At 39.3% G+C, this 144,179-nt stretch overlaps 1 protein-coding gene and 2 pseudogenes across 1 annotated transcript; all 3 read right to left on the reverse strand.

Moving 5' to 3' along the window:
- Positions 1-30,205: 30,205 nt before the first annotated feature.
- Positions 30,206-35,396, reverse strand: LOC150076744 (uncharacterized; annotated as a pseudogene).
- Positions 35,397-40,347: 4,951 nt separating this feature from the next.
- LOC150076745 (uncharacterized) lies at positions 40,348-78,571 on the reverse strand (annotated as a pseudogene).
- A 280-nt stretch (positions 78,572-78,851) lies between these two features.
- LOC150076746 (heparan sulfate glucosamine 3-O-sulfotransferase 3B1-like) lies at positions 78,852-99,720 on the reverse strand. Its single transcript, XM_090386637.1, is given in 4 exon segments — positions 78,852-79,686; positions 98,907-98,995; positions 98,997-99,175; positions 99,669-99,720. Coding segments are annotated over 4 exon segments (939 nt in total). The 3' UTR covers positions 78,852-79,067.
- Positions 99,721-144,179: the final 44,459 nt, after the last annotated feature.

Genomic DNA, 144,179 nt, shown 5'->3' on the forward strand with positions numbered 1-144,179 from the left:
CCGTAATGGACAGCAAAAATACAAAATGGCGAAAGATTTTTTAAAATTTTATTAAATTTAACTATTATTGTATTACATCTCAACTGATTGTACTCTTATTCTTTCCGTCCAAGACTTTTCCACCACTGAAGTCAGACGACCCGGCCTATAGTTACCCATTTCTGTTATTTTTGCAAAGTAATTTAAATTGATTAATTTGACAATTAACACGTAATTTTTTTCTAGCAATATAATAGTGTGCCTGTTTTTATTACTTTCAACATTTGTAAAGCAATTTCGTAAATTCTTTGATTAATCATCGGTTGTTTCTTAAATTTGCTTTATTAAGGATTTTAATTTTAAAGTAAACGTTTTAAAATTTGTTTGTCACTTAGTTTAATATTAATAATTTTTCTATTTACCTTTTTGGATAAAAAGAAAAAAATAATATTAAGAAGAAAATGAATCAGATCGGACCCTTGGTTATGGTTGTAGGAAAGTTTTGAATAATGTAGCTGATGTTGCTAACGAATTGAATAGATGCCTCACATTGATATTTACAGAAGAAAAGTCCTTCGTAGTAAAGAGAGACAATATATTTTCTTTAATTTTTTTTATCTTTCTTTATATTTTTATTATAACGTTTGAATTTTTATTATTATTTTGATTTTTTTAAATAAAAGGGTAAAAGAAAATATGATAAAAAAATATATATATAAAAAAAGTATAGGATTGGAAAAAATAGAAAACGTTAACGGATAGAAAAATAAACAGAATAGTATAAAAAATAGGAAAATATAAAAAGGGAAAGGAAGTAATGAAAAAATGGGTAAAAAAGGCAATAATTAAAAAGCAAGGGAAAAAAATTGCAGTATTTCATTGAAATTATAAAATTTTCGATAAATCTTCAAAACGATTTTTGGAAGATTTTTGAAAATGTAAATGTTTTTAATGATTTTGTTTAAAAAGTTTTTTAATGATTTTGTTTAAAAAGTTTTTTAATGATTTTTGAAATTTTAAATGTTTTTAATGATTTTGTTTGAATGGTCTTTTAATGATTTTGTTTAAATGGTTTTTTAATGATTTTTGAAATTTTAAATGTTTTAATGATTTTGTTTAAATGGTTTTTTAATTATTTTTGAAATTTTAAATGTTTTTAATGATTTTGTTTAAATGTTTTTTTAATTATTTTTGAAATTTTAAATGTTTTAATGGTTTTTGAAATTTTAAATGTTTTAATGGTTTTTGAAATTTCGAATGTTTTTAATGATTTTGTTTAAATGTTTTTTAATGATTTTTGAAATTTTAAATGTTTTAATGGTTTTGTTTAAATGGTCTTTTAATGATTTTGTTTAAATGGTTTTTTAATGATTTTGTTTAAATGGTTTTTTAATGATTTTTGAAATTTTAAATGTTTTAATGATTTTGTTTAAATGGTTTTTTAATTATTTTTGAAATTTTAAATGTTTTTGATGATTTTTGAAATTTTAAATGTTTTTAATGATTTTGTTTAAATGTTTTTAATGATTTTGTTTAAATGTTTTTTTAATGATTTTTGAAATTTTTTCTTTACTCCATTGTTTTTTTTTTTAATATTAAACTATTATCACATTAAAAGTCTTGTGACTATTCTGTAATTTTAAAATTTTAGTAATTGTGATTTATTAATTCAATACTCTTTAATTATTTTTTAAAATATTTAAAAAAAATATTAATTGCTGAATATTAACCACAAATCTACATATTTTGTCACACAATCATATAAAATGGCATTCTTTGAAAACCGTCTTTTCCAACATTATTTTCTCTTCTTCCTACATTGTGCATAAGCCTTCATCTAGCATCATTAAACTAATAAGGTTCTGGTCAAAATCAATACTGTTGGGGGGGGGGGGAAGAAAGGGGTAGAGCATGTTTTCTTGATTGCATTCTTTTACATCGAACTCAAACCCATCATGTACTGAGATTTCTGTAAAGCTAATGGAAGTATAATGTCGCTTACATCATTAAAGAGGCTATTTATTCATTCGGATGCATTTTTAATTTGTAATTTGTGTTTGTTTGTCTAGGATTTAGAAACATTTAAAAACGTCTTGTCATTATCTTGCCTTTAAAGAAAAAAGAAAAAGAAAAAAAAAAAGCATCGAATAGGAGCATACTTATGATTAAAACGAAAGGAGACACTTAGGAATTTTTGTAATCTTTAATTATTTTTTTAAATTGCAATATAATCAGAAGCCACTCTGAGGTAATTTAAAAATTAAATATTTCTTTTTTTTTTTATTTAGGAATAAATATTTAATTTTTAAATATTTATTTAATAAAACGACAGAAAAAGAACAAAAACGTCATTTATTATTGAAAGTTAAGTCTGGAACCGGAACTGTGTAATTTCTCCAAACGCTGCGCGAGGACTACGTCATCAGCTGAAAGTAACACGAAAGCATGCTGCACGTGAACTGCTGCTCATACATAAAACTACTAGCGCCACCACTAAAATATTACATCGCTTAGTGTCCTAGCAGTGGCTCTGACATAAAAGGAGAAAAACAAAAGAATGATAAAAAAAAAAATCAAGAAAAAAAGCTAATTTTTCAGATTTCTTTCTTCTCCATTTTAAAAATTTTCTTGACAACTTTCGCTTTGTTTCTAGAGTTGAACCTTCAAGTGAGCTGATTTATTAAGGGTTAGAACTACATTTTTATTCTTTGTGGCGTCGTTCAGGCAATAAAATATGACCGATAATTGCTTTATTATGAAACAATTCGTACTAAATTAAATTATGTATTTTTTTAGAGTAATTTTTAATAAATTTTAAAAACAATACACTTTATTTACTAAATTAATTTTGCTTCAGTTGTTAAATGTCAACTATTTAACAACTATTATTATGAACAAAATATTTTGTTTATAATAATAGATGTGTCGTTTAAAATATTTGAGAAGGCCAGTAAGGCCACGAGGCATCGGCATAACGTGGTTTTTTTTTATTGTATTATTGTATAGTTTGCAATTTGGCTACTCCGAGGGATTAAAAACTCACATTTCTTAGAGAAAAAAAGTGCGAGGGAGCAGACGTTATCAGCTGTTATCTTTGACCAGCACTGACATCTTACTATATTATTTGTAAAGCGTGTAAATCTGTGGTCAGTTTTGCCAATTAAGCGCAATAATATTTCTAAATTTTCATGATTTAAAATATATTTAACTCCTTTCTGACACCGATTAACTCGGCCACGTTGTAAAGAAGACCTTTCTCGGAAGGCGCACACCAAGGGTTTATAAATTGAAATTGAGGAAGGAGGGTTGCAGGACAGATATGTGGAATGCGGGTAGTTGAATGTTGGAATATGTCCATTCTGATGTTGTAGAAGTGGGTAGTTTGAATGAGTTCAAGAAAGAACTGGACGAATTATTGCAGGGAATGAAAAAGTGGCACGTTGATGTTTTTTTTTTTTTTTTTTATCTGATGCTTTATAACCATGCTTCCTTGCACTATTTGCCACTACTAATACTAGGCCCTCGTGGGTAGAATCACAGTTGGTAGAATCGCCGTCCTCGGCGCATCTGGTGGAAAAGACCTGCGAGTCCTGTCAGTGCAAATGCAAATGTTATAACTTGAAACTTTTGCACGCCCAACAGAAATTCAGGCTCATTATCAATAAGTTTCTTTACTTCCGGTTTATCAACCCATTCACAGTACTAGCATCTGGAGGTGATAATAACCTTTACAAGCTAGGGGGTTACCATAAAAAATTTGATCACGTTTCAAAGTCGAAGTTTCTTGCCAAACATTAATTAATAATATGCTCTAATTGTCCCTTTACTTTATTATTGTCGCAATAATAATGATAGAAAGGAGTAATTTGATAATATCCATTCGGAATGCAAACACTCCTTTTAGGAAACTTAAAAATTAAAATCATAGAATTTCATTTATCGGGATAAATTGTAACGAAATCCAAAGGATTTTATACTAAATATTATTCTAAAATATTGAATATTGTTTCGTATTCATTATTTCTCTCCGTTAATTATTTCTAGATTGAATAAGATCGAATTTTACAACGCGTTATTTTGTTTTTAATATCTCTTACTAATCTTACAATATTTCTGCTTCAGTTGATGTATAACCAGGCACGCAGTTATTGATTAACGATTGACTGAAGGTACGAAGCTCCCTCTAACGGTCATCAGTGGTTTCTTAGCTTGTGGAGAGTTAACGTGGAAATAGAAGACTTCTTTTGGGCTGCCGGAGGAAGAGAACAGCGCACAATGCGTGACGAATGTAACAAGGTAGAAAGCACTTAACGTCTTAGAAAGAAGTCCTTAGAAGACATTTGGGAATTGTGAATAGGGAACCGGGTTTAAGAACATCCATGTTTACTTCGATTTTACAATAAAAGCAGCGTGGTACAAGTGAAAGATGAGATATATCAATATATAGTCAAAGTAACGTCCCGAAAAGGCTTATAGGGGAAAGAGGGGTCGATGTTAAATGGTTTTATAATAGAGATGCAACCCCCCCCCCCTCAGTATCCTACATGATATCAAATTTCGTTCATCATTCTGAGGTTTTTTTTTTTTTTTTCTTTTGTACTTTAAGAAAAAAGGAAAAAATGCTTATTGGAGATTGATTACTTAATTATTTCAAAGAAAAAAAAATATTTTACAATAATCATGCAGACAATAACATAAAAATAAACTGTATTTATTTATAATATTTAATCATTATTGGTTAAAATCTTCCTATAATGCTTAAGATCATTTGCCTTTTTGTTTTGAGTGTGTAAATTTCTGTTTCTATGGTTACTGGTGGTCGCTATGGTTACTTTTAAAGTCTATCAAAAATATTGTATTTTTTTATGTTTATAGGGATGGGTTAATTTTGTATCAATTTCTGTTTCTATGGTTACTGCTGGTCGCTATGGTTACTTTTAAAGTCTATAAAAAATATTGTATTTTTTTATGTTTATTAGGATGGGTTAATTTTGTGTCAATTTCTGTTTCTATGGTTACCACTGGTCGCTATGGTTACTCTTAAAATCTACCAAAAATATCTTATTTTTTATGTTAATAGGAATGAGTTAATTTCGTGTAAATTTCTGTTTCTATGGTTACTGCTGGTCGTTATGGTTACTTTTAAAGTCTACCAAAAATATGGTATTTTTTTCGTTTTGTTTTTAGGGATGGGTTAAACTTGTGTCAATTTCTGTTTCTATAGCTACTGCTGGTCGCTATGGTTACTTTTTGAAGTCTACTTAAAATATCGCGTTTTTTTTATGTTTATGGGGATGGGTTAATTTGTCACTAGATGGCGGCACTGACTACTGTATAATATGTATAGGCACTCATTTTTTAAAGTAGAGGTAGGGCTATATAGATTAAAACTTTTTCTTTTGAATTGGGGGGTGGGTGGGAGTTTAAAATAGTCAGACAGTGATTGAAACTTCTTAACTCGTAAATGTGTCCTTAACAAATAAAAAGCGTCTTTGTTTAGAAAATAAACATTTCCCATTGTGGACCATGTTCACGCTTTCCACTTGATCATAATGCAGTCGGGAAGACGTAGAGCGCGAGCGACTTGCGGGAAGAAGCGTAAGAACACTAACGTTTTCCCAGTAGGCTGTAGATAAGTCCCCAGATAAGTCTCTCTACATTAGAGAGCATCCATCATTCCAGTCTGACAGGCAACCGCCTTCTCTTGATCTCCTCTGGCTGTCGCAAAAGAAGAGATCCCAGATAGTGCTCGCGCCCTGAAAGAGCCCATTATTACGGACATAATGAGATCCATTACGCTGCTTAACGTCCACCATGTCGACGTCATCAAAGTCACTAACCTGGCCGGGAATCGATGTCTTAACAAAAGCTGAAAGGAGGTGGAATCTCTTTGGAATGTCTTAGCCCAACGTCATCTCAAATGGTGTGCCGCTGTACAAAGGTATGCCGTCGGTGGACTGCCATAAGAAATAACCCAAGATTGTATCGAGAGTCTAAGATGAATAGTAACAGAGTTATCCAATACGTGTATGATGGACATGCCTTGTAAAACAAATGATTGGTCTGTATCTGGAAGTTAGAAATTTAATTCTAAATTTCTAACTTATAAAATGTCTGTACAATGAAAGTGCTTGTAAAATTAAAACAGGTTCAACAGGTGTGGTTGAGGGCAGGTTGGGGGAGGGGGAGTAGAAAAATAGGATGTATATTGTTAAGCCAAATACGTTGTTGTAACAAAACCCTGATGAAGGACAAAAACCATGTGAAATTCATTCCCGACGAGGACCCGACGTAAATATTAATTCGTAACGGTATACTGAAACTTTGAACCGTCCGCGCCTCATCATCAAATGCAGACGACTGGAACAACACACAGAAGGAATCATCTTTAAAAGGTACTCCTCAGATTTATCACCATCCAGCGTTCATGATTTTTTTTTTTTTTTGCCTTTGTTAAAACATTTACAAGTTTTTAAATATTCAGAGGACTCAAGTCAAAAGAGCTATCGAAAAAGTTGCTTAAGTAACCAAATAATTTTTTAAGTATATATAGATTAGTGAAGCATTGAGATGCATGCCTAAATGCTAAAGGTCTCTTTAAAAATTATTCAAAAATAAATATTTAAAAGCCCTAAAAGCGTTTTCAATTAAACAATCTTTTTAGACATGTGGCAGAAAGCAGTTTCATTGTGACAGTAATGATATCTGAAGAGCGATATATATTCATTAAGGCATCCAAATCATTTTTTAAATACCAAGAAATAATTCACTAAGTGGTTCTATTCCTTTGGTAAAGCACTGTATTCTTTTTGAAACATGTAGGTTGTTCGCTAATGCGGTCTGACCTGTAACATCATTCCCTAAGTGGAAAAACTGTAACACGCAAAGAAAATAACATTTTTTTTTTCCCTCTTCGTTCAAGCCACGACAGGCGCAGATCGGCCATTTTGGTTAGTGACAATGATAGATCATCTGGCCGAGAGTAAGTTGACTTTGCACGTGAGTGTTTTAAATATTCACAGGATTCAGTATTATCTTACGGTATCTGTTTCCTCAAGTAGGTAGGTTATGTGGACAAAAATCATTAGGCTTAACTGACACGTCTGCTTTTTTTTTTTTTTTTATACAACGCGCATGCGTCACGCGATGTTTAAAGACGTTTTGGGACATTATTTTGTTTATAGGCATGCAAACGACAGCACAATAGAATAGTGAAAAGCACCACGACTTCGTAACCATAGTAATACGTGAACCAAACGAGCTTTTAGCCTAGAAACAAACCGGAAGTAATCACTTTTAGCGTTAAATTTTTATATTAAAATCGTTTGGAGCTGTTTACATGTTTATAATTGTGCCTTTTTTTATACATATTGTCTGCGCTCGCACTAATTATTTACAAAATTCTTTTGAGGTAGTGCAAAATGGAAACATCTCGCAGATGCATGTTACAATGTCCAGAACACAAGGGGGTAGATTATTAAGGCCCTCACAAAGCATCATTATGCTGTCTTGGGTATCATTAATATGGTCTCTGTTCGCTTCCTGCCCTCTACATTGGGCACGCCCTTTATCTGTTAATCGTCCGTGTTAATTAGCCGTCAGCCAGGACGGGGTTAATTACAGTGCCACTGTACACACGCACGCACACACACACACTTTAGCCTTTCTCTCTCTCTCATATAAACCGAAATTAATATATTGCTGGTAGCAGACGAAGTTTGTTTTTCGAAATCTTTCAAAAGTGGAAATCTTGCGCAGTCACGTGACTAATGAATTTTATATTCTAATTAGGTAGTATGGGGATGCTTGTAAACCAGATCACGTTAAAGAGTCCCTCATTATTTATTTATTTTTATTTTTTTCGGCCTGTTTTCACTCTGCGTTGGTTTTATTAATGTAATTAGGCTTAGCTGAAATTCTGCGCGTGGCAGTTGAAATAAATGCCAAACGAAATTAATTTGGTGATTAAAATTAATGTAATTTCTTCTCTTTATTTCTTCCCCATGTGTTTTCTTCGATAACTTTTTCGAGGAAGATAAAAAAAAAGAAACCAAAAAATCAACTGCAGTCGTCAAACGAAATAGAATCTTGAGATAGAAATCTTAAAATTGCGTTCATTGAGGACCTCTAGCGACTTGACGAAACATTGGACATTCAAGAAGCTGGAAATTTTATCTCCAAATACTTAAGCCATCCGGTATTTCCAATTTCCTCCATTAACTTTTGGACAAGCGACCAAAGACTTTTCACATGCAATTTCCAACTCCCATTTCCAGTGGATGAGGTACGTTAAGCAAAGAAAGAAGGAAAGAATAAGAAAGAGGAAGTCTTTTATAGCCTTGGAACAAAATTATGGAAAAGGCAAAATTGCAGACGAAAAAAAAAAAAGGAGAGTGAAGTTCGTCTGCTCGGAAAGCGAACAGAATTTCGTAGTCAATTTTAGGAAGAAATGTCACAGACCAATGGGCTTGCACGCAGACGAAGCATGTGATCAGATAGTTACTGTTACGTTCACTCTCTCCTGCCAGCATGAAATCAAATTCTGGCAACGAATAGGGCCGTGACAAGACAGAAAGCAGAACTGCGCCCTAAACCGAGAGAGAGAGAGAGAGATACACAAAAGGTACATAAAAATCGATACAGTTCCAATATGTGTTCTGAAGAAGAGATCTTCATGATTAAATTTATTTGAGCAGAATTCGGGGATGAAGACATACATCTTCTGTTTGAATAATGGCATCCTGGGATTTCTTCTACGAGCTATTAATAGCATCTCTCAATCCTCTTAGTTAAGCCATCTCACACACTGTCTGCTTCTTTAATATTTTCCAGGCCCCAAACACAATGACGAATGGGGCCATATGTTTCCTTCAAGATCGAGGTTCCAACTGATTGGACACTCTTATTCGATTTACAATTAATATTAGCTATGGTGAAAGATGGTGATATTTATCTTTCGGGGGTGGTGGGGGGTAATAGTTAAGATTCTACGAGGGAGTTGAATGGGTGTAATAAATTTCACGCGCCATGGTTTTTTTTTTTACGATAAAAAAAATGTGGGCTTTTTTGCAACAGCAAAAGATTTTTTTTAAATACCATCTGCATGGATTGTGTGCTTTGTATGGTTAGTTTTGTTTTATGGGATGAAAAACGAATTTTTTTGGGAATTAAACCATACAACCCTTACCTTAGTCCGGACCGATAAACATGGCCACAACCAAAAAAGACATTGATTGCTACAAACCAAAAATTCTGGGCTGTCGACCACAACTCACACAAAGTTAACTAAATGATCTGTTGGGATTCGGGTCTACCAAAAAATTCTGCAGATGTTACTGGGATCTAGACTCCAAACTAAGATCTTGCTTTCTCCATAAGTATCATTTCCTTGGGAAACCTTGATATTGAATTCCCTATTGAAAGAGTCATAAAACGTTATTGTTCAAGAAAGGCAGAACGCCATTTTGTGCGTGGTAGTGGGTAAATTAATGTTTTATGCACTGGGTGGCCATTTTATTAGGTACATCTATTTACTAGCGAGTAAGTTTCTCTTTGATTCCCAAGGTGCGACTACTAGTACATCTAAATTCCTCTTTGGTTGCCCCTGTTCTAATAGGTTGTTATTTGACTGATTGTAGCCTTTCTGTTAGCCTGTTCAGGTCTTGTCAGTCTGAATTAGTCTCTGTCATCAACGAGGTATTCCCGATCACAGAATCACCATTAACTAGATGTTATGGTTTGTCTACCAGCCACATTATCTGGTAGCATCGAATGTCCTTTTCCATGTCCCAAACATGCTCAATTGCGGTGAGATCGGGTGAATTGGGCAGCCTTTGGAGGACGTGGAATTCACTGTGAAACCAGTTGGCAACCTACAGGTCCTTGTGGGTATGGCTCATAGTCTTGTTTGATAGAGGCTAGAGTTGACTAGATACATTGTCATAAAGGGTGACGATAGAAAGGTTGTGTTCCCATCGAATCGTTGATTAATGGTGATCAGAGGATCCAGGGGATGCCACAAAAGCAGTCCTCAGACCATAATAACACCACCTCCTCTAGCATGTGGAACACCAAAAGTGAATCCAGGTGGCATGGCCTCAAGTTGCATTCTCTAAATGAGGATACACCCATCAGCATGATAGAGTTAAAATGAGATTGGTAAGACCACGCGACAGATTTCCAAAGTGGGTGGAACGTTACCTCTCTCTCTCTCTCTGTCTGCCTTTGATGTGACGTCCAAGGGGCCGTTTCTTGTGTCTCGCATTGAGCATGTCTACCCGTGATGGCCATCTACTGCCTTGGCCTTTATGGGGTAATGTCCGGCGCATAGTGCATGAGGATATTGGTCATGTTACTCCTACATTGAACTGGGTGGTTAGCAAGTGACGGTAGACTCCTGATGTCACCCAAGAGGGGCACTTAACCATGCTGGCTGTTGTCGGGATAACTGAAAGTGCACGTTTCCCCGCCCTCGTGGGTTTTCCATCCCGGAAACTTGGATTTTGTCCAGAAAACAAAAAATCGTCCACAGAAGACACGAATTTATATACAATATACACAGAGCAATATGGCCTTGGTCGCTGATGCTCCTAAAACTCTACTACAATAATACAATAGTACATCCCTTCCCCACAATTACTCCATGTTCATAGTTTGAAAGATCTTGATGGTGACCGATTCTTCTTCGTATACATTAAAAAAAAACTGTCCCACGTGTGCGAACTGTAATCTTATATCAGCCGTTCCCTACTTTGAGCCTTCACCGGCGTCACAGACCAGCCCATTCGTACACAAGGAGATATTGCTAATGCAAAGCCAATTCTCCTTATACTTGTATTCTGTCGTTTTCTTAAATCGACAACTGAACTAAAGAATCCTCAAATACGACATTTGTTTCTATTTTCATCCAGCAAAGGCTGGCGAAATTTCTCGATGTGACACGAATTGATAGAACGCAACAAAAGAAAGAAAGAAGCAATTTGTTTTGCCATATGAACTCATCAAAGATAGTTCCTGGCGTTGAATTGAAATTGTCACGAAATAGCAAACAACAGAAGGTCGCGTGCTGCACGAAGACAACTCTGGCAATAGGCCCTCCCTCTGTCCTTGTCAACTTCTGGTGGATCCATTGTGACAAGACTCGGAGAAGTGGGTGACACACAAACGAAATGGCGAGAATATGCAAAAACATCTCCAGAAATTGCGAGGAGTTGAATTCTTTGGCTCATTGGGACTTGGTTGAATTCCAGTTTGAACTCAAAGTGGAAATTATTGTCTGTTCGTTTGTAACACGCCCGTCCTATTTTTAATGGAGGTCAGTGTAGACCGACGAACTTCCAGAAGATTATGAGCGCGAGAAGACTGCCAAAAATCAGACCACCTACGTCGGCAGCGAGAGGAGAAGCACGAGGCTAATCCGTTCGGCACATTATCTCTCATCCATCATGGAGTTGACAGACGCAGGCTCTCTGTTGGCTCTTAGTCTTCGCAGGCGATAAGAAGAGGAAATGCAGGAGCCGGCAATCTGATTTAATCCTTATCATCAACAGTGGTGTGTGGAAAGCAGGTAGAGTGGCTTAGAGAGAAGGATGGTTTACCCTCTTAGATCTTCTCTCATTAAGAAGATGAGGAGAACTGAAAAAATCATCGCTCTTTGAAAAGAAACTTTTGAGACGTCGAAGGAATGGCTGAGGGCGGTGAAATATTATCTCGTCGTCTGCTGCAGATAATGCATCGCCGAGCCAACGCTAATTCGAATTGTTTCCTCAACCCCTTCGGGCTCCGCATTGAATCTGTTTCGGGTGGAAATAATGATACGGAGGTTTCTTCCAAAACCTCTCTTCTATCGATCATAACCACTGGGCGCCTGCAGGCACACGGTTGACAGGTGGAAAGACAGAAAAAGAGAGAGGCTAACGGCTAACAGTATAATGGATGCACTTAGTGGTTGCTGCGTTTATTTAGCGTTCTTGCTGGGTGCGTTTCCTCCAACAACGAATCCCGGATGTTGCCAGTTTTTCTTCCACGTTTTAAAACAAAATTCTTGCTGCCAACCATACCATCTCGCTGTCTATCGACCAATATTCGATCGGTCTCTGAGGATTGCATAAATCGAAAGGGCCCCGTCTCTGTCTATTTCTCCTTTCTCTCTTTCTCGGTCTATTGCTTAGTCTCTCATTCTTTCCTCCCAACCTCTGTCTGTCTTTCGGTTCTTTGCTCCACCGAGTGGAAAATTCTCGGGTTCGAATTTTTATGGACTTTTTTTTACAACGTTGAGTTAGTCGGTCTCAGGCGATATTTGCGTGGTTTTTTCTCCCGGAAATTTGGGTTCCCTACAGTAAGCAGCACACAGACCGAAGAATAGACGTATTTAGAGATAGAAGGGTTCAGTGCTGGAATGGGTGCAGAGAAAGGCAACCAGATTGGTGAAGGCAAAAAAAGGAGGGTGCTCTTACGTAGAGCAAATTCTAGTTGAGAGCACCCTCTCAAGACTAGGCACCTATGGGGAGATCTGATTGAGGTATTTAAGGCTTTGAATGGATTGAGTAAGCTGAATGTTGATGGTATTCTTCCACTCGCTGAGACTGGACACGAGGGGTCTTAAATTGAAGTTGAGGAAGGATGGTTGCAGGACAGGTGTGTGGAAGTTTGCCTTCAGCCAGCGGGTGGTTGATTGTTGGAATCTGGAAGTGGAGATGGGTTGAATAAATTCAAGGCAGAACTCTAATGAAATCCTTGGAGGGTACGGTGGGTGAACTTTCTTTTGTATAAATGCTGTATAAGCTTGCTTTCTTGGGTCATTTACCATTGCTACTACAATATACTGACGCCTCATAGCCTTAATTGCTTCGATGGTTAACGTGCATCCTGTTCCGTCTGTCTCTCATTCTCTTCATTTCTTCGTATTTCGTTCTTCTCTCTTTCTTTGTCTATTTCTTCGATTGTTTTTAGTTCTTTCCATTTCCGTATTTTTTTTCTTTCTTTTTTCTCTCTCTCTCTCTCTCTCTCTCTTTGTCTATTTCTGTCTCTTTAAATTTTTCTCTTTGTTCTACCTCATTCTACCTCTTTTTTCTTTTGAATCAATTATATCGACTCTATAATTTTATTTCTGAGTCTTTCTTCTCTCTGCCCCTGTCCACTTACTTCGATATCTGTTTTCTTTCTCTCTCTCTCTCTGTCTTCCAACCTCATTCTTCTTTCTGACTGTCTATCTTTCTCTCTCTCTCTCTGTCTCTTTCTTCTCCATTTCTTTCTCCTTCCTCCCTCTGTCTGTCTTTCTCTCCTTTTTTTTTCTCTTCTCTCTTTCTCTTTATCTCTCTTTCCTTTCTCTCGCTGTCCTTCTACCTCATTCTCTCTCTCTCTCTCTCTTTTCCATCTCTCTCTCTTTCTTTCTACCCATTCTGTCTCTCTCCCCCTCTTTCTCCCCCTCTTCTATGTTTCTCCCTCTTTCTCTCTTTTCCATCTCTCTCTCTGTCTTTCTACCTAATTCTGTCTCTTCTCCATTTCTCTCTTTCTTTTCTTTCTCTCTTCTCCATTTCGCTCTCTCTCTCTGTATTTCTATCTCATTCTGTCTCTCTCCCTCTTTCTCTCATTTCCATTTCTCTCTCTCTTCTCTGTTTTCCATTTCGCTCTCTCTTTCTCTTTCTCTTTCTCCTCTTTCTCTCTGTTTTCGTTACGTCATTCTTCTTTCGGTATATCTGTCTGTCTGTCTCTTTGTCTCTCTCTCTCTATTTCTACATTTCTGCTTCTTTCTTTCCTCTAATATATTTGTATTTCTTACCTCTTCTTTCTTTCTTTCTTCTTTCCATCCTTATTTTTTGTACTTCCTTGTTTCTACCTCTTTTTATCCATTTCTACCTCTTTCTTTTTTTTTATTTCTTTCTCTCTTCTACCTTTCTCTCTCATCTCTCTTTCTTTCTTCCTTCTATCTCTTTCTATTTCTACTTCTTTCTTTCTTTTCTCTGTCTATCTTTCTCTATTTGTGCCCCTTTCTTACCAAAACCGTTTAAAACAGGAAATACTTAAAAACCACAAAATAAATACAGAAAATGAGATCTGTAGAGTTATGGGTAAGGCAGGGTATTGCACCCGAATCCAATCTAATGTATTTATTTCCAGCTTTAAAAGTGTTCCCTATTTTTATTGGCTTTAGCGATATAACCACGTTTTCCCCCCCACAGTAAATATTCCTTCTTTCTTTTCCCTTTCTTCTCTCTTTTTCTATTTTTCTTCATTAAAATATAAACGTGGAAATGCGTTCCATTCTAAAAAGGAAGTCCCAACAATCCCACGTCTCGTTTTTCATCCACCAAACCAGACAAACCGATCACACCCAATTTACAGACATAACACACTGACGCCTCGTGGCCTTAGGTTACTTGGCGTCAATTTAAAAACAACAACGGCGTACACAACGTACACTTCTTTTATTTCGGCGTACAAATTATAGACGCATATGTGTACTATTCTCTCCTTCATACATTCTGTTCTTCATTCATTCCAAATCACCACATCGAATCTCTGATTTCTACTTAGATGGAGGGACAGAATGGATTTTCCAATTCTGCAGCAAAGAGATATTTCTTCCTCTTCCAACTCACTCTTCTTTTCTCAAACCCCTCCGCCCTCTGTTTTTTTGTCTTTCTTTCCTTTTCTTCATCTCACACTCTCTTACTGCTCCCCCAGCTGCAAATTCCACTCCATAACCCAGTAAAACTCAAAGTTGAACACAAGATCGGCGAGAAAGCCAAAGAAATCGGGGCCAGAAATCCAATTTTCATAACTCCTCCCTCTTCTGTGCGACACGTGGTGTTGAATATTAAATATAAGAGGGGGGGGGGGAAGTAAGTTGCCCCTCCCGGACTGAAGAGAGAGTGAACGAACACCGGAGGGAATTTCTACTCGAAGACATCACAATCCTATTTTCAGCTTATGGAAGGCAAGACAAGGGGAAGAGAGGGGTCCCCCCAAATGCGAACAATATTAATGGCCCGTCTGCTGAAAGTGAAGTCGGTTGCCATCTTCTTTCCATCCATGTAGAAATCTGGATGTTAGCAAATCCTTCCAGGGTGGAAGCTAAAAATCTACGCGTGTTTTACATTTTTGGCCCTCGCAGAGCGCTCTGATAACGAGGACATCTGATTGATGGAAAGGAAAAGAATTTTCTAGATGCGTTTTATTTTTATCCGAATTTGAATACGAAGATTAACTTTCTTTCCTCCTCCTATAAATATTCCATCCACAGCTTTAAAATTAAAATATTCAACAAAATACACACACTGGCCAAAAATATACGAATCTTTATTCAGTATCGAATAACAGCGTGGATTCTATGAGGTTTTTTATTGGGTTTTGGTCTAATTGCAACCAATCTTCTGGCAAAACTAGTGTGCAGCTGCCAAAAAGTTGAAGGAAGAGGATTGCTGAATAGCTCTCTTCAGTATATCTCACACATTCTCAATAGGACTGAGATCAGATGAACATGAGGACCAGAAAAGATGGTGGATGTCATGTTCTGACCATTGCTGCACGATGCGCTGTTGCACTTAAAGTGGCCATCACTTTCAGGATAAAAGTGCAACCTATGGCAGTAGATCTGATACAAACAGGTACTCCCTGGATGGCATTCGACCTACTATGATACTACCTCCAGATGCTTAGACTGTCTTAACAAGGCAAGCAAGGTCCAACCCTTGCCACACTCTCTGCTTACCATCAGTGGAAACCAAAGGTATCCTGATTCTCTGACCACATGACTTTCTTCCATTGTTCTACTGTCCAATCACCACGTTCTCGACACCACTGGAAGATTGTTGGCACCATCTGCCAATACTCAATTTCTTCAATTCAGGTTGAAATTGGGCAATTCTGGGGTTGGTTGAAGTCGGATATCCTAATTTGGCTTCAGTTAAACGTGCACCCAAAATAAGACCTTTTTCAAAGTCTGATCGTATTTTTTTGGCCAGTGTGTATACATAACAACTGAAATGGAACAACAAACACTTGCAGAGGATTCAATGATGGGTGGATGAAATATGGTTTCTGTTCATCTTCTAGAAGGGAAAAGAAACTTTGCCTTCTGTCTATCGCAGCGTGGAGAGGATCATCATACGATTGGCTGCTACTATCCATACCTGACTCAGCAAAAGTGGGTGAGCAGGCCTCCGAATGTTTGCTATCTGCCCTCACCTTTAACCCCCTTATCAAATCGTGGTGCTTTTTCGATTCCCCTACACCCTTAGTTGCTTCGCAAGCCGACGACTTTTTTCTGTTCTTTTTTTATCCCCCACCTCCCTCGTCGGTCCCTTACCTTTAACCCCACCTTATTAAAATACACTGCAGGCGAGGGTCGTGCACACCCTGACAGACGTTTGTGATAGATGAGCGCGTAATCGGTCCACATCTGCGCTTCAATCCCATTTTTTCTGTTTACTTTTTTTCCCGTTCGTGTCTCTGTAAGCTTTAATTACTTAGTGAAATGGCAACGCATATGCACGCTCAGTTGAAAACCCCCTCCAGGATATAATGGGAAACACAAATTACATGGTGTTGAGCCACGGTTTAGTGTCCCCAGCAAAAGAAAGACGTCTCTTTGTGAGGGACCATATGGGCCCGACTCTGGATCTATCTCGGCAGGTTCATTACCTCACCTAGATGGCGTGACAGTAGGGCTTCATCAATATCTTCATTACGCAACTATTGTTCAACTTCCGCGTAGGAATATCGACCTATTTCACACTAGATGGCGCTACTTGAAGATTGCGTATAAACCACCAAAGGAAATCTTGGTTTGAATTGAACTGAAACTAATGCCATCTAGGAGGATTGTTTAAATGATTTCGCGATGGATAAAGTCTCGATGAGATGTATCGCGAGCCATCTTTAATCTTGCACAGCAGTGCCAATCCCTAAATTTACATCCAGGTTGGCTTAATTTAAATTTCGACAATCGATGTCTTCCATTGTCCAATCATCACGTTCTCGATGATTGGTTCTCAATGAGAACTCTTTAATTAAAAGCTATTAATTAAATACTTCGGCTAAAAAATCCTAGTGGCATAGTAGAATACCCTGCATCGGAATCCATTCTCCCTTCTTTCGAAGGGCCCTCTACCAATCAACTTGTCTGTGGAACAAGTTGATTGGTAGAGGGAATTGGAATCGAAGTATTCGTGGAAATATCTGCAGAAAGGGCCCAGAAGTCGAATGGAATCGAAATATTGTACATTACAGGCATCCATCACTAAGTAAACTTGGACAGGAGGTCCAGGAAATGGAAGATCATTTATATATGTGTAAGATAAAATAGAATGGGTTGAAGACAGGCCCTCCAGGTATTTGAAATTACTCAAGAACTTAAAAAATAACCTTTCGCTATCACAAAGTAGTAAGCGATCAAAGATCTGCCCAATTGAAAATTCTAAACGCAAACCAGAATCTCTTTTGCTAAATCCATTCAACATCCTTTGAAAATGTACCAAGTTATTGAGTTTTGCCGAATTTATTCATAGATGGATGACTTAAGCAAGAGGGGACAGAAGAATATAAAATAAAGTTTTACAGGCTAACGTAATATAAGAATCACCGCCTGGAGATAGGGTGCTGGAAGTTTTAGGTTTCTTTAAAAACCTCACTTTGAGCGCAATATTGTAAAGATTGGAGAAATGGATCGGATGGAGACTCGCAAATTATATTTTGGAATGGAAAGTGCAGAGGCAATTATTAACCAGTTTTCTTCAATGCCCCTCAGGATGTGATTACTGTAGACGTCTGCATAATCTTCAAGCTTTTACCTCCCACTGACGGGGTCTTTGAGAAATCTCCTCGCTGTTGATAAGATTTAGAGACGCCACGGTCGACTTTTAGATTAATGAGGGGTTCGACGGAGAAAATTGAAAATGGTGAGCAGCAGACACGGTCCTTGAGTGTGCGCAGAAGTGAAGAGATGGGTGCTGATGGCAGGTGTTAGCGAGAAACAGGAGAAGTCGATTTTTTTTTATCTAGCAAGTTCACCAACGAACTAAATAGCATCGGTGAGGGATTTGAGCTGCTTAATTTGTGTCAGAAGATGAGAACAGAATGATCAGGCCCTGATGAGTTACAAATCTACATCAACATCGGTACAGTGGACTTGGATAAAGTGAACTCACCGTTTTAAAACGAATATTCGCTAAAGAATCTACAAAGATATGTTAAGACCACTTCGCAAACGAATTCTTTTTGGGAATGAATCGATTATTTTTATTCTTAAAGAAGTATCTTTTAAGAACTCAATTAAGATAAACCTTTAAAAGAAATCGTGTTATTCCGATGTATAAAATTTTATTTGTTGCATTCTTCTAATCATTTATGGTATTAGAATGCCATGAGTGGTCGGTCTTCCGAGGGGGATCAGTGTAACAAGTGTAGTCCCTCAAGGATCACACCGTTGGGCCCCTCTTATTATAGAAAAGTTGAAGAATTCTGCTCACAGCTTCCTTATAGTCTAATGCCGTGAAGTCCCTTCTCTATTGTGGCTTTTAGAATCATACCATCTCATCAAGGAGATGCTCTATGTTCCTCCAGGGTGGCATCCTCTCTGGATTGTTATTCGCAACAATTATAGCCCCACTGACATGGAATAATCATAACCAGCAAATCATCTCCTACGCCGATGTCCTTAAGATTCTTACCCAAACTGGGCCCAGTCCTTGGGCTGACGATCAACCCCGAGAAGACCAATCCACAGTAATCCCTCTGAGTTATGGTAACACCCAAATCCTTGTTGTAACTAAGCATTCTGACTTAAGTGTAATGGCCCAGTTCCAGTGTACTCAGCTGGATGAACTCGCCTCAAGAACCTCGGGTCTGCATTGGACAACAAAACAAAATCTGCTGCTTATTAAAAATCCTGGAATCATTAAGAAATACATCAGAACGATTGTCCATTGTTGTACGCGTGGCTAATGACCAAAAAGCCTCTCATTGCTGAATATTGGCCACTGAAGGTGGGCCAACTGGAAGTCACTCATCTTATTGATTCCTGGAAGCTCGCCATCAAGGTGAAAATGGTTGCAGGACTTATTTCTGAACCATCCATATGGGATTCATGCTGCTGGAGAATTCTTCTCCCAACCTCGCTCCAAGACTAGTCAGTCCTGGTCACTCCTGGTCAGTACAAGTCCAAGACTTAGAGCAGTCTTTGAGCAAGACTTGATGCTGACCTTCGTGGATTACAAACTGGAGGTATGGAGAGTGGTCTCTCCATAATGGAACATTAAGTGACCATCTTCATTTCAGGTTGCAATAAATATTTTCTCTCTCTCTCTCTCTCTCTCTCTCTAATATGTCAAAATTAGAGAGAGAGAGAGAGAGAGAGAGGAATATTCTAAGACGCTCAAATAGATTGAGCACATCTGTTTTATCTTTAGATCACGTATTTCCAAACACGAGAAATTTCTTTAATAAATTCGACCACAGATTCCGAAGGGATGGTGGAGGATGGGTGTAGGAGAAAATTCTGTTTTCTGTCCCAATTGATAATCGAATCAAACCTCCCAGAGAAAGACAAGTCTCTCACGACAGTTGAGGTAATATCCTACCCTCCACACGTACTGTTCCTATAATCGCATCTGCATCTTATCGGCTGCAGGGGGGAAGGGGGGAGAGAATTAAAGAGGAAAAGGAACCAAACTAAGAAAAAAAAATGGCGTTCGTTGTGAGCCAATTAAGGGCTTACGCTCTTTTATCGGAGTGATGAACAAAGGCTTGTTAGGAGAGAAAGAGAGCGAGAGAGAGAGAGAGAGAGAGAGAGAGAGAGAGAGAGAGAGAGAGAGAGAGAGAGAGAGAGAGAGAGATCGATATTGGACGCATTTTCTATCTCACACCCCGAGCACGGTAAGAAACGAGTAGCGCTGATGTTGGTAATCACCCTTCATTGCAGACAGAAAGAGAGAGAGACCCTTAGGAGATTGAGGACCCTAACCTGCTCGAGGAATCTTATGGGTTATCTCAATCTTGTAAGTTTATTGAGAATCGAAGTCAACAATGAAAGATAAAATCATGACCATACACAGATGATAGATGGTGACATGAATCCCGTTATTGATTGGTGTTCGCCTCTCAGATGGATGCATATCTGCCGTGCATGGTAAATCTCCCGATATTATTAAGGATCTTACGTCTGCTTGTAAGAAATGATTTAAGAATCCTTCGAAGGCAAGTGTAGGGTGTCCCAAAATTGGCATCCTGCATCTATACATCCTTTATCAATTAGTAGGATGCTGAAAATTGAGTTTGGAGACTTTTAAAGATGGTCCTTTTTGGTTTTCTCCAAAAATTACTAGACGAAATACCCAATAATTCGTATAAAACGAAATTAGAATGCATCCCAGAATTTTGTTTTGCGCATACTTTTGACACGCTCTGTATATTGCCTTTCTTATTCCAGTGTATTTATAGGTTTGTAGGTTTATAAATGGAAAATTCCATCCGTAACGTATGAAAATGCATTTAAGTATAAGTAGAGGTGACACATGTATCGCTGCAGAATGTATCGAGGATTAATAAAAAAAAATCTGAGTATTTCTCACGTTCCAGTTGAACAGACATTCTTTTACAGTGGTGTCGTATACAGCGACAGTGGTTGTTGTTATTAATGCAGTATCATAAAAAAAAAACCCAGATAACTGCAATTACTGAAAGAAAGTAGTTCCAATCGCGTTTTTTTTTTGGACCATCCTGTATTTTTTGCCGGGTTGTGTATTAAAACTATAGAAATGCTTGTACAATACGAACAGGGGGAGCCTTTGTTTTTTTTATCTTCAAGAAAGACATTTTATTTGTCTTTCATTCGAAGTGTTGTTTTTGGATCACGTGGCCAGTATTTGGCTGGATGCCAAGAAAATTTCCAAGTGTGGAAGGGGCTTTGGAGCCAACTCAATTTCGTTCACCGCGCATTTGTGTGGGTGTCAGAGGGGGAGGGGGGGGTTGCAACGAATGGGGTGTCGGAGCAGAATCTAACGCCAATGGTTCTCTCGCTCTCTCTCTCTCTCTCTCTCTCTCTCTCTCTCTCTCTCTGCAGTCGAGTAGTCTCTTGCTACTAAGGAATAGAAAAAGAGCCCTCCGAAACCCTGAGGGAATATTCAGTCCAGTTTTGGCTACACAAAAGAATATTACCTGTTATATGTAGCGTCTATCCCAACCCCCTATACACCCCCTCCTCCACCACCCACCCATCTAGTGGCTGTAAAGGAAATTGATGCACGAAAAAGAATGGAAAGATGAGGATGTATTGAATTTGTGTTATTCTATTATATTAGAATTTTTCTCTTGTTTCTTTATTTTTCTCTTGCAAGAAAGACATTACCATGATTCTATGGAAAGATAGGATTAGTGGAAGAGAGCTTTTCATTTAACAATTTCTGTAGATGGAAATACATCGATTGGACAGATGAATCCTGGATGAGTCAGCATCATTTTCCCCAATTTAATGAAGTCGAATTCTTTTTCAATCGAGGGGTTAATGTCCTTACCTTTTAACCTAAACCCATCAGAGCCCGAAGACGAGGATGGAACAGCAAATAAGATCCTTCCTCACCCCCATCACGACTGACGCGAGCATCCAAGGATTTTACAGATCCAAGAAGCTATCTTCACGATTTTTTCTTTCTTTATCAAACCCATTAGGGCTGTAATAATAGATAACTTGAACAAGTAATCCCTTAACGTATGTGGTTGTACATTGGCGCGAGGCAAAGGGATCATGGGGAGCCAGGAAACTGTCAACTACAAGTGATGGATGCGCTGTAGTGGTAAGAGATTTATCGTTTTACTTATCTTCGGAATTATCTGTTAGAAATGTGCCACTTGCCTACAATATATCACCAAACTTTGCAACGATTTTACTTTTTTTTCTTTCTTTTTTTAGTAAATAGGGGAAGGAAAACTTTTAAAAACAGTACTCTGTCTTCACTTTCAGTTTTTTTCTTTTTCTTATCCTGTCGTAAGCCAAAGAGATAATGAGGAGAAAATCAATGTATTCTCTCCTCCAATGACTGATTGCTGCGAAGATAGCCAAACTACAACTGTCTTCTCCTTTGTGTGATTGACGTGACCCGGGTACATAAAAGCTCTCTTTAATTTCTACACTTCTAGATGGAATAAAGTTTAAAATCGGTTTGTTTATACCACAGGGAGATTACACCACATAAATACGAGGGACGGGAGCAGAATAGTGTATTTTATTCTCATTTAAATCATTATCATGCACAATAATTAAAGAAACAGCGACATGCAAGTGTTTCTTCGAATAGAGGAATAAGTAGAAATCGCATGAGCCAGATCCGAATAGTATGATATGCACATTCATTTCTTTGGATAGCACTTTCTGTCAGTAGATTGCATTTTGGTTTGTTTGTTGAGCAATGTATTGTGGTGGAATATCCAGTTTCTGTGGGTGGTGGGGATGGGGACATGTGCATTATAAAAGCTGCTGTACGTTCGCCATGATAAAAGATGGCTGTCAAAAAAAAACTGGCGACTTGCAGGTGTTTCTTCGAATATAGGAATAAGTAGAAGTCGCATGAGCCAGATCTGAATAGTATGATGTGCACATTCATTTCTTTGGATAGCACTTTCTGTCGGTAGATTGGATTTTGGTTTGTTTGTTGAGCAATGTATTGTGGTGGAATACCCAGTTTCTGTGGGTGGTGAGGATTGGGACATGTGCATTATAAAAGCTGCTGTACGTTCGCCATGATAAAAGATGGCTGCCAAAAAAAAAAAAAAAAAAAACTGGCGACTTGCAGGTGTTTCTTCGAATAGAGGAAAAAGTAGAAATCGTATGAGCCAGATCTGAATAGTACAGTATGCAAATTCATTTCTTTGGATAGCACTTTCTGTCAGTAGATTGGATTTTGTTTTGTTTGTTGGGCAATGTATTGTGGTGGCTTATGTGGGTGGTGGGGTGGGGACACGTGCGTTGTAAAAGCCACTGTACGTTCGCTATGATAAAAGATGGGTGTCAAAAAAAAAAAAAAAAACTGGCGACATGCTGGTGTTTCTTCAAATATGGGAATAAGTAGAAGTCGTGGGAGCCAGATCAATAATTAATCATTGTAATACAAATTTATTTATTTCGTGTTTGTACAAGTTCAGACATGCAAAATGTAAAGAGAAAAATTCAAGCTGCCATAGATATTTGGTCCCCGGGGTTTAATGAATTTTGGACCATGTACCTTTGAAGGGTACTAATTTCCCTAATTAAAGGGGGTTTTTTTATGTACATATTTCTTCTTTCTTTTCACTAGGATCCTTGTGGATACAGAGGTGGTCTTGCTCATTTTGGGATACAAAGTGATAAACACTTGAAGTTTCCTACGCGTAATTTGATAGGAAGCAGCGCCATTCATCGTAGGCAAAGCCTAAAAACTAATGGCATTAATAAGATTCAAAATCTCTGTTTAAAATAATAAAAAAACACATTTTTTAAAAATCTTAACGTAGTTTTGCAAGATTATAAGATTTGCAAGATTACTACAAGATTAAAAATAGCAGGTATTCCATCTTTAATTGCTTCTATTATTATTGCTACTACTATTACATCACACCAAACACAGAAGGGTGACTGAGTACATTAATCCCTTAGGGATGAACTAGTGTAAATCATGACACACGTGTCCGACCCTTCTATGCACAATGTCACACGAACGCGTACCCTCTTGTTCATATAGCACTCTCAGTAATCTCTATGCAGTGGTCATTTGCATAAATTCTTCGTTGAAAAGTTCATTGGGGCTGAAAGGGTCATTCCCTATACGGGATGTTGCGACAGCAGTCGTGATTTTAGGGGGCTTTTATTGGGTTGGGTGAAAAGGGGGAAGGGAAAGAGGAGTAGTACAACAAATACAGACCGAGATGTGTGCTTAAAATGCGTAAAAAAAACTAATCCTTCGGACCAAAAGAACACTGAGATGACGTCACTACACGTTGTTCATTTCTCACTGAAGTTTGTGCGCCTGCGTCAACAGCTATCGGTTGCTTGTCTTGAAACCGACAGAAGTTTTCGGTTGCAGACGATTGGATGTTGTTAATGTGTCGAAGCAGCGCGGTGCATTATGGGAACATCAAAACGGCCGAACAATGTATACAATGGTTGGAAGTTGGGGGGGTGGGGGTGGGAGAAACCGGCAGCTGCTCTTAGGGAGGGTGGAAAATTACCATAGACATGCCATCAAGGAAATCACTGGGGCGAAAGGGTTGCTCCGCCATCGCTACAGCAAACGCCGATAGTAACGTTCGACCGGAGAGGGGGAGAGAGGGGGTGGGGGTGATTAAAATGCAGAAAATGATTAATCCTATTACTTCTGGTTGTGTGCTTCGCTGAACCACGTGTGATGTCATCGTAGCAGACGAAAGATGCTTAAGGCAAATGAATTTCGGGATTTGTTACTTATGGGGAGGTTGTGAGTCAGATAAGGGGTCAACAGGTGAGTTAACTTACGAAGGTATGGAGCTCGCTTAGCATTGTTAAAGCGACATCTGGTGTTCAACTAAAGGCTTTTTCTTTGAATCCGTTGAAAACGAAAATTAATAATTTTAGTGACCTTTTTTACGAAGTTCATCGAACTATTGAACTTTTCGTAATCGGGGGGTCATCTTTCGAACGGCGAGATTAGATTTTTCTATTTTGAATTCTTTTTTTTTTTTTTTTTGATAATAATGATAAGGATGGAAAGTTTTGGACATTTGAGTGATATCTGATGAAAATCTTCAGAGTAAATGACCCCCCGGCGCATATTTGTAGCGTGGTGTGACACACACCCATAAAAACGTGAACGGTCTCCCATAGCAACGGACAGATAACGGCGAAAAATCTAATTTACCATCGCATGTTTTGAAATCGTGAATTTGGTTCTAGAAAGAAAGGCTAAAATAGACAGTGGCAAGAACTCATTAGATCCGAACTGGGTCACAGAATGCCACTCGAGCACGCGTTTGTTTATAGGGCTGTTACCTCTAGAGACATGTTCTGACATGTATCATCATGCATTAGCGAGATTCGTGCAACGATTGGATTAATCAGCTAAAGGGATTTTTCACCATGATAATGCACCGGCTCACAACGCATTTTTTAAGTTCTTGTGGTAGGTAAAAAAGACGATCCCGTCTCAGTTTTATTGTTTATAATTAAAGACAGACATTTGAGATTTACAATTGCGTTTCATAAATGTTTAGTAGCTGTTCCGATGGCCCACAGGGCTCATCGTTAGGTCCAATACCGTTTCTAGAATTTTAATATAATATATTATTCTCCCAAAAGCCTTCTTTTTAATTCTCTCTGAGAAATCGTCTTTGAATAATTTCTAAATTATTTTAGAGTTTTAAAAAGAATTAGAGTTAAAGAGGAATTAGTAGTAGTAGAGAGAGAGAGAGAGAGAATCAGAGACAGAAAGAAAAAAAAGAAAGAAAATAAAGAAAAATAGAGGAAAAAGAGAGTCCGACAAAAAATAAGAAGTAGAAAAAGCAAGAGAGAGAGACAGAAAGAGAAACATAAAGAGAGAAAAGATCAACGAAAAAAGGGGAAACGGAGCGAAAATAGAGAGAGAGAGAGAGAGAGAGAGAGAGAGAGAGAGAGAGAGAGAGAAAAGATAAAGAGAAAGAGAGAGAAAAAAAGAAGAAAAGTAACGGAGAGAGAGAGAGAGAGAGAGAGAGAGAGAGAGAGAGAGAAAAGATAAAGAGAGAGAAAAAAAGAAGAAAAGTAACGGAGAGAGAGAAAGAGAAAGGAAAGATAGAAAATATAAAAAAAATAGATGGAAAAGAAAGAAAACAAATGTAAAGGAAAAGGGGGGAGAGAGAGAACAAAGAAAAGTAAAAAAAAAAGATATAGATAAAGGAAAAAGGAAATAGAGAGAGAGAGAGAGAAAATGAAAAGGGAGAGAGAGAGAGAGAGAGAGAGAGAGAGAGAGAGGACAGAAAATATGAAGAAAGGTTGAGGGGGAAAGATAAAGAGAGAGGAAGAGAAAAGATAAAAAAAACGAGGGAAAGAGAAAGATACAGAGAGAAAGAGAAGAGAGAGAGAAAAATAGAGGGAAAGAGAAAGAGAGATAGAGAAAAAGAAGAAATCGAAGAAAATTAGAGAGAGAGAGAAAATATAAAAAACAGAGGAAAATGAGAGAAAACAAAAAGAAAAAAAATGGTGAAAATTAGAGAGGACAAGTGAGAGAGAGAGAGAGAGAGAGAGAGAGAGAGAGAAACAGAAAAGATGAACAATGGTTGAGGGGAAAAGGAAAGCAAATCGGGGGGGAAGAAGGAGACAGAGAGAAAGAGAAATAGAGGGAAAGAGAAAGAGAGACAGGGAAAAAGAAGAAAACAAAGAAAATTAGAGAGAGAGAGAGAGAGGAGAAATATAATAAAATATAGGGAAAATGAGAGAAACAAGAAAAAGAAAAAAACGAACAAAAATTAGAGGGGAAAAAAGAGAGAGTGAGCAAAAAGAGAAAATATAAAAAATAGAGGGAAAATGAGAGAAAACAAATGTAAAGGAAAAGGGAGACAGAGAGAGAGAGAAAGAGTGAGAGGAAGTGAAAATATTAAAAAAGAGGTAAAAGAGAGAGTGGAAATTTGAATGTCGCCTCCCCTTTCGATTTAAAGAGAAGGGAATTGAAAGACAGATTTTCCAATTTCTTTTTGCGCTTTATACATCCATGTGTAGAAGTACACTATGTTGCAAAAAGTAACAGCATATTAGCATATACTTCAAAAAAACTTTTATTGATATAATATAAGGGTCGGCTCACTTTTGGTCTTAATTACATACGATATCCTTAAGTTGACTCCGAACTGATTTTCAGTAAGAGGAAGGCGGGATTTTTGGTCCATTCCACTTAACATTGTTTGCAAAATGCTTAATTAAAATATAACTAAAACTTTTACCCTATTTTAGGTAACCTAACCTTATTAAATAAGGTTTTTTAAGGTTACTAAATAAGGTTTTAACCTCAAATAAGATTCTAACCTTATTAAAGAATGTTTTTAAGGTTAAATAAGGTTATACAAACCTAAGTTTAACCTTATTAAATAAGGTTAGGTTACCTAAAATAGGATAAATTAAGGCAACCTTTAATTTGACTAAATCGAATTGTTTCAGACCATGTCGAGCTGTCATTGCTCAGCTTATAAGCAAAGATGAAATAAGGATTGACTCGTGACCGATTATCCGTGAGAAAAGAAATAAATACCGATTATCCGTGACAAAAGAAATACCGATTATCCGTGAGAAAATACTGCATCGTATAATCTTCTGAATGAATCGCAGACGACAGTCTTTGACAGCGGAACATGAAATAAGGCTGTCGCTTGGCATTCTCGAAGTGTGTTCCCCGGAACGCATGACACGAGGATGACTCTTTACGATTTATGGAAGACGTGTGTGATGAGTATGTCGGGCTACAGGACATTTTTTCCCACAGCGAGAGCAGATTGAAGCGGATGACATTTCTCCTTCAGAGGAGAGCGCCGCTGACAGCACGTTATCGCGAGCTTAGAACCTCGTGCGACTTCTCGACCCTCGTAGTACGTAAAGTGCGATATAAGGAAGAGACGCTGGTAAGGAAGAGGTCGTATATCTTGGCAGGTATTGCCAACTTCTTAGTTCATATGATGAAAAGTCTGAGAGAAGGAGAATTTCGAGGAGAAAGATCACGTGACTTCGAAAACTTTATGCGTACTTCTCGGAAGAATAACCATTCATCAAACGCGTAAACAGTGGCGTTTGAGGGCCGGCGATAATTTAAAGAAACGTTTGACATTTGAAATCGGCAATTTTGGCCCGTTTTGCAATTAGGCTTAGCTAGCCACAATAGAAATGCGCACGTACGATTAATTATCAACATTTTCGCGCATTTCTCCTAGCAACCAAGCGCGCGGAAGTCGCGTGGGATACAATGCACGTGTTGAAATATACGAGTGGTGACTGACGTCGTTCACAAATCTTGCGAGGTAAAAATTGAAATTTGAACGCCAGTTGAGGGAATCTGTCGATTTAAATCGAAAAATTAACAGTTTCCTTTTGTGGGAAGAGGCGGATGTGACGTCACAGTAATTGCGTCACTAAACGGGCTCTGGATTGGATGAAATCGCCGTGGCAGGGATTTTTTGCCAGTGTGCGCCGGGACGTTTCTCATCGCTGATAAAAATGATTGTCGATTTTGTATTGTCCGAGGCGACCTCCCTTTTCGTACGTAACTTGACATTCGGCTACAACGCGGTGTCGCCATAACAGCAATGTGAAATTTCTCCAAACAACGGGCCACATCTATCAAGTTGGGTGACAGCTTTTTCAGAAGTCTGACAGGTTTGCCATCTGTTGGGGAAGTGCACAACAATGAGAGAGAGAGAGAGGTTAAATGGGGAAAAAATCGACACTTCGTGGAGGGGGGGGGCTACTGTCAACCAAAAATTCGACCATTCTAACAAGGCATTATACGCCAGGGAGGTGGATTAGTCGAAATGGTGGATGACTGGCATTTCGATACAGAATCGAGCGATTTGTTTTGGCCAACAGACGACACCAGACCAGCAGACGACATCCAAACATCGTCCCACATTAAAAGTCCATGTCCCAATCCAGGAACCATGGTGGATTCTGAAAAACTGTCGTTGCACCAAAAACAGTATTTTAGAATCCACAATGGTTGACCAACGAGATTTATGTTGAATGTCTGAGCTGATACGCATGCGTGGGGACAAGAGCTGGACTAGCTCCTACTACTCGATGGCTGATTGGATGATCTATTCCCAATTTAAAACCAGCGCGCATAGGGGGATCGTTTTAGGGTTCCCTCTTTGCCGGTAGTTTAAAGTTGGGAACGCAGTTATGTACAGGAATGGAGCGTCCAAACAGTGCAAGGAAAGCATTGGATAGGAGGCAGCTCTTCACTCTTTTGTCGCAAAGATCAGCACCTTATTCTAAAGTTTAACCGATTTTTCGTCAAGGAGTGTCTGAATACTTTTAATGATGTAGTGTATAGCAGGAGAGCTCATTAAAGTGGCTGGAAGTTATTGTTTTTAAAAACACTTTCTGTTAAGTATCGAAACGTAACGCACATTTTCACAAGTAGTTCGTTCGATTAGCGTTTGTACCGTTCGGTTAGAGGTTACATTTTTTAGATTTAGGGTTCGGTTGGATTTATTCAATTCTTAGAGACCTTAATTTTTCATCTTGCAACTGTCGAACTGGAAGCGTCTAAGGAATCTCGATATAATAAACTCCGCTTAGTACGATTTTCTTTCTGTTTGTTTTAAAAGTCTCACGACGAGATTTCCAATCATCCTCGCAGGAACGCGGGGGGGGGGAGGCCCGAAACAATACCCGAAATGGAAAATGTGGCGGAGGAGCAAAAACAAATGGGAGGTTGGTAGCGAGAGTTGATCGCGCTCATGAGGGATGATGGAAATGGTGGTGAGCATTTCACCTTGTTTTCTGGAAACAAAAGAAAAGTGGAAAGACGCGTACCAGAGGAGATGTAAAGAGAAGTGTAGAATTTTATTATTTCTTGCCCGAACACGAGGCCTCGCTCAAAAAAGCCATTCCCTTTTTTGACAATGACAAACGATCAACTGAGTGGCGCCAGATGTTACCAAGAAATGCTTAATTATTCATGCTGACGGACGCGTGTCTGCCTCCCTATCCGATATATAGAGAAAACGTCTTCAGGCGCACCGTGTCTCTCTAAAAGTTAGAGAAAAATCGAAAAAAAGAAGAATCCTCCAAGTTTCCTCTCTGTGGCAGGCTATTATTTGCGAAAAATAGGGGGGGGGGGGGGGCATCTTTCCGGCTTCTCCGAGACTGCTATCATTTTCGTATTTAGTCAGGGCTATGATTAGCCTGTCAATAAGTTTTTTTCAGAGATTGTTCATTATTTTTGAGCACGAGGTTACTTTCGCCATTTGTATACGCGTTAATTAATCGGATTATTTATTAATACGTTTATAAATATATTAATTAATTAAATTAAAATAAAATAGTTTAGTGTTATCAATCATATGGATCAGTTAGTGCGAAATTAATGCGCAATTTATTTACAAGTTCGTTGGCTGGAAGAGAAATATGAGGGCTGTTCGATAAGTAATGGAGCTAATTTTTCGTGAACAACCGTTCTGCTTGCTATTTCTTGATGAACTGAGAAATTTAAGAGCAAACTAAGTTGCCAGAAGAGAAATATGAGGGCTTTTCGATAAATAATGATCATAATTTTTCCTGAACAACTGTTCTGTTTGCTATTTCTTGTTGAACTGCAGAATTCTGCTCGAAGAGAAATATGAGGGTTATTCAATAAGTAATGGCGATAATTTTTCACGAACAACCGTTTGCTTGCTATTTCTTGTTGAATTGTAGAATTTAAGAGCAAACTAAGCTGTTAGAAGAGAAATACGAGGGCTGTTCGATAAGTAGTGGATATAATTTTTCCTGAGAAACCGTTCCGCTTGCTATTTATTCTGAATTGCGGAATTTAAGACCAAATCAAGCTGAATCGCAGAGCAACTGCGCAGTTGACTCGTGCGCACACCTCTCCTTCCACTCCTAAAGTTCCTAAAACTCCCTGTAAAGATCAGCGAGATAATCTCGCGTGTTTTTCCAGAAGCGTGAATAATTAATGGGGTGGGCTTTCCGTTCGTGACACGTGATCGCCGTCCATTGTTAATGAAGTTTGTTGAGGGCAAAAAAGATGTTGAAGTCTTTGATGGCTGTAATCTTCGAACCGCAGGTGCTGACACTTTCTTGGCGTCTCACTTAAAGCCGCCGTCTTAGGGAGTGTCCTAAATTAAGTGCGTCGTCGGTAGCTTCGAGGGAGCCGCTGGATTAACCGGGATTTCCCGCCAAAGTGCGCGTCGGGAAAAAAAAAGAGAACCCCGATGCGGCCGTTGTTCGGAGGTGTATTAAAGTCTCCGCTGGAGTCACACGTCCTAATTAAAACGACCACGAAGCTTCTTTTCTCTGTTCTTCTCGTAAACGTGCTCTCTGAGAGAACGATCGACTGATGTATTCGCTTAATCTGGCCACGGCCACGTAATTCTGGCCGGATATGATGAATGACACCCGTGTCGAATTCTACCCTTGTACTGAGGCTTACTCCCTCTTTCTCTCAGAACATCTTTCTTCATTCATTCAAATTTTTTGACAATGCTTTCTTTCTATCTTTCTCTCTCCTCTCTTTTTCTGAAAGTTTCTCCTACGCTCCCTTTTTTCTCACTCTTTTTCTCTCTTTCTTCTTCTTCCTCTCCGTTTCTCCTACTCCTTTCTTTTTCTCTCTATCTCTTTCCCTCTCCCTCTGCCTTTTTCTCATTCTGCTCTTTCTGCCTTTCTCTCTCTCTCTCTTCCTATCTTTTTCTTTATTGATTTTTTCCTCTGTTGCTCTGTCTGTTTCTTCTCCCCCTCTCTTTCTCTTACTCTCTTTTTGTCTCTTTCTCCTTTCTCTCTCTGTCTGTTTCTCCAACTACCTCTCTTTCTGTAACTATCACTTTCTTTCTTTCTCTCTCCCCTCTCTTTTTCTCTCTTTCTCCTTTTTCCCTCTTTCTGTCTGTTTCTTCTGCCCCATCTCTTTTCTCTCTTTTTCACTCTCCCTCTATCTCTCTTTCTCTTCCTCTGCCTCTATTTTTGTCTGTTTCTCTTATCCTCTCTCTCTCTCTCTCTCTCTCTCTCTCTCTCTCTCTCTCCCCCTTCCTGTGTTTATTTAATAAATAAATAAATTTTCTGTTTATACTCCGGGACGACCAAACGGTCAGAGCAGTTCACAAGATAGACAGAATACAAGAAACAGCACCGTATTCAGCAGTCACGGGCTTGAACCCCGGTCACTCAAGGCACGTGTACTTATGCATCCGCGCGCCTGACCACTAGGCTATTTTACCTCCTCTCTCTCTCTTTCTCTCTCTCTCGCTGTCTCACCCTCTGCTCCTATTTCTTTCTGTTTCGCTTACCCCTTTCTTTTTCTCTCTTTCTCCTTCCTCTTTCTGCTTGTTTCTCCAACTTCCTCCCTTTCTCTCATTATCTCTTTCTGCCTTTCTTTCTCTTCTTCTGTCACTCTTTCTCTATTTCTTTCATCCCACTCTATCTCTCTCTGTCTCTCCTCCCTATGCCTCTATCTCATTCTGTTCTCTATGTCTTTCTCCGTTTCTCATTCCTTTCTTTCTGTCTTCACCTTCTCTCTTTTCTCTCTCTCTCTCTCTCTTTCAATTTGTTTCTCCTAACCGCTCTCTTCTTTTCTCTCTCTCTCTCACTGTTTTTATCTTTTTCTGTCTGTTTCTTCTAACCCGTCTCTTTTCTCTCTCTTTCATTCCTCTTGCACTTTCCTTTTGTCTTTTCCTCTTTTTTTCTGTCTTCATACTCTCTCTCTCTCTCTTTCTCTCTCTCTCTCTTTTTCTCCCTCTCCCCTTTCTGTCTGCTTCTCCTAGCCCCTCTCTTTTCTATCAGTCTCCTTTTCACTCTTTCTCTCACTCTCTTTTATGTCTCTTTCTCTTTTTATGTCTACCCCCATCTCTTTGCCCTCTCTTTCTCTCTCCTTCCGTCTCTTTCTATCTTTCTCTACTTCTTATTCCGCTCTTCCTCTCTCATTCTATGTCTCTCTTTTTGTATCTTTCTTCTTCCTTTCACACTATCTCTCGTTCTCCATTTATGTCTATTTTTCCTTCCTCTCTCACACACACATATTATCTCTTCTCTCTCTCTCTCTCTCTATCTCTTTCGGTTTTTATCTTTCTTTTATTCTCTCTTCACCATTTCTCTCTCTCTTTGTATTTTGTTCACCGTTCCTTTCTATTCGATACTATTTCTCTTTTCTATCTCTCTGTTTTTGTAAGTCGCTTCGTTTATACGAAGAAGAATTGATCTTTTAAAAATCTGGTTTGTTTAGAACGTTTCGAAGACATACTAATACTCTTCATCAGCCTGCCAATAGATGTTTAACATTCCTAATTCGAGCCGTTAAACGCTCTCAGCTCGTGTATGGATGATACGAATCCAGTCTACAAACACGACTTTACAGTTGGAACCCCAAAAAAAGGGCACTGATCTCTGAAATGGATTCTCGGCTGGATCCCCCAAATATCTTTCATCTCCCAGTTAAACGCGATGGGTGTTGCCCGGATGGGTAAGGAATCCAACCACCACCGACGAAGCAGTCAACTAATGATCAATTAACTTTTATATATAGTTTAAGTGTTTTCTCTCTGTCTTTCCCATTCTTCTCTCTTTTTCTGTCTCTCCCTTTAAGTCAGGCGATGCCGCCGCCACGCGTGCGACCTTTGACGTGCGCCCGTCGAGTCCCAGGGGCGCGCAACAAAAACAAGGTTATCGCGCTAACCAAAACTCGCCATCGGAGGCGTCCACTTGTGTACTTGAGAAGATATTGCTTCCTGCCGGGACATCAATTTCGGGTCCAATATTGCGCACGAGTGTCTGCCCGAGAGAGAGAGAGAGAGAGAAAGAGAGATCACCGCGGCCGCCCGCGTCTTTCATTTCGGCTGCTGTCGTTTGCCGCAGTTGTGTGGCAAAGGTCGCGTTATAATTCGTGGGAGGGAGGCGAGTGATGTGGCGCGTGTGTCTTCGGGCCGGCATTTTTAATATTTGCCACAGTTTCGAGAAAACTGAACGCCAGAGGGCTTTCCGATACCCGTCGTATTTGAATATTAAACATTCCTCGTCTGCCCGGCACCGTCCACACAACACGCACTGTCTTTCTTAGGCGTCGTCCAAGAAGCTCTTCCTTTCTTCGTGTCTGTTTGTGGAACGCTTTTTGGGTAAGAGAGAAAGAAAGGGGAACCCGTTGTGTTAACGGAGACCAAATGTACACGACGCCTAACGGGGGGGAAGGGGGGTTCCGATAATTCCTCCTTCTCTCATCATCAGGGGCCGGGGCAAGAGGAGGATGTTTCTGCTCGATGATGGCGTTTATTCGGATTGAAATCTCATCATCTTTCGTGGAAATCTTTCATCCCTTCTGTCCTTCTTCGTAGTGGCAGGACGCTGGCTGTGGCTTTTTGAACTACTGTCCCCCCTCTCTTCTCTTCCCTCCCTTCTGTGCTTTCTGTTTATCGTTAGGAGTATTTTTATTGCTCTCTCGTTTATTTTCTTTCTCTCTTTCCCTCTAGTTTTCATTCTCTCTCTCTCTCTCTCTCTCTTTATTTCTTCTATTTTCGCCTTTCTCACTCTTTTCTTTATCCTTTATCTATGTCTCTTTACCTCTACTTGTTCTCTCTCTTTTTTCCTTCTTTATTTATATTTTCTTTTTTTTCTTTCTCTTTACGTCTGCCTTTACTTTTATTTTGTTTTTTCTTTTTTTTTTCCCCCTCTAATTTTATATTTTCTCTTTTTACTTTCTGTCTCTCTCTCTCTCTCTCTCTCTCTCTCTCTCTCTCTATCTCTTTTTACCTCTGCTTTTCTTCGTTTTATCCTTTTCTCTGTCTCTCTTTCTCTTTCTCTCCCTCTTTATCTCTCTTTCCCTCTTTATTTCTCTTTCCCTCTATTTTCTCTCCTATACCCCCCCCCTCTATATTTCTTGCACTAGTTTTTCATTTCTCTCTTTCCATTTACTTTTCTTGATTTCTTCTATTTTTCCCTTTCTCTCTATTTTCTTTATCCTTTATCTATGTCTCTTTGTTCTCCACTTTTTCTCTCTTTCTTTTTCCCTCTTTGTTTATATTTCTCATTTTTCTTTCTCTTCTCTCTCTTTCTGTCTGTCTCCCTATTCCTTTATAATTATTTGTTTTCTCTCTGTCTCTGATTCTCTTTCTCTCTGCATCTCCCTGCCTTTCTCCTTGTCTCTTTTTCTCTCATTCTCTCTCTCTCTCTCTCTCTCTCTCTCTCTCTCTCTCTCTCTCTCTCTCTCTCTCTCTTTCTCCTTATCTCTCTGTCTCTGATTCCATCTCGCTTTGTTTTTTCTCTCTTTCCCTCTCTCTTTCTCTCTCTCTCTCTCTCTCTCTCTCTCTCTCTCTCTCTCTCTCTCTCTCTCTCTCGCACTCTGTCTCTCTCTCTCTCTCTCTCTCTCTCTCTCTCTCTCTCTCTCTCTCTTTCTCTCTCGCACTCTCTTTCTCTCCCTTTCTCCTTATCTCTCTGTCTCTGATTCCATCTCGCTTTGTTTTTTCCTCTCTTTCTCTCTCTCTCTGTCTCTCATTCTCTCTCTCTCTCTCTCTCCCTTTCTCCTTATCTCTCTGTCTCTGATTCCATCTTTCTTTGTTTTTTTCTCTCTTTCTCTCTCTACCTCCCTCTCTCTCTCTCTCTCTCTCTCTCGCTCTCTCTCTCTATGGCTCTATATAACTACCCTGCATAACTAATTACCTTTTCCTATTTTCTATCCTCTTTATTCCGCTCTCTCTCTCTCTCTCTCTCTCTCTCTCTCTCTCTCTCTCTCTCGCACGGGATAAAATACTTTATCTTCCATAATTAAACTGCAAAGTTTGCTTCCCGTTGCATCCCAGAAGAGTTCTCATATTTTTATTTCTTTTTCACATGAGGCTATAGTCAGCCGGTCTCAGGCAAAGCTTTCCTTTCCGTGCAATTCGATTTGTCCACCGCATTCATCCAAGCTGGCCTGAAACGCACGAAATTTAAATATATATCAAAACCTCATAGCCTTGGTTTCCTCGTTCATTATATTAAAAAAAAAAAATGAATTCGTCTATCATATTTACGCATGCCCATCTCGGAATTTGTGTGTTAATTTTCGCGTGGAAAAATGCTCCCCAAAAGGCGTCCAATTAAAGAGGTCCATTGCAGGGGCAATTATTGGTTTCTAATACAATTATCTTTCAATCCATTATCTAATTAAATATTGCAAAATGATTTTACGTGTTGCGCAGTAAACACAATCAAAAAGTCTTATAAATGATCGGGCCCCCTAATTCCTCTGAAACAGGCATCTTCAGATAAATGATTGCCTCTCTCTCTCTCTCTCTCTCTCTCTCTCTCTCTCTCCATCGTGTTCGCCTATGCAACGTTCATTAATAGAACGACCAAAACGAATTAGCAGAAAACCATTACTGTTTATAAGGGCCGGGCTATAATAAACGTTTTGATTGGAAAACTCCGAAGCCAAGAACACACACTTTCGTTCATTACATATAATTTTCTCAGTGATTTATGGACTCGATTACATTAAAGGCTTTTCCGGGGAAGAAAGGTGATTCCTTACACCGAACGCTACAAAAAGAAAGAAAGAAAGAAAGAAAAACTAGAAATGTTTCCTCCCTCCAAGTCTCGACCATCTATCAGTCATGGTTGCCTAGCTAGCCTGCCTTTTAGGTGACGTTTATGGTTCTAGAAACAATAATGTTTGAGACAAATGACTGGCTTGTAAATAAGCGTTTCTCACTGGGTACGAGAGTTCGAAGTTTAAAAAGAAAAAAAAAAAAAAAAATTTAAAAGAAAACGCGCATTTTCATCATTTATTTTAATAGCAATACTTTGCATGGACAATAACAGTAAACATAAAATTGACAGAAAATTGAAGAGCACGTGCGCTGAGCTCGCGCGCGAGATTGATTTAATGTCGCTTTCCAAATACTTTTCATTGTTGCGAACAAATGACGTCAGTCATTACGTCTTTCGAAGGCTTAGGTTTTTGCAGACGACATTACATTATTTACGTGAAATATTGCATTATGGGATAAATCTGAAACACATTTAATAAGATTTCCAGTTCGGGATAAATACGCAGACGTTGAACCGAATGGAACGCTGTTTTTCCTTTATTATTTTCGACATGAAAATGGCAGTCGTCGTCTGCGATTTTTCTGCTCCCCCCTTATCAAAATAATTAATCTTTAGCGCTCCTTGGATTTGATATCTGCGTTAAACCAATGGTGTTCTTGGTGATCAATTCGCTGCAGACTGTTCCTGAGAATATAGTGACGGCGGGTAGATGATTCCTTTGTAAATTAGTCCCGGGGGTCCCATTTTGGCGACAAGAGGGTATTTTGCAATGTTACTTACCACGCCCGTACGAACAATGCTCTTCGAGTATAGGCGTGGATGAAAAAGGAAATACATGAGGGACCCGGATGCAATAGTTTTAATGATTTTCCATCTCTAAAACTTACAGGGCAATGGAAGGAACAGTAAAGAAAACAGAAAGAAGAGAGTTCATTGCTGTCATACAATGGAACTGCCTTCTGCCAATTTCTCAAAATATTTAACAATGAAACTGCTTTTTGCCAAGTTCCAAAAATATTTAACAATGAAAGTGTTAAATGTTTGTCTCTGCCAATTTCTGAAAATATTTAACCCGTCTTCTGACAATTTCTAAAGTGTCTTCTGCCAATTTCTAAAAATATTTAACCCGTCTTCTGACAATTTCTAAAGTGTGTCTTCTGCCAATTTCTAAAAATATTTAACGATGAAACTGTCTTCTGCCAATTTCTAAAAAAATTTAACAATGACACTGTCTTCTGCCAATTTCTAAAAATATTAAACAATAAAACTGCCTTTGCCAATTTCTAAAAATATTTAACAATGAAACTGCTTTTTGCCAAGTTCTAAAAATATTTAACAATGAAAGTGCCTTCTGCCAATTTCTAAAAACATTTAAGAATTCTTAAATGAAAGTGCCTTCTGCCAATTTGTAAATATTTAAGAAAACATTTAAGAATTAAACTCTTAGTTTCATTGTTAGTTTCTGCCAATTTCTAAAAATATTTAACAATAAAATTGCCTTCTGCCGATTTTAAAATTATTTAATAATAAAACTGTCTCCTGCCTATTCTAAAAATATTTAACAATGAAACTGTCTTTGTTGAATTTCTAAAAATATTTAACAATGAAACTGTCTTCTGCCAATTTCTAAAAACATTTAAGAATGAAACTGTTGGTTTCATTGTTAGTTTCTGCCAATTTGTAAAAAATATTTAACAATGCCTTCTGCCAATTACTGTCTTCTGCCCATTCTAAAAATATTTAACAATGAAACTGTCTTCGGCCAACTTGTAAAAATCTTTAACAATAAAACTGCCTTCTGCCAATTTCTAAAAACATTTAACAATGAAACTGTTAGTTTTTGCCAATTTTTGAAAATATTTAACAATAAAGCTGTCTTTTGTCCATTCTAAAAATATTTCACAATGAAACTGTCTTCTGCCAATTTCTGAAAATATTTTTCATATCCGACGAATCGTGACTCTGTTGCCATGGTTACCTTTTTGATTCACGTAATTGACTATCGAGTTTCAAGTAAAAGGATAAATCTGTAGACGAGAAACGTGGTTAAAAAGATAGTTTTTTTCAGGGGTAAATTAACCACGAAGGTTGGCGTTCTTGGGGGGGGGAGAGGGAGATGCATAGAATGGGACAATAAAATTTTCTGAAATGACTTTCATTTGCAAGTTTTGAAACAATAATTAGTCTCTGACATAATCATAAATGCTAGAATGAGTTAGACTTATCTTCGATGTACACCATCCTACCAAAAGTTATGGGTCAATCGTTAAGCTCATTTGTGAGCTTCATTAACGAAGAGAAACGGGCTCGTGGGCCTTTGTCCTAATAGGGCGTTTCAGTTCATCTCAAAGGTATTCAGTTGGGTTGAGATCGTCGCTTTGTGCTGGCCACTGCAGCGATCTGATGTCATAACCACAGCACGGACAGACATTTTCATCGCATGAAATCGAATTGAGCCAAAAATGTTTTCTTCTTTCGTAGTCACCCAGTCTGAAGGGTGTCCCGAGACTTTTGGCAGGTCGGTGTACGTCGAGCGTTGTGTTCAATTTAGAATATCTGTTTTTATTCGTCATCTATCCGCTGCCCCTAAGACCCGGGTGAACAGCGGGGAAACTACCTTTCGTTAAGCGTCGTAATTTCTTCTGACACCTAATGGAGGGCACGTTCTCCGGGGGCCCGCTATTAGGCTTACGGCCTGTTTAGTCGGCGCCCTCCTTCTCAAGATATTAGCGGAGACGTACGCAGGCAGCGTTCGCCGGTCCTCGGAGGGACGATCCTTTAAACACGCCGCAGCATCCTCTCAATTATTTACTCGACCCTCCCTCGTTCCACACGGCGCATGCAAATTTCGTTCTGTCCACGTAATCAGAGGAGGACCCGCTAAGTTTCCGTAGCCACGATTTTTTCGGGGGGATGGTGTGGGGGGACAAAGCGAACGTCATAACATTCGTGAATGTCGCATTTAGGCTTAATACGCTGTCACGGACGAAGAGTAATATTGCGGAAGGGATTGTGTGACTGCTGACATCGTAGGGGGAGGGATCGGCATTTGTAATGACGAAAGCGACTGTAGTACACAACGAGAACCCCCCCCCCCACCTGTGGAACGATCTTCGAGTTCTGGTTGTGGTTTCCCCAATATTTTGGCAGATCGTTACGAACACCGAAGTTTTGGCTCCAAATTAGTGAACTGAAGGAAGGGGGGAGTGTGTGTGTGTGTGTGTGTGTAGGGCGCTAAAAACAGGCAATAATTTATTCGCTCTCTCATCCATTCTCCCTCGTGTTTCATCTTCATCTATTTCTCTCTTTTCTCTGCGCTGTTTCTTCTTCGTCCTATTTCTCTCTTCTTTCGTTTTCTTCATCAGATCTGCTCTTCAGACGTTTCTCATTATTTTTCTCCCCCTGTACTCTTTCTCTTTCCTCTTCATGTATTTCTACTTTCATTTTTCTCGTTTCTGCTTTCAATGTCTATTTGTGTTTACTTTCTCTCTCTCTCTGTTTTTATCCATATTGACCTAAGCAATTACATTTCGCGGTTATCTTGTTGTGTGGCACGTGGTTTTGGCGCATCCCATCCCCAGTTGCTGATGCGCCATTAAAACTCAAACAGCCAATCTGTCTTTCTGTTTCCTTTTTCTTTTCTTTCCACTTTCTCTGTGTTTTTCTATTTTTTCTGTCTTTCTTTCTCTTTTCCCCTATGTCTGTCCTTCTTTCTCTACTTTCCCTCTGTCTATCACTATCTTTCTATTTTTTTCTTTCTTTTTACTTTCTCTCTCTGTTTTCATCTTTCTACTCTCTCCCCTTGTCTGTCTCGCTCTTCTTTCTCGCTCCTCTTTATACTTTCTATCTCTCCCTCTTTCTCTCTCTTTTTACTTTCTCTCTCTCTCTCTGCGTCTTTCGCAATTTCTCTCTCTCTCTCTCTCTATCTTTGATTTTCGCTCCTTGTTAATCTCTGTTTTCGTTTCTCTCTTTCTTTCTATCTCTCTTTCTCTGTCTCTGTCTCTCTTTCTCCCATTTCTCTGTCTCTCTTTCTTTCCCTCCTCTTTCTCCCTTTCTCTCTTCCCTCACATTCTCTATCTCTTTCTGTCTATTTGTCTGTCTCTTTCTCTCTTTTTATTTTTGTCTGTTGCTCCCTTTTTTTTCTCTCCCTAACTCTTTCTTCCTCTCTGTGTCTCCCTCTCTCAATCTCTTCCGTCCTCTCTCGGTCTCTGTCTCTTTCTACTTTCTATCTCTCTCTTTTTTCTCTCCTCTCTCTTTCTCTCTCTGTTTCTTTCTTCTTTCTCTTTTTCTTTTGCACATTTTCTTTCTCCATCTTTGTTTTTCTCTCTTTGTCCATCTGTTTTCCTCTCCCTCTCTTTCTTTCTCTTTCTATCTTTCTTTCTTTTGTCTGTCTCTCTCTCTCTTTCGATTTCCATTTCTCTCTCTTTCTTTTTCTCTCATTCCCCTTCTTCTTTCTCTGTCTCTTTTCTGTCTCACTCTCTTTATGTCTTTCTGTCTCACCTCTTTCTTTCTTTCTCTCTCTCTTTACCTCTGTCTGTCTCTCTCTCTCTCCTCTCTTTTTCTGTCTCCTTCTTTCTCTCTGTCCTCTCACTTTTACTATCTCTTTTTTTCCCTCTCTCTTTCTAATTTCTGTCTCTCTTTCGCTCATTCTCTCTCTTCCTGCTTTCCCCCTCTCTCTTCCTACTTTCTCTCTCACTTTCCCATTATCTCTATCTCTGCCTCTCTCTGTCTCTTTCTCTCTGTATGTCTCTCTTTCTCTCCAATCTTTTTCTGTCTCCTTCTTTCTCTCTGTCCTCTCACTTTTACTATCTCTTTTTTTCCCTCTCTCTTTCTAATTTCTGTCTCTCTTTCTGCCATTCTCTCTCTCTCTTCCTGCGTCCCCCCTCTCTTTCGGCCATTCTCTCTCTCTCTTCCTGCATCCCCCCTCTCTTCCTACTTTCTCTCTCACTTTCGCATTATCTCTATCTCTGCCTCTCTCTCTCTGTCTTCTCACTTTTACTATCTCTTTTTTACCCTCTCTCTTTCGCTCATTCTCTCTCTTCCTACTTTCCCCCTCTCTTCCTACTTTCTTTTTCACTTTCGTATTATCTCCATCTCTTCCCCTCTCTCTCTCTCTCTCTCTCTCTCTCTCTCTCTCTCTCTCTCTTTCCCTGTGTATTTCTCCATCTCCTCCCCCCTTCTCTCTCTCTCTCTCTCTCTCTCTCTCTCTCTCTCTCTTTCCCTGTGTATTTCCCCATCTCTTCCCCCCTTCTCTCTCTCTCTTTACCCATCCAGTGTACTCTCCAACTGTGCCATATTGGCAAAGCAGGAATAGTTTGAGCCAATTTGAAGTTTGGCGAAGCCGATTCATGTGGCGTTCGGAAAGCAGCAGATAGTGTCGAACGCTAATTCAGATGTCCCTTTGGCGAGTCGCACCGAGAGACAAAAGGTGGATTTAGTGCGGAGTCATTAGCGTAAGCCTCTCTTTGCTTCTGCGTCTCTCCGATAAGACACTCATCCATCACAGCTGATTTGCATAACAACGTCGTTAGATGCGCTCATTACAGGCGATGCAGTTGATCTCTTTGTCTGCCCTGATTACGGGCCGGCATTCCTCCTTCCTCTCCTTCATCGAGTCAAGGTGTAGTCGCGTCGCTGAAGGCAAATACTAACCCGTGTTAACAACATTAAGAAGCAACATTGCAGATGGAAAATCTGCGCGTGCCTCCAAAGCACTCTCTCAGTCTGCTCTTTATTTTCGGCACCGTTCACCACTTACCAAACTCGCACATTAATACCCCTCCTCCCCCCCCATTAGATTATAAACTCTAAATAAAGTGAACAACGCCAAAAAATCTACCCCCAAAACACCTTTTTTATATATTTTTTTCAAAATCTGCACACACTTAAAAAAAAAAAAATCGCTTCAACCAAAAATTATAATTTAATTTCGCAGAAAAAACTACAGAAACAGCGCCACACCTCCAAAAATTCAATTCAAGAAACTGCGCGCGCATGAAATATTCATGATTCGCATCTCCATAGTGACACCAACCACGTGATATGAAACGTAATATTTTAGCTACCAACTCGCGCTTCCATTGTTAAAAAGACCACCAATGAAAAAGACGTATTTCGTCAACGTCAAACGAGTCATCGACTCAAACTTTATGCGCAGTAGTCCTGCAAGAAATTAACGATTTGTATATTTTGAAAATGAATTCCACCATTTTTTTTTTTGCATTTTCAGCTCGATTAATTGGATTTAATCCACTTGTTGAAGATTAAAATTAGAGGACTTTTCCTCCGGGCTCTCAGGATAATCTCCAAACTTAATCAGACAACCATCAATTAAAATTTTAATTTTTCTCGTTGCCATCTGTAGGGGATGCTGCAATTATTGTGAAAATGGAGCCATTCTTGCTATTTGAGATTATTTTTTCTTGAGCATCGTCAAAGAAACGTTTAAGTCACAATTTTCTCCATTACGGTTCAGTGGATCCACCGGTGCGCGGGATCATTGTTGTGGAAGACAGGAGAATGGAGGAAGTGCATTTGCTTGTCATTGGCAGGTGCATGGCCAAGAAAATGAAGTCTCCTTCGAGAACGAATCATTTCCTCAGGGATGTAATTTTTTTCCCTCGCTTCTCTTAGCTAAGAAACTTGGCAGGCAGACAGAGAAAAGAGGTATGTGGATGATTTAAGGATGAATGGATAAAAGAGATGAAGGAACGGACCTGCAGGCTAAGAAAAAAGGCAAGACAGCTCCCAAAGAAAAAAAACTACGAGATGGAAAATTGAAAGCAAGGCGAGAAAGAAAGAAGAAAAAAACAGCTGAGAAACAAACGGAAGGATATTGGAATTCTCCTTAATTGAAAGAATGGAAGGCTCTTGCAAGGGCAGGATATCACCTCGCCAATCTTAGAAGCTTGATATAAGTTGATACCCTTCGAGATATGCGAGTCGATTTTGCGTCTCTAGAGGATCGATGTGTTTTCGAGAAGCACTGTCGTTTCGCCACTTTAGAGCTCATCAGTAATAATGGGATCATAGAATAAGCTACTTTATTTAAACTGGTACAGGAGCGCATTGCAATATCATTCAATTAGTTGACTCTCCATCTTATTTGGGGGGAGGGGGTAGAGTTTGCATCTAAAACAGTTTACCACTCATGGCTTATAAAACTTATCAACTTATAAAAGTAAGTTCAAACAAAAAAACAATGCTGCTACAAAGTAGTCGCCATCTTGGATTACTGTTTGTTGTCAATATTCAATAATATACGCATTGCGCCATCTGTTAAACAAATTTTAAACTAAAATTTTATTCCTATATAATTCTTTCCAGCCAATTAGCACAGTTGGTAGGATAGCTGTCCTCCTCACACCAGGTGGAAAATACCCGAGTTCGAGTCCCGTCGATCACGGGAGGAATTTTTATGGTCCTTTTTCTCACTCGTGGCTGAGTTAGTTGGTCAATGGTAAGATGGTTGTTAAAAAGCACAGGGTGGAACCCGTGTGCATCCTGTCCATCTATATTTCCACCGAGACAGACCAGCAGCGACAGGCTTCATTTTTTGGATGAATAAGATTCACCCAAACATCTGGTTTTGTTAATCTGCTTCCACAGTTTTCATTGGGAAGCATTTTCGTTTGTTGTAGTGTCAGGATATCTCCAGCGGTCCGTGAGAAACAATCGATCTGAGAGCACAATAGAAGGTGGTGTTTCATCAAATTTGTGATCTGCTTTGAGTCTGTCTTAGGGCACTGTAATGTATCCTGGTAGAAGGGGACAGTTGGTACCATGGCCATTCTTAAGATTATGGACTGGATTAGCTCTCTGGTGGCCGTTGTAATTATAAATCCCATTGTGATGGACTATATAATTCACTTAAGGGTGCTCCCGTCCACTCAAAACAATGACCATCCGAGTGTTTTAGCAATCGGTAAGGGAAGTGATCTGACAGACTTCGAAAAAGGGATGATTGTTGGCATTACAACAATCATCCCTTTGAAGGGTGCCAGTCTTCAGGAAACTGCAAATCAATGTAGTGTGCTGTTTGCAGAGTGCTGTACCAACAGTGGACCAGTAATACAGAGCAGCGAGCCGATAGATGGAAAACTGCAAGGTAACCATGGGCTGGATGACCAGCGGTGTTTCCAAGACCACAATCCAATGAATCGTACTCAATATGGGACTTCGGAGTAGGGGCCCAGTCAAGGTTTACGGATATCCATCACAAACAATACCTAAGGTTTGCATATTAATGGTCTTCTGGGAGCACTTTCTCTCAATATACAATAAATGATAATCTCATTTAAATTTTTCATCCCAGAATTAAACATTTCTTCAATACAAAAACATTTTTGAGGACCGTACTTTCCTTTTATATTGCGCTACTGAATTTTGGACAACCGGAGCCCCTCATATCAGTTTGGTTCACCTCTCCCCACCCTATTTTTGGCAACATCCCAACATCCAGCACCCATTAGAGATAATAGAAAAAATTGCGATATTTGTGTCTTTTCTCTTTATAGCAGAGAATTTGCTCAACGCCTTTCTTTCACTCAACCCCTCCCCCCCTGTCAGACGGTGCTGCCACCTGTTGGTTTTCAATCGAAGTAATCGATTTTAATATTTTTGCTTACTATCTGCGTTTTCATTAGACGCTCACGACCTTTTTACTATTATGGGGGTCTTCCGTTAGTAATTCACGATAGATTTTTGCACGCGCCAGAAATTGATTCGCCACCACTTAACAATAGTTTGGCGTGTTGTACGTGTTCTGATCCGTCTCCTGGTGTGGTTCAGTATCCTGTTAAAGATCATCAACTATCTTTTCTTGTGTGTGTGTGTGTGTGTGTGTGTGTGTGTGTGTGTGTGTGTGTGTGTGTGTGTGTGTGTGTGGATTTTTTCCCCCGTTATTTCTTTCTTGTTCCTTCTTTCGTCAAGACTAAGTCAAGTGGTGCTTCTTATAAGACAGATAGTCTTAACAGCCAAAGAGTGCTGGCACGGTATCATTATGGCAGTCGTTAGGCCTAGAGAAATCGTCTTTTGGAGACTGAGCTGCTCATTACCTTCGGAGCAGGGCTCATTGATTTATGGAGTTTTAACGTGGATGCTGGCTCTTAAGTGGATATGTCTGCTGATCAATAAGTAATGCGTGTTAGAAACAGGACGCTAAGATACGAATATTTATTCCAGTTATTCGTTGATTTATTTTCATTTTAAAGAAATCACAGAAGTGGCTTCATTCAGTTGATTTTATTATAAAAAAAAACTAAAAAAAACTAAAATAATCATGCAAATGGGAGCCAGATACATCTCTCGGCACGTAAAAAAAGAAATGAACCGATGTATCAGAAAAAAAAAATACATGCATCTATCAGTTATAATTCCCTGTCAAGCTAATAATTATAATCCTAGGCCTAATTAGGCTTAGGCATTTTAGTAGCTTCAATTAAACACTCTGATGGTTAAAGGGTTAATTTTCCTTAGAATTTAGTTCTGGATTATATTTAAGATTACTGATTTCTGCTTATATTAAAAAAGAAATAAAAAAAAAAAGCGCAAGTTAAATTTTAAATATCCATTAATGCTAAATAAAATTAGGTAAGCCTAATTAGGCTTAACGCTTTTAGTATAATTGATATTTAGTTTGATTTATTAATTATCTTAAGTATTATATTTCAGTCGCTTTCGATTATCACGTGACATAACTCTAGATTAAAAACTCCTCTACTCAAGAAGATTCATGATGTTTGAAATAAGTCCTGGTATTTTGAAAATGATCAGAGTTGCTGTTCCAGATTTATTGCATCGATTCTACAAGGGGAGGATTGCTGAGGGTTGAGAAGTTGAAGTTGCTCATAAGACCTCCATAGGAACTGACAAATGCTCAGGATATTCTTTCATTTATATAGATTTCTGTGGCACAATTGCAAAAGAGGTAAGCGAATCCTTGCTCCAGAGCATTCTTGGATGCAGAATAGATGTGCAAATGTCTCTCCTATTTAGAAGGAGAGGCGGATCAAAGGACAAATTTTTCTTTTATGAAAGTCCCAAACACGCAAAGTATTAGAACCTATCGTGCGTGCATTGAAGATTGAGATGAGTTATTCCACAAAACGGAAGCTGGAGGGATAAATAAGAAAGAGGAACAGTTGGTTCTGTGAGTTTGAAGTTGGACAGTAAAAGGATGTTGACTGGTTGCTGCACGTATTTGAACTGGTTTTAAAGAGAAAGAGGGGGAAGTGTAGAAGCCAATTCAGAAGAACAGTGCCCATGGAAGCATTTGGAGAAAAGGTATGCAGAAGAAGGAGAATGTCTATGAGATACAGAGTGGAGAGACTTTGTAAGAGATGGATCATCAATTTTCCAAACTGCCCTCTTTTGGATGGAGTCTAGAAACCTGAAAGAGATTTTGGGGGACACCATTCCAAACGTGAGAACCTTGTGGAACATCAGGATCAGTGGAGAAGTTAGAAGACAGAGAGCTATCTACCATCACCTGCAGTGAGCGGTCAGAGAAAAACTGACTCAATTACAAAAACCAGTTGGCAAACCACAAGATGGAAGCTTATTTAGAAGACCTTTATGGCAAATATGATCAAAAGCCTTTGAAACATCGAGAGAGACTGCTTGAGTTTCACCAAACTTTTCCATTGAATTTGTCCATGGATGGATAGCATACATCTCCAGTGGACAGATACCGACGGAATCCATATTGGCGATTATTGATCAGATGGAAACTTTCGATATAGTTTAGGAAATGGGGATTAATAGATTTCCAGACGAAAATTAGATGGCAGGAATTTGTTATCCTTTATGGGGAATGACTGGATATGAGCAAATTTTTAAGCAGAAGGAAAAACACCAGTAGAATGAGGAAGTGCAAAAAGACAACACTGAACAGAAGTAAGCTCAGGAGCAGAGGTTTTGAGAACAAGTGGAGAAATAGCATCAGGGCTCTTAGCTTGTTCAAAATCTAGGTTGGACTTAATAATAACTACTTTACAATTGTTGCGAGCTTTGGTGTAAGAAGAAAATGGATCTGAGGATTTATGCAGTATTCTTATCTTGGACTGCCTTAGCACATTTATTGGAAAACTAAGCTCTATGACGAGATATTTAAGGTGAAGTGTTGAAGGAAGGATTTCATCCTTATTAGAATAATTTGGCTGACACGGCCTGAGCAAATATTTGACATCAGAAGATTATAAATAGTAATCAAACTAAGGAAAAGCAAAGTAGAAATCCCGCAGACCATCCAATTTTGCCCTCTTCTAATGCCAATCAACACGAGGCTTTGAATGGCCACAAGAGGAAGCCTCCATTCGTGAAGAGACCGTCACTAAGTTGTGATGAGATGCCAGAGGGTCGCTCTCCTTGACCGTGTACTTCGAAGTATTGTTTTTGAGAAAAAGATCAAGAGTTTTGGGTCCTCGTGGGTAGCACAGTTGGTAGAATAGCCATCCTCCCCACATTGGGTGGAAAAGATCTGAGTTCGAGTCCTATTGATGACGTGAGGAAATTTTATGAGAATTCTTCACAATGTGGCTCAGTTAGTCGGTCTCAGGTGAAAGTGGCCGGTTTTTTCTCCCGGAAACAGAAATCTTCAGTCCTCCATATGAATCACTACACATCCCTACCCCTAATCCCATGCTGATTTGTGAGATCCACGGTTGAATTCGGAAATCCACCATCTGATATAACATCTGTCACTTGAGTCTCGACGATTCCAGAGATTAACTTTGCATCAGAGCATCAACTCACTTTCTCAGAGTCTCAATCTCTCCCAATAGTATGAGTTTTGAATTCAGTTCGTTCCATTCCAGACATCTTGCGCAAAGAAATGCACTGAAGAATGCGACTATCTTTTCTAGGATTGTTTCCAATGATGCATCAAAGAGGAGGAGGGTTTCAAGCTTTCAGGTCTGCCACCATCTTCCTCGATTCATAACGGGATTAAGAAAACCCAAATTAAGACTTAAGATTATGACGGTAACCCTAATTAGCTTTCATAAAGTACAAGAGGTTTTAGCTCGTTTCTCTCCAACTGCCTGTTTGGTTTACAACTACACCACTCTCTTAGGATTCTCCCGGGAATTGTCTGTAAAGGAATACAAATTCTCACCGATCGGGCAAATTATCTGTCTTATACCTTTACTCCTTCAGACATCGATGCTCTTTATCCGCTAAGAAGACCGCAATTGTGTCCATGACTGCTTGGATGTTCAATCAATATCCTCGCTACAGACTCCATCGCTGTTGGGGAACTTTGCTGATTCCACAAGCAAATTCACTTACATGCCTCCCGGGCATTTCCATGTCCTGTCCCTCCCTCCTCTTCTGCCTCCCACGATACTTGTGTGTCTGCAGTTCTCTGTGTCGGCCTAATTAACCGTATACATTGCCCAAACATAACAAGATTTAGTTGGGAAGCTTTGTCAGAAGAGGACGCATTTTGGCTTAATTCAATTGAAGCTAGTTTCAAGTAATTGTGACTGCAGGCTGATTTGTCTGTTCTGTGATCTTTTACACCTTCCAACTTTCACCTCAGCGGCATCGTCTCAACCCCACAAGTGGTTGGGGAAGTGGAATGAGCGCGTAGGAATTTCTTCTTCCAGATCTGTGCTCGGCAAACACAATTGAAAAGGATTTCCACTAATTAGTTTAATATCAAGGGGGGGAAGATGCCTTCGATGGAGAAAAGTGGGGAGCATTAACAACTTTCCGGCCCTACAGAGACAGACTACGTGCTTCACACACTGTATATTGGTCCATTTGCGCATTTTTCTAAAAAAAATTGACTGTTTGTACTTGCAAGGATAAAAATCTTTTTCTGGTTTTTCATCCCATTTAATAAATAAAGTCACCACACAAATAATAATAATCTGTTTTCATCTTTTAAATTCATTTTATTACAGTTAAAGTGTAAATAAGGCGGTAAGCGTACGCATTACTGCCTTAAGCAGACGACTACGAAACTAAAACGCAGAGGCTCAATTTTTATTTGCTGGTTTTAGCGCCATATGGGACGCTGTGATTATTTAAGATAATTATCTTAAAAATTAAAGATGTAAACTGAAATTAGCGGAGGAGTTTAAAAGACTGTGTGACCTCTGAAGAAGATTATCCAAAGATAACAAATAAAATCTCATTCCAAATATTATTGAAAGTACAAGTTTTTCATCCCACAAAGTGATCAAAGGAGTCTTGGTACATGGATTTGCAAATATTTGCTGACACCTCATAATTTCAGTTCAGCTGGACATCATCGATCACAGAATGACTCGTTAGCAACACCCTGGACAACATTTTGGTAAAAAGTAGATGGAATATGACCCACCAACCTGGTCTGTTGGTAAATTTGACTTGCCCGTCCCATTTTCTACATTAGCGCAACTTTCCTTCTTCTTTGCTAAAAACAAACTCCAAAGAAAAAATTGGACCGCTTAAAGCGGTCCAAAGCTGCACCATTTGTCTCTTTTCTGCCTTTCTCTCTCTCTCTCTCTCTCTCTGTCTAAGTCTTTTTGTTGCTTTCTGGCTCTGTTTCTTTCTCTCTGTCTTTTCTCTATCTCTCTTTCTGTCTATATCCCTCTCTTTGTCGCCATATGTCTATTTCATTTTCTCTCTATCATTTCCTCTTTTCTCTTTCTGTCTCTGTCTAAGTCTTCCCCTCTCTTCTCTCTTTCTGTCTCTCCCTCTTAGTCTCTCCCTCTCTGTCTTCTCTCTTTCTGTCTCTCCCTCTAAGTCTCCCCTCTCTCTGTCTGTCTCTCTTTTTCTCTAAGTCTCGCCTCACTGCTCTCTTTCTATCCCTCTATCAAAGTCTCCTCTCTTCTCTTTACTTCTGTCTCTCTATCTAAGTCTCTCTTCTTTCTCTCTTTATGTTTTTCTATCTGTCTGTACCTACGTCTCTCTCGCTCCCTCCTCTCTAAGTCTCCTCCTGTCATTTCTCCCTATCTAAGATTCCCCTCTCTTCTTTTTTTTTTTGTTCCTCTCTTACTTCTCTTTATCTGTCTTCCTCTCCCTAAATCTTCCCTTCTCGCTCTTGTCTTTCTGCCTCCTCTGTCCAAGTCTCTCTCTGTGTGTCTCCCCTCTCCTCTCTCTATGTTTGCCCTTCTCTCTTCTTTCTTTCTGTCTCTCTGTCTAAGTCTCGCGCTCTGTCTCTCCCCCCCTCTCTCTTCTTTCTTTCCATCTTTCTCTGTCTTCTCTCTTTCTGTCTCTTCCTCTCTCGCCTCTCTCTCTCTCTCTCTCTCTCTCTCTCTCTCTCTCTCTCTCTCTCTCTCTCTCTCTCTCTCTCAGTCTCCCCTATCTCTTCTTCCTATCTAAGCCTCTCCTCTCTTTTCTTTTTCAGTTCCTCTCTTTCTCTCTCTCTCTCGCTAAATTTTCCCTTCTCCCTTCTCTCTTTCTCTCTCTCTCCCTAAATCTTCCCTTCTCTCTTCTCTCTTTCTGTATCTCTATGTCTTCCCCTCTATCTTCTTTCTTTCTATCTCTCTGTCTAAGTCTCTCTCTTCTCTCTTTCTGTCTCTCTCTCTGTCTCTCTTCTCTCTCTCTATCTGTTTCCCCCTCCCTCACTCTGTCTTACTCTCTCTTCCTGTCTCTCTAAGTCTCCTTCTATCTGTCTCTCTCTCTCTTCCCTCTCTAAGTCTACTCCTCTCTCTCTCTCTTCTCTCTTTCTGTCTCTCTCTTTGTCTCTCTTCTCTCTCTCTATCTGTTTCCCCCTCCCTCACTCTGTCTTACTCTCTCTTCCTGTCTCTCTAAGTCTCCTTCTATCTGTCTCTCTCTCTCTTCCCTCTCTAAGTCTACTCCTCTCTCTCTCTCTCTTCTCTCTCTAAGTCTCCTTCTATCTGTCTCTCTCTCTCTTCCCTCTCTAAGTCTACTCCTCTCTCTCTCTCTTCTCTCTCTAAGTCTCCTCCTCTCTCTCTCTCTCTTCTTTCTCTAAGTCTCCTCTCTCTCTCTCTCTCTTCTCTCTCTAAAAGTCTCCTCCTCTCTGTCTGTCTCAGTCTCTCTCTCTCTCTCTCTTCTCTCTCTAAAAGTCTCCTCCTCTCTGTCTGTCAGTCTCTCTCTATCTTCTCTCTCTAAGTCTCCTCCTCTCTCTCTCCTCTCTCTAAGTTTCCTCTCTCTCTCTCTCTCTTCTCTCTAAGTTTCCTCTCTCTCTCTCTCTCTCTTCTCTCTCTAAATCTCCTCTCTCTCTCTCTCTCTCTCTCTCTCTCTCTAAGTCTCCTCCTCTCTCTCTCTTCTCTCTCTAAGTCTCCTCCTCTCTGTGTCTGTCTGCTCCTCTCTCTCTTCTGTCTTTGTTTCTCTCTCTGTCTCTTCTCCCACTCAGTCTCTCTATCTAAGTCTCTCTTTCTCTCTTCTCGCGCTCTCTGTCTGTCTCTCCTTCTCTCTTTTCTCTCTAAGGCCCTCGGAGAAAAAGACTGAGACAGGGACAGAGAAAGAAACAGACAGAGACTTACAGAGCGAGAGACTGAAAGAGAGAAGAGCGAAGAGAGCGAGAGAAGAGGGAGAGACTTAGATAGAGAGACAGAAAGAGAAAAGAGAGAGAGGAGGAGGAGACTTAGAAAGACAGAATAGAGAGGGGAGATTTAGGTAAAGAGAGAGAGAGAAAGAGAAGAAAGAGAGAAGAGAGGGGGAGACAGACAGAGAGCGCGAGAAGAGAGAAGGAGAGACTTAGATAGAGAGACTGAGTGGGAGAAGAGACAGACTTAGACAGAGAGAGAAAGACAAAAAAAAAAGAAAGAAAGAGAGAGAGAGAGAGAGAGAGAGAGAGAGAGAGAGAGAGAGAGAGAGAGAGAGAGAGAGAGAGAGAAGAAAGAGAGAAGATGACTGTTTTATGTTTCTCTGTTTGTAGGTTGCCTGTGTGCGTCGAATTCATCTCGAAACCGTGTCCGAGTTCATGCGTAAGGGTTGCTCCCAATATTTTGATGACGCAGTGTAGCGCACATCACCTGCAGCGTTATGTGTATGTCGGTGTCGTTACACGTTTTTTATGTGTGCCGCCGTTATTTGATGGGAGGGTTATTGTGTTTGTGTGGAAGAGTTTCATCTCTCTCTCTCTCTCTCTCTCTCTCTCTCTCCGGATACCTGACAATCCACTTTTTCTCCAGAACGCTCTGGGCACAATGAACGTTGCAGATGTCGCTGGTGACAGAAAACGTTGCTTTATGAGGAGCACGAGAGCCTCTTTGTTATTGAAGAGCGAGTCCCGGAGAATCGAAGGATTAAGAGATACGTCGGAGAGATAAATTAGCTCTCGCTTATTGTCAACTCTCCAGGATAGTTTTCACTCAACTCATTCTTAACCACTCTCCGAAGTAAAAAAACGAACTGTTAATATAACGGGACACGGACTCGCTAAGAAAACACCGCCTTCTTCAGCAAAGGCACGTCTTCTTAATGAATCTGCTGAAGAACAAAAATGAGCGTTTATGGCGTCCTGCGGACATTTTCTCCTACGAGAAAAATCCAACAAATTTTCATCGAGGAAAACTGCCCATATTGCGCATGTCACTTAAGAAAATATTCAAATCAACTCCCCATGTCCTTACTTGCCTAGGAGAAAAACAGCGATCAGATTAATAACCTGTTTTTCCCCCTTCTTCCCGCTGTGTGGAAAATTAGATTCGCAGCCACTGCGCTAGCCGTTAGGGGCTACTTTGGGAAGCTGTCTTCTGCAAGACGTCAAGACCGATACTCATACTTCTTGGGTGGACAGCTCCTTACCACGACTTATTCTGCTGGTACTGAAATCGCTGATGTTTATTTCCAGCACCAAACGAAAAATGCGCCTACGACGAAAGACACGTTTCTCTCTTATATGTCCACTCCCATCATTCAGAACGAGAGGAATTTTTATCCCCAATTTTTAGAAAATTGGAAAAATTGGGGATATGGTAGAACATATTTTAAAGGGGACATAGTGGAACATATTATAAGCCATTAAATAGGGATTTGTTGTTGTTGTTATTTGGTTTTTAGGAGCATTAGCAACTAAGGCCATATTGCTCTCCGGGATATGCGGTGGTCATTCCCTGACCTTTCCCCATCCTCCGTATTTGGTGGTGACAGGCTCGAACCCCGGTCTAATCAAGAAGCGTGTGCAACGCACTGTTGCTCCTTCCCACCTGGCTACGGAGGCGCCGAAATAGGGATTTAATAGGCCATTTTATAAATCATTTAAATAGGAATACAATAGGCCATTTTAAAAGGGTATATTATAAGATATTATACGAATGTAACAGGCCACTATTAAAATCCCTATAATAGGGATTATTAAAATCTCCATAATTGGCCTGTACATTAAAGGCACAACAAATGGCCAATAATAATAAAGACCCAATAATAGGCCACTATTAAAATATCTATGATAGATCACAATTAAATTCCCTATAATAGGTTGTGATAGGGATATAGTAGGACATATCATCTATATTAACCATATTACAGGTAATAGGCCATATTACTTATGATATGTAACCATATTATAATTACCATATTTCCTTTAATACAGGCCACTTTAAGACCCAAAAATTGGCCAATATTACACCAACAATAGGCAACTATTAAGATTCCTATACTAGGGATTCGCTATGACAAAATTATAGTAGGCCATATTAAAGTCTTAATAATTGGTCATTGTTATAACTGCCCATAATTATTTTGGCAGTATTAGGCCACTATTTAAATCCCCAAATAGGACACCAACAAAGCTCCAATAATAGATTAATATAGGATATAGTGGGCCATATTATAAACTTGCAAGGATATAGAGGTCATATTGTAGATGCAAGTAATAGATCATTACTGAAGTCCTCATAATTGGCCATTATTGAAGTTCCTATAATTGGCCCCTTTTAAGGTGACAATAATAGTCCAATATTAAAGTCCTAATAATCAGTCAATATTAAAATCCTCATAATTGGCCACTATTAAAGTTCCGTTACTATAGCAATTAAACTCCCAATCATAGGCCAATATTAGGCCACTATCAAAGTCTGGTGATAGGCCACTATTAAAATTCCTATAATAGTTATTATGGAATATATTATAATCTAGATTACAAGCTGTAGTACACAGCATATTATGAACTATTATAGAGCCATATAATAGGCCACTATTGAGGCCCGCGATTATTAGTCTTGATAATTGGCCATTAGTAAAATCTTGATAATTGGCCATTACTAAAGTCTTGATAATTGATCATCAGTAAAGTCCTTATAATTAATGTCGGAGCATTAGGCCATTTTTAAAATCCAAAAAATAGGACAACAACCATAACAGATTATTTTAGGGATATAGTGGGCCATATTATAGACTTTTCAGGAACAATAAACCCTATAATAATAGGTCAGTTTAAAGTTTCTATAGTAACTCATTATTAAGATATTAAAGCTCTTATAACTGGCTACTATTACAGGCCAGTATTAAAGTTCCTATAATTGACCAGTATTAAAGTTCCTATAATTGGCCACTATTAAAGTTCCTATAATTGGCCACTATTAAACTTCCTTTACAATGCTGATTAAACTCCCAATTATAGGCCAATATAAAAATCCCAGTAATAGCCCAATATTAGACCACTATCAAAGTCCGATGATAGGCCACCATAATAAGCTATAGTGCAGAGCATATTATGAACTATTATAGAGCCATATAATAGGCCACTATTGAAGTCCGCGATTATTGAAGTCTTCATAATTGGCCATTAGGAAAGTCTTGGTCTTGATAATTGATCATTAGTAAGGTCCCAATGATTGTCGAAGTATTAGGCCACTTTTAAAATCCACGAAATAGGACAACAACCATAATAGATTATTGTAGGGATATAGGGGGCCATATTATAGACTCTTTAGGGATAATAAACCCTATAATAATAGGTCATTTTAAAGTTTCTATAATAACTCATTATTAAGATATTAAAGCTCTTATAATTGGCCACTATTAGAGTCGTTATAATTGGCCACTATTAAAGTTCCATTACTATGCTGATTAAACTTCCGTTCATAGGCCAATACTACAATCCCAACAATGGACATTATCAGTTGGTTGTTTAAGGATTAAAGTCCGAATAATAGACCAATATTAAAATTACAGTAATAGGCCACTATCAAAGTCCGCTGATTGGCCAATTTTAAAATCCCTGTAATAGACCACTATTAAATTCCCTATAACTATTATAGGGTCATATAATAGGCCACTGTTGAAGTCCCTATAATTAATAGGGACTTCAACAGTGTCTGAAGTCCCTATTTCGTGGATTTTAATAGTGGCCTAATATCAAAATCCACGAAACAGGAAGTTCAAATAATAGATTATTATAGCGGGCCATATTATAGACTTTATATGGATAATAGGCCACGTAATAGGCCATTTTTAAAGTTCTTGTAATAGGCCAGTTAGCATAGATTGGGTGTTCTGAAAATGTGAATGCACTAGTTGAAATAAATTCGTGGCATTCCAGTTTTTTTTTAATTAAATTGTAAGTTTAAACTGCATTTTTTTTTCTTTATCTTTTTTCTACTCTTTCTGGGAACCACACCAATCGATCATGTGACCTCTAATGGTACGCTAGACGGTAGAAGATCGTTCCAAACGAACAGGCACGTCTGCCATAAGTAAGTTTTTAAGTGAATTAGGCGAAAAGAGTGTTGCCACTCACTCTCTCTCTCTCTCTCTCTCTCTCTCTCTCTGCGAACCGGGATGTGTTCCGGATGCAGAGACTTGCCGAGGAAGTCGGGATTTGATCGTGTGGAGTGGCAGTGTCAGAGGTTATCTTGGGGTTGCCATGACGTGCAGAATGCGGAGAGACAGTGCATTTTCACCGCATCCCTAGTTAGCGGTGTGTTACTCGATCAATTATTCATCCGTTGTGTCCCTGCCAGTCTCGTTTCTGCGTACAACAGCCCGGCCATGTGCGAAGGCCAACTGAAGTGCCCGCCCCCAACCCAGGCTGTTCTTTTGTTTTGTTCTTGTTGTTTGATGTCATATCTTGAAATCCCTATTGCAAACATTCATCTGACAATTAATTTCTTTTTTTTCTTTGCAGCCCTGAGTGGAATCCATCTGGATTCCACTCAGGGATAAAGTGGAATCCAGATGAGTTCCTCTTTCTACAAGAGAAAACACTCAAAACAATGTACGAAGAAATGGTTGCTGTTTTTGGAGAAGAGTGCCCAGTTACAGTGCATGATGAAGAAATTCCAGCAACTGCTGTAATAGAAGAGTGTTGCAAAATTGAGCCATTAATCCTGGAAGATCTCCGTATTAGCGTTAAAGAATCAGTGCAGTGCACCAAATTAGTGTAGGGTCTGTGGAGAACATCATCAAAAGTTACAGATGTGTAAAGTTTCTGCTAGATGGGTTCCACCTTCTGACCCCTTACCAGAAGAAATAAATGGCACAATGTGCATTTGAAATGTTGTCGGTTGGGCAGGAAGAGCCACAGGAGCTTTTCTCATGGCTACTCACCATGAATGAAACTTGGATCCATCACAACGATCCCCAAAATTTAAAAAAAATGTCAAAATAATGGAAGGATGGCTTCAAGATAGAAGGCAGAGGGTTGCGATTAATGGATATTCTACAGATTGGTGTAAATTCAGAAGTGAGATTCTCCAAGCCCCAAACTAAATTGCGCACTTGGTGGGTTTGAATTAAACACAGTAGAGAAGAAAGGAATCTGGGAGTTGTGAGATGGGCAGATATGAAGTTTTCTGAGCAGTGTAAACAGGCAGTCAGGAAAACCCGTGGTGTCCTATCGATGATTTATTGAACACTTCTTGTAGAGATTGAGTGATCATAATACCACCGTACAAGGAAATTGTAAGACCACATTTGGAATTGTGTCCAAGTATGGAGACCTCATCTGAGAAAAGACATTGAGCTTCTTGAAAGAGTCCAAAGACGGACAATCAGATCTGCTGAAGGACGACCATACGAGGAAAGACTCCGATTATGTTGGGTGCTGAGGTTGGCAACCAGGCACCTCACAATTGACCTGACTGAGGTTTATAAGGCTCTGGGAGGAGTTAGTAAAATTAATGAAGGCGGAATTCAAATTACAGGGGTTGAGTTTTAGATTGTAGGACGTTTCCTTTTAGCCAGTGATTGCTGGAACTAATTGCGCTCGCAGGTAGTTGAGGCTGATAGTTTCAAGAAATTCAAACTATCAGACTCATTTATGGTCAGCAGAAAGTGCAGCAAAAGCCTGTGGCATCCTTGCAATTCTGGGTGACTATAAATCTTTTTTGATGATTTTTGAATCTACTCATAACAGATAAATCTTTTATGAGTAGATTAAAACCCAATTTATTGCCTGTTCCTCCTTGAGTGCAGTAGCCAGTTCAGCAACTTATTGCGGGCGTGTTGGTCTGGCCCAAATCGGACGTTTCAGTTCTTCCAAAAGGTGTCCAGTGAGGGTAAGAGCGGGATTCCAGGGAGGTCAACGAACACTTTGGACGCACGTGTTTTCATGCGATTCGTCACCACACAACTTCCCAACCTGCGATGCCTTTAAAATAATTGAATTTGAATTTCTACAAACAGAGATTTACAGGGATGAGGGCTGAATTCTGTTGGCAAATCAGAGAGGATTGTTCAATGGACTTCTGCGGGATGAAAATCCTGAGATCGGCCAACTCCAACATCTATTAAACTGAAATTCGAAATTTCTCCAGTAATTGACGGGAATCGAACCCTGGCCATTCCCACAAGATTGGTCTGTGATTATAACTCATTAACTAGCGCGAAAAGTTCTTCTGAGGATCAGTGGAGATGCTCAAAGAATGAGCGAATAAATAAATAAAGCACGCTGCGCAGTTGGAAATACTTTTATTCGTACCATATACCCTTTGTGTACCATCTGATGTCCCATCGGTGTTCTGTGTCCGGTGAACCAGACTTTTAAATTTCCAGGAAATATTGCGATTGGAAAAGTTGATTTTCTATCGGGATACTTGATTCTGCACGCACGAAAATATATTTCCATCTGCTGCCGGCTCTTTGTTCCTCCATCCACTGGTTTAACTCTCTCCAGCTTTGCCTTCTGGGAATACAAGAGAAACACTCTCTCATTTCCATTGCAAATGTAATCTGAAGAGAGTAGAGTGAACGAAGAACGAGTACACTCCGTGCATTGCGAATTCACGAGAAAGATTTTGATATTCAAGTGTGTCTCTTTGAACCGAATTCTCGACAAACTGTTCTAGTGGATTTTTGCAAAGTTCGCCATTACAAAAACACCCGGTTGTGTTTTAAAACAGTGGAAAAAATCAGTAACGGGACACTCAATCTGTAATAGCTACTTAAGAAATTGGTAATTGGTTCAGTTAGTCGAATGCAATGGGCCACAAACACTGTCAAAAGCATAATGACCACCCCCGTGATTTAATAATGGATCGTTCTACATTTGTCATGGTGAGAATCGATAAATGTGATAATGGAGGTTGGGGGTATGCAATTCGAACGAAATACTTCATCGATATGGGCAGTGGACGTGATCTGATGTACTTCTATAAAGGGATGATTGTCGGGTAGCAGTTTGAGAGCCCTCGTGGGTGGCACAGTTGTTAGGATCGCCGTCCTCCTCACACAGGGTGGTAAAGATTGAGTTCGAGTCCTGTCGATGACAGCAAGAATTTTTATGTATCTTTTTCACATAGTAGCTGAGTTTGTCGGTCTCAGGCGAGGACAGCATGGTTTTTTATTCAGGATACTTAGTCGCTGATGCTCCTAAAACCCTATTACAACAACAACAACCGTTTTGAGGGTAGGAGTATTACGAACCTGCCAATCTTATGGTGAACATAGACTGTTGAATCGATGGTCGTGGTGAACTTAAGCCGTCTTGTTCGAGCCGGTAGATGGAAAACGGTGAGATGGCTGACCATGGACTTTAACCAGGGAATAACCGACGGTGTTCCCAAGACCATGATCCAAAGAGTCTTCCTCCATATGAGCCTGGATTAGGTACTCAGTCGAGGTACCAACTGCACCTAAAGTTTGAATCTGAACGTTATCATTGGACCGTTGACGAAACGAAAACCCTCGCGGATAGCCCAATTGGTAGAATCGCCGTCCTCCCCACACCGGGTGGAAAATATCTGAGTTCGAGTCCCATTGATGATGGGAGTAATTTTTATGGATCTTTTTCCCAACGTGGCTGAGATAGTCGATCTCAGGCGAGGGCAGGAGAGTTTTTCATCCAGCAAACAGAAAATCGATCTCTGAACACACACAATTTACAGACAGTGTACACGGAGCAACATGCCCTTAGTGCTAATGCCCTTAAACCCTACAACACCAACAACTCAATCAGGTGATCAAGAAAACGCTTTATTCAGAAAGGACGATAAATGGTGGGTATGCAGTTATCTTCGATGGGCACTATTAATTTGAAAAGTCAAAGAACTCGTTGGAAACGCAAAAAAAAAGGGCAGATTAACCATCCTCCCCCCCCCCTGCTGGATACAGGAAAGAATCAGACCGATTAAATCTCCACCAGAAGACCGTTTGTCGGACACTTCTCTTCGCCAAAAGATCGCTCATCGAGGTAATTTCATTTGTTTAAACTCCTGACAAGATGTCCGCTTTCTGTTGATAGATGGCGCCATACGTTTACCCCCTCTACCCCCTCCCCCGAACAAAAGAGCTAATGGCAGTTCCATTTGTTTCTTCGCTCACTCACACAGCTTTCTTCTGGTGCCGAAGAGTAATCCCATCCGATCAAAAGTAATCGGGTGTCCCTTGCATGCTCGCACACGACCGTGGCACCAGCATATTGTATCTGCAGGCCTAGAGCACTGTGAATAAGTCATTAGGGCCGGCTCCCTGACAGAAAAAAACAGCCAGTTAATTCGGAGTTAATTTATCTCGTACTGCGCCAGAACCCTTTGATAGCGGGGTTAGAAGGGGTGGGTTCGCTTTCTTTTTTTACTCTTTTTTAGCAAGAGGAAGACAATGATGGGGGTCCAGTCATCTCCCACTTTTGTTGGAGACAAAAGAACGTCTCATTCGTCTGCTGTCACTCCGACAATCTCTAGCTTAATAGCGTGTGACGACAGATAACTATGCTTTGACAGGGGTTTGTTAAATACCCCACTGCAAGAGATCGTTCTGTGGAAGTACAGAATAAATGATCCCCTTCATCCATGAAAGACAGATAAAATTTATTTGAACTTACTCCTGTTCTCAGTTGCCTTTTAACACCTTCTTAATCCGTGAAAACCCGAGTTTTTCATCCAGCAAACAGAAAACCTACCTCAGAACTCACAGAGAAATATGTCTTTAGTCGCTGATGCTCCTAAAACTCCACTGGAACAACAAAGTTTCTTATTTCAAGAACATTTCCTTTTTCTTCTTGGAAATTTTCACATATCCAGCTAGTTTCTAAAAGGAGGACAAATCCCTGTAATCCACTTATCGTCCCATTGCAATTACTTCTACTCTTTCTAAAGTGATAGAGAACTCCATTAACCACCAACTCTTAAACTATCTTGAAACCTTCCATCTGATCATTGATAGCCAATATGGATTCCGTCAGTGTCCACTGCAGATGTATTGGCATATGTCATCCACCTATGGACAAGTTTGGTGAAACCCAAGCAGTTGCTCTTGACATTTCACAGTCTTTTGATCATGTTTATCTTAAAGGTCTTCTGAATAAGTTTCCATCTTATGGTTTGTCAACTGTTTTTCTATTTGGGTATCCGGTTTTTTTTTAATGGCATTCTTCCATTAACCGGAAATCCCATCCATAGTTTTGCTGATGACAGCACATTGCATTCCATCTTCCAATTTGAGAAACCTTGTCCTGCACAAACAGCTTCGATTTCTTCAATACTCAAGAACGATTCCTTAAGTACTGATCTCCAATGGAGCAAAGACAACTCAGTTGATTGCTCTTATATCTCTCAAAAGGGATTCTTCTGCTCCTATGCTCAACTTCGACAACACTCAAATCTATACACAAGATTCCTCTTTCACTCTGGGCATTACCTTTCTTCCAAACAGTTGTTCACTCTGTACAAATCGCAAATCCCTTCTACAATGGAATATTGTTCCCACATCTGGGGGCGGTACCCCCAAAAGCTCTCCTAGGCTTCAAGATTCCATTCAAAAGAGGACAGTTGGGTTAATCAATGATTCATCTCTAACAGAGTCTCTCTCTCTCCACTCTGTCTTATAGACGTTGTGTCTGCTGCAGCCTTTTCTGTAGATACCTCCATGGGCACTGTTCTTCTGAATGGCTTCTATAATTCCAGTTGCCTCCTCCAAAGCATCAACATCCTTCTACTGTCTAACTTCAAATTCACACAGAAAAAACTTTTCTTCTTCCTCATTTATTCCTTCAACTTTTGGTTTAACCTAATTTCTCAACCTTCAACCCTTCTTCTCAACCTTTACCCCCACGTTCTAAAACCTTTCGTGTTTGGGATTTTCATTAAAAAACCCGAAAAAACTGCAATTCTCCTTTGACATCAACAATCAGTTTTAATCGGTTTTTTGAACAATATGACCCGATAATCCGTAATCTTCAAGACTTCTGTTGATGAAAATTTGAAAAACATTTGGCAGATCACAACTTAAAACTGTCATAATCTTTATTGAAGTTGTCTGCAGCGCATTAACTATGAAAGACCAACTTCGGGGTGGCGCATTTTCACGTGACAAGGAACACACGCTCACAAATCCCCGCCTGCGTCTTAATTTAGCCCAAGGTCATACGTACGCCGGAATATTTACCAACCGAAAGAAATTGATGCAGACGACATTCCTATTAAAGAATTTTTTTTTTTTTTACTCTTTGATGAAAACACGTAGATAGTTATCTGCGAACTTCCCCTTCTTCTACTCTCCTCCCCCAAGTAGAAATTAGGGGCGGGCGGGGGAGAGAGGGAAACATGTCCGAAGCAGACGATGAAGTTCTCAGTAAGTGCACACGGCTCATATTTCATACCTGAAATGCCCGCAATTACGATATTAAAATTCATCCTTGACTCTGTAATAGGCATGTATATTCTGCACGCACGTGCATACGCCCCACCCCCTCCTCCAGATATCTCGAGGCTTTGCCAAATAAGTTTTCAAATACTCTAACTGTATATTACGTATTCATAAACCGGCGCAGTTAGGTTAATTTCATTATCGATTTCTATGTTTCAGTGCGCATGCTCGTGCTAGTGACTTGTTTACATTGTTGCGTAACGTTTTTTTTTTCGATTATTAAAGTTTTTTCTTTCCGAAATGATTTGTATGTCTCAGTGCGCATGCTCATACTGGTGACGTATTTACATTGTTGCGTAACTTTTTCTTCGATTATTAAAGTTCGATTAATTTGTTTCAGTGCGCATGCGTGACATTTACATTATTGCTTGACTTTTTTTCGATTATTAAAGTTTCATTTCTTTCCGAATTGATTTATATATTTCAGTGCGCATGTTCGTGTTGGTGACGTATTTTCATTGTTGCGTAATTTTTTTTTTTTCGATTATTATAGTTTGATTTTTGTTTCCTGCGCATGCTCGTGCTGGTGACGTATTTACATTGTTGTGTAACTGTTTTTTTCGCGATTGTTAAAGTTTCATTTCTTTCCGAATTGATTTCCATGTTGCACTGCGCATGCTCGTGCTAGTAACGTGCTTATATTGTTGGTAACTTTTTTGTTTTCGATTATTAAAGTTCGATTTCTTTCCGAATTGATTTATATGTTTTAGTGCGTATGCTCATTCTGCTGATGTATTTACATTGTTGCGTAACTTTTTATTTTCAATTATTAAATTTCGATTTCTTTCCGAATTTTTCAGCCTGTGCTCGTACTGGTGACGTGTTTACATTGTTGCGTAACATTTTCTTCAATTATTAATGGTTGATTTCTTTCCAAATTGATTTCTGTGTTACAGTGCGCATGCTCGTGCTCGTGAAGTATTTGCATTGTTGCGTAACTTTTTTTTTTTCGATTATTAAATTTTGATTTCTTTCCGAATTGATTTATATGATTCAGTGCGTATGCTCGTGCTAGTAACGCGCTTATATTGTTGCGTAACTTATTTTTTCGATTTCTTTCCGAATTGATTTATGTTTCAGTGCGCATGCTCGTGTTGGTGACGTATTTACATTGTTGCGTATTTTTTTTTTTTTTTTTTTTTTTATTATTAAAGTTTGGTTTCTTTCCGAATTGATTTCTATGTTGAAGTGCGCGTGTTAGTGCTGGTGACGTATTTACATTGTTGCGTAACTTTTTTTTCGATTGTTAGAAAGTTTGATTTCTTTCCGACAGAGCGCGCATGCGCTGGTTGAAAATAAATGACGTATGTCCATCTCAATTAACGTCAAGGGGATGCTACTAAAAGGGGGAGATTCCATTGAGGGATTTAACGTTTATTATAGCAAAGAGTCGTTATGATTATCGGTGTGTGTGGGTCTCCATGACAATCTGCCATCTCCTTTCACCCTCGGACGCGGACTATTTGGTCACATCCTTTTCGGCTGCATCATCCGGCTTTATGTGCCGACAATGCGCTATAAAGATGCCATTAAAACGCCCTCTGGTGAAAGGATACGTCCTCCGGTCACTATTAACGAAGATGTTTTCTGCCAACGGAACGGCTGCTGGAATTTAATAACAGTCCGCGGATCCCGACTAAAGGGTGGTGCGTGCGCACGTGCACACGATTGTAGGAAGGAGGGGTGGGGGAGATGGAAGGATTATGAAGTCGCGCTCGCTGTTAGGAAATGTCGAAATAAAACGCATCCTGGAATTGGATAAACAGAGAAAATGATACCAACAGAGAGAGAGAGAGAGAGAGAGAGAGAGAGAGAGAGAGAGAGAGAGAGAGAAAGAAGGAATAGATAGGTGATTAGATAAAAAGAAAGGACATAAAAATGGATGAAACTGTGTGTGTGTAGAAAAAAGAGATTTGAAGGAAAATATGTTGTTTTGATGTTGCGCTAAGGCATCTAAAGCTGTGAGGTGTCAGTGCAGTGTGTCTGTTAATTGTGGTTTATTTATTGGATGAAAAATCCGAGTTTCCCCCTGAGAAAAGCGCTCTGACTGAGAATTCTCGAACTTGGGGGAGGGGGGGAGGCGGTTGAGAAATCAGAAGTTTCTTCCGGGTAGACGTGATTCGAACCAAATGTTTTTCTACGCTGTGTGGGAAGTGATTGTGAGCACTGATTGTAAATACACGTGGGGGGTATGTATAAGGAGGAAGGAGAACGTGATGATAGAAAGAAACAGAAAGAAAGACAGAAAACAGAAACAGAAAGAATACTCAGAAAAGAAAATCAGTGTGAAGCGATATAGGAGAGAGAGAAAGAGAGAGAGAGAACAAAGAAATAGAGAACAAAGAAACAGAAAGAAATAGTGAGAAACAGAACAGAGACAGAAAAAGACAGAGGCAGAAGTGAAACAGAATGAGATAGACAGACAGAAAGAAAGACAGAGAAGGAAATAAAGAGGGAGGGAGATATGGGAGGCAAGAAAGAAAGAGGAAGAGAGATAGGAAAAGAGAGAAAGAAAGCGGAAGAGAGATATGGAAGGAAAGAAAAAAGTGAAAGAGAGATAGGAAAGAAAGAAAGTGGAAGACAGATATGCAAAGAAAGAAAGAAAGAAAGAGGAAGAAAGATATTGAACAGAAGAAAGAAAGAGGAAGAGGAAGAGAGATATGGAAGGAGAAAAAGAAGGAAAGAAAGAAAGAAGAAGATAGATAGGAAAAGAAAGAAAGAAGAAGATAGATAGGAAAAGAAAGAAAGAAGAAGATAGATAGGAAAAGAAAGAAAGAAGAAGATAGATAGGAAAAGAAAGAAAGATAGCGGAAGACAGATATGAAAAGAAAGAAAAAAGTGTTCTTGTTTATACTCCGGCACGACCACCAGGTCAGAGGAGTTTACAATAAATCATCAATACAACAAACGTTAGTCGTGTTTAGCAGTCACGGGCTTGAACCTCGGTCCACTCAAAGAGCGCGTGCTACTGCACTCTCGCTATTGACCACTCGGCCACGTCACAGGAAGAGAGATATGGAAAGAAAGAAAAAAGTGAAAGAAAGAAAGAAGAAGAGAGACACGATGACAGAATGAAACAGAGAGAGGAGGGACGAACAGAGGAGAAAGAGAAAGAAGGGAAAAGGAATAGAGAGAGATAAAGAAGAAGAAAGTGGGTGATCGAGAGGAGGGTGTGTTCGGCACGCTTTTCTTCTCCCGCTCGTCTGATTGGTTAACTCCGCTCAATGAAATCCTCGGCCAGGCGGTCGGAGAGCCGGGCTAATGCGTTGTGTCCAGAATATAAGCACCGTTTAATGACCCCCGTCGGAGCTGTAAACCCTGGCCGGCCGTGCGGTTCCAAGTCATTTCATAACTTTGACAGGAGTGGGGGGAGGGGGAGGGGGAGTCGTTCTGCCCCAGTGATTTACGCCAAAGGCGGCTGTTGGTCATCGGCAGTTTTTGGGTCGACCATGACAGCGGGGCAGTGATGTCATAGGGGGGGGGGGGGGGGGGCGGGGTGTGGGAACTCGCTCTTTTGTGGCTCAACTGAAGTGTGGCCACGGCAAGTCAGCTGCGAGAATCCCACACAAAGGAAGGGTGTACCCGATAAAAACACGCGACCAAGAGCGGTTCACCTTTCCAGGTCAAAGGCGAAACGGGAAAAGCGGTTTAAATTTAAGGGGGGGTCAAACGAAACGCGGAAGGATATTAGGCCTCCGCCAAGAAATCTTCGCTAAACCACAGAACACGAAAAAGGATTATCCCGTTGATCGCGATAATCAAATACATTTAATCAAGGATTAAACAACGGATAATAATGGATTAAAGGGATAAATGATCGATTAGTTAATTATGATATTAATGGATTTTACTAACTAAATTCCATTAACAAGAATTTTAATCATAATAATGGATTACTATATCTCTAATCCATCCCAATTCCTATCAGTCTCGTTTATTAACTCGGTCTAATCCTTTATTATCATTACCATTACCATTAATGGATTAATTAATGGATAATAATGGATTCCATTATACTTTTCTAAGAATTAATAATAATGGATTAAAAGATTAAGGTATAAATCATGGATTAATTAATGATATCGAAGGATTTTACTAACTGAAATCCATTAATAAGCATTTTAATAATAATAATAATGGATTAGAATGTTTTTCGGTAATCTCTAATTCATTATAATCTGATTTATCAATACAGTCTAATCAATTATTATCGTTAACAACATTGATAATAATGAAGTAAATAATTAATGGATAAAAAATGGATTAATGAATGGATAGGCAATGGATGTTGTTTTATCAGTACATATGTATTGATAATAATGAATTAAATGATTAAAGGTTCATATGTAATGATAATAATGGATTAAAGTCTTAAGGGATAAATCATGAATGAATTAATTTATAATATTAATGGATTTTATAATAATAATGGATTAGACTGTTTCTGTAATCTCTATTCCAGTATTAGTCTATAGCGCATTATTATCAATCTGATTTATTAATACAGCCTAATCCATTATTATCGTTAACACTATTGACAATAACGAAGTAAATAATTAATGGATAAACAAAGGATTAACGAATGGATAGTCAATGGATGTTGTTATATAAGTTCATATGTATTGATAATAATGAATTACAGGATTAAGATAATAAAGGATTGATAATAGTTAATTAAAGGATTAAAGGTTCAGATATAATGATAATAATGGATTACAGTCTTAAGGGATAAATCATGAATGAATTAATTTATAATATTAATGGATTTTGGTAACTAAAATCCTTTAATAACTTTTAATAATAATAATAATGGATTAGACGGTTTCTGTAATCCTAGTTAAAATATGTAGCGCATTATTATCAATCTGATTTATTAATACAGTCTAATCCATTATTATTGTTAAGACTATTGACAATAATGAAGTAAATAATTAACGGATAAACAATAGATTAATGAATGGATAATCGATCGATGTTGCTATATCAGTTCCTATATATTGATAATAATGGATTAATGGATGGATGGATAAAAGATTGCTAAAAATGATTGATTGATTTATTAACAAATAAATTATATTATCGTTAACACCATTGACAATAATGAAGTGAATAATTAATGGATAAACAAAGGATTAACGAATGGATAGTCAATGGATGTTGTTATATCAGTTCATATGTATTGATAATAATGAATTACAGGATTAAGATAATAATGAATTACAGAATTAAGATAATAAAGGATTGATAATAGTTAATTAAAGGATTAAAGGTTCATATATAATGATAATAATGGATTACAGTCTTAAGGGATAAATCATGAATGAATTAATTTATAATATTAATGGATTTTGGTAACTAAAATCCTTTAATAACTTTTAATAATAATAATAATAATGGATTAGACGGTTTCTGTAATCCTAGTTAAAATATGTAGCGCATTATTATCAATCTGATTTATTAATACAGTCTAATCCATTATTATTGTTAAGACTATTGACAATAATGAAGTAAATAATTAACGGATACACAATGGATTAATGAATGGATAATCGATCGATGTTGCTATATCAGTTCCTATATATTGATAATAATGGATTAATGGATGGATGGATAAAAGATTGCTAAAAATGATTGATTGATTTATTAACAAATAAATTATATTATCGTTAACATCATTGACAATAATGAAGTAAATAATTAATGGATAAACAAAGGATTAACGAATGGATAGTCAATGGATGTTGTTATATCAGTTCATATGTATTGATAATAATGAATTACAGGATTAAGATAATAATGAATTACAGAATTAAGATAATAAAGGATTGATAATAGTTAATTAAAGGATTAAAGGTTCATATATAATGATAATAATGGATTACAGTCTTAAGGGATAAATCATGAATGAATTAATTTATAATATTAATGGATTTTGGTAACTAAAATCCTTTAATAACTTTTAATAATAATAATAATGGATTAGACGATTTCTGTAATCCTAGTTACAATATGTAGCGCATTATTATCGATCTGATTTATTAATACAGTCTAATCCATTATTATTGTTAAGACTACTGACAATAATGAAGTAAATAATTAACGGATAAACAATGGATTAATGAGTGGATAATCGATTGATGTTGCTATATCAGTTCCTATATATTGATAATAATGGATTTAATGCATGATAATAATATATATGATAATAATGAATTCGACAATTAACAATAATTGATTTTTGACTCTAACTGATTGATAAATAAATCAATTACTGCCAATTTTATTTGACAATAATTGATTTTTGTTTTTTATAAATCAGTGGCAAAGAGTATTTTCCACTATCTGTCACTCGATCGTACGAAACTTTTATCGCATCAAGACTTCAAGTCGGGTATATCTTTTCTGAAGAGATGAGATGAAACTTGGCATTCTCTTTAATCCGAACCCACGCAGGCTGTCGGTTACCTTCAAACTCTCCCGACCCCAACAACTCATGGCTTCTTACACTTCACCATTTCCCTGGTGATGCCCTCTCAAGGGAATAGACGCTGTGTGCGTTTCAGAACACTACTCGTACGTGATGCGTATCTAAATCCATCTTAATAGAAAGCCGTCTGTCTGGCCAACGTAGGGCATTGACAGAGATGTCTTGAATGGCGTTAATGGCCACTGTGGCAAAGGGCATCGCTTCGTCAAGAAAATATCGTCGGAGGAAAGACACGCGGATTGAACTCTTAACCTCCCCGTCCGCGACAGGATTAAAAATCTTGAGGCTGATGGAAGTTTCCCGAAACTTTAGTTGGCGAGTTTTAGCTTTAATGGCAACTAAGAAGGGATAAAAAGAAAAATAAGGGCCGGCGATGGAAAGAGAGGGGATTTGGATCGTATATTTCATCTTAATATCGCACATGAAAAGACCCCGGTGTACTGACGACCCTGTTAACAAAAAAAAAGGGGGATGAAAATACTATATATATCAGGTGGCCAAAATATTAGACGTAACTTGCGCATCCCTGAATCTAACGTTGCTACACGAAACCGTAATCATATCCTCTCTATTTACCTCCCTTTACTTTTGTATAGGCAGTGTATTTGGCACAAATCTGTTATGTTTTCCCATTAGTATTCTGTACAAAGATCAGTGGACATTGGTCTGCCCGGGGTGCAATCAATAATGGTCTTTTGCAGCTGTGTCTCGTTCGTCCAGGGATAAATTATTCGTACGGCAACGAGGGTCAGGTCGCGGTAAAAGAGAGAGGGGGGGGGGGTGGAGAAGAAATAGGAGAAATGCGATCATATATTATTGACGATTGAACGAAGGGAGAAAACACAACAGTGTCCTATAGAGGATTATTGGCGATGTGTGAGTTCTTGCGTTCAGTGGAGAGTACGAAAAGTGAATAGGTGAGGGGGAGACTTGCGTTAACAATCCATATGGCGTTCCGCAAATGAAATGGGCAAGATAAACTTTTGATGAAGGACCCATGACGGAAACACAACGCTGGAATTCTGTTGAGATAAATGCACGCGAGTCACGTGTGCAATCTTCCCTGCTTGTATTAAAACTGATGAGGGACCAGTTAGTCGTGAAAAGAGCTGTAACAACAGTGTCTCATCTTTTAAATAAATGGTATCTTTTGGAAAGACTGTTTGAAAATAGTGCAATATCAAGACAACTCGTGGCAAAGATAAGTTTGTTCCCTGAGAATTAAGACCACTGGATTATCGATACACTTTAAATCGTGTTGGCCTTTGTATTTTCTAGTACTATCTTTGAAATGTGCTTTACCAAAACCCCCAAAATAATCAAAATAATAGGCGTACCTCTCTGGTAATTCCTAATCCTCACGAGTGTCGTATTTTAAAGAATTTACTTTGTTAAATAATTTAACTCCAAAGTCATCTTCTAGAAACTGAGGCTGAGAAGGTGGAACACCCTGGGGACAGATGGCCTGAGTCCAATTATATTTAAAAGGCAGTAGATGCGTGCGTTCAGCCATTATCTTTGGACTGGAGAAGTGCCACTGTCACCCATTCCATAAGGAAGGAGCCAAAGAAGTGATGGCCAATTATAGACTAATGAATTTCACTTCTGTAGTTGGTAAGATTATGAACTCTATGGTTAAAGATGCAGTACAAGGCCATCTCGAAGTCCCACAGTAGAAGACCATCCCCGTCATGGAAAGACAGATCTTTCCTAACTAGTCTGCTAAATTTTTATGACAACATTACACGAGTTGGATGAGGGAGACAACTTTGACGTTGTCAGAAGTTTAATAAATTTTCAACAACGCCTTTACAAAAAGTTGGACTCTAAATTAGCTTCATTTACAGTCCAACTTCCTTAAAATAATTTCTTTAACAATAAATTATGACAACTTAGAATGCGCTTCATGACCTTGACTCTTAACAACAGAATGCTTTTCTATAGAACATATATGACAACTTAGAATGCTTTTCGTGACTTTGACTCTTGACTGCTGACAAAAAAAATATTTTGACCTTAATCCTCGACTTTGACAACAAAAATATTTTGACCTTAATCCTCGACTTCTGACAACAAAATATTTTGACCTTAATTCTAGACTTCTGACAACCACAAAATATTTTGACTTTAATTCTTAACCCCGAAAAAAAACCAAAGATTTCTTTGTTGTCAGAAGTTTGAAAAATTTTCAAGAATAATTTTTCAAAACGTTGGACTCTAAAATTAAGTTTTCTTCTGGAAATAACTTCCTTAACAATAAATTATGACAACTTAGAATGCTCTTCGTGACCTTGACTCTTGACCGCTGACAACAAAAATAGTTTGACCTTAATCCTCGACTTCTGACAACAAAAATATTTCGACTTTAATTGTTAACCTCTGACAACAAATAAGTCTATGTTGTCTTTGTTTGATTCTTGTTTAATTGTTAACCTCTGACAACAAATAAGTCTATGTTGTCTTTGTTTGATTTTTGTTTAATTGTTAACCTCTGACAACAAAAATATTTTGACCTTAATTCTTGACTTCTGACAACAAAAATATTTTGACCTTAATTCTTGACTTGACTTCTGACAACAAAAATATTTTGACCTTAATTCTTGACTTGACTTCTGACAACAAAAATATTTTGATTGTACTTTAATTTACTTTAATTGTTGTCAGAGATTAATTAAACAAAGACTTTTTGTTGTCAGAGGTTAAGAATTAAACAAAGAAAACAAAGACTTCTATGTTGTCAGAGACGTAATCCATTTATGCAAATTAGGTAGGGGAGGGCACACATCTTCCCTGATTTTAACTTTTTTCTTCTAAAAAAATGCCATAATTTTGACTTTCAAGAAAAGCTTATTTTTTTTAATTAGTTTTTCTTTTAATCTAAAAAAATAATTGACAGATGGAGATGGTCGAAGATATAAGGATTCTCTTGACGCACCACTTTTCTACAACCCACTGATTGACACGTCGTTAAATACAGAAGCATCGGGTAATAACTCTCGAGAAATAAAATCTTACAGACGCTTGACTGCGATCCTTGCGAATGGGTAGGTAATTTGCCATTGTGTAGGGGGGAAGTGGGAGGGGAGTGCTGTCCCCTCACTCACAGCTCATCTCCATTTTGTCAATGCGAATAATGACAGCAACTCTCCTTTCTTCTTGGAAGTGGTAATTCAATATTTTCCGTAATAATTTACATCGATGTCTCTCACCCCCCAATAGGGGCCTTCGGGGATGTGGAAGGCCGAGAAAGTTATTAAAAATAAGTGGATTCTTTGCGACCCAAACTACCTAAGCGAGGATTTTTATTACTGGATATTAACGTCTTCATTTTTCCATTGGATCCTCAGGCGAAAGAGAAATATTCTCATTTGCAACTCCAATAATCACTTCGCAGCATCCCGGATCGCAGATGACTCAGTTGTTCGGAAAAATAACCAATTGAAGCGTCAACCCAATTTAATTTTCAATGGTGACCACAAGGCATCTGTGTGTGTGTGTGCGCGCGTGTGCCATCTTCAATAAGCTATTTAATGTCAAGATTGGTATTGTTCGTGAAACTCGCTAAAGACTGAGCTTTCATGATGAACGTAGTTTCTATTAGATTGATTAGAAACTTTCCTGCACTGCCTACAGAAATATCAGTTACAGAAAAAGTTATTTACTATTGGGGGACGCCTTGTATTACAGAAATGATTCGGATGCGTAATTAAGTTCCAAAATAAACAAATTTTTCATCCGGAAAATCCCACGTTACGCACCGCACTAATTTGCGATTAACTGCTCTTCAACTATCACTGCTGTCGTGGTGAAACTATTGTCCGCGACTTGCCTAAACACATCTCACTCCATATCCAATGACATCCTCTGTTCTGCTGCCATGGTTACCTTGATACACACAGTTGAAAAATTTTATTTTATTTCATTTAATCTATTTTATTTTTAATCTTTTATTCTATTTTATTTTTAATCTTTTAATCTATTTTATTTTTAATCTTTTGATCTATTATATTTTTAATCTATTTATTTATTAATCTATTGATCTATTTTATTTTTTAATCTATTTATTTTTTTTATTTATCTTATTTTATTTTAAACTGGTCACCAGAAAGAGAAGTAATTAAAAAATGGATCTTTGAGTGGTAGAAAAAATTTCAGTGAGTATGTAAAGAAGTGAAAAAGAAATTGTACATCTTTATTAATGCATTTTATGTATTATCCAACCAAAGATATTTGTGGTCTCATGCTGGCTAGAGTAGAACACGAGTGTCAGCTGCCCGCAGTTCGCGGTCACGTGACTATTAAATACGCTAAATATTTAATTATATGGCTCAGAATATAAGATCTGTCTATATAGAATATAGAATATCTGTCTATTTTGGAATTACACACATCCATAACCAAATATTAGTCAATTTAAATTCTTTTCATCTTAAAAGTATTTATTTGGGTTGAGATCGATCTTTCTGCTGGTCACTGCAATACTCCAATGCCAATCTCTTTAAATCATGCAGTCACTTGTAGCGGCCGATACACAGAGATATTTTATAGTAACAGTTTTATGCAATCGGTGTTCCATAACTTTTTGTAGAATAGTGTACTTGTTATGTTAGTAAAATAATAAGAGAAGTTTACCTCAATATATGTGTACAAGCACATACAGCTGCCAATTGTACAGGAAATGACGTAGTATTGTCAAATGGTATGCATATAAATTAAGAATCTTGAAATTTATTTATTCAAAAACATATTCAAGTGTCTACACTTATAATATTAAACCTGGAGATCGGGTTTCTGTTTCTGCCGTTTTGGATCACCTTCAAAAATCCTCGAAGTAGAAATGTTGGGTGGCATCGGGGGAGAGTGATGCCAAACACCCACGAAATGCCTCGAACTTCACAGCTATGCCGGAACCGGCGCTTTTTCTTAACGACTTAGTGGTGTCGTTATAAAATTAGTCTTTGACCTCTAAAGGTCGTATGCGCTTTTCATATTCAAGCCGGTCGACAGCGTGGGCCGAGTCATTAGCTGGAATGGGCTCTATTATCCCATTAGACCTCGCTCGGAAACAGCGTTCCTACCACTTCTCCATCGTGTTCGCAGATGACAAACAGAAGTCTTTCCTTTCGACGGGCGGCATCATCTGTCACCGCTTGGAACGGTCGACAACCCCTTGCCAACTTTTTCTTCTTGCAGCTTCGGTTCTTCATTTTTTTTTTCATCCATCCATCAATTTCTTCTTCCGTTCTAAGTTTAGAACCCAACAGTTGATCCTTAACTGTCCCTCAAACCCCTCCTCCCCTCCCCCTCCCCCGACATTCACACAGTCGCAGACAACCGAGAAATTGTAGTTCTCTTCGGTATGGCATGTCTTGCTGTACTAACAATTTGCTATATATTTTTTCCCCCATTAGGTGGAGTTAGTTCACTTAAAAAAATCGATTAGTCTATTCTGGGTTTTAGTAAATGTCATGGAGAAAAAAATGTTATGAAAAATAGTCACTAGGAGGCGCACTGGGTTGTATTTTACATTTGAAAGTATCGAAGCAGGCATTAAGTAAATGAAACATAATTAAAAAAAAAAATTTTTTTGTATATAAGGTAGTAGGGATGCTTTGTGGTATGGCAAGCGTACAGTTTATTATAGACATGGAAGTTTGAGTTTTGGTAAATCCATGGTATTATTTTAACACTTGCGAAGTACTGATTGCTAAAAAAGCTCATGAATGAGGTTGTAAGGATTTTTAATTACTTATAACTGTTCATAGAGGTCGCTGGAGTACTTCATTCTTTCAGATATTGATAATATGAAAGATTTTATTCATGGCTACAATGTTTTTATTTAATTTCTTATTAAACATTAACTACTCGTTCGAATCGATTGGCTAAAATGTGCTTTCTTAAATATGGAAACAAGTGAAAATCACATGGAGCAAGGTCAGGGCTATTCGCAGAATTTTTCAAGATATATTCTGCTCAAAATGTTCCAAAAGCTTGTGCAACTATTCTGATTCTTGAGGTCTGGGATTATCGGGGGAGAAGATGGAGTCCCAGGCTAAAAGAATGGATCCCTTGAAACCAGTCTAATAATTTCTAATTATTAGACTGGTTTACATTCATTTACGTAACATTCATTTACAAATTGGTTGGTTGGTGATCTCTACTCCTAAGAGTTTATTTCAACTCAGGTAACCAGTTGGATTGAGATCTAATGAGGAGAAAAGCCATTGAAGTAGCCCGAATTCATTCTTATGGTCCTCAAACCAGTTCTGACTCAAGACATGATTTCCAATTAAAAAAAAAAAAAAAACCATTCTGCAACTACAAAGAGATCCACCTGATAGCAAACAATTTCCAAATAGTTTGTAGTATCCAAATGTTATTTCTCTGATATCAAGGGGTCCAGTGCACAGCACAAAAACACTTCTCCCACTCCCTACTCCTCATGACCTTTTTTGCACAATGATACTCCTGTCAAAAAGCTTACTCAATCCATTTTAAGTCGTAAACGAAATAAGGTCTCCTCGAAGGTTTCTACTTTTCAGACCCCGAAATTTATAGAACTCAAGTCTTTCTTGATGAGCACTCATTTGTGTTCCCCAATCTGGTTGCTCTTTCCTGCACCAGATTGAAATCTTTCTTAAAATGAAGGTTCCAGACCTGAATGCAGTACTCAAGATGTGGCCTAACCATGGCTCTGTACAATGGGATAATCAATGGGATGTCAATGTGCAAGGTACATTGACCCCTTTGTGAAATAAGGAGACATCTGCACATCTCCAATTCACAGGGACCTCTCCTGAATCCAAAGATGCGCTCATAATTATGGTGAATAGTTTATCTTCCATTGTCTTCTCAACTCACACAGTGGTTAAATTCTCTTCGGTGGGACAACGTGATGATTTTAGCAACGGAAAATTGTTCAAGATTGGATGTCAGGTGATATGGTAGATATAAACCAATCTGTGATCAAACCACACAGGAGGTTAGGCAAGCTAAGGCAGATTATGAGAAGTCTCTGGAAGAGATTGAAAAGAAAAACAGCAAAGACTTCTTTAATTATGTAAATTAGAAGGAAGGGTTGAATCACATTGGATTACTTGGTGTGAATTGTTCAACTGTTGATGATCCTGCTGAGGTTGCTGACAAACGTTAATCAGCTCATGAAACTTTGCTAGCAGGGATAAGGAGGTGATTAACCCACTGTGCAGCATCTTGTGTAGCGTATACGGGTCTGGAGGCACCATTTCAGGAAGGATATGGATCTGCTGGAACGGATAGAGAGATGGGCAACGAGATTAGTGAAAAGTACAAAAGAGTGGTCTTACTAAGACAGTGTTCAACAGTAAATTGTGACTTCTGGAGACTAGAAGGCTTCGAATGGATTGAGCAAGCTCAATGCATTCCAAGAGGACGGATTCCATCAATGCTGATGGAATCAGCCCTATTGTTCAGAATACATATATGAGGATAGATCTGTGGAAGTCTTGTTTTGGCCTGCGGGCTGAATCAATCAATAAGCTAGAGTTATTGCTGTGTGACTTCGTCACGGTGTGATGGTTCTGACTGTTCTGACTGTTCACACTAATGAAATAAACCAGAAACTAGATGGTACTTGCTTTTCAGCAGTAACTATTTGAGACATCGCTATCTGTCCGGCCCCCTTTATTCCCACAATACTCGAATGTCGAAGTCATTAAAAAGTGTTCGAGGAAGGCGCTGTGTGCGACCTACGTCTCCTTGTTGACTTGGGTTGCCTAGGTGACGGGGTAGGTGTCTGTACTTGCGGGACCGCTATAAATTTCGCTACTTGGCACTCGCAGTCACCTGCTTGATTCGTATTCGAGACACGGGCGTGCGCATTTGTCACCGGCGAAAGGCGCTCGACTTTTTCTCCACTCGTAAATTTTCGCTTTCCGGTAAAGTCACGTGACGGAGATTTAATACGGGCGTAAATCGTTGGGGGGTTTAATCATCGCCGACATTGGCGGGATTTTTATTTCGGATCGTTTTTCCGGCACGAAAGACATCTAATACATCCTCAATTACGAATTCAATTCTCTTTCAGCTGCTCCATTTTTCTGGTTCGAGTGTATGCAAATTAAATGAGAGTCGCTTTTTAAGTGGATGAAATATAAAGCCGGAAATGGAGATAAAGAAAGTCTGTATTTTCTTAGCTTCGTCTTTTATTGAACAAAGAGGAAGTATACAAATCTCTTAGCGACATCTACCAGCCTTTTGAAGCAGCTGAAATCCATCCACCCCTCCACCCCTCCACCGATCTCATGTTAATTTTGAACAAAACGTGCGCCGAGGAAACCAGGTCAAATCCATCACTTCCGTTTGCTATTGATAGCTCCGGTTGGCCCCCTACATATGCAGAAGACAGATGAAGAAAAGCACGTGGCAGAGGTTAACCCCAAAACGCGCTATTGTGCTATTTATATACATGACATATATAAAAATTCTTGTACAGCGCTACCTATCGTCATATATCACAACAATAACTTTTCACGCCATCTATCGTCATATCCAGGGTCCTGAGCCTTTTCTTTCTTAGTGATTCCTTTCTACTTCTCTCTCTCTCTCTCTCTCTCTCTCTCTCAGGGTGATTCAGAAATTTTTTTAGCTGGTGCAGCATAAGCCTTAGGCTTCCTTGCACCATATGCTAATAATAATAATAATATTTCATAAAAATTAATTTTTCTGTGAACATACTTCTAAACAATAATTTTTTTCTATTGTTATATTTCATAACAATATCTTTTTACGCCATCTATCGTCATATTTCATAACAATAACTTTTAGGCCATCTATCGCCAAATTTCATAACAATTACTTTTTACATCATCTATTGTCATATTTCATAACAATAACTTTTTATCCGATCTATCCTCGTATTTCATAATAATAACCTCTTTTGTCATCTATCATCATATTTCATAATGGCATTTATCATCATATTTCATAACAATAAATTTTTACGCCATCTATCGCCATATTTCATAACAATAACTTTTTATACAATCTATCCTCATATTTCATGATAACTTTTTATCCAATCTATCCTCGTATTTAATAATAATAATTTTTATCATCTATCATCATATTTCATAACAATAACTTTTAACGCCATCTACATCCTATATCATAACTTTTTACGCCATCTATTATCATATTTCATAACAATAATTTTTACTCCATCTATTATCATATTTCTTAACTTTTCATGCCATTATCATCAGAAAAAATATTTCATAACAATAACTCTTTATGCCATCTATTATCACATTTCATAACAATAACCTTTTATGCCATCTATTGTCATATTCCTTAACTTTTTACGCCATCTATCGCCATATTTCATAACTAACTTTTTACGCCATCTATCGTCATATTTCATAACTAACTTTTTACACCATCAATCTTCATATTTCATAACTTTTTACACCATCTATCATCATATTTCATAACTAACTTTTCATGCCATCTGTCGTCATATTTCATAACTAACTTTTTACGCCATCTATCGTCATATTTCAAAACTAACTTTTTACGCCATCTATCGTCATATTTCAAAACTAACTTTTTATGCCATCTATCGTCATATTTCATAACAATAACTTTTTATGCCATATATTATCATATTTCATAACAACTTTTTACTCCATCTCTTATAATATTTCTTAACTTTTCATGCCATTATCATCATATTTCAAAACAATAACTGTTTATGCCATCTATTATCTCATTTCATAACAATAACCTTTTATGCCATCTATTGTCATATTCCTTAACTTTTTACAACATCTATCATCATATTTCATAACTAACTTTTTACGCCATCAATCATCAAATTTCATAACTAACTTTTTACGCCATCTGTCGTCATCTTTCATAACTAACTTTTTACGCCATCTATCGTCATATTTCATAACTAACTTTTTATGCCATCTATTGTCATATTTCTTAACAATAACTTTTTACGCCATCTATCGTCATATTTCATAGCAATAACTTCTTACGCCATCTATCGTCATATTTGATAACAAATTTTTCTGCCATCTATGGTCATAATTGATAACTAATTTTTTTAAAGACAAATTACTGTAGTTATTTTTATAAATACAAAAAATAAACGGTGAATGTTTACGTAAATATAAACACAAACAAAGTGGAACAGGAAAAAATCATTTAATATTTTAAGGAGGGGACATTTTTTTTTTTTTTTACAAACACTCTTTCAGTAGTAAATTATTTAACATGCACTCTTAGGCCTATGAATCTTCTAAGTCACTTGTATTAACACACGTGTTCTCGTGAAAAGTGAAGATGGGTTACCGTGACGGCTGTTGCCATGGCTACCAATGAAGATTGCACTAGATTTTTGGTGTGTGTGTGTGTGTATGTATATTCGTGTGTGTGGACGTCTTAAAGCCAGCCAAAATCTCTTCCAACAATTTCACAAAATCTTGTATTGAAAGGGCGATAAAAGTCCCTTAATTGCCTTATCGTTGAGGAGGCAATATCGGGGTGAGTCCGGCCCTTAGTTTTTCCTAAGCAATGGGGGTTGCCGTTCCCCTCCGACTTCTTTAAACACGGAAATCCTTTGGTTTCATTGAAATAGAAATGTTTGTCCGTTATAACTCTTTTCAGTCCCAGAAAATCCTGCACGCGGGCCATTTCTCCCGCGGGGTCATTGATTAACGTTTCGCCACTCACAAAATGGATCTGATGCAGCGTGAAGTAGCGTAGCCACCACTCCAGATAGCGGGCGTATACACCAATTCGGATGGCACTCCAGGATGTGTCCACCTGACCCACGGAGTTATTCCGAAAAGCCATCTGTTCAAAAGACGGGGTCCCCCGTCTCTTGCTGGCCGTTTGGGTGTAGTCCGAAATCGCTCTGGTTACAGGGTCCCTCACCACCACCACCAATTTCACCTCTGGGGACATTGCGTGAATCCTTTGGGGTACTTCCCTCGTGATAAAGTAACTTGGAGTCTTCTCCATGGTGATCTGACCGGGTAGACTAGGAGGCATCTGTTGTCTGCAAATAAAAAAAAAAGTAAATTAACACGAAACTATAAGGGGAAAGATATAAGGGGGAAAAATGAACTTTATACATAATAATTAAAGCACGGTGCTGCCATCTACTGGAAGATTGCGAACACTCCACCGGAACTCTTAGGCCTAACTGTTCTGAGATCGCTGTCTAAAAACCAGACGGATATCCGCACGCGTTCATTGGACGTATGACCTTGTGAATGGGTCAAGGGTCATAACGGATGAGCGGACTTGACTGGCAGCTACAGATCGCTGCGATGTGGGTTACAATGGGGAAGCGAGGAGGAGAATTTTCTTATATAGCACAAGACGCAGTCTGGGTTCACTTGAGCAAGGAGCGCGGTTTGGAATGGGGGGGGAATCCGTGAAATATGAACTCGAGGAACACGAGGCAAAGCCAGACTTCAAGCTGACCTTCGGATGACCTTTAAAGAACTACTGCATCCTTTTTCAGCGAGATCAGATCGAAGAAAAGTTAAGGGTTGTAGATAAGCAGTGAGAAACCCTCCGTTAATGCACCTTAGGGTTCAGGGGAAACAAAATATCGCCCCCCCCCACCTCCCTCTGTCTAACAAAGGCCAAAAGACAGTTTCGAGAGTGTTCACAATGAACCGCATTCCAGGCCATACAAAAGATGAAAGATGGGTTGCCATTGGCAACTTGCCAACAGTGATAGTATTGTTAAAAGCGGAGAGGAAGGGATTTTTCGTTTTCTTGGAATCATTAATCGTGGTAATGTTCGTTTTGTTGAACATCTGTCTTGGAATATTCTATAAACATTAATCTTCTTAAAAGGCAGCGTTTCTTGTAATGAGTATTTCATTTTAGAGAAATTGAAATCGGTACAGAGACAAAAGGAAGAATCGTTTGCTTTGAAGGCATGGTGGTTTTTTTTTTTTTTTTTTTTTTTTAACATACACGATAGAGCAGACATCTGCGGTCCCCGATGGTGCAATGTCTCCATCTGGAAGGGCTTTCTGTGGACATTGCTGATTCCGTTAAAAGCCATTGATTGAAAACCCTAGACATTGTCTGCGCCGATACTTCAGTGAACTCCCCCACACAGAACCAACTTTCACACTCATACATTCACACTCTTACATGGCCATTCGCTCACCGTTTTGTTTACACGTGTTTTTATGTACCCTTCAGGGTCCTACTTAGGTCAGTAACAGACGTTATTGGGCATTCTACTGCGCCGATCAGCTTTGTCCGCTAATCGTTTACGTCCATATATGTCACAGTGATGCTCGCAAATTTTGAAGGAACTCAGTCCATTCTTTATAGGTGGGTGGAAAGCGATAGTAAAGTAATTAATTATTATTAATTAAATAAGGCGGGGCTAAGCTGGGGTGGATGATGAGACTCTTTTACCTGTCGTATTGCACCGGTAGAAGAGTCTCATCAACCGGTGCAATACCAGCACTTTGCTTATTGGAGGCTTGAAGTGGCGAAACTTCAAGCCTCCAAATCGAAGCATCGACCAGTTAAGTTTATAAAAGTTGTACTTATATGGTTGGAGAAAAAAAACGCTCAGGATTGGTCCTCAGCAATTACAGAATGCAAGATGACATTCTGTACTGAGAACATGCAAGATGAAACGTTCAACAGAATTGGTCGTTGAGGTTGTCACGGACATTCTCTCAGATATGCCAGACAAGCTGTACTTGCTACCTGGGAGTCGAAAACGCTAATGGAACTGATATTCGGGTCACATTCAAGTCAAGTGGACCCAATCAAGAATGCAAAATGGGATGATCCACGAGATTTCTTTTCTTCTTTTCTTTGGTCGGACTGCTATTTCAAAACGTCTGATGTCAACGTTTGCTCAGATCGTGTCAGTTAAATTATTCTTGAAGGAATGGAATCCTTTATCCCACACTCCACTTTAAAATCTTGTCCCTTATCTAAACCTTGGTTTTCCAATAAATGTGCTAAGGCTGTCCAAGAGAAGAATGTTGCATATCGTAAGTGGCTTCTTTCCAATTCTTCAGTTTCATTTTCTGCCTACACCAAAGCTCGCAACAATTGTAAAGCAGTTATTAATCAGTCCAAACTAGAGTTTGAACAGGCTAAGAGTAGAAAACTTGCTTCTTGCCCTAATGGTAGTTGAGCATTCTGGTCTCTTGCCAAAGCTATTGGCCGCAACTTTTGCCCATCTCTGCTCCCACCTCTGTCCAAACCAGATGGTTCTGTTGTCACTTCAGCCAAAGATAAAGCTGACCTGCTAGCATCCCATTTTTCTTCCAACTCATGTTTTAATGATCTTTGTAAAACACCTCCCACCATTCCCAACACACTCCATTCAGTGCCTCCTGTGGTCTTCCGTCAAAAGGATATCAGAAGGATTTTGATGAATCTCGATGCTAAGAAAGCTCCAGGTCCTGATGGTATTTCTCCACTTGTTCTCAAAACCTGTGCTCCTGAACTTACTCCTATTCTTTGCCGTCTTTTTTCACTTTCTTATTCCAAAGGTATCTTTCCTTCTGCTTTGAAATTTGCTCATATCCAGCCAGTTCCTAAAAAGGGTGACAAGTCCCTCACATCCAATTATCGTCCCATTTCAATGGAAAAGTTCGGTGAAACACAAGTAGATGCTCTTGACATCTCAAAGGCTTTCGATCGTGTTTGGCATAAAGTTCTTCTAAACAAGCTTCCATCTTATGGTTTGCCAACTGTTTTTAGTAATTGGTTATCCAGTTTTCTCTCTGATCGCTCACTGAGGGTGATGGTAGATGGCTCTCTGTCTTCTAACTTCTCCACTAATGCCGGTGTCCCCCAAGGTTCAGTTCTTTCCCCCACTCTTTTCCTCTTGTATATTAATGACCTTCTTCCATTGACTGGAAATCCTATCCATAGTTTTGCCGATGATAACACATTGCATTCAACTTTCCGTTTTGAGAAACCTTGTCCTGCTCAATCAGCTTCGACTTCTCGAAAATCTGCTATCAATTCCTTAAATGCCGATCTTCAGGTAATTCTCCAGTGGGGCAAAGACAACTTAGTTTATTTCAACCCTTCTAAAACTGAGTCTTGTCTCATATCTCGCAAAAAGGATTCTTCTGCTCCTATGCTTATCTTTAGTGACACTCCGATTTCTAGGCAAAATGATATATCTCTTTTGGGGATTACCCTGACTTCTAATCTCTCTTGGCACAAGCACATTACAAATATTGCTTCCTCTGCATCTAAAAAACTTGGTTTTCTCTTTCGCTCTCGGCGTTACTTTATTCCAAACAACTGCTCACTCTTTACAGATCGCAAAACCGCCTTACCATGGAACATTGTTCCCACATCTGGGGCGGTGTCCCCAAAGCCTCTCTCAGACTTCTAGAATCCATTCAAAAAAGGGCAGTTAGGTGTGCAATACCAGGCGATCCTGGACAATTATGCACTTTCAACATTATGACAATACTTCGGGGAAGGCCCATACCTGTATCAGCAAGACAACGCTCCATGCCATACTTACTGCTCGGGTCGTAACAGGGTGGTTTGAGGACATGAGTGCGGAACAGTTGAATTGGCCAGCCCAGAATGTTGATCTGAATCCTATCGAGCATCCTTGGTATGTATTGGATCGTGGGGTACGTGCACGTAGCAGTGTATATGTATAAAGATATACAATTCTGTTCAATAAAGAATACTTTTTTATGAACAACTGTACTGCTTGCTATTTCTAGCTGACTTGTGGAATTCAAGACGAAACCAAGATTCTGTTTCAAGAAAATATCAGCTAAAGTATATGAAATGTTAAAAGAGGATTATCGTGAATCTATTCTTCCGTATAGCGCAGCTTGAAGGTGGTTTATAACATTTAAAGATGGACATTATTCAATCACAAAAATCAGCGTCCAGGAGCTCCAACCACTGCTGTCACCACAGAAATCATAAACATTGCTTCTGTAATCGTGAGATTACAGAAGCAGTGTTTATGGTTTCTGTTCATTTTGTCGAGCAGTGTATAATCATTGGTCTTTATATGGTAAGAACCAATTAGTCGAACAATTTCAACCCTGTTGAACCATGTCCCAGATGCATCGGTTACCATAGAGAAGAATAATGCTTTGTAATAAAGCATCAACGTCTCCTGGACAGCACCAGTCAGATCTTGACATTCCTGCATCATAATGTGAATGGGACTTAAACACCCTTTAAGTCCCATTCCCACTGGATGCAAAAATTGAGTTTTTCATCCAGTAAAAAGGGATGGTGAAGGATTCATCAAATAGGGGATGAGTGCACCATCAAATAAAGATGATGCACTTCCCACCGCCAATACCTGATGGACTCCAAAACAATATTGAAATTTTGCTCAAATTCAGCTCAGTTTGAGGTCTATAAGACTATTTAATTCGTCTCAAGATTTTCAAAAGACGTAGTGTCTTTAAGGAGGTTTTTTTCCTCACCAAAGAAACTTCGTTGTTCTATTATAATTCCTCCTTCGAGAAGCGTTTCCTTTCATCTCTCAGCCCGAAACATTTCTTGCATTATTGGCTTTTCTAGTCAGTTCTTCGACCGGAATCTCACCCGGTGCAATTTCCTGTTTTCGTTGCCCCTGGTAACTATTTATAGTTTTTACCTCCACCTTCCTCTACGGCGTCCTCCCCACACCGCGCATTCCTTCCCCCAAAGTGCCCTTGTATCAATCAGGGAAGGACAAAGAGAGAGAGAGAGAAAGAAGAGAAGAGAAAGAGCCACAAATCAGAGCTTTGATTTCCTTCCAGCGGAAGTGTTCCAGCTTACCAAGTTTCCAAGAAATGTTTCTTCTGCGCATTAATACTATCTTTCTCTCCAAGTCACCATTGCTGTGTCTTTCCATTTTGGGCGCGTCCAATAAAATCGACGATCCCAGATTTGTCTTCCCATTGATCGAAATCAATCGAAGATTTGCATTGAGTCCATCTTTGGTGCGATGGATCCATCCGGCCAGGGGGTGTTTATACGCGGCACCGACGAAATCGGTTAAAAGTTCTAATCGAATAGCGATGTCGCAGTCAATTGGGGATATGAAAAGGGGCCGGCGCGATTACCATAATGTAAGGGACAGACAGGATGCGGTGGAAAGAGATCTGGAGATGACCACCTTTATCAGCGCCATAAAAAATTCCATCCGCGAGCTAACAGGAAGCCTTCGATGATTCGCGGGCTCAACCGTAGCAGCCGGGTGGGGGATTGCGGAGGGGGGTGGAGGACGAGAACTCGTTCTGCAGTCCGGAGGTTGCAGGTGTGCGGTTGGGGTGGAGGCGACTTTTAGCGGCAGTTTTCTTCTTCAATGGCGGAGTCTGAAGAAATCAATTCTTCGAAAGTCTTCGCCGTGAAAGACCCGCACGCGAAGAGTCGCTTCCGGCACTCCGTTGGAAACGCAATTGGCGGTGAATGGGATCGGCGCTCGTGAAAAGAGGAAAGTTTCTTCGCTTCTTATCTTCGCTCTTCACTTCCTTCCGCCTCTCTTTCTTTCCACCAACTGCGGCCACATTTCAGAACTGCTCGTGGCCTTCCTGCGATTTCGGCAAACAAGCTCGGCTCGTCAACAACCTCAAAAGGACAGACCCCCCCCCCCCGCCCCCCTTTCATTGCCCGCCCCAATCGGCGAAAAGTGTTCCTGGAAATTAAGCGCTGCGAGGAGGGCTCTTCGGCGGATGTCGTTGTGCGGGTCAAGTGACATTACCACCCCCTCCTTCTGTCTCTTCCATCCTTTGTTTCTCTTTCTTTTTGTGCGGCCTCACTTCTTCTGTCTCTTTTAGCTCTCTTCCTCGTTTCATTTCCCCTTTCGTTTCTTCTTTCTCTATCGGTCTATTTCTCTCTTTCAGTACATCTTTCTGTCTCAGTTTCTTCTGTCTCTTTCTATCTTTTTCTTTCCTTATGCCTACCCCCTTCCTCTCTCTCTCTCTCTCAGTTATTCGTCTCTCCTGTCCGTCTGTCTTTTTCTTTTTCTCCGAGTCTCTTTTCTTCGTTTATGTCGTTTCAATTTCTTTGTCTTCTTGTCGTCCACAGTTTATCTCTCTCTCTCTCTCTCTCTCTCTCTCTCTCTCTCTCTCTCTTCACTCTGTTTCTTTCTCCTTTTCAGTCTATCTCATTTTCTTTTAACCCTAATCACTTCTCGATTATTTTTCTACTCTTCTCTCTTTTTCCTCCATCTTTTTCTCTGTTCCAATTCCTTCTCTCCTTTTATCTTCTCATTCTCTCTTTTTCTTCTCTTTGTACCTGTGTATTTCTTTCTCTGTTCCTCTGTCTCCTTTTCCTTCCATTTTCCATCTATTTCTTTCTGTCTGTCTTTCTTCTCACTCTCTGTTTCTGTCTCTTTTGCTTTCTCTTTCTATTTCTGTCTCCTTTGACTTCTCTTTCTTTCCATTTCTTTCTATCTTTCCCATTCTCTCTGTCTCTGTCTCTCTCTCATCTTACTATCCATTTCTTCCTTTCTATTTCATCTTCTCTATTTATCTCTTTTTCTTCTCATTCTATCCATTTCTTCTCTGTCCATTTCTTTCTTTCCCTCTTTCTATCTGTTTCTTTCCGTTTCTTTTTTCTTTCTTTCTATTTCTGTCTCTTCTCTTTTTATCTCTTTCTTTATCTCTCTTTTTCTCCTCATTCTGTTCATTTCTTCTGTTTCTGTTCAATTTCTTTCCGTCTCTTTTTCTTCTCTTTCTGTCTCTTCTCATTCTGTCCATTTCTTTCTGGCTCTCTTTCTTTTCTTTCTATCCACTTCTTTCCTTCTCTTTCCACTAATTTTTTTTTTGTGTCATCTGTCTTCTATTTCTATCCATTTCCTTCTCTCTCTTTTTTCTTTCTTTCCATCTATTTTCAGTGTTTTTTTTTCGTCCATTTCTTACGTCTCCCCTTTCTGTCCATTTATTTTCTCTTTTCGTTCATTCCTTTCTGTCTCATTTATCTTCTCTTTCTATACATTTCTCTATCTCTCTCTCTCTCTTTTCTGTGATCTTTCTATTTGTCTCTTCCTTTTCTTATGGCCGAATCTCTCTCTTTCTGCCAAGAGTCCTTCCTCGGTCCGTGCTTGCCGTGCTTGCTATTCTGTTCCTGTTGTGATTAGGCCCTCGTCAATGTCTCTTCCATTGCAACATTCTGTTTGTTGAAACCAAACTGAATTAACCGAACCAAACCCGATAACTGTGCGTCGCAGGGGAGGGGGGGGAGTTTCTCACGACAGCTGTCCACCTAGCGGTGTCTGTGCGCATCAACAGCAGCACCCGTGCTTTGGGTGCGCAGTCGATTCCCCCACGTGGTTCGTTTCAGCTGCAGCAGCCATCGGAAAGGGGGAGTTGGCTGGAATTTGTGTTTTTCGGAGGTGGGAGACTCATTGATTTCCCCTTGAGGGAACCCTGTAAAGGAGTTCGTCATTGGCCCGAAGACAGGGCCGTGTCAATATTTAAGGATCCCCATTAGCGCGGTATTTGCATAAGTCATTAATTACGTGTCGTGTTTGACCGACACACACGCACGTTCCGCACGTTTATTCGCTCTCAGGTCAAACACCCTTCTGTTGAGTGCGCGCGCCACTCGGCAACTCTCTTCTTCCCTCTTTCTGTCCAACCGAAACCCAGCTATGGTTTGTCATTCTCTCTCTTTCGATGTTTTACTCTTTCTCTCTTTTCTTAAATTATTTTCTTTTAAATTTCCATTCAGAGTTGAGTTGTGGATCGCCAAAGGGTGTTGTCGCGGCTCAAGTGGCGAGTGAATGGCGTTTCTGGGTCCCGAGCCTACCCTACCCCTTAAATATCCGAAAAAATAAAAAGTGCTTTTCTTTGTGAGCGCTTTGTCGTTCGTTTCTTCCCCTGGTTTTTTCAGCCAACAAACCATCCAAATATACGTAATTCAAGTAATTTAAAACCTCATCGCTTTCGTTGCCTTGGCGTGAAAATCACCAAACCAAATCTCTCTCTCTCTCTCTCTCTCTCTCTCTCTGTCTTGTTTTTTCCCCCTGCCTTTTTATTTCTTTTTCTCCCCCCCATTATCCTGTGTCTTTCAATTTTTTCTCTTACTTCTCACATTTCTTCTTCATTTTCCTCTTTCTGTTTCTTTATCTCTCTCTTACCATCTCTGTTTCTCCCTCTGCCTTTGTGTTTCTTTTTCACTCTTACTATCTCTATTTCTCTCTCTCTTTCCTCTGCTTTTCCGCTTTTTTGTCTTTCTCTTACTATCTCTGTATCTCCCTTTGCATTTCTCATTCTTTCTCTCTCTTACTATCTCTATTTCTCCCTCCTTTACCTTGCCTTTATATTTCGTACTCTCTCATTTCCTCCTTCATTTTCCTGTGTCTTTTCCTCTCTTACTATCTCTATTTTTCTCTCTCTTTTCTCTGCCTTTCTGCTTTCTGTCTCTCTTACCTTCTCTGCATCTCTCACTCTGTCATTCCATTTCTTTTTTCCTCTCTCATTTATCTGCGTCTTTCAATTTATTTTTCTCTCTTACTGCCTCTATTTCTTCCTCATTTTCCTCTGCCTTTCTGTTTGTTTGTCTCGCTTACTATCTCTGTTTCTTCCTTTGCATTTCTTTTTCTCTTTTACTATCTCTCTCTTTCCTTTGCCTTTCTATATTTTTGTCTCTCTAACTATCTCTATTTCTCCCACTGACTTTCTCTTTCCTTTTCTCTCTTAGTCTCTCTGCCTTTCTCTTCCCTTTTCTCTGCCTTTCTGTTTTTTGTCTCTGTTACTATCTTTATCTCTCTCCTTCTGCCTTTCTGTTTCTTTTCTCTCTTTGTATCTCTGTTTCTTTCTCTGCCTTTCTCTTCCCTTTTCTCTCTTAGTCTCTCTGCCTTTCTCTTCCCTTTTCTCTGCCTTTATGTTTTTTTCTCTGTTACTATCTTTATCTCCCTTCCTCTGCCTTTCTGTTTCTTTTCTCTCTTGGTATCTGTTCCTTTTTCTGCCTTTGTCTTCCCTTTTCTCTCTTAGTCTCTCTGCCTTTCTCTTCCCTTTTCTCTCTTTCTATCTATATTTCTCTCTCTGCCTTTCTGTTTTTTTGTCTCTGTTACTATCTTTATCTCTCTCCCTCTGTCTTTCTTTTTCTTTCTCTGCCTTTTTCTTCCCTTTTCTCTCTTAATATCTCTATTTCTTCCTCCTTTTCCCCTGCCTTTCTCTTTCGTATTATCTTGTTTTTCTCCAAAATTTTCCTGTGCCTTTTTAATTTCTTTTTCTCTCTTACTATCTCTATTTCACTCGCTCTTTCTTCTGCCTTTCTATTCTTTCTATCCCCTCTTACTATCTCTGTTTCTCCCTCTGCCTTTCTGATTATTTCTCGCTCTTACTATCCGTATTTCTCACTCTGAATGGAAATGTGGTCATATCTACAGGCCCTTCCCAAAAGAAAAAGGGCGACTTCTATTCAGAAGTTTAAGTGGATGCTGTACACAATCCATCAGCAGCTTTGCATGCAGGCAAACCACCCCAGTTGAATGTCATTGTGATCATACAAGATGATGAGACACGTTGTAGAAGGGATGATAGGGGGAGAGGGAGGGAGGGGGGAATGCAGTGGCAGGTAACGCGTCAGGAAATATTGCCACGTCGCTTGTCAAAATTTCAGAGAACAGAGGTTGTGTTTTTCTTTCTCTCATCCTCCGCTCTTTGCCACACACACACACACGCAAGCACGGCAACCCTCGTATCCAGGGAGGCATGCAGGCGCGCGCGCACGCACACACACACACACACACACAGACGCACGCACACTGGCATAATACCGCAGCCAGTTCCGTAGCAACCCAGGCAGGCGGAAAATCCGCTGTCCCCGCCGCATTCAGCTCGGGGAGAATATTGATCATTGGTCTCATAGAACGCGGGTCACCGCCAAGGAGGTTAGCGAATTAAACTATCGGGAAAGTGACACAATGGCACGGGAACACATGACGCGAGACTCCTACCGGGCCACATCAAAGGCCACTGATGTATGCTTCGGACAGATTTAATTTTCTCTGCCAGATCTGGATGCGCAGGAAGATGTAGAAACGGATTTTCTTCCACCAGAAAAAGTCCACCCCTCCTTCCCTCCGAGGGAACACGCGCAATGTTCAGGGCCTCTACTCTGCCAACTCATCTTCGACGTGCCTCTTACTACGTCCTTCTTACTAATTAAAATAGCCACGTGAATAGACAGAACGGCTAATTAATATCGCGAGATCTTTTTTTTTTCTTCTGAAGTGAATCCCGAAGTTCTTGTTGTCCCAGTGAATCGATAAATGTCAAAGTAATGGAAGAGACATTTTGGGAAGAACTCGAAACTCCCTAATTACTTTCATTTTGGGAAGGAATTCTCCAAAACCTCCCTAATTATTTTCAACCAATCCACTTTCTACCAGAACCATCAATCGTGTTGAAATTGGTTTAGCTTCAAGGTCCGCTTTGATATTCCCTCTGAGAAACAGTAATTCGGAATCTCCTCTGGCTTAAATCTCTCTACCACATTATGTAAAATTCATCTGCTACCTCTGTCGTTCTCCCAACTCCACTCGAAACTCCTTGACTGCTTGGAAACTCCACTTTCTCCAACCTAACTTGTGATTTGAATGTTCACAAATTCTCGGCCTCAGAATGCGAAATGGAATGATCTGCGATTTTTCTCTTCTTCTTTTCCTTGGTTGGATTACTGTCTTAAATCTTCTGATGTCAATGTTTGCTCAGATGGTGTCAGTAAAATTATTCTTTCCGGGATGAAATCCTTTGTTCTTGTCCAAATTTTCCTCTTGTCCAAATGGTAATTAGGTCATGTGGTCTAATTGAGAACTACATGAATTTGTTTACTTCCCTTCCCACACCAGGTGGAAAAGCCTTGGGTTCGAATCCCTTCAATGATGCGTCTTTAATCGAGTCAGAGCAATTAGCAGACACCATATACCAAAACCTCACAGCCTTAATGGCTTTGGAGTTTAACGAATAGCCAGCATCGTGAAGTCTTTTCTACCACAGAGACAGATATATCTAATGATCTATCTACCACAGATATATCTAATGAATTATATCTAATGAATTACACCAGAAATCCAACTACGAAACAAGGGATGTACTCCAAGTTCGGATGATGATGCCAACTATTCTCTTTGCAGTTCTGCTGGAACCATTCCTTGCAATAAAGCCATCCCATTCAGTTCTTTGACTAAATTTCAAAGAACACTTCCTAAAGACCAAGGAGTTCCATCTTGCATTATGAACCATCCTCAGGAACTCATAGGCTGCTTCTCACTACAAAAACTAAATGCAACTTGTATAAATCACCATAACCAGCACCACCCACTCAGGATGACACTCCCAACCTGGACTGATTAAGAGACGTTTCCATGGAACATCGTCCAACGTTTCAACACCTTACAGATTGATTCCAGTGAATGTCAGATCGTTCATGACCTTGTACCAAAAGCCATTAAAGCGATTCCTCCAAAGAAGTCCACCAGAAGGTCTTAGAAACTTTCCAGTGAATTACAGATATCAAAAACCTTCTTGATCATCAGCGATTTACCATTCATCTTCGATGGTGCAATTATTACAGTTGTACCTAGACACGCTAACTGTAGATAATCTTGATGAAAAATCATAGAAGCCGGGTCCCTGCAGAAGGCGTAAATCCTTCTTAAAAGATAAGTTGAAGTGTCTAAACCAATGTCAAGCAAAGATTTTGGAGGCCATTTGATTCTTAGCTTCACCGACTGATCCCCAAATTCAAATCTCAGAATTAGACTGGCAGATGAACTTGAATTGCCTTGTGGACTCCAAGGGATAAGTGGACCACAGTTTCTGTACCATGGTCTAAATCTAGGCCTGTTGACGCGCTGAAAATTAATTTGAACATTCCAGTTTGTATCATCATCGAAAATCCAGAAAGTACCTTAAACGAATCTAGAAAATTGTATTTTCTGGATTCGTTTTACTTGGGGATTGAAGTTCATTGCGACCACCCTTATAAGACCCTCCCACCCAAATGAAATTCATTTATATCCGTTCGAGTACAAAAGAAGTAGCGAAATTTAGGGGTCAAATGCCGGCTTTAACGCGACACACCATTGCATAGTGATCATTCCAGTAGCGTTTCTGTTCCTTCTCCCTGCTAGAAACGTAATTAAGACACAGCCGGTGTGTGTGTGTTGGGGAGGGGGGAGGAGTAGGTGGGTAAAGCGATGGGTTCCTTCTCACGACATCTCTACTCAGCCTAGAAGCTAACAGTACTCACGGGAAGAGAATGCCCTTCAAAATGAGGGTGAGGGATCTCGGAGGTGGACCTGGTAAGGAAGAATTGCAAGGGGGGAGTTAGTAATTAAGTGTAAAAAATGAGACACATTTCAGAATGTTAAGAATGCAGGGGGGAGGGGGGGAATGTGTCATTAACTGCCAGGGTTGTAGGGAAAATGTTCATCAGATGAATCGTCCTAATACATGGAGAACAAACGAATTGGCCTAATACGTGTATTAGGAGAAACCATGTCGAGGTATTAGGATATACTAATTATCCGAATGCCTAGAACGCAAACGGTGTCTTAATACGTGGAGAGCAAACGAATTGTCCTAATACGTATAGAATGTATTAGGAGAAACCATGTCCATGTATAAAAGAACAAACCATGTCCAGGTATTAGGACAAACGATGGCCATGCATTAGGACAAACGATGCCCACATATTAGGAAAAACCATGTCAATGTATTAAACAACCATGCCCGCATACAGTATTAAGACAAACCGGACGTGTTCAAGGAAGTAGGATAAATCAATTGTCCTAATACCTGGAACGCAAACGGTGTCGTAATACATGGAGAGCAAACGAATTGTCCTAATACATATAGAATGTATTAGGACAAACCTTGTCCATGTATAAGAACAAACCATTTCCAGGTATTAGGATATACTAATTATCCTAATACCTAGAAGGCAAATTGTGTCTTAACACATGGAGAGCAAACGAATTGTCCTAATACATATAGAATATACTGTATTAGGAGAAACCATGTCCATGTATAAAAGAACAAACAACGTCCAGGTATTAGGACAAACGATGGCCATGCATTAGGACAAACGAAGGCCATGTATTAGGACAAACGATGGCCATCTATTAGGACAATGCCCGCATACAGTATTAGGACAAACCATGTCCATGTATAAAAGAACAAACCACATCCAGGTATTAGGACAAAAGATGGCCATGTATTAGGACAAACGATGGCCATGTATTAGGACAAACGATGGCCATGTATTAGGACAAATGATGCCCACGTAATAGGACAAACCATGTCAATGTATTAAACCAACCATGCCCACATACAGTATTAAGACAAACCGGACGTATTCAAGGAAGTAGAATAAATCAATTCCCCTAATACTTGGAACGCAAACGGTGTCGTAATACATGGAGAGCAAGCGAATTGTCCTAATACGTGTAGAATGTATTAGGACAAACCTTGTCCATGTTTATAGCAAACCATGTCCAGGTATTAGGATAAATCAATTGTCCTGGAATACCTGGAACCAAAGTCATACCAAGGTATCTCTGCCCCAGAAGAAAAATTTTTCGGCGCCCTTTTACTAAGGATATATATATTTCTTGCCTCATTGTTCTTCTGTTTTTGACGCCCCTTAAGGAACGGCGCCCAGGAATGAGCTTACTAGCCCGTGCATTAATCCGCCACTGCCTGGAACCCAAACGAATTGTACAAATACGTGTAGAATGTATTAGGACAAACCATACCCATATACAGTATTAAGACAAACCAAATGTGTTCAAGAAATTAGTACAAATCAATTGTCCTAATACCTGGAATGCAAACAATTTGTCCTAATACATGGAGAACAAACAAATTGCCCTAAAACGTGTAGAATGCATTAGGACAAATCCTGCCCATGTATTAGGAAAAACTATGAACCCCAGGGGTCCGCAGACCCAAGTTTGGGAAACGCTGTATTAGAATAAACCATGCCCATGTATAAGAACAAACCATGCCCATGTATAAGAACAAACCATGCCCATGTATAAGAACAAACCATGTCCAGGTATTAAGATAAATCAATTGTCCTGGAATACCTATAATGCAAACGGTGTGTCCCAGGGCTGTGCAAATAAGGGGTGCAGTGGATGCGCCGCACCAGGGACCCCGATCTTGGAGCCCCAGTCGAGGGAACCATCAAAGTCTTAACATAAATAAACAAACCCCTTAACCCTTTTTGCATCTGAGTCACCAAGTACCTTTGCACAGGCCTGGTGTGTCTTAATACGTGTAGAATATATTAGGAGCCAAACCATAGCCATGTTTTGGGACAAACCATGTCCAGGTATTAGGATAAATCAATTGTCCTGGAATAACTGGAAAGAGAACGAATTGTCCTAATGCGAGTAGAATGCATTAGGAGGACAAACCATGTCCAGGTATTCGGTTGAACCAATAGTCCTGGAACACTCAGAGCTCAAACGAATTGTCCTAATATGTTCTAAACATGTTAGGACAAACGTTGCCCATGTATTAGAACAAACCAAGCCCATGTATTAAAACGAACTATGCCCACATTCAGTATAAGAACAAACCGGATGTGTTCAAGGAAGTAAGATAAATCAATTGTCCTAATACCTGGAACCTAAACGATTTGTCTTAATACATGGAGAACAAACAAATTGATCTAATACGTGTAAAATGTATTAGGACAAACCATGCCCATGCATTAGAAGAAACCATATCCACATACAGTATTAGGACAAACTGCATATGTTCAAGAACTAGGATAAATCAATTGTCCTAATACCTGGAACGCAAACGATTTGTCCTAATACCTGGAACGCAAACGATTTGTCCTAATACCTGGAACGCAAACGATTTGTCCTAATACATGGAGAACAAACAAATTGGTCCAATACGAGTAGAACGTATTAGGGCAAACAATGTCCGTGTATTAGGACAAACCATGGCCATGTATTAGAACGAACCATGCCCATGTATTAAAACGAACCATGCCCATGTATTAAAACGAACCATGCCCATGTATTAAAACGAACCATGCCCATATAGAGTAAAGTATAGGATAAACCGGATGTGTTTAAGGAAGTCAAGGAAGTAGGATAAATCAATTGTCCTAATACCTGGAACGCAAACCATTTATCCTAATACCTGGAACGCAAACCATTTATCCTAATACATGGAGAACAAACAAATTTACCTAATACGTGTAGAACGTATTAGGACACTTTTTTTCACAAGTTATACCAATGATCGCGTGTTCCTGTCAAGTGGTATATAGGGCGGGATTTACATATAAACTAAACAAGCTACAGCTTAGGGCCTCTCATTACAAGGGGCCTAGCTCCATTTAAAAAAATAATAATCCTTTTTTTTTAATATTGTCAGAGGTGAACTCTAAGAGAGAAGGGCCTCATACGTGTTATAGCTTAGGGTCACAACAAGCTTAAATCCGGCCCTGGTAGTATACATTAATGGGAGCAGAAATGTGCGCAGTTTTCCGAAATAAATTTGTATGCGGGCAGACGTACAAATTGAGTTATCTTTCGAGAATACTCACCAGTTTATTAAGCGAAATGGGGGAAGGGGGGTGCAAGGTAGAGTGTGACAGTCATATATCAACCCGTAAGGAAATTGTGGCAGCGCGTATATATTAAAAGGACGTTGCCATGACAACAGCCAGGGACAGAAAGTGTTTATGTACGTGCGGGTAATACTCATTAAGGCAACAAGCGATGTATTCGCTCCATTCTTGCATATTGTGCAAGCGAGATTGCAGAATTTACTCGCCCGCCGCTTCTCTCGACCTCGATTGCGAGTAACCTTAGCCGCCGCATTTCGTATTACGGATGAGCGAGGGCTCCCTTTTCCTGCAGGCGACTCTAATGACTCCCGTGAGGTACGGGAAGAGTCACGCAAAAAAGAAATCATGGCAGATCGTCTGAGGTGTACAAAACTTTTGCTGATATTTCAACAAGGTGTAAGTTATTTGGAAGCAACTGCGCATGTCTAAAGAAAAAAAAAGAAAGATAAATCGACACTCGATCGTTGAGTCCTCTATCGGAGACTGGAAGAATTTCTAATTTTATCGCCTATTCTGTTCTTTCCTGTAGAATGTCCTATCATAGAGGGCGCTACTATCACCAAGCGATAATTACTTGGGTTTTGTTGCTGTTTAATTTTCGTTCTCTTTTCGTAATTGTGGAAAGCGGAAGACTTTTTTACTTTCTCGACACATGCGCAGTGCCGCGAATGTCATCAATACATCTTGAGTTCCCTATTGTCGGAATGCGCAATATTTTATCTTTTGTTTTGCTCTTCGGAGCTTCCACCATCGAACAATGGACGAACAGTTTGCCCATCAGAGTCCATAAATCACTTCGATCGCCTCTGGCGTTCGCAAGTAGCCTTCAATAATTAGCAGTTGATTAATTAGCCGTAATCTCCATTGTCGGGCAGACGATATTGTTCCAGAGGTGAATTTTATTTTCAAATAATTTATCACTTACGGGATTGCCAGTGACACGTTTCATTATTCACCACAAGACGACTCGTAAGGAACCGGCAGAGGATTAGGGAAGTGGGTGGAGGGAGGGAGGAGGGAGGGATGTTTCTTGTTAATGTGTTGTAAAGGCACGATCTTCGCTGATTTCAACTGCAGCATCCACCATCCATCCGAGCGCATCCACATTAAGTCTACGAGAGACCATGCATTAGTGAGGGGGGGATAACTATTGCCTCCCTCCAGTTAGCTCCCGCTCCCTACTCCCACCGTCAGCTGCAGTCAAGCTAACTGGAGGGAATAATGCTGCTGGGGTAGGGGGGGGGGAATCTGTAATCGCACGTAAGATGACTTTTAGACAGGAGTGAACGATCGTAAAGTTTAATTGAGAATGGGATATTCATTAAAAGCTGGTGGAAATGATTTAGGATTAGCGAATGGGGAGGGGGGAGATAAAGATAAAGAGATGGAAACAGAGGAACATAAGGTGTGTGTGAGAGAGAGAAAGAGAAAACAGAGACAGAGGGAAAAAGATACAATGATAGAAAGACAGAGAGATATAAAGAAATACAAAGATAAAAAGACAAAGAGACAAAAAAAAAAACAGATAGAAAGACAGAGAGAAAGAAAGAGATGCAAAGATATAGGGAATTAAGAGAGAATAAAATAAGCAGAGGAGAAAGAGAAAGAGCGAGATAGGAAAGGAAAGAAAAAAAGAAAGTGAAAGACAGATAAAAAGATAGAGAAAGGAAGATAGTGAAATTGAAAAGCGAGATAAAGAGATAGAAACAGAGGAACATAAGGTGTGTGAGAGAGTAAAAGAGAGAGCGAGAAACAATGAAAGAGTGAAATAGAAGAAAGAGATACAACGATAGAAATACATAGAGATAAAGAAACAGACAGAAAGACAGAGAGAAAGAAAGCGATACAAAGAGAGAAAGACGGAGAGGTAAAGAAATACAAAGATGAAGAGGGAGAGATTAAAATAAATAGAGGACAAAGAGAAAGAGCGAGATAAGAAAGGAAACAAAAAAGAAAACGAAAAACAGATAGAAAGAGAGAAATAAAGAGATAAAAATGCAGAAAGGGATAGAAAGAAAAACTTTGTATTTGATAGAAATACAAAGGTACAGCGACAGACAGAGAGAGAGAGAGAGAGAGAGAGAGAGAGAGAGAGAGAGAGAGAGAGAGAGAGAGAGAGAGAGATTGAAATAAACAGAGGAGAAAGAACGAAATGGGAAAGAAAAAAAGAATGTGAAAGTCTGATACAAAGCGAGAGAGAGAAATATACAAAAATACAGAGGACGAGAGAGAGAGAGAGAGAGAGAGAGAGACAAAGGGAGGAGAAATTAAAACAGAGCGACAAAGACAGAGAGAGAGAGAGAAAGACAAAAAGACAGAAAGATAAAGATATACAAAATGACAGAGACAAAGAGAGAAATAAAAACAGAGCGACAAAGACAGAGAGACAGAGAGAGAGATTAAAAAATAAACAGAAGAGAAAGAACGAAATGGGGAAAGGAAAGGAAAAAATAAGGAGAAAGACAGATAGCATGTGAGATAAAGAGGTAAAAAGATAGACAGGCAGAGATATAAATGTGATGCAAAGATAGAAGATAGAGATAAAGATATATATATATATAATATATATAGATAGATAGAAAGACAAAGAGATAAAGAAATACAAAGTTAGAAGAGAGAGAGAGAGAGAGAAAGAGATTAAAATAAACAGAGGAGAAAGAACGAGAGATAGAAGAGGAAACTTAGACCGGGGTTCGAGCCCGTCACCACCAATACGGAGGATGCGGAAAGGTCAGGGAATGACCACCGCATATTACCGGAGCAATATGGCCTTAGTTGCTAATGCTCCAAACCAAAACAACAACAACAACAACAGAAGAGGAAGAAAGAGAGAGTAGGCGAGATAAAAGAAATGAGCAGAATAAACGAAATAAGTGAGGGAAATTGAAATACAAATTGAAAGAGAGAAAGAAATTGAAATCATAAAGATAGGGATTTATATCGAAAGGGACGGATATAAAGATACAACTGGATAGAAAGATAAAGAGGGGAAATGGAAATAGAGGGAGGAAATGGACAATAAGCAATAGAAAGATGGAGAAAGAACAGAGTGAAATAGAAAAGAGAGAAAGGGGGGGGGGGGGCGGGAGAATCAGTGATAAAATGAGGAGAAACGAAGGCAGCGAAATAGAAGAGAGAGAGAGAGAGAGAGAGAGAGAGAGAGAGAGAGAGAGAGAGAGAGAGAAAGAGAGAGAGGTGGGGGGGATATCAGTGATAAAAAGACGGAGAAACGAAGACAGCGAAAATAGAAGAGAGAGAGAGACAATAAATAATGTTAATTAGAGAGAATTTATTGGTGTAACTGGACTGGCTGCTCTTTCAATTTTCATTTCTCTCTCTCTCTCTCACTCTCTTTCTCTCTCTCTCAAAGTGCAATTCGCTTTAGACTAAACTGTTTTCAGGGGAAGAACGAAAATGTATTCCTGCCCCCCCCCCCTAACAAACGTCACTTTAGGACTCGGGTCCAGATCGGAGAAGTTTCACGCAGATAGTAACAATTTTTATTACTTAATGGCTCTTAAAAAATATTTTCCCTTAAAGAGTCCCAAAAGAAGCATATGGAAGAGAAAAAGGAAGAGAGAGAGAAGAAAGGTCACATTAAAATTGAAAGCAATGAAAGGAGGAGGGGGAGATCGAGACCAGGTTTCGTTCTGCAACAAATTTACACAAGAAATGGGCACCCACCTGTACCACTCGAGTCCTCTGTGGTAGAAGCGGTCGAAGAAGTGCGTCTCTGGTCCAGTAGCCCGGATGTCGGGGTGCAGCCTCAGGAAACTCCAGCAGGGCCCTCGTCCCACACTTCTTCACCCCGATGATCAGAGCCTGAGGTAGTCTTTTGCTGATGAACGCTGCCGAGTCCCGGGTCGACACCACACCTCTGCTTCCCGCCCTAAGTCCGGCATTCCTCGGGGCCCCCACGGGATGGGACCCGTTGGCCTCCCGCAGAAGAGTTCACGACCACGGCGAGATGGTGCTCCTCCGAGCCGACCTCCGGACGCTCCTTGATGCTCCGGGGCAACCACGCACTCACCGCATAGTCTCCGGGATTCCACGAGCTCCCGCCGGCCTGCGGGTCTGCTGCGCACGGAAGTACGCGTCCGTTCGAGAGTCGGACACCAGAAGGTGGACGCTGTCGGCGTTGGTGATGAGGGCGTACGAGGTCAGGGCGTACCAGTGTAGCACATAATCCCGCAGCACATTACCGTTAGCAGAAACCCCCTGCGAAACTCCGACCACCACAGCGTCTGCATGCTGGCCACTCGCCTAAACCGCACGATCACACCACGGCAACCACCTCCCGAGCCTCGTGAACATCGAAATCCCTTTCTTCGACTCCATCTTTCGAGTCCTATTTTTTTTGCCACGTCGTGTATATACCGAAATAAGATCTTCCGCGACTGCACGCGGCCAATGTCACTCCGACTAAATGTTGTCAATTGCACGTACCTGCAGACCAAACGATGAATGGTGGCTCGCGATAATTGCGCGTGGTTGTCATGGTTACGGCCGCGCTGGGCTATTAGAATTCCGGGCACTCGAACGGTAATTAGCGAGGTACGCGACGGGCCCTTTCCCCTTAATACCGCCGTAGACACACCCACACGGGATTTTTTTTTCACGCGCTTCGACAACACCATCGTGTACTCCATAAGGGGACGTCTAACGGAAGACGAAGGGGGGTTGCAAAAAGTGAAATACGGAATGCCAGGTGTTCCGTGTCCCGACACATGTCACAGATAATCTGGCTGGCGATACGCGTACAATCCACAGGTACCGGGCCGTCGTCTGCCGACACTGCACGTCCTTCTGTTCCATCTTTTGGCAGTCTTGACGCTCCACTCGCAAATGCGATCGGAAGTTTGTGACACCGGCGAAACGAGGTTGAGGGTTGGAGTGGGGTGGTCGCAGTTTCACCCTCTGCCGTATGCGTCGGGGTGCGCAGCGGCACACAGGCGACCACGCTCGAACGGGAGAAATAATGAAATGCGAAGAGAAGGTTCAAGGAACGTCAACAGCTGAAGAACGAGCTACTGCGCCCCTCTACCGGCAAATGTGTCTCTGCTGCCGAATTGATTGTGTTTGTTTGGTGCGGCCCTGGTTTAACTGATGTGTGGACTGTTTATTAGCACACACTCTGATTGAAGACTTCTCCCCCCCATCTCAGGTGGGGGGTTAGGGGGATCTTTTATGTTTTTTAATTTCATAATTTGCATTTTTTTTTTAATATTGTATTTAAACTGTTGTGGCTGCCATTTATAATTTTATCAACAATAGTTTACGAGTATTCTTAAAGACTGATGGGTTGAGGGTTGGAAGTGGGAAGAAACTTGTTGACTTCTTTCATGCTGCATCCTCCCCCCCAAAAAAGAGGAAAATATCGTAGCAAAGGTAAGTGTAAGAAAGTAAACGTCTGTGTGATAGGGAGTGGAGAGTTTTTAAGAAACAGATCATTAAATAACTTGACCTTCGTTTTTGGAATAGGCCCGGCAGTTTCAGAGACGTTTTGGCACACTATCATCCTTGATATGGAAACAATCTTCGATGGTAGGACGCCAGATTTGTGTGGATTTATCAGCAACTCAAATGTACTGTACATTTATTTTTTTGTCCAACGTGTATTCTCTAACTTTGCAGCTTATTTGTTGACAATTTTTTTCAGCCTTAATTTTGCCAATCGTACTATATTTTTGCCATTTTCCCCCCAATTATACCATTTCTTCGAATTTAAATCAGTAATGAAGGTTGTATCCTCACCAAATCATAGATGTATTGAGTCCTTTGACACCAACCAAGCTTCCAGCAACGAGATCAGATTTCTTGGTGAGGGAAATCAGTGCCCTTGTCCAACAGACCGTGTCAGTTGATCTTACCGGTTCTTACTTCACCCGAGACAATCAGCAGGGTGCATCACTGCTCGATGTGTCCAAAGTCTCGCCCCAAAGTCTTGTATGCGAGCCCTTTTTCTCCATCAACTCTCTGTCCGTTGCCTTCCTCACTTTAAACGCCGTATCGACTCTATCGACCGAAGCGTCCGCTGTTGTCTGCGGAAGTTCAGTCGTGGCTGACGCTGGAATGAGGGATAGTCGTCGAAATTGATGTACGCATGTGCATACTTCGACTTCTTTCGCTGAACAAAATTGCATGTTCGCTTGGCCGGATTCCTTCTTCCATTTTATGCCATCTCTCGACCTATTTATCTCTCTCTCTCTCTCTCTTTGTACATTTATGTCTTTCTTTCTATCTTCCAATTTAAATAGTTGGACATCAAACAATCTTCCTGTTTCTGGATCATTTTTTTTTTTTTTTTCTCAACCTCAACTGCTACAAGTTGGTCTAACCCTAACAAACTGGAAGGTTCTGTATATTTTTAAAAGTGTTCTTATTCGAGGCTACTCACTTGTCATGCGCATTAGAAATTTATCCGGGCTTTCTCATTAGAGCGTTTCAACCGGGCATTGTGTAGATTTCAAAGTAAACATTAATCACCTTAAAAGGGCAGTGTCGTCTGCGAATGTTGTGATGTCGTTTGTTGGAGAGATAAAGAACTTAGTTGGGGGGGGTGGGGGGTTCGTTTTCGGCGTGTCACAGAACAGTTCGCTGCTGATGAAGGTTAAACCTACGAAAACACAATAAAAAAAAAAAATCGAGATTAGGTTAAACGCCACCTGTCGGAAAGTCCTGAACTTCTGCTGAAGGTGAAATTAACAGAAATTGTAACCTCCCTCCTCTGCGTTGTATAAGATTAAGGAAAGGGCATATTTTCCGATCCCCTTCCCCCCATATTTTCCAGCGCCCCCTGCTGTTGTTAACAAATACCCTAAGCCTAAAAACTCATGAATCTTTAATCCCTTCAAACACGTGTCAGTGACAATTGTGATCTCCACACTAGACAGTTTGATTCCTCTAAATCTTCTAGCGGTGGCGGGTCAACAATCAAGGCTGGTAATCGATACCAGATTCCTCCCTTCCCCCTCCTCCTCCCCTCCCTTCCCCCATCATCTGTACAGCAGTATCGCCCAAGTTCTGGACTAGAAAAACAAGCGATTTCGTGCCAGACCGAACTTCACGGTCAGTAGCCACCTATAAGTCAGGGGAATTAGTCCCTGCAGCCTTCTACTCGGGGGGGGGGGGGATTCGTAGATGGGTGTGCAGCTGGTAAATATAAGACGCTGATGAAAATTTAGATCAGACACGATTTGTCTATTCAGCTAACTACAAACACGCCAAGGGTCCATTGATAGTTGACGATCAATGAAATCCATCATCTGTTCATTAATAATTTAGTAACAGCCACCTGCTTCACGAGGAAATCATTAACCCCCCCCACCCCTCACCTCAGAAACCAACACGTTCAGATCGCTTCATTTTATTTGGTTAAAATTTGGTTAGAAAATATCGCATTTTTAAGGTTAAATGTGGTTAAAAAATTTCATGTTTTTTATGGTCATTAAATTTACCAGTTTCGGGATATTTTGTTCCGGGGTTTCCCCCCCATGTCTATAAACTTGTGCAAAGCCTCAACTGCAAAGAACTATAGATTTCTCCATCTTCTGTCGAAATCTGATATTAATTTCGGTTTTGATATTATTAAAAACGTGTCAGTACATGTTTTAGACATGTTAAAACGTGTCCAGAAACATGTCAGAGCACGCGATGTCAGAGCACGCGACATGCTCTACATTGTTCTTTTTTTTCTTCTTCTTGTAATTTGGACATGCTGTCGAAATCTGATATTAATTTCATCTTGATATTGTTAAGAGATGACACGTCAGAACATGCTCTAAGCATGTTAAAAAGAGTTAGAAAATGTTAAGCATGCCACATGCTTAAGCTTCAGTTCTGTTCTGTATTGTTCAACATCTTCTAAACATATTAAAATGAGTTGGAAAATGTTTAAACGAGTTAGAAACATGTTAGATCACGGTTAGATCATGTTTCTAACTTAGAACATGTTTCTGATGAGATCTTCTAAGAACATGCAAGAACTGCAATCACAAACATGCTCTAAGATGTTTTTAACAAGTTAATTTCGATATGCCCTCGAAATCTGATATATCGCTTCTGTTCTAATATTGTTCGACATGTTTTAGACATGCAAAACGAGTTACAAATTCTTAAAACGAGTTAAAGACATGTTCTTTAATTTAGAAACATATTTCTGATCAAATTTTCTAACCTATAAGAACTGTACTCAAAAACATGCTCTAAGATGTTTCTGTGAAGAACGTGTTTAAACACGTTTAAACGAGTTAAAGCATGTTTATAACTTAGAAACATGTGCTTAGAACTAAGAACATGTTTCTAAGTCAGAAACATGCTCAATCAAAAAAATTAAATATTTCTGCTAATTTCCTTGTTGATATGCTGCTGAAATCTGATAAACATGCCATAACATGTTTAAGGATGTTACAAGAGTTAAAACATGTTGTTTATAACTTAGAACATGTTTGTGACATGTTCTAAGTTATAAACAATTATTGCTCTTAGAACATGTTTGTGACATGTTCTAAGAGCAATAATGAGAAACAGGCTCTAGGACGTTGATATCACTTCTGTTCTGATATTGTTCAACATGTTCTAAACATGCAAAACGAGTTACAAATTTTTAATACGAGTTAGAGACATGTTCTTTAATTTCGAACATATTTTTGATCAGATGTTCTAACATATAAGAACTGTACTCGGAAACATGCTCTAAATGTTGAGCATGATTCTGATTACACTTCTTTCATGTTTCTGACTTAAAAACATGCTCTTAGTTCTAAGAACATGTTTCTAAGTTAGAAGCATGTTTTAACTCGTTTGAACGTGTTTAGACATGTTCTTGAGCAAAACATTTAGAGCATGTTTCCGAGTACAGTTCTTATATGTTAGAACATATTTTAGATCTATTTTTATTTATTTCTGACATTTAGAGCATGTTAGAAATAAATAATAAATATTATTTATTTCTTTAATTTAGAACATATTTTTGATCATATGTTTTAACATATAAGAACTGTACTCAGAAACATGCTCTAAATGTTTCGCTTAAGAACACGTCTAAACACGTTCAAACGAGTTAAAACATGCTTCTAACTTAGAAACATGTTCTTAGAACTAAGAGCTTGTTTCTAAGTCAGAAACATGAAAGAAGTGTAATCAGAATCATGCTCAATCAGGAACATGCTCTAAGATGTTTCTGACACGTTAATTAATGTCTTAAGTCTTGACAATCTGTAGATTTCGCACGGTTAAGTCACGATTAAACATGTTTGAACATGTTAGAACGTGTTAGAAACATGCTAGAACACGCTGTAGATTTCGCAAAAGTGATAATTAAAAAAAATGGTAGGGGTTCTTTAAATCAATTTTTTTTTTTTTTTTTTTTTTTTTTTCAGGGATGCGTGTGACGTTATCTAAAACTTAAGAGAGACATCGCTCATTAAGACCACAGTCTCGATGGCATCTTGAAAATCTGCGGGTGTCAGCGTCGCCATCTTGGACATTTCTCGTAATTAGCTGACCCGCACTGGCGATTAGTAAAAATGTGGCGCACTTAAAAGGCATCCCTCGGAGTAGAAAATAACTGTGTTCTTTTGCCGTTTTCGGGAGGCAGGTACGTTTCGATGGGGTGTATCCATTACTGGACGGAAGCCTCGGATTCCTGACGAGTGTGCCGACACAACGCTATTGGATGTTATCTGCCTTTCTCCACAGGGGGCCACGCTGATAAACCCAGCCGTGAACGTGCAAGCAATACATCTGTTGTCGTGTGTCACGGCCAAAGCAAAGAACGTAGTCTCCGATGTGTTCTTGTTCTTCTTTCTTCAGCCTCCCCCCCCCCGCCACTCTGGGGATCTTTTTCCCCACTCCAAAGTCAAGAGGGCTGTTGTAAGACAAACGTTCGTGTCTGACAGCTGTGAAAAGTATCAACTTTCTATACAAAAGGGGGGGGGAGAGTGCCGAGGGGAAAGGAGGGTTACCATTGGCAACAGCATTCTGCCACACCACTGTTTTTCTTTTCTTTTTCCTCCCCTTTTAAGAAAATGTCTCTGTCAACTCGTAACTAGTCAGTCGCTTAGGAAAGCTGTCTGGAAAACATGATAAGAAATGCACTTACTGTCCGTCCCTGCGCAGATTTTCCAAACGGGTCATCTCAAGTGTTTGCTGATGTGTCACTTTGCTTATTTAGAATAATCCCACGCTCTCCTCCCTCAATATAATAGAATCGCCCAGAAAAATCTAAATATAATCGTGTTACACCACGTTTTCTGTTCATTTTGTTGAGCAGTGTAATTTTGGAACACAAAGTTAGAAATACCCGACGAAGCTCCTTAATTTTATTCTCGATTAGCTCAGAAGTATGGCTTTCGTCGTAGGCGGAAAACATATGCTGCGTACTCGAAGTACATTACGTAGTCCCGATAATGAACAAAATTTATACTATTAAAATTAATTCGAAAATTTATTAACTGGGGACTGCATGTGGCTGCCATAACATTGATTGAACTCTTGCACTATTAAATTCGCTACGTGTTTAAGTAAAATTAGGCCTAACCTAAATTTAAAAGTTAATGAATGCTTATATTTATTTGAGCTTAATAATTATCGGGAATAACTAATCCTAACGATTAGATTTGGCTTTTATCAAATCTAAATTATTAGTGAGTAGCCATTATAAGGAGAAGAGCGCAAGCGCGAACATTCTTTCGTGAAATTCCTGTAAATTCGCGTCTGACGCTGTCATTAATTCGGCCCTAATATTCTTTCCCTCCCACCTAAAATTAATCAGCGTTTTGTGAGAAATTCAATATTTTGAATGACAGCACACCGCCCTGTTGCATGTTATTATGCTCCGAGAAAAATACCAATTCTCTCGTAATACTGTGCTAGATGGCGCTTTGTGTTCTGTGATTATAGCAGACGTATGATGCACGCGAGGCAGACAGGAAACAGTCAAACAATGGCCGCAAATGAATCGTTTTTGGGCGTGGAGTTAAGTTATATCGTCTGCCATAAGAAGAAGAAAAAAGAAAAAAAAAAAAAAAAAAGAAAAATTACAGATTTTTAACGCATAATGGCCGAATTATTTCATTTTCATAATTGTGTATCATGTAATTGAGATAAAAGTGACACTGCGCACAAAGCGCGCCTCTGATAACGTCATTAAAAGCGTTTCACAAACGCAAGCTTAGCGTTCTATGGAATAGATATTTAATTCAGTTTTATTATTAATAATAACGTGCCTACATATTGAAGAACAGAAGAGGGATTTTCAAAATGGCGTAACTTTTTAGTAGATTTTATAATTTGTTTAGTAACTTTTTTTAGGTTTTTAATTTTTTAAGGTTTTTTAATTTTTTAATTTTTTTAAGGTACACCATTATTTTATAAATATACTTTTCAGTAATAATGAGATAATGCAGTAGTTGCCCGGAGGTAGATGACGTAAGAGTGAAAAAAGATGACGTCACTTTTTTTAAAAAAAATTTACTAACTTTTTAAAGTTTTAATTTTTTTAAACTTTTTTAGATTTTAATTTAATTTTTAGGTACCATTATTTTATAAATATGCTTTTCAGTAATAATGAGACAATGCAGTTGGCGCTTGGAGGTAACAAAAGATGACAACCTTTAACTTTTTAATAGGTTTTTAATTTTTTAGTAACTTTTTTCTTTTTTTAGGTTATACATACAAAAATTAGGTTGTTATTAGGTAATAATCATAAAAATTTGGTAATAACCATATAAAATTAGGTTATAATTTTCATATAAAATTTTCATATAATCATATAAAAATTAGGTTATAATTATTAGCAACTTTTTTACTTTTTAGGTTTTCAATTTTTTAGTAACTTTTTACTTTTTAGGTTTTTAATTTTTATTAATGTTTTTTAGTTTTTATTTTAATTTTAGCTTTATTTTTAGGTTTTTAATTTTTAGTAACTTTTTTACTTTTTTAGATTATACATACAAAAATTAGGTAATAATCATAAAAATTAAGTTATGTTTATTAACTTTTTACGTTTTGAATTTTTTAATAACTTTTTAGGTTTTGAATTTTTAGTAACTTTTTAGGTTTTGAATTTTTTAGTAACTTTTTTTAAGTACATGATTATTTTATAAATATGCTTTTGATAATAATGAGATAACGCAGTTCTTGCCTGGATGACGTAAGAGTGACAAAAGATGACAACTTTTTAGTAGGTTTTTAATTTTTTAGTAACTTTTTACTTTTTTTTAGGTTATACATACAAAAATTAGGTTATAATTAATTAATAGTCATAAAAATTAGGTTTTTTTTTAGGTTTTTAATTTTTTAGTAACTTTTTAATTTTTATTAACTTTTTTAGTTTTGAATTTAATTTTAGGTTTAATTTTTAATTTTTTTGGTAACTTTTTTTTAGGTACGACATTATTTTATAAATATGCTTTTCAGTAATAATGAGACAACGCAGTTGTTGCCTGGAGGTAGATGATGTAAGAGTGACAAAAAAAATGACAACTTTTAACTTTTTTGTAATTTTTTAGTAACCTTTTACTTTTTTAGATTTTTTAATGTTTTAGTATATTTTTGCTTTTTTAATTTGTGCATACAAAATTATGTTATAATTAGGTGATCATAAAAATTAGGTAATAATCATATAAAAATTAAGTTATAATTTTTAGTAACTTTTTTACTTTTTAGATTTGGAATTTTTTTAGTAACTTTTTTTAGGTACACCATTATTTTATAAATATGCGTTTCCATAATAATGAGACAATGCAGTTCTTGCCTGGAGGTAGATGACATAAGAGTTGGGAGGATTCAATCCTTCCTGATTGAATCCTCCCAACAATGAAGTCTGGTTGAGGCAGTGTCATGGTATGGGGCTCCTTTCATGGTCTGATTTAGGCCCCATAAGTCGTTATCGACAAAACCATGAATGCTGTGCAATTCCAGGACATCCTGGACAATTATGCACTTCCAACATTATGGCAATACTTTGGGGAAGGCTCACATCTGTATCAGCAAGACAATGTGCCATACTGCTTGGGTCGTAACAGAGTAGTTTAAGGACATGAGTGTGGAAAAGTTGGATTGGCCGGCCCGGAGTGCTAATCTGAACCCTATCGAGCATCTTTGGGAAGAACTGGGAAGAATGAAACAAATTTGGGCCTAAAACCTTCAGAAGGCGCAACACATACACTGAAATATCGAACGGACTTTTGATTTGAATGGAGTTGTTACATGTGGACGGACATACGGATGGATAGATATGGATTTTATTACACTATATAGCTAATAATAACGATAATTTTCGAATTTCGTTGTACTAACTAAAATCTGAGTTTATTAAATATAAATTTGATGTTTAAATTGAAAATTTTTAAATTTCAGATTACCCTGCTTAAGTTGATTGAATTCCTGGTTGTATGTCAGCAATGTTTTAAAAATCAACATGCCCAGAAACTCTTGAAAGAAAGATTAAGAGATACAAATTTAAACACTGCGATTATCACCCTTGTTAACAGCACCACATCCGGCACTTTGGCCAATCCCTTTGTCACATGATTACTAAGGGACTGGCAAACCTTTTAAACTGGCGATTTCTTCAAACCAGAACTGCATTTAAATGAAGAAGATATTTTTATTATAAAATCATAGTTTAAATAGGACGAATGGAGAAATTTTGTGTAGTCCAATGGTGTTTCCCTTTTTTAAGTTAAAAAAAAAAGGACCTGAGGTTTCTTGTAAACAAATTGAGATAGGTCTTCTTAGAAAAAACATATATATAACTTTCCCCAGGGGAAGACAGCCACTAAGAGAGATATCTAGACGTTCTCCAACCATGAACTACACACCCATAACCTTCCTATAATGGCAGAAGCTGAAAGGAAACCAAATAGGCCTCGAGATCCCTTAAGGAACAGCCACCCACATCGATCTCCGCTCTCCTATTCTTCCCCCACTCCCTCCTCCTCCCTCTCGGCGTTCTCCATACCCTCTAGAATGTAACTTATGTTCGGGATTTCATCCTTTTATGGGTAGAGAGTCAGAGAGAAAGAAAGTGGAAGGCCACCTAGTAAAATAATGACCTTTGGCTAGCCGGCGATACGCGGCTGTTGCTTTTGTGACACTCGTATTACGGCGTGTCAGGGAGGACCGAGAGAGAGATGGCTTCTGATGAGGGGCTGACGCTAGAAGATGAGAATGAGAAAACTCGGTAGAGGTTGTCGACTGTCAAACGTGATGAGGGATGGGAAAAGGTCAGCAAAAAGTGGAGGGAAATGCAGAGCGGGACGTGTGCAGATTGACGTAATAGCTTCTTCAGGTGCACGAGCTTTGGAAAAGAATGAGGGGAACTGGCAATTGCTAGAGTTTCGTTTTTTTTTTTCCTTCAGGGGTGTTCATGAAGTGACACTTGCTTATACTTTTTTTTTTCTTGATAAGAAATCTTTCGAATAGACTTGATTCTATTTATTCCCCCTTCTCACCCTCAAGAAACAATTTCTTATGTTATTTCTCAAGTTATTTTAGAATTTTTAATTTTCTTAAACAGGGAAATCCTTCTCCTTTTTTGTCCATCGCTTTTGGTATCAGTGTGATTAACTGGCCTTAGAGCAGAAGGTTTGTTGGGATATGGATACTCTACTTTATAAACATGGAAGACAACAACGGAGATGGACAGATGAAATTCCCAACTGCAGAATCCACTGCAATGGATGGCCATTGCAGTGGATTCGGCAGTGGTTTGAAAATGGCTGATGATGATGATGACTTTATGGTTGGATTTCCCAGAAATATTCGTCATGCAAAAGTAACAAGCGTTCATTTGGTCTTGGGGTTCCCACCATTTCTTTGGAATTCCCACCATTCCAAAGGAAATCTTTGGAGCCCATACTTTATCTTGATCCACCTTACATCCATTCACGTTGAACTACCCCATCCATCTTTCTCACCACCAAGTGGCAATCCTTTGTTTGGATCTGGGCTCCTTTTCAATTGGGAACCAGTGTACAATGCGCTTCAATTTTTCGCTTGGTGGATAATCATCGAGTAGCATTTGATTTCTTTTTCCAAGAGGTTCACCAATCACCATCTTCTTGTGGTTCTTTTCGCCCTCACCAGAGATCTCTATAAAATGTATTTCATTTCATTCTTTTGCAATGTATGCCTTCACTAAACAACCTCTATTGATTCAATACACTTACATTGATATCTTCATCAATAGACACCGTTGCTCCATTTCCTCTCACTAGGGGGTGTTCATCGATAGACAACGTTTGTCTATCGATGAACCGTTGGAACTCATCCACCATGGAGTGAATGAGTTCCAACCGACATTTTATTGTAGTTCCATTTCATCCTGCTGGGGGATTCCTTTTTTCCCCCTTTTGCCAAAAGATGGATTTTCATTTTGAAGGCACCAGGGGGAGCTCGGGAGCCGACAGCTTCTCGCGTTTCATGTTTTGTACGTCAGGTGGCCCCGGTGAATTGACACGTTCTGTTTAATGCTTCGCCCACCAGGTGGTATTTCGGAGTTCGCGTGGTGGAAAAATCGCCGGTCTAATGGAATTCGTTCTTAAATAATTTCTTATGCAAATGTTCTCAATAAGCTGTCAGACGGTGACCGTGTGTGTACATTAGGATGCACGCGCTCTTGTTCCCCTATTTTATGAAGGATGCCCCCATTGTTAAAAGGATGAGTAACGCTCTCGCGCTCTATAACAGCTCCTAATCTTGCCGAGCACTTTATTAAATTTAATGTCGGTCTCGCGAACGGCGCATACAACGCGGGCCTTGTAACTCGGACAAGATAATTACGGGGAGTGCTCCGCGCGCGCGAAAAGAAAGAAAGTACGAAGAAGTTGAGAGGAAGCGATGTCAACGCTCACCTACGCTGCGGTCGCCAAGACGCAATTATCCGCGAATGAATCTACTGTGGCCGGAGACCCGTTTGCTTCTTCGTTCGCGCTCACCAGAGGGCGCTCGTAACGATCCTTTGAAAAATTAAAAGGACGCGCCGGAATTTTACGTTTCGAAAGTCCTCCGAGAGAGTTCTCTCCAGAGACGCGTTCTGTAAGTATTTGCCGCCAGATGGCGCTTTTTAGGAAACTTTGTTTCATTAGTGCGGGAGTTTTCAGGGTCTTGTGGGTGTTAATTTGTGTTAAATTTAACCGAAACTGTTAGCAATGACGAAATGATGGTGTCACTGCAGTTCCTGAAATGGTGATTCCGAACCTGTTCTTACAGCGCCACTTGTGTCTGTCACGGCTCTCTGAACTGGCCTGGTCACCGCTTTATCCTTACTGGCGAAATTTGTGGGCATCGCGCATAAAACCACTTCCTGTTCAGCATCCGGTCTGAGCTATCCGGTCACTCGCACACAACTGACCCCCCCTCCCCCTTTTACTTCTTTATTTTCTTTCTACTTTGCTGCTTCTTTCTTCACTCCTTCATTTGCTATCGTTTTTTCTCTGTTCGGTTTCCACATTGTTTCACGCTCCCCACTGTTCCTTCTGTCTATCTATTCTCTCTCTCTCTCTCTCTCTCTCTCTCTCTCTCTCTCTATGTACGTCTGTGTTATTTCTCACTTCTTCCCACTGCTCCCCTCTCTTTCCATTTATCTTGTCTGTCTCTCTCTCTCTCAATCTATTTCTCTATTTTTTACCTTCTCTCTATTGCTCTCTTTCTCTATTCTTTACTTTTTCTATCTCTCGCTCTTTCCCTCTCTCTATCGCTCTATTCTTTACCGTCTGTCTATCCCACTCTATTGCTCTTTCTCTATTCTTAACCTCTCTCTCTCTCTCTCTCTCTCTCTCGCTCTATTTCTATCTCGTCTATCTCTCTTTCTGTTTCTTTTTCCCTCCCTCTATCGCTCTATTTGTCTGTTCCTTACCTTCTATCTCTCTTTCCCTCTCTCTATCGCTCTATTTGCCCGTTTCTTACCTTCTATTTCTCTTTCCCCCTCTCTCTCTCTCGCTCTATTTCTCTATTCCTTACCTTCTGTCTCTCTTCCTCCCCTCTATCGCTCTATTTGCTCGTTCTTTAACTCCTATCTCTCTTTATATTTTTCTTTCCCCACCTCTCTCTCTATCCTGTATTTGTCTCTTCTCCTTCTATCGGCCTGTCCCTCTCTCTCTATTTGTCTATTCTTTACCTTATTCGGTCTGTGTGTCTCTTTCTGTCACTCCATTTGTTTATTCTATACCTTCTGCCTGTCTCTCTCTATCTCTTTCTCTTTTTCGCTCTCTCTATGGTTGTGTTGTCCATTCTTTACTGTCTCTCTCTCTCTCTCTATGCTCTATTTTTTAACTTCTGTCTGTCTCTCCTTTCTCTGTTTGTCTATTCTTTACTTCTGTCTGCGTGTCCCCCTCTCTATTGCTCTATTTTTCCGTTCTTTATTTTATTCTGTGTCTTGTCTATCGCTCTATTTGTTTGTTCTTTACCTTTGCCTGTCTGTCTCTTTTTATCGCTGCATTTCTCTATTCTCTAGCTTCTGTTTTTCTCTCTCTCTCTCTTATCCTTACTTTCTGTCTTCTCTCTTTATTCAATTCCTCTTTTCTCTTTCAACAAAGTACATTTTGAAAAATCAGTTCCGTATTAGCGACTCTTCGCATTTTCGAGACTGTCTACTGGGGAGGAGGGGGCTGTTGCTGCTGCTGCTCCCCCTAACCCGAACACGAAGCAGAATCCAAGACATCCATCCCAACAGACAAAAAAACGTGCAGCTTATCAGATTAATGGGGCAAATTCCTTTTTAAAAACTCCTTCAACGTTCACCTTTCCAAGAGGGAAGAAACTGAGTCGGGGCGGGGTGGGGTGGGGTTAGAATGAAACGAATCTGGATCTTATCATTTAATCTAAATCCCTTTTGATCTATGTGTGTAACTGAGCCCGAGCAGATGCATTCTATGCCGAAGAAGAAGACTTCCAGACATAAGGGCATTCTAAATCCGGGGAGGACAAGGGAGACTTGTAAGCGGGGGGGGGGGAGAAGAAAGAAAGAGAGAGACGAACATGCGACGGGTTCTAGAAATGAAGACATTACGAAGGTAATGGACTGTGACATTTTCCGTAAGGCTATCAGGATATCGTTAGTGCAATGATGGGCCTGCAAAGAACGGAAGAGAATAGTGTTCTTATCTTTCTTCGGAGACGAGGGGGAGGGAGGGAGAATGATGTAAGCTACTTGGCAGAGACGGCTAAGCGAAAGCGAAAAGTAAGAGAGAGAGAGAGAGAGAGTGGCTATCCTCATTTCTCTTATCATCGCAGGTACTAAGAATAAACACGGATTTTTCGCATCGGAATCCGCCTGATGAACTTCACGAAATGTTTCTGCCCGTCCGTCCGACTGATAATTACATGCGTTGCCACCAGACGGGCGTTTATTTTGGTGCGGGTGCATTTTGTGCGGGATTAACCCACGTCAAAACAATTTTGCAATTCATATTTCAGTTAGCAAAACGCCCAGCAGGTAAATCGCTTCTGTTTATTTGCAATCAGCCCCTGGAACCACTCACTACTCTTCAGAAGCTGTTTCTGCCCCCCCCTCCCCCGCTGTACCGGAGTTTCCTTCGATCCTTAACCTAATTCTCTTAAAAACATCACCGATCATGCATAACTCTCTTCAGCGCCCTCTATCTATTTTAATGTACTTTTCTGACGAGGTTCTTTTTTCACAAATTTAAATTTATTACCAAACGCCCTGAAATCTTCTGTTAATCTTACGTGTCGCAAAAGACAAATCCTAAAAAATTAATTGTAATGTGGGAAATCATAAATCAAAGATACAAGTTCATAAATCAAAACTGCAAATCATAATCTAATATACAAATTCATAAATCAAATTGAAAATCATAATAATCGAATGTACAAATTAATAAAATCATAAATCAAAATCCAAATTGAAAATCATAATCTAATGTATTAGTTCATAAACCAAAATTGAAAAGCATAATCTAATTGTATAACTTTGTAAATGAAATTGAAAATCATAATCAAATGTACAAGTTCATAAATCAAATTGAAAATCATAATGTAATGTATAAGTTCATAAATAAAAATGGAAAATAATCGAATATACCAGTTCATAAATCAGAATTGAAAATCATAATCCATTATCAAATTCATAAATCAGACCTGCAAATCATAATCAAATGTATAAGTTCATGAATGAAAGTTGAAAATCATAATCGAATTTTGAAAATCGTAAATTGAAAGTATTTAAAAATTGCGAACCAATTTTTAAATACTCTCCCCTCAATAAACAGAAACCAGATTTAAATTTTGAGAAGGGAATTTTACAAAAATAAAAAAGGCTAAAATTACGTCAAAAGTCAAAATCCTTATAACTTTTACTTATGATGATGATAAATCATATGAATCAGATATAATATAAGATGTGTAAAGAAACGCCCAACATTTCATAAATCAAATGCGCCAAAAAATAAACATAAATATGTAAATAAAGAGCTAATTACGTCCTAAATCAAAGGGATTTTCCAGCCCCAACAGCATGCAAATCAGCCAATGCAAATCAAATCAAACTAAAAAATATATTTTTCAGTTTTTGATTTGAAAAACAAAGTACGTTACGTATATAGAATGTTACATAAAATATACATACCGCTATAAAATAATGGAAATTAGATTCGGGGGTTCCCTTAACTTTTATTTTCTCAGGGGGGGGGGGAGTTTCTTTACACATCTATGCGATCTACATACAGTGTAATTATTACGCGCTACAAATTCCACTTTTTTGTGGGTTCCTCTACCAAAAGAGACTCCTTTGGTAAGAAGAATCCTTTTGGCGAACCCCTTTTAGACTTTTGTCAGCAAAACTCAAAGCTCCTATCGTTGTTCCTATTCATTATCTGCCATTATTTTTTAAGGGGCCTTAGTTACTGGGCCGCATCCATTGCATACCTCCTCCCTAATTCGATCAGATCTTCAACACTAAATAGTGTCATTTAAAACACAACAGGACCATAAATGATGTCTTAATTGAATGACACTAAGTCAAAAATACTATGGATGGAAGATAACCGAAACACCTCCACCCCCTAAAACACCCCACATCGTGATAGAAAACGTTACAATGAGATTGCAATGTATATTAAACCATCTCTGTGTTCTGTCCTTAAATGTAGCTATTATGATAATGCAGTCCAATAGAGCGTAATTTGCAAACTCCTTTGAGCTGCCTCTATGAATAAAGGATGAACATATTCATCTCTCTCTCTCTCTTATCCTGAAGCTAAACCGCTTGTAATTACCACTGCTTATCTGGGCAGATTTCTGCCCGTGTTCGCACGTGGTGATCATTATTATTATGGTAAGAACACTAGCTCCCTCTGTAATACTTCGCTCATAACCGGTTAGCAGGTGCCCCCGCCATCAAAATGCGATTGTTTGAAAACGGGAAGGAGTTCATTTATGTACACTGTTACAAATCAGTTTTCCTGAGGCAAATCTTTGTAACTAACGCCCTCACACGGAGTGTGAGAATTAAATTAAAGTAAGAACCATTAGTTCCTGCGCAAATGAGCTAAACTACATTATAGTTTAGTTCATAATCGCCGAAATTGTGTTTCTAAATTAAAATAAAATGAGAAAAGAAAAAGAAAAAGCAAAATCTATTTTGGTTTCATTACAAAAAATAAAGAACGGGTGAGTTATTTTTGTCTGGATAAAACAAATGTGTTTTATCTAGACAAACTCAGCAAACTCCAACTCAGCATAAAAAAAAAAAAGATAAATAAAATATTTCGAATCTACACTTTATCGCATTTAAAAATCTAAATATGTGATGAAATTTCAGAATTTTATTTATTTTAATTATTGTTATTTTAATTATCCACATTTCGGGGCGCAAAACAAAAATAATATTAACTTGTCAATTTCCTTTTCATCATTCAAGTGCTCGCGTGCTTTCAACGTCTGGTTGTTATTCGAGATGTGGTTGGTCATTCGAGATGATGTGATTTGTTGAATTATGCTAAATTATGAAAAAGAAATAATGGTGGATTATTTTTATGTCTGGATAAAGTATTACTCCTACTCGACAAAAAAAATAAATAATAAATAAAATAAATAAATAAAATAATAAATAAATAATATTCGAATCTACCTTTCTTGCATTTAAAATCAAAATATGTGAAATGATCTGAAAGGTGATAAAATTTCAGAATTATGGATTTTGTTTTAATTATCCACATTATGGGCCGCAAAAGCAAAAAAAATAAATAAATAAATAAAAATATAAAAATAATAAAATAATAATAAGTTTTGTCAATTTCCTTTTCTTCACTCATGCGCACTTGTTTTCAACGCCTGGTTGTGCATCATTGATCATTCGAGATCACGTGACTCGTTAAATTATTCTAAATTACGTTAAATTATGAAAAATAAATAATGGTGGTTATTTTTATATCCAGATAAATAAAAGTTTTACTCCTACTTGGCAAAAATTGAATGAATAAAGAAAAAAAAATTCTTAAAATATTTAATAATAAAATATTTCTAAATATGGGATAAAATGTGAAATGATCTAAAACGTGATAAAATGTGAAATGATCTAAAACGTGATAAAATGTGAAATGATCTAAAACGTGATAAAATTTCAGAATCATGGATTTCATTTTAATTATCCACATTAGGGGCCGCAAAACATAAATAAAATAAGATGAAATAATAATAATAAGTTTTGTAAATTTCCTTTTCATGATTCAAGGTCATTCGAGATCATGTAACGCGTTGAATTATGCTAAATTAAGTTAAATTATGAAAAATAATAATGATGGGTTATTTTTATGTCTAGATAAACAAAAGTATTACTCTTACTTGGCAAAAAATGAAACAATAAATAAAATACTTCTAAAAATATTTAATGATAAAATTTTCTAAATATGCGATAAAATGTGAAATGATCTAAAACGTGATAAAATTTCAGAATCATGGATTTCATTTTAATTATCCACATTGGGGGCCGTAAAAAAAAAATAAAATAAGTTTTGTCAACATCTGGTTGTTCATTGTTGGTCGCTCGAGATCACGTGACTCGTTAAATTATGCTAAATAATGATGCATTATTTTTATGTCCAAATAAACAAAAGTATTACTCGTACTCAGCAAAAATTAATAAATAAATAAAATACTTCTAAAAATATTTAATAATAAAATGTTTCTAAACATGTGATAAAATATGAAATGATCTAAAACATGATAAAATTTCAGAATCATTGTGCGTTATTTTAATTATCCACATTAGGGGCCACAAAAAATGAATAAAATAAAGATAAAATAAAATAAGTTTTGTCAATTTCCGTTTCATCATTCAAGTGCGCGCGTGCTTTCAACATCTGGTTGTCCATCATTGGTCATGAGAGATCACATGACTCGTTAAATCATGCTAATTACGTTAAATTATGAAAACAATAAATAATGACGCATTATTTTTATGTCCAGATAAACAAAAGTATTACTCGTACTCAGCAAAAAATGAATGAATAAATAAAAAATACTTCTAAAAATATTTAATAATAAAATGTTTCTAAATATGTGACAAAATATGAAATGATCTAAAACGTGATAAAATTTCGGAATCATGGATTCCATTTTAATTATCCACATTAGGGGCCGCAAAAAATAAATAAAATCAGATAAAATAATAATAAGTTTTGTCAATTTCCTTTTCATCATTCACGTGCGCTTGCTTTTAACATATGGTGGTCCATTCGAGATCACGTGACTCGTTAAATTATGCTAATTATTACACATATTAACATATTTTGATTTTGTTTTTTTTACGTTTTTGTGATACCAAAACCTGGATTGCTGGACTTTTTATTCAACTGATCCAAGACGGCTTTACATACGTCATAAAAATAAAAAAAAAATAAAAGAGTGGAATCGACAGTAAGCTAGAAAAATGAAGAGGAAAGCAGGAGCGAATGAAAGACTAGATTACTGAAGTCATGCATCATGTGTCAAGTCACGGTTGCATTCGTCAACCGGCGACTATAATACGGTACGAAGCGGCACGCCCGAACACTGAAAATTGCGAAAATAAATCTTAACTTTCTACATGGTAATTTGCAGGCTAATAACCCTTTCGTCTTCCTTTTCCATTCATTTCAGCTGCCACGAACGTTGTCAAGTAACATTAAGACCGGAAGAAAATAAAACCCAAAAAAAAAAAAAAGAAAACGTCTTATTTGTTTCTTTGCTCGGTTTAAATTGTCAGAAGTAAAGGAAATAATGTCCTAAATAGTTCAAAAGTGCCGCATTTAAAAACAGTTACGGCCCTGATTACAGAAGTAACGTATTTTATTATGCATGTACAAGGGCCAAAAGTATGGTTGCCAAAAAATCCTAAAGTTTAAAAAAGAAATACATAAAATGATGGCTTGGATTATTTTAAGTAGCGTTAAGACTGCTGAGGGTACAAAATAGTCGGTAATTGATGTTCTAATATTGGTTTATTAAGTTAAATGGATGGAAAAAAGGGAAAAAAATCGCTTCGTTAATGATTATGTACATTCCCTCACAAAATAATAGTTATATCACAAAAATTTTAACATAATCTATTAAAAAAGTTTTTGCTTTGTTCTTTAACTTTTTAAGCGCCAGTGTATATTGAGATATTGTTACTGATTTAAAGGTTCCAGATCCTTGTAAATTATTGCACTAATTTCTTATAAGGTTTATCGTAATAGGCGTTTAACGAGACGTTGGGCCAACCCTCCCAATCTTAAGAGCAGACCTCTAAATGCGATCCAATTAAGAGCAGACAAATTTATGCAGAAAATTTTCTTAATGCCCCATAACAGTTACGATAAAACTGACTTATGATAATTGTACACGAATGCCTTAGTTCGAGGTTATATTCTCTTCTGCGTAATAATCTCTTTCCCAGCTTATCTCTTTTGATCCGTATGCAACTGGAGTGGTTTATAACAAGCAATCCTCTCTTTGAAATAAATGCCAAACAAATGCAATAAACCCTAACCCCCCCCCCCCTTTTCTCCCGTCTCTCTTTGTGATGGGGGTGGGTCATAAAAGGCCCGTGTGGGAGTAAAGCACTTCGCGGATTTGTAATTAAATAAAATCCAGCTTAATGTCAGAAACACAATTTCAAATTACGGTTGAGTTATCGGAAATACAATCGGCGGTTCGGTGGCTTACTGAAACAGAAGTAAAAATGTTTGCCTTTGAGAAGAAACTTTCTCGGTTTTTTTTTTTTTTAACCTTCGAAAGAAAGAAAAGAAAAGAGAAAAAACTGGAAGTGTGCCTTTTCTTGATTGCTGGTTTACGATACTAAATCTTCTTCCTCTTTCAAACTTATCACAATGACTGGGTGCTGCCGATAAAAGCGAGGAGTTTCTCTGGTACCGCTGCTGCTGCCAGAGAAAGTAGCTCCAATATTTCAAGTTTTTCCTCCTTAACAGCTGTCAACGAAACAAACAAAAAATCAGCCAAAACATCAACGTGGGCTACAAGATAGCGGCCATTGTAGCGTTTCCTTAGAAACAAATGCGATGCTCTCTTGTTGAAACGTAAAGATCTACGTCATCAGTGAATGTTTATTTTTGTTGATGTTCAGAAAAAAAAAACAAAAACAAATTTCGCTCCCGAAAGTTGCAAATGATACTTCTTCGGACTGATTACCAGCGATGCTAGTGCCACCTGCCTTAAGCAGTTTGAATAAACCTTTTTTTTCAAAAAATTGGGATAATTTTAATATATTTTAATTCCAAATATGATCTAAAATGCGATAAAATTTCATAAATATTGATTCTTCAGATATAATTAATTATATATATATATTTTTAATTTATATAGTTTAATTATATATTTTGATTCCAAATATGATCTAAAATATGATAAAATTTCAGAATTATGAATTTTATTTTAATTATCCACATTTCGGGCCGCAAAAAAAAATAAAAATAAATTGTCAGTTTCCTTTTCATCATTAAAGTGTGCGCGTGCTTTAAACATCCATTATTGGTCATTCTAGGTCACGTGACTCGTTAAATTATGCTAATATTCAGTTATAGCTTGTACACTGATGGCGCCACCTAAGAAGTTGGAAGCCTGTGTCAAAAAATCGGGATAATTTTAATTAAATATTTTAATTACCAGCGACGCTAGCGGCACCTGCCTTAATAAGTTGGAATAAGCCAATTTCAAAAAATCAGGATAATTTTAATACAATTAAAGAAAGTGATACTGCTAATTTTAATTACATATTTTGATTAAATTAAATTACTACCATTTATCTGAAGCTTTAGCGCCATATATTTTAATTAAAAAGTTCAATAAAAAATCAGTTTTTAACATCGTAAAACACGTTTCAAACATGTTTTATGTTATAATATTTTCCAACAGATATTTGGATATGCAAACAATAATTCAATATAATATATTGGGAGGGTGAAAGCCCTCCTCCATACATTTGAGTTCGTGAAGTCTGGTCCATTTCTGTGGACTGATACTTCCTTTTATCCTATAACTTTCTAGAGGGTAGTTCTGTAGCTAATACCACCACTGATGTTCCCCATGAGTAAAACCAAAATTGCTATCCATTTATTTCTTCAGAATCCATTACTTCTTGGGACTCACGAATTTCCATTATATGAGGTCCATGTTCCCGGAAATTCTCTGCTGCCCTCAGTGGAGCATATGCATGTAATCCCTGTGGTCAAACAGGGTAATATTTCCCCATTACTGGGTAGGATTAGCACCATTCCTTTCCCAATAAGTTCCGGCATGAGTTAGAAATCCATCTTTGTAGAGTACACACACTCTCTCCCTCTGTGGAAAATAACTCAGACCCCTCCTTCATTATAACCAACTAACGACAAATCCGGGTATTAATCGACTGAAAGAAAGATAAAATGCTAAAAGGGAGTTGATAGAACCATGCACCCGGAATAACTAGATATCGTGGGGTGGACATACCTCGACATACAAGAAACCTTACCTCCTCGGCTGCTTCTATTTATCGGATTAGTCACCTCCCCTATAAGCCGGAGATATCTAAGGGCCGGGCGTTGGAGGGAGGAAGGAAGAACTCGGAGTTTTTGCTGATGAGTCATTTCAATTCTATAGAAACCTGGATATCATTTTTAAACATATATATATATATTTGTAATTAAGTACAGAAAATTAACGCCAGAGGGAGTTGGGGTTATAAGCTTGGATGCCATCCCTTGGATATTCTATCCACTTGTTCTCAAGCAGTACGGAAGGACACATCATTAGTCACGGTGACGTCATAGCGTCCGTGCAGAGTCAGTTGGCCTTCACAGTTGATAGGCAGAACACAGATAACCATGCCATCCTATGTGATTCTTGGGAGTCTAATTAGGCTATCCCCAACATGCGTTCTAGACTAGCCGTTCTCTCTCTCTCTCTCTCTCTCTCTCTCTCTCTCTCTCTCTCTCTCTCTCTCTCTCTCTCTCTCTCTCTCTACTCCTAATGGTCTTGTAATAGATGAGACATTGAGGGATTTGTAATACAGCGTCAACGTTTAACGAACGCCTGCAGTTGAGGTCATCCGGAATTGCACCGGGAGTCATTTTTGTTGATGGACATTTTGTCCTGTCGATAGATGGAAGTAATTTCTAGGAAATTCGTCTAATGGTAAAGATGACTTTTTGGTAAATAATTTTAACAAACTTAAAAATGGTGATCATAGTAAAGTCGCTATTTTGAATCGACTGAAAGGTAAGAGTCGTTAGGGAACTGTTACTATCGAGGATGGTGATTTTTCCAAGCACTCATTGATCATGGTGGTCTGTTTGCTGTCCGGCCTTGTAGTCGTAAATTCGCAGTTAAGTACAGGGCATCCAATGCCCAGCACGAGCTTACAAGACCACTTCATTTGGGTTTATGAGTTTTCATAAAACAGTAGGGGTAGCGCCCATCTCCGCTCTTAACTTTGACACACGGTGTAACTCCTAAAAATTAAATCACAGCGATAGCCGAACATGAATATTTCATCTCGAAGGATAAATAGGGAGGGGAAACACGGGGGGTGGAGGGGTTGGTCTGCGATGGAAGGAAGACTTAATGTGCAAGGGGGTGTATCATTTTGTTAGCTAGATCGGAAAGGTTTTAGCTTCAGCCGGCCCTGCTGCTCTACACCTAAAAGCTGATAATCGATAGAGGTGTCCATATATGGCACAATAGGGGATTTGGGAATTCAGAGTGGGGGGAAGGAGGGAGGGAAAGCGGACTGCGCACTACACCAGACAAATCCCTAGTGGAGTCTGTGGTAGACAATGTGGTAGCCAAATAAATGAAAGTGTTACAAAGAGAAATGGAAGTGAATTAGATAGGCGAACTGGAGAAAGAAACACTGTTCCCAAGGTGATGAAAGAAGAGAAGCAAAATGTTTATTCCTTTATTTAACGCCAGGTGTCTCTGCTGACGATTATCGCAAGTTTTTTGAAATTCTAGTTTAAATAAAAATTATCGCGAAATGCCCAAAGGCAGCGCCACTTTTGTGGTATTATGCAAATTGCTCTCGCTCTCTCTCTTTGTTTTTGTACAGAAAACTTGTATTAAATAAAGTGTCTCCGCGTCTAGCATCCAAAGAACTGTCATCAGTAGCAGATTGCTACAGGGACCAACACCTGGGGATGACAATATTTCTTTCGGCACTTGCAGGTTGTCAGAAAAATGACTTCAAAAGTAATGGCAGACATTGGCAACGTTAAAGACAAGATGGCCGAAAGTGCCATGTCAGACTGCTGAAAAAGATCTGTCACTATGGCAACAGCCATAAAACAGCTATTGTGTTCTGTCAAAGTCCTCTACAAAGGGACACATCTTAAAGGTGATGGCGATGCTGAAATGAGGAGGGAAGAGTGGGGAAGGCAGACGCACAACAGAAACAGACGATTGGAGAGACAGAAAACAGATGTAGACGTTAGATAGGAATCAGTTATCTTCAGATGCGGTTCTGGTGATCTTATTCTTTTACTGTAGATGGCAGGTTAGGTTCTAATTTATTTTTTCAGAGGGACCATTCCAGTATTGTACGTGTGTCTTGGCAGATGGTTAAACAGAAGAATTTGGACTTTATTCCATTAATCTACATTCCAATGTCTTACCAAAGATCTGCCCTCGTTGATGGCACAGTTGTTATAATATCATCTTCCCCACACCGCGTAGAAAAGATCCGAGTTCAAATCCCATCAAAGATTTTTACAATGATTGTAACCACCTACTAGTTAATCCACCTTTGTCTTCCAATATGACCACAAACGAGAGCTTCGCGCGAATTTAGATCCTCGAAGAAGTCTGGATGCCCTCAGTTCAAAAAGTAGCTGTCCAATCAAAACAGTCGTGACCAAACATTTTATCTGTTACCATAGCAGCATAGAAAGTACTGGAAATTGCTGGCTTTCACTATCAACTTTCGCTGATCTTGCACTATCATGTAGGTTATATGTTTCCACGGCACACTGTATCAGCTTACCCTCTCCCATACGCAATTATTCCACCCCTCAACCCTCGTCTGTCCCTCTAAATATCCTTTCCACTGTCCAAGTCCATTTCAACATTCAATTTCTTTGTAAAATGCATTTCTGCATGATCATCTCTCAAATTTCGCTGCCAGCGCATTACTCTCACACGGGGCAGTTACTCCGATATTTCCCCCTATCGTACTAATCCCCCTGCAATGGTAAATAGGTGGGGAAGTCAGAGTAAAGCAAAACAAAACCTCTGAACCATTTCATTAATAAAATTGTCCGTTAACAATGAGGAAGAATTTCAAGTGATTCATTGAGTGGGGAAAGTGAAACCGGCCGGGGGGGGTTTACTGGGGGCACATTACGGGTCATTGACTTCTTAGGATGCGGGGCAGAGGAAGAAAGAAGCTGACGAGTGAAGCTGAGGGGTATCACATCGAGTCATGTCGTGTGTTGTGAGTGCGATAGCATCTTCCATTGTCCGATGACGTGGCTGCGTTTTCCAGAGTGGAGGAGTCACGTGACCAACAACTCGTTCCGCTTCATTGACATGTTGGCAGTAACGGCAATCGCTGGATCTAAATGGGGTTTGTACCTTGATGAATACACCCTGTTAGGTGGCTCCGACGTGACGGAGAAAGGGAAATGTACGGAACTTCTAAAGCTGTTCTTTAGAAGTGGTTAGAACCTTTGGACGTTGAAGATTAACCTTTGGAATCATCATTAAAATACCAACTACTCTGGACTTTCTTCTATATATTTCACAGCAATGACCTTTTTGGACAGACGCGGATTCTTTATTTCGAATTATTCAACATTTTAGGCAAAAATTGAAGAGTACACCCTATTAAACAATCAGATATTTGGCCTTTTGGAAAGTTTGAAACTTACTGTGAAAAAGGGGCAGCGCACCATCGTGCTGAAACAAAAGCATCTGATTTTCATCTATGAGCTACTGAATCAACCATAACTTTAAAATATTGCAGTACATGGATAGTTAACTCCAACTGCTGAAGTCAGATCTCATAGAAGGAGTAATCACGGTGAAGTCACTAAAATAGACTGTAACCTTTGATCTCTGATTTTATACCAAGATCTGCTGGCCTTATACATCTAACCTTACCTAAAGAATCCTTCCACCCATACGTCTTTAAAAAAAAAGAGAGAAACTTTAACTTCTCTGCAGATCAACTTCTGTTTTTGTGTTTTCCCTCGCAGATGAAAATTGTCCATATAGGACAAGCTGATGATTTATGAGATTTTTGGGGCGTAAAATAGAGAGAGAGAGAGAGAAAGGTATAATTATTGTTTCATTAGTGCTCTTGCATGTCCACCCACTACATGGAAAGATTAATATACCACTGCGATGGGCAAACCATTCTGTGTGTGTTCTTTTAGGACAAATCTCGATTCGCGTGAGCAGATCTTTTGTGGCTCCTCTCACAGATCACTTCTTTCGCATCCACTTCATTTCTGCCATTGTTCCCGCGTTCCCATGAACCCGTGACGTCATCGGCCAGTTATCTCTGACCTACTGCGTCCGACTAACCTACGGTGTGCCCAACCTGACGAAGCGTTAAAAGTCTCGTCGCTCTCGACACTTTTCCCGACGACCTGCATTTCTGACAGACGCTGGCGAATTGACGACCCCACTGGGGGTCGTTTTGAGGAGTGTAGTTATAAAGTTTTATTGAACCAGTGTATGCTGGATTCGGAGTTTAAATCAATTGATGGGTGGACCAGAAAACTTCTCCTTCAGCCGAGGGAACTGTGGGTAAACAAAGATAGAAAATTGGACACGTTCTCAAGGGATGCATAAAGACCAGACCAGATTGTCTTAATTCACTGTGATTAGATTAAAATAAGTGAACTACGTGGATGATTAGGAAATTTTAAAGAACCCTTCACTGTTCTTTCAATCCATTTTGACTTTTTTTTTCTACTTGTCTCAATGGTGATTGGTACAGAGATGGTAGGGCATGGTGAGTTCCTTCCTAATTTTACAATTTGAATTTACTATGTTATTTTTTGTAAAAGTAGTCCATGGGTTTTCTGCCATCTTTCACTCCATTGAAGAAGTTTTGGTTCAAATCTTGTTGGATGTAGAATATAACTTCGAATAATGTATTTTATCACATTTAAAGATGTATGTTGAAGAACTGTTTAGAATATGGGAAAAGGGAAGCACGTGTCCCGCTTCATATGCATCCTGTAGATGCATTCCACTTGATTTGTCCACCCTTTTAATAACTTGTCAAATGTCCATTATTTCTTTAAATTTGTCCAAGCTATACACTTCCACAACACTAGATAGAAATTATTCCAACAAGCAATGGCACATCTGCCTTGTAACTATTCTTCCTCCATTTGAATTGATGACCTCTCGTATGTGCACTCTAAGCAAGAGGACGGATTCCACCAGAATTGAGCTTACTCAATCCATTCAAACCCTTAAACACCTCAATCGGATTGCTTTATAAGCACCTACTTTCCGGATGCTGCAATTTGCAGAACTGAAGCCTTTCTTGGTAAGAGCACCCTTTTGTTCCCCTCACCAAAATCGTTGCCCTTCTCTGTACTCGTTCTAGCAACTCTACATCCTTCCTAAAATGAGGTCTCCAGATCTGCATGCAATACTCAAGATGCGGCCTGACCATTTCCTCGTACAATGGGATAAATCCCTCCTTATCTTTGCTAGCAAATCATTGACAAAACCCCATGAACTGTCCTGGCAGCCTGTCTGTATTACTCAGAGAACTTCATCTCTGACTGCACCGGTACCCTCCAGGTCTTTCTCATTCTCCAATCAGAGTATTTGATAAGATACTCTGGGATTACCCATATGCATTTGTTAATGTTAAACTTCAACTGCCATTTCTCAACCCATCTGCCTAATTTTTCTAGCCCTTGTTGCAGCAGCATCCATTGACTACTATTTAACCACCATGTCAACTTTTGCGAATGATATAAACTTGGACATTAAGCCTGATATTCCTTCTTCAATATCATTAATAAATATAAAAAACAGCAATGGGTCCAGTACCAACCCTGGAGGACTCCACTAGTCCACGAAGAGCAGTGTCCATTGATTACCACTCTCTTTCTTCTCCTACTCAACCATGCCTTTATCCATAGTAGCAGCTTGCCTTTGATATATGACATCAAAATTATTCTTTTTGCACCCAGTTCCTTTGTGACCACATCGCAGTATTCAATCAAATTGGTCAGACAAGATTTCTCCTTGACCAACCCATCTGAAGTATAACTGCAATCTTGTCTAGATGGTCCTGAATTACTTCTTTAACTAGCGGGTCCATTATTTTCCCCTGGAACAAAGGGTTACTCCTGCCACCCTTTATGAATTGGAGATACATTCGCACATCTCCAGTCCACAGGGACTTCTTCTGAATCCAAGGATGCTTTGGCTAAGTGTTTCCTTACTTCCTTCGCTGCCCTGGAATGGAAGATCCTTTACATCCCAGGTGCGTCTTTTATGTTTAACGCCAATAAAAGGATTCCACTTTTTTCTAAGTTTAAATCTTCCAGCTTCCACTTATAGGTGTGCTTCTAATATTCCCTCGTGTGTAGGTGGCAGAGGCAGAGAAAAAGACCGGAGTTCGAGTCTCCTCAATGACGTGAGGAATTTTTATGGGCTTTTCCACAACGTGGCCGAGTTAGTCGGTCTCAGGCAAGGGTAGCGTGGTTTTTGCTTCCAGAAACTCTGGTTTTTCATCCAGCAAACAGAAAATCGACCAAATAACACACGCAATTTACAGACAACATAAACAGTGTAATATGGCCTTAGTGGCCGATGCTCCTAAAACCCTAAGACAACAACAACAACTAATATTGGCAGCCTTTTCTGGGACACAGCAAAAGAAAACAGCGTCTTTACTCAGAGGAGCAATAAAACTGGGTAAGAAATGGTTTCCTTATGAGAAGCCTACCAGTTATCGATTGAGAGCGTAGATTTTCTTTCGAGTTACCTTCCCCTCCCCCCACACACACATGGCCTGGAACGTGCCGATATGATTTCTTCTGTAAAAAGAAGGAAAGAAAAAAAAACACGTCACCCCTGATATTTTATGTGGGGCCGAACATATGCCATAAATTCCGGGAACCAATTATAAAGCTGACTTTTGATGTTAGAATGGAAGTAACTTGTTGGCTACGTGAGTGGGATAACTGCATCAAGATGTCAAATGGCTACTCCAGAGGAATTCGCAATTTCTCATAAAATCGTCCATTTTGTTTTTCCTTTCTCTCTTTCTTTTGTCTTAATGGAAGAAGCGAAGAACTCTTGTCTGGGACTCACAAAACAGATACCAAATATCTACCACTCTAACCTCATTATGGACGAAAGAATGAGTTAAAAAGCACGAAATTACTTTAGTTGCGCCATCATTGGAACCATAATTTGGAAAGAAAGAAGAACGAAGTAAATGAACGAACGAACATAGATGCTAAAAAAGCAATGAATTTCTCTTTAAGATGGATTCGGGAAATGGCGTTGTTTTCAAGAAAAATGCGTGTGACGTCACTTTGTTCAAATCAACAAAAATGCAATTTTTAAATATCCGTTTGCGTCCAATAATACCATTTTATATCCATTTATTGGATACGGGAAGTGACGTCACGAATCCCTATTGTTTACTTTTTGGCTTCTCTCAGATTGAATAAATAAGCTACAATTGAGTTCTTTAGGTACCTGTATTCATCCACCAATGAGAGTCCAGACTTCTATATTGGGAAAGTGTTATTTATTTAAAGTGGGAGAGTAAGGCAACTCGTTGTGAAAGATTTCCCGATATGAAATATTATGGTGGTGTTGATATAGAAATTAAACTTTGGTTTGTCTTAACATTTAAGGTATGTGGTAATGATGCAGTTGCACTAATCAATGTCACAGTTTCAATTTCTCGTAGTTTGAGGCTTTCTTGCCCTAAAATTTTTGCTAGGTATTTCTTTTTTAAAAACCGGACCGTGTTTCAATAAAATCGTGCCAATGTTTTTCATCCCTTTTGTTCTCGGGAGCTCAGTGTAGAATTTGTATTATGCAACTTCCAATTATTTCCATTATACACACAGTTCCGCTTTAAACTTTACCAAGCTCTCCCCCTCCACCACTGTGGCACGCAATTGATTCTAGAGAGCTCCAGTATACTGCTCAAAAGTGCGAAGGGAGACAGAGAGAGAGAGAGAAACTCGAGATACAAAAAAAAAAAAAAAGAAGGGGAAGAAGGAGAAATAAAAGACACAGAAAGAAACAGAAGACAAATAAAAGACAAAGAGAAAAATAGACAGAGTGAGATAGGGGTGAGGACGACCCAAAATAGAGATAAAAGAAAGAGAAAGAAACAGAAAGAGAGAGAGAGAGAGAGAGAGAGAGAGAGAGAGAGAGAGAGAGACAGACAGACAGAAAGGAAGGAACACAGAGTACAGAAAAAAAAGAGAGGAAGGAGAAGTAAAAGACAAAGAGAGAAACAGAAGAGAAAAGTAGACAGAGAGATAGGGATGAAGACGATTCAAAATAGATAGATATATATATAGAGAGAGAGAGAGAGAGAAAAGGAAAGAGAAAGAGACAGAAAAAGAGAGATAAGAGAAAGGGAGAAAGAGAGAGAGAGATAAGAAAAAGCGAGAAAGAGAGACAGAAAAAGAGAGAGAGAAAAAGAGAGAAAGAAGGAAAGAGAACGAAAGAGATAAGAGAAAGAGACAGAAAAAGAGAGAAAGAAGGAAATAGAACGAAAGAGATAAGAGAAAGAGACAGAAAAAGAGAGATAAGAAGAGAAAGAGATAGAAAAAGAGAGAGAGATAAGAAGAGAAAGAGATAGAAAAAGAGAGAGAGATAAGAAGAGAAAGAGACAGAAAAAGAGAGAAAAGAAGAGAAAGAGAGAGATGTATATAGATAACGATAAAGAAAAAGTGCCAGACGAAGACAAAAAGGGAAAAAAATGACAAACTAGTGAAGGAAAGAAGAAACGAGGAAAAGATGAAGATTAGCAAAGAAAAAGAGATAATAAAGAGGATAGATAGAGAAATATATATTGATTGATGGAAGACAAACAGAGAGAGAGAGAGAGAGGAAGAGGAAGAGAAAGAGAGATAGGAAAAGCGAGCGGGCAGACAGAGAAAAAGAGAGATAAAGAGAGTAAGAGAAACAGAGAGAGAGAAAGTGATAGGAAGAGAAGAGAGAGAGAGAGAGAAAGTAATAGGAAGAGAAATAGAGAGAGACAAGGCGATAGGAAGAGAAAGAGAGAGAGAGAGAGAAAGCGATAGGAAGAGAAAGAGAGAGAGAGGTGGGAGGACAAGAGAGTGAGACAGAAGGGGTGTTTAAGTAACTGGAGATGATGCAAAGGCTCAGCTTGTTCGAGCGCATCTTGCGGGTGTGTTTTAAAGTGCCATCAAGTGCGTCTTCAAAAGCAGTACGTTGCAACTGGAGTGGCCGGCCCTTCTCGGCCGGTCTCGTTATCAGCCAGCCTTCGTTATTTACGGTAATTTCTGGCGATCGAGTAATGAAAGAACCCCCGGATAACGAGCACTACATCACACCCGCCGCTACTCTCGCCACCTGATTAACACAATTATCGGACCGGCCGATGTTCGACGCATGCCTCTCTCTCACCCGCCCTCGCGGCTCGTAAAATACCTTTATACTCTGGACACCAGTGGCGAGAACCCACCATCACACAGCAAAGATGAGAGAGAGAGAGAGAGAGAGAGAGTAGCTGTCGGACAGCAATTACGTTTAGAGGCGAAGGGTTGGTAATGATGCACTCGAAGCCCCTTGTTTATCTTTAAGATAGTAGCCGCGACAGAAGACCTAATCCGAAGCCCGCGCGAAATTTACGGACAATTTTAACGAGGAAATAACCCTCATTTAACACCCCCATTAGGCCGTCTTCCCTAACGAGAACGCTCACCCAAGCGAGCGTTTGTCTTCATATATTACCATCCGCCGCCTCTCATTGTCTGTCGCCAACACAAAATGGCCGCCCGCCAAACGACACTTTAAAACCAACCGAAATTAAGCGGACGCAATTTAAACGCGCAAATTATGTCACCGGCGTTCGAAATAAAAGAAAAAAAAAAAAATGTTGCAAACAGCGCCATCTGGCGATAGCAATATTGTCGCTTTCATCCGAAACACCACCTGGTGTCGATCTCTCTTCCTCCGAACACGTTGCCAATAAAATGAAATATACCCAAGTGCCATCTAGTGACAGTTCTGCGCATTACCAGACGCCAAATGTCTCATTCTTTATTTACGAAAAGGTTTAAGAAGTTTCGGAAAATTTTCTAAATAATAGATCACGTGACTGAAGTTAGGGCCGGCTTTAACAGAGATTAGGGTTAAACTAATGGCAAAAGAGGGATTTCAAAGTACGACGTTTTTAATACCCTCGGCATGAGCCGCGTTGTAAGCCAATCAGATCCACGATCATTAAAGCGAACGCGCCGTCAGTTGGCGTTCAAAGAGACCAAACGAAACTGAATTACAAGAGCGGGCATCCCGGCGCTGCCTTCCCTTCTATTCCTCCCCACCACCCCGTAATAATCCCCCGAGCAGCCATTCGGATTAAAGTCTTTAGTCCAAAAACGCCACCTGTCGTTAAGCGATAACGTCCTGGCGTTTACATACGCTTATCATACGCACGAGCCATCACCGCTCCCTGGTGGAGAAAATAATCAATAAATTTGACATTGGACAGGTGAGCAGTTGCCGGTCGAAATGGCAGCTTTGGCAAAATGCCACTCGAATAAATAATATTCAAAATATATTTTTTATCCGCAACGGAGGTTAATCGGCTGTTGCCTGTGGCGCTCCCTAGCGGCCAGTTTCTGTACTGCTTCTCCAAACGATACGTAAAAGGTGGAGTCGATAGATCAGCTTGCCTCGTCGAAAGCATCTTAAGACCTGTAGTCTCGACAGCTGTTCAACCCCTGCTACTCATTCTTGCCCCTTGCCCCTCCTCCCCCCGTTTTCTGTCCTCTCCCTTTTGCTGTCGATAAAACGTTTGATGCGTTCTATTTAGCCAGGAACCGGGAGCATTTTTCAATTTATACCCTCGTCCCTCCCCCCCCCCTCGGAGCTGTATTGGCAGGATGGAAGGTTGTTCGAGCTCGTGCGTTGTGATATATGGACAATAAAAGAGGGCGCTTTAATTAAAATAAGAAACTGGCGCTGTTTAAGAGCTACGTATAATAGAGAGGGAAGATTAAGAGGCTCTTTTGGAGGTGGCAAGAAGTGGCAGTTAAGGGATTTCTTATGGGCCAGAATAAATAACTCTTCAGACTTTTCGCTCGCACGCTTTTTTTAATACAAAGTGATCAAAAGGTTTGAGGAAATGTTAAAAAAATTCTATTCAATGCCCGTTCATTCGAACAGACTACGGATAAACGGGTTAGTCATATTTAGATGAGTTGCAGACACAAGTTTCAACTCGATAAAAAATACAACAAAAAAAAACTCCGTTTTTCATTCAGCAAAGCGAGCCATGATGTACTGACGCCTCAGAGCCTTAGTCGCTTTTGAAATCAAAAACAAGCTTGCCTCTTCCACACACTTTATAAAACAAGTGCTGATTTGCATGTGAGCTTCATAGAGGTAGGACATAAGATAACCCGTTTAAATTTTTTACAGTACTTTTTCATATTTCAGCGTATGAGGGATGTTTGGAAAGTAGTGGATCCCGCACAACTCGAAGTAGATTGTTGATGTTATCAGACGCCTTCCAAATGTTTGGGTCGGGTTTTTAAGAAAGTTTTGTTTGTTTTGTAACTTTCTAGCCGTAAACTGGCGATTCGTCACCAAAGGACGTAAAGAGTGAAACGATCTGTTGGTCTGTTGGTTCAATAAATAACATTCAAAATATTTTTTCATCCGCAGTAGAGAATGGGTGATTGTGCAACCTTTTTTCATTTAGAAAAAAAACGAACCGTGGTGTACATATACACAGTTTAGTGATGCCTCAGAACCTTAGGTGCCTTTCACATTAAAAGAAAGCATACCCTCCACATACCTTATAAAACAAGTAGCGCTTTGCATGTGAACGTCAGAGAGGTAGGACCCAAGATAAACAGTTTAATTTTTTTACAATACCCTTCATATTTAAGTGTATGAGGGATTTTGGAAAGTAGTGGTCCATGCACAACTCGAAGTAGGTAGGTTGCTAATGTTATCAGACGTCTCCTCAATATTTAGGTCGAGTTTTGAAGGAAGTTTTGTTTCCTTTATAACGGTGCCGCTACTTTCTAGCCATGCACCCACGATTAGGCACCTAAGGGCATAAAGAATCGAAGAGTGAGGATGAAGAGATCGTTTGGTCAGAGGGGAGTTGTCTCGTGAAAGAGCATGATGCAGAATGGCTTTTTAGAAAACAATGGAATATGGTACAGTCCATATTCCACTGTTCTGTTCTTTTCTTTTAGCTGACCGGTTTCTGGATCTTAAGATCGAAGGCAAGTTTCATGCAATGCCATTATGGGTTTCAGTAAAACGTCATCTGCTTCCTGTCGTGCACTTGTACATATAGCTCACAGCACCTGTAGCACGCACTTAGACTTTTCCTTCCTACAAAAAAATGTCTTTTTCATGTACTACCCGCTACTTCATGCTCAGCTCCAGTAACACTCATATTCAAATATTCACTTTCCTCCAGTAATAATTAAAAAAAAAAAAAAAAAAAGAGAAAATAATGGGGGAAGAGGGGGGGGAGATGTGGGTTTCTTTCGTTTTCACTTGGCAGCTGAGTTGCATGATGGGAACAAACGAGTGGAAGTGGGGCCATATTTTTAAGTTGTGCCTGTTTACGATACTGGGTTCATTTGAGCGTGTTGCTGACCAAACCCAAGGGGGGGGGGACGTTCTGGCGCCATGTTCCGTAATGAAAGCGTTTCCGGAGGACGAAAGAAAGAAAGAAAGAAAAAAAAGCCACCCGTCTGTGTCCACAACGGTCGACTGCAGCGTCACCTGTGTCGCAGTAACACGTGCAAAAACACGGGGCCATAAATAAGCGGGCAGCGCGTGAAAGGGGGCCAAAGATGCCGTTACGAGCGGGGAACGAGCCATTACGTTTAATATACGAAGCCCGGCGAGGACATGTCCGACCGGGCGACATTAATCGCCCAAACAAAGCGGCTTAATGTGGCGTCGAGGAGCAGCTTGCCCCAAGAAGGGCCGGCTGCGCATTATGCAAATGGCCGGAATGAAGAAAGGCCAATTTAAGAGCGCCGCGTCTTGTGGCCGTGGGGGGGGAAGGGGTGTCCCGATAAAGGAAGAGATGACGCGAGAAAAGTTTCCATTTTTTTTAAAGGGCCGCGTGTTCTCTCCAGGGTTGTTTGGCGGGGGTTAGACGCGGTCAATTTAACGGCGGGGAAAGAAATTGTGCAGGGTGGGGCCGGCCGGGACAGGCGATGGCTCCTTAACTGCTTTCCGCTTCATTTGGCAAACAGATGGGGACTGCGCCGCAGAACGTGTCGTGCGCTGAATCTGTTTACAGACGACACATCAGAAGATGCAAGGAACGCATGCGCACCTTTCCTCTGTTTATGCACACCCTGCATCCGACCTCGGTATGCTGCTCTCTCTCTCTCTCTCTCTCTCACTGCGATTCGGATTCCATCACTTTCTCTCCCCTCCCCTCCCCTCCCCTCCCCTCTTCCATTTTACTGTCTCTTTTCGGAATTCTACTTCCCCTCACGTTTTCTTTCATCTCTATAACTCTCTCTCTTCGTCTTTCATTCATTTCTTTATTCTTTCTCTTTTCCTGTTTAACTATCCCTCGTTCTCTTTGTGTCTCCCCTTTTCATCTTTTCTCTCACACTCTCTCTTTCACTTGTTACTTCATCATCTCTTTTCCCCTTTCTCTCTCTCTCTCTCTCTCTGTGATTTTTTCTTTTATTCTCGCCTCTTTCTTTTCTCCTTCTTTCTATAATTTTTCTTCCATTCTCTCATTTTCACTCTCTCTCTCTCTCTCATTATTTTCTCTGTCCCTCTGTTTCAGCTTCATTCTCTCTCTCTCTCTTTCTCATTTTCTATCTTCCTCTTTCTCTGTCTCTGTTTCATTCTTTCTCTCATTTTCTCTCTTTCGTTTATCCTATCTGTCTCTCTCATTTCTCTCTTCCTTGGACTCTGTCTCTCTCTCTCTCTGTTTCAGCTTCATTGTCTCTCTCTCTCTCTCTTTTTTTATGTCATTCTTTCACCCTCTCTGTATCTCTCTCTCATCTCTCTTCCGCGCTCTCTGTTTCTGCTTCATTCTCTCTCTCTCTCCTTTTCTCTCATTCTTTCACTCTCTCTCTCACTCTCTTTCTCATTTTCTGTCTTCTTCTTTCTCTGTCTCTGTTTCATTCTTTCTCTCATCTTTCTCTCTCTCTCATTTTCTCTCTGTTTCTGCTTCATTTTCTCTGTCTCTCTCTCTCTCTCTCTCTCTTTCTTATTTTCTCTTATTCTCTCACTCTCTCTGTCTTTCTCTCTCTCTCTCTCTCATTTTCTCTCATTCTTTCACTCTCTCTGTCTAATTCTTTCTCTCATCCTCTCTAATTCTTTCACTCTCTCTGTCTTTCTCTCTCCGATTTTCTGTTTTCCTCTCTCTCTCTCTCTCTCTCTCTCTTCGTTTCTGTATCACTCTTTCTCTCCCATTGGCTATCTTCCTTTCACCCCTCTCTTCTCTCATATTTTCTCTCTCTCTCTGTTACTCTTTCATTCTCTTTCTCGCGTTATTTATTTTTTTTTTTTTTTGTTTTCTCTCACTCTTTAATATATTCTTTTATTATCTCCGTTGTCTTTCTTATTTTCTTTTTGATTCTAGCTTTTCACTTTCTATCATTTTCTCATTCATTCTCTGTCGATCTGTCTCTATCCTCACTTTTTCTTTTATTCTTTCTATTACTCTGTATCTTTGTCATTTTCTCTTTTATTCTATCTTTTCACTTTCTTTCTATCATTTTGTCTTTCCTTCTCTCCCTCCTTCTCTCTCTCTCTCTCTCTCTCTCTCTCTCTCTCTCACTTTCTCTTTCATTCCAGCTCTCTTTCGTGTCTGTGCACTTATTGTTTCGTTCTTGTTCTGCTGTTCTTCCTTTCTTCGATTCGGTGAAACTTTCTTGCGTATCTGTCACTTTCTCCTCCTTTCTTTCATTCAGTTTGAAGTTTTTTTGTTCTTTTTCCTCTCTCTACTGGCCTCGCCCATCCTTTTCGCGCAGTCCTCCCCCTGTCTGGGAGTGCCGATCGAATCCTTAATGGATCGGAGGTCCCGCAGACGAACAACCCGGAATTCATTTGCGAGCGGAATCCCCGTCCGAAAAGCTGCGACGCAATTGTCTGAATGCAGTTACGCCATCCAGAGGGCGTAGCGAGCACACTTCAATCGCACGGAGGACCATTGAACCCTTCCCCGAAGATGTAGCGTTTGGGCGAAGTTAATAGATACACCGGTAAGGGGTCGTGTCGAGCGAGGGAATTGAACAGGGCGCACACGATGAGTTCGACAACCCTTCCTTGTCGACCAAATGACTCACGGCGAGGCGGAATCCTCGGCCGGGGACTCATTCCGAAGAAGAAAACGCGCGGAAAACAGAAACGCCCCCTGATGGCAGGTTTTAAATTAGGTCTTTCCCCTTTCTTGTCGATAGCCGACTGCCAACCTCCCATTCCCTGTCACGCTGATTGCCAACGAAGGACGACCATTACGATGACGCACTTTCTGGGTTCCTCGCAGACTTCTTAATCACCCTCTCATTACGTTTCTTCGCAAATATTCCACTTTCTTACAGGTCATGCAAATCTCTCTTCCGCGTCCTCCTGTTACAGACGAAGAGGACCCCATTTTTTCGACGAGGTCACGCGCACAATTCGAAACTCGGTACGTAATAGAATTTCTTCTTCCACGCTACCAGGCCATACCCTCGAACCCAGCGTCTTCTATTTGCCCTATTGAACTTTATCCTCCCCATTATGAACTGCTTTTTACAAGACCACTATTGATGTCTGCGTAAACCACTTAGCTCCAAAAAGGCAGGGAGGCCGGGCGGCTAAAGTTACCGAGGAGAAGACACTGGCAGCGAGTCCAATCGGAGGAAATGGTTCGGTGACTCCATTAAGGGCTTTTCAATATTCCCCCCAACGTCTCTCTCTCCCCCCACCAACTACGCAGGGTGGCCACTTGGAACTTACTCGATAAACGCGCAAATAAATATCTCCAGCCGAAAGTTCAAGTTGGAAGGAAAGGAAGATCTACAAAAAAGCGCATATTCGACCATCGATGTAATCTACTTATGACCCCCGTAAGAACATTGGCGGAGTGAGGGGTAAGTAGAGAAGACAGAAGACTAAAACCTCCCTCGGGATAGTTGGAAATATCCACACAAGGGAAAAATTTGTTATCGAAGAAATATGTTGTTTTGATGGGCAAGTTGGGAAAGAAATGGTAATCTGGTCTTGGTGAATGAGTCAATAGAATGTGGGATAGAACGAATAAAAATCTGACAAAAATATTGGAGGCGTAAATAAATATGTCTGCTTGTTGTCAATGTCGGGGGAGAGGGACCCCAAAGCACATGTAAACAGCCATGGATCATCAAATCATCGATGAATCTTTGAATATACTCAGAGATCACACTCGAATTTCAAAATCCGGTGATATCTTTCCTAATGGTAGCTCATTCCTTGAGGTGAGAAACATGAAAATCGGATTCATTGATGAAGACAGCAATGGTGTTCTTTATTTTTTTTTCTTTGTAGGAGTAACCTGCATTGAAAGAGTTCCAGTCCAGCTATAAATCGGTTTGAAGAAATGACCTTTTCGGACTCCTCTCAAGATGGTAAAATTTCTCTGGAAGTGCTAATATGCGGATGTCTGTATTGAAAGTATGGATGGTAGGACTTTCAACAGATTTCTGGTGATATTGAAGAATTCCTGTCCAGGATGGACATCCGATAATACACCATCCTCACATCAAGGAATAAAATGTCAAGGCACTTTCAGTTTGAAGTCGATCTGGAGAATGGTGTCCAGAAAGTTGATGATGGTGATTTCAGTAATGAGCATTCGATTGAGTCAAGAATGCAATTCCATCTTCGAGGTGGGATCCCATCTCGTTCTCACGTTCACTAAATCAACCATTGTATAATTTGGTTAACCCTGATGGTTATGCCCCTCTTTTGATGTTAAGATAACCAGTGTTGAATAATGAACCTCATTTGCATAAACTGAGTACAAACTGCTTTGAAGAATTTTATAAATCTACCAAACTCAACCACATCCAGGAGGAAGAAATGAAATCCATAAGGCGATTTAAATCAAATCAATCGAAGACCAGCTACCTTTTCCTTATCTTTTTTCTTTCATTCCCTCTTTTAATTCTCTCTATGTACCCTGGATTATGTTCAAGTGGTATGGAAGCCACAATGGGACCCAACATTGGGTTCTCCAATAATTCTTTACCATCGCTAATCTCCACAGCCAGTGAAGCGAAAAATATATATACGGATTAAAAAAAAAAGAAAGAAAGAAAAACACTGGGAAGCCAGGAGAGCTGCACGTTTGAAATTAATCTCCTTTTCTCTCAAGACAAATCTCCTTAATCCTCAGAAGGCCAAATGGTAAAATCGGTTCAAGGCTGAGAAATTGGAAAGAAAAAAAAACAAAACTCACTGGAATCTCTCTAATCGGAAGAATTCATCTAAAAAGGAGTTTTTCTAAATCTATGAATCGAAAGGAGTACTGGGAGATTGGAAACAACATCTGGAAACATCCCTTGGGGGGAGGAACAACCACCCCCCACGTTCAAAATCAATTAACTGATATTGTTATTAATGAAACCCGGTCCAGTCTCCAACAATCATTTCCATCTTTTACGATGCTCAGACAGACATAAATGAGAAAGTTGTTTTAAGTGCGTCCTTTGTTATCCCACTCAGATTTAAGACGTGTCCCACTAAGCCCACGAGAGCCGAGGACAACCTCCATTTATACACCCCAAAAAATCGCTGCGCGCGCGAATCAATAGTACTCCACGGGAAGTCGTTAGAGATAATTGATTCGGTTTTTTAATTAAACAACTCTCCGCTTAGCGGCGCTGTCTATCATTACAGACAATCAGAGGAGGGAGAGGAGCGTAGGAGATTGAATACCAGACCTCCCCTATTTCCTCCCCACGCGTTCGCTCTCCCCCCCCATCCCACGCGTAACCTGCATCCCTTCTCTCTTCGTGACAGCGCAAGAACATAAACCCTGTCTTGGGCCTATTAATGACTCTAAAGTAATGCCTTGGATGGTAGGAGGTCGGAGAATGAAGGAGAGGGTTCTCGGTTAACGAGCCGTCTCCAAGAATTTAGACATGGTATCTTAGTCTCCTCGTGACACCAGATTGCATGCTTCCATCAGCCAAATAATTCTTTGGAACCTGAAGGGGGCTGTGGTTTCCCCCTCGAGAATAGCTGAATGGAATTAGGGGTTAGATTTTTTAAGCACCGACTGTATATTTATCGACCATAATGTTGTTAAATGGAAGGAATTGCTTCTATTAAAAAAAGAAAGAACTTTATTGTACTTGTATATACACTCCCGTCTAAAAAAATTGGAATCACAGCGTGTTAATAGTCCAAGCGATTTGCAAAGTTTAAATTTTGTGAAGATGGGCAGACTTCGAGGACTTGATGGTGGAGATGATCCCATAAAAGTTCTATTGGTGGAAAGTTCCTGCACTCTGCTTCGAGTCATTGTCTTGTAATATAAAATTTCTTCCTTCAATTCTGATGATATCACCCACTCCAGAAAAACAGAAGCAACCCAAGAACATGATGGAACCACCACTTGCTTGACTGTAGCCACTAATCAGTGGTGTCCGATTGATTACTGCCTTTCCCTTTTTCCTTTTCCTGTCCTGTCGAGAGCACCTCAAGGCTCTCCTTTGGGTCCTCATTTTATTTCACTCTACATCCACGATCTTCCACTATCGTTTCACATAAATTCTGCTCTTGGATCGAAAAATTTCGAATTTGGATTCATCCGTCCAAGTACATTTGCCATTCTTCAATTGTTCAATGTTGATGAGTTTTAGCCCAAGCTAATTATGGGGTTCGTTGTCTTGTATTATATAATTTGTTCCTTCACATCTGATGATATCACCCACTCCAAAAAAACAGAAGCAACCCAGATCATGATGGAACCAGCACTGTGCTTGACTGTACCCACTAATCAATGGGGCACCATTGATTAGTGCCTTTTCCTATTTTCCTCTTTTCTTTTCCTAGTCTTTCGGGAGCACCACAAGGCTCTCCTTTGGGTCCTTATTTTATATTAATCAGCATCCACTATCTTCCAGAATCGTTTCACGTAAACTCTGCTCCTGGATTGGAGTCATCCGTCCACAGTACGTTTTTCGACAATTCGATTGCCCAATATTGATGGCTCTTAGCCCAAGACATCTTTAAGTGTCGGCCCAAGCCATCTTAAATTGTCCAATGTTGATGGCTTTTAGCCCAAGCCGTGTTTAATTGTCAGTGCAAGCCATCTTTAACTGTCGAATATTGATGGCTGTTAGCCCAAGACATCTTTAATTGTCAGCCTAATCCATTTTAAATTGTCCAAATGTTGATGGCTTTTACCCAAGTCATTTTAATTGCGAGCCCAAGCCATCTTAAATTGTCCAATGTTAATAGATTTTAGCCCAAGCAATCTTTAATTGTCCAATGTTGATGGCCCTTGGCCCAAGTCATCATGGGAGTTTCTCTGTTCCTATTAAACTCATCTCGGATTTTTGTTTATAGAAAAAAAATTAATTTTGTACGCCAACGACGGAAGGCATGCTTCCCAAATAATCCGAAATAAGCGCTATCGAACTTAGTGAGATGTTTCCAACTTCGTGTATTGTGACTACATGACGTTTTGGAGAGAGAAATGCGAACTGTAGGAGATTCTGAATCTCCTATAGGAGAATCTGAAGAAAGTAGATCGATATAAATTTTTTTTAAGATTTCTTACACACGTTTCTATTGTGAGTTTTGTATTCTTCAACTCTTCTTTCTCTCTCTTTCTCTCTCGGGAGGGGATCTTGTTGCCGATTCCGAGAGCAAACGAAGTATTGTGTGGCGCAATAGATGCGGGTGATAAGGAAGACATTTATGAAGGAGGAAGGGAGTGTCCTGGCGGCGACTTCATTCACGGGCCCACTTACAAAATTAAACTTACGGAGGCGAGAAATTGTCGCCGTATGATGAGGAGGAGCTATTTTGGGGACACTGCGTCTGTCCCCTTTTAAGTGAATTACGAGCGAGGAGATTACAGTGGCGGCTATTATGCCCAACACCCTTTTATCACTCACTCGCCCCCCCCCCCCACCCACCTCTGCTGGGTGTCAGCGACAGCTCAATGCCCTTCCCCGATCAGTCCGTCGGAATCTGCGCGTTCTGAACGCGGTTTTTCCCGGATATTTCGTTCTGCTTTGTTTTGCTCCTCCCTCTCTCTCTCTCTCTCTCTCTCTCTCTCTCTCTTCTCTCTCTCTCTCTCTCTCTCTCTCTCTCTCTCCTTTTCTCCCCTTCCGTTTCTTTGTTTCCTCTGTTTCTCTTTTCCTTTGATCCTCTCTCTCTTTTCTTTCACTTTCTTCTTTCCCTTTCCTTTTATCTCTTTTTCTTACCCTCTGTTATTCTTTCTTCGTTTCCATCACCCCTTTTCTTTCTTTTTCATCCTCTCTGCTTCTCGCCTCATCTCGTTTTCTCTCTTTCATTTTTCCTCCTCTCATTTACTTTTTTCCTTCTCTCTTTCTGCCATTCTTTGGCCCATCCTATCTCTTTTTCTCTATCCTATCCGTCTGCCTTCTCTCTCTTTCACTCTTCCTTCTTCCCCTCTCCTTTCATCTATTTTGCTTTCTATCTCTCAGGCCTTATCAAATTTTTTTTCTCTTTCTTTTTTCCCGTTATTTTTATTCTTTCTTTTTCTACCTCTCCGTATCTTTTTTCTCTGTCTCTCCTTCTGACTCTCGCTCTCTCTCTCTCTTTTTTTCTATCTACTTTTATCTCCACCCTCTCTCTTTCTGTTTCGATCTCTTTCTCTCATCCTCTTCATAACTTTATTTCTCTTTTCCCCTCCTGTCTTTCTCTTTTTCTACTTTTCCATTTCCTCTCTCCCTTTCTCACAGAACTTAAATCCCCCTTTATTTCTTCGTTTCTTTATTGTCTATTTTTCTCTTTCACCCTCTCTTTCTCTCCCACTCAGGTTATATATGTCTGCTTTTCTTTAAATTGGTGTCCTACCCTCTCTCTCTCTCTCTCTCTCTCTCTCTCTCTCTCTCTTCTACTTTTAGCTCGACATCCTCTCCCTTTCTGTTTCTCTCTCTCTTTGCCCCTCCTTTTCTCTTTGTCTTTTTCTCTTCCTTTCTTTCTCTATCTCTCAAACACAACTGAAATTACCTTCATTTCTTCGTTTCTTTATTGTCTATTTTCTCTATCCCTTTATGTTCTCTTTCTCATATTTCTTCCTTTCCCCTCTCTCTCTATCTGTCATGTTCTTTTCTCTCTCTATCAATTTTTCCTCTATTTCTTTTTTATTGCGCTATTATTCTTTGTGCTTCTTTTATCTTCTCTCTTTCTACTTCCAGTCTTTCCTTTCTTTCTCTTTCTCTGTCTCACTCTTTCTTCAAACTTTTATCTCTATCCCTCTGCCTTTCTTTTTTAAACTTAATCTTTCTCTCTTTTTCTTCATAACTTTAATTTTCTTTCCCCTTCCTTCTGGCTTTGTCTTTCTCTCTATTTTTCTATTCTCTCTCTCTCAATGTTAAAAATAAAAGGAACGATCAATCGAAAAAAAATTGGGAAACTTAAACAGCTTTGCGTTCAAACTTAGCTACTGGACATGAGTTGTCCTTGCTAAGTTATCTAACTTAAGAAGATAAAGAGTTAATGTGGCTGTAAGGCGTAGTATTCTTCCTGGAGAGAAGACCACTAAGTACTCAGTTTCTTATCTAAAAACAAAAAAAAAACCCTTTAAAACTATACCTTATACTTATTACTTAGATTTAAAAGAAAGAAACAATTAAACAAATATGAAATAAATTATAATTTCCTTAAAACTCCTAAAAAAAGGGCTGAAGTTCAAAGTAATCTTATTGATCAGTGAGAAAATGCATCAAGCAGACTGGAAGAGAATCCACCCACGGAGGGAGGCAACTTATTCCAGTAATCATCAACTGGATGGATAAAAGAAAACTTCCTGCAATCCACTCCTCCTCGAAATTTCAAGTGTTCCTTTTATTCTGACTTGGCAGTGTACTTGAAATCATCTTACACTCGAAATCCAGAGAGTTTAATATATAAGTTCTCAGTTTATCGAAAAAAAAAAAAAAAAAAAATGCATAACGTTCCGGTAACTTCGTCACTCTTCATCAAGCAATTTCCACTCGGATGTGTTTTTTTTAATCCATCGAGGGCGAAATAACTCCAAAGTTGCAATGTCTTCTAGGGTTCAATTCTCCGAGGCGGATCTAATTGAAGGGGACGTATTAAAATTCATTTTCCAACCAGATTCTATTAACTTTCCTTTCTCTGACAAATATGGTCGTCTTACAAACGCAATCTCCCACCGCGTCTCTCATTTAGCCGAAATAAGCCATAACTACAAGCCTCAGTGACCTCGCGAATGTAGCTGGGGTACAATTTAAATTAGAATGGAAATTTAATCCTCTCACTAAGCTCGCTACGTTAATTCCCCCAAAGCGTATTTTTCTGGCCATAAAGGGATTTTGGAGTCCGAATACAACGAACGCGAGAGCCGCCCCTTAATATTTTCAGTCGGATTAAAATAATGAGTGTCCGCTGGACTTTAGCAGTTATCTCTTTTGCCTGCTAATTTACGTTCGGGGAGAGGGCGCTACTGTGTTTCCTTTTCCTGCTTTAGACGTGTACAGGGTTACTGAAAAGCGAAATAAATGGTTGACGATTTAAGGGGGATAGAGTCAAATGAAATTATCCGCAATTTAAACGCAATAATAATCTTTTGGATGGTTCCATAGCCTCTAAAATTTATTTCGATTTCGTTGGAGTTGAAAAGAATTAATTTTGTTTAATTATTCTGCATTCTATTTTCAAAAATAATGATACTAGAAGTTCGAAATAAGCGACTGTGTCGCCACCTGACGGCCGAAGCAGCACGATAAAGCATTGAGTCATGAACTAGTGATTAATAGCTATATCCATAACTCTGTAGGCCTAACCTATCGGTAATGTGATGCCCACTCACATCAGTCATCCCGAGCAGACGACAGGGTGCGCTCTTTAATTAGAGAAGCAGCAGAACATCGCATTTCACTCCATCCAGCATTGATAATCAAATCTGATCATGGACAGCAACTCTGTCTCCCTCTGATTAATAACGAGACATCCCTTTAGTGCAGAGCGAACAACCACGACATTGTCACAATTCTGCTGATTAGCAGGGCCGACGTAGCCTCGTCCGTAAGTCCGTACCCCATTAGCCAGACCCGTCATCATTACGCGATGTTCACTGAACGC

This window comes from Mastigoproctus giganteus, chromosome 12 (assembly GCF_048544385.1).
Source record: "Mastigoproctus giganteus isolate SK-2022 chromosome 12, ASM4854438v1, whole genome shotgun sequence".
Taxonomy (NCBI): domain Eukaryota; kingdom Metazoa; phylum Arthropoda; class Arachnida; order Uropygi; family Thelyphonidae; genus Mastigoproctus; species Mastigoproctus giganteus.